The 128,936-nt window shown below is 48.0% G+C and overlaps 2 protein-coding genes and 1 pseudogene across 2 annotated transcripts; all 3 read left to right on the top strand.

Annotated features, from left to right (window-relative positions):
- The first annotated feature begins 16,734 nt into the window (after positions 1-16,734).
- On the top strand, positions 16,735-44,300 carry RBM44 (RNA binding motif protein 44). The gene is made up of 15 exons (XM_088022009.1): positions 16,735-16,807; positions 19,216-20,816; positions 21,111-21,169; positions 22,335-22,511; positions 23,005-23,188; positions 23,283-23,305; positions 23,433-23,517; positions 25,387-25,501; positions 26,209-26,337; positions 28,786-28,865; positions 28,974-29,047; positions 30,522-30,810; positions 34,297-34,442; positions 34,578-34,722; positions 43,776-44,300. Exons 1-14 carry the CDS (start codon positions 16,735-16,737, stop codon positions 34,699-34,701), a joined length of 3,159 nt encoding a protein of 1,052 aa, XP_087878135.1. The 3' UTR covers positions 34,702-34,722; positions 43,776-44,300.
- A 21,814-nt stretch (positions 44,301-66,114) lies between these two features.
- RAMP1 (receptor activity modifying protein 1) lies at positions 66,115-94,470 on the top strand. The gene is made up of 2 exons (XM_028105063.2): positions 66,115-66,257; positions 94,197-94,470. Exons 1-2 carry the CDS (start codon positions 66,133-66,135, stop codon positions 94,450-94,452), a joined length of 381 nt encoding a protein of 126 aa, XP_027960864.2. The 5' UTR covers positions 66,115-66,132; the 3' UTR covers positions 94,453-94,470.
- Positions 94,471-103,876: 9,406 nt separating this feature from the next.
- Positions 103,877-109,067, top strand: LOC114210726 (cytochrome c oxidase subunit 7A2, mitochondrial pseudogene; annotated as a pseudogene).
- The last annotated feature ends 19,869 nt before the right edge of the window (positions 109,068-128,936 follow it).

The following is a 128,936-nucleotide window of genomic DNA, read 5'->3' as shown; positions in this document are numbered from 1 at the left end:
AGTTTGAAGTTCTACCTCAGGAGCATTAAGCGTTCCAAGTTCTTTCAAGAATGCAAGCGTCCAGTCCAACAACAGAAACTACCAGTAATTTGAGCAGGAGAAATTTAATACAGGGAGCGATCAACCCACAGGGAATTAGCTACAGAGAAAAGGATGGAAGAGAACTCTAAAGAATGCCTTAGAGTTGAGGGAGAGTACCCAAAGAGAGGACAAATTGGGACTGAGACCTCACTAGAAGGCACGGGGCCACCACCCGCGAGGGGACAGACAAGTCACAGGGTGCCAGGGGCCGACACCGGCAGGCAGGAGACCAGGGGCCAGGACTGGGGAGCAAACTTTGCTGGAGGGTGGGCACCCCCGGGTCGCACACGTTCACACCACAGGCTGCGCGTGAACAAGAAGGAACCAGGAAGGGAAGCTCCTGCTTCTTGCAGGGCCCCTCTCAGCACCGTCTTCTGACCGTAGTGGGCCAGCTGGCAAAAAGGAGATGACCCCTTCCTTGTCTTATCCTTAAGATTTCTTCCACAACATCTGCACACAAACACGTTTAACCAGCACAACCTCCCTATCTAGAGATCACAGAGAATACTAAAAGCAAATACACAGAGTGCTCAGACATGCCTGACAGTTAGATACATATTTTCACTAAAGCCCTGTAAGGTTACAAGATGAGGAGGCCAGAGCCCAAGGAGTTAACAGGCTGCAAGTCTCGCCACCACTGGTTAGAGGAGGGGCTGCTGGGCTCACCTGCCCCAAATGGCCTGCCCCAATCTTTGGCTCCAAAGAAGTCAGACCTTTAGTCTCTACCTTTCCCACCAATCTTTACAGAAGTAGCAAATCCATTTTACACACACTTCCAAATCCAGAGGAAGACAGAACATGATCTTTAAATTTATTTCATAGAATATGAGTTTTCTCAGATAAGGCTATAGGGAATTTGTTGCTGGCTTTTCTCATCCCTGAATTTCTCAACCACATACTGCTGACACCCGGGGCGGGATCATCCGTGGTTGCTGGATGGCTGTCCTGTGCATCAGAGGATGTTGAACAGCATCCCTGGCCTCTGCCCACCAGATGCAGGTAGGCCCAACCCCCAGCCATGACAAACACCGGTATTTCAGACATTGCCGGGTGTAAGCGCCACCACCCCTCCGCCGCCCCCGCCGAGAACCATTGCGTTCCCCTGAATTAGAAAACGAGAAGAAAAGAGGTAGTGGAAAACCTGGACCAAGATGCCTATTGGATGTTTCCTACAAACTGCTCTCATTTTTAGAAACAAAGTGGCATTTAGGACATTTAGGACACGGAGAAACCCATTAAAAAGATATTATAAATGGACAATACCAGTAGATAACGTAAATTAAACGCAGTTCAGAACTGCGGTGAGGTGCTATTTTCCATTGTTCATTTTTGACATCCCATTCTGATCGTCTGAAATGTAAACTAAAGAATCAAAACTTACTGTTGATATTTTTGAAATTTTAGGTTATTTAGCAACTATGGATTTCTGCTTTGCACAGCACTGAGCTCATGGGAGCACCAGACGAATGCCCACCTTAAGAAGGTGGCCCTGAGGAAGAGAATGGCCACACACGCAGATAATCACAGAAGAGGGCAGCATGGGATGGGGGTGGGGAAGTGCCAGGTGGAGACAGCCAGGTTCCAATTTTCAGACTGGGGCATAAGCATCTGGTGTGTTTCTACAAATGGCCAGGCCAGATGTGGCACATGTGTGCACCTGCCTTTCTGGTATTTGCACGTGAGCTGCTGTCTACGGACCTGCCTGGTTCCCTGCACCTGCAGCCTCATCCCCACCTGGGTATGGAGATACTTGAGGATCTAGAGGACCCCAGCTCAGTGGTCGGGGACCCTGCCCCTGTGCCCAAGAGCCTCCCAGGACTAGGTTTCCATCCAGCTCCCGATCTCTCAAGAACCAGGCAGTTGTCCCAAGTCCCAGCCCCACATTTGCCTCCACACTGCCTTTCCTGGCTGGTGTGATCTCTTGGTATGGCTGGTTCCCAACACCCACTGCTTGCTCCTTTCCCCTCTCTATCAGAATAGCCCCCGTCACCACTTGCCAGATGGCTCCTACTCTGTCCCCAGGAGCACTGAATGCTAAGTAGGCTCTGCTAGTCCTGAATGGAGTGGCACTGACCGTGGCTGGGTGTCTCCCTTTGCAATTGCCTATACCGTGGGTGGCATGGAATAAGAACACCACAGACTTGGGGAAAGAGACCTGAACTAGAAACATCTGAAGCCTTAGATTAATGCTCCTGTGATATAATGATTTATAAGAAATATAGACATGGCCATTCAGATGACCAAAATGTATTTCTTATATGTGTTTGGTCTTCATCCACCTTACCTGAAAGTGCCTCAGAGTCATAGGGTGAAACACGTGTCTTATTATTAATAAAGGTGACTTTGGGGCCCCATCCAAGGCCAGGGGCTGATTGCCAGGAGGACCAGTTATGTGACTAGAGGGTTGGAAATGCCGGTGCCACCCGTGACCTCTAGGGAGAGAAGAGGGACTGAAGGTTGAATCAGCCAATGGCCAATGACCTAGTCAATCATGACTATGTAACGAAGCCTCCATGAAAACCCAAGAGGAGGCTTTTGGGTCCTTTCTCCTTTTTGGAGATCTTCCACATTTGGAGAGCAAGAACACTTCCATGTGCCACCAACCTAGGCCCCAAGCTCCACAAGGACAGAAGTTCCTTTGTTCAGGACCTCACCCTATAGATCTCTTCATCTGGCTGTTGACTTATATCCTTTATCACATCCTTTAATAAGCTGGTCAATGTAAATCAGTGTTTCCCTGAGTTCTACGAGCCACTCTAGCAAATTAACTGGACCTACGAAGGAGGCCATTGGAATCTCCAGTCTATAGCACAAGGGACAGCCTGGAATTGCAACTGGCATCTTCTGGGTCGGGGGTGGGGTAGCGGGGCGGGGGGATAGTCTTGTACGACGAAACCCTTAACCTGTGGAATCTCATGCTATCTCCAGGTAGATCGTGTCAGAATTGAGTTCACACCTGCTGGTGTCCAAAAATTGCTTGGTATTTTGTGTGGGGACACCACCCCACGTTGGCACTGGGTCCAAGAATGTTAAAAGAACTCCCTAAATCTCAAGGGATACGTATTCTGTATTTAGGTGTGGGTGGCCAAGATAAGGGAGGAGGGTTCTTTAGGTTTGTGTTTACCCCTCACAGCTAGATTCTGGGCCCGTCACCACCGTCATGGGCATGCATGGAGTCCCCTGAGCTCTGCCTTTTGAAGACGGCACCCCGTCTGACTCTCTTCTACATTGAACAAATTGTTGCCCCCTCCCCAATTCAGGTGTGCTGAGATTTTCTGCTGCCTGAGCTTTTCTCTTATAAGTTACCCCAGGGCAAAGCCACCTTTGCTTCTTGGCTCAAGCCTGTGTGGATTTTCTCAACCTGCCTCAGCCAGCCTGGGATTTTGTAGCTACTGAGACCAGTAGTTCCTCACCTACTGTGATTTTACTAAGTGGGGTTTAAGATCATGTGGTTTAATATTTCCATATCAAAATATTTTAATTTGCTTTTTCTTTTTTTAAGAGAAAGAGCATGAGTCATGGGGGGGAGGGGCAGAGGCAGAGAGAGAATCCCAAGCAGGCTCCACGCCCAGCGCAGAGCTCAACATAGGGCTCAATCTCACGACCCTGAGATCACGACCTAAGCCGAAATCAAGAGTTGGACGTTTAACCGACTGAGCCACCTGGGCGTCCCTAATTTACTATCTTAAAAATCTAGTACTAATTTGGTAAAGGAACATAAAAGGAACAAAACAATCGTTCTCTCCTCCCATGAACCGTTTGGGCAGTCTGTGGGGTAATATAAAAAAGATGCCTGGCTTCTGTGTACCTAATATAAAACAAAAAGCCAGACCCAGAAAAAGAATTTCCCAAGATTTAGCACAGTTAAGATTTCGCAAAGTAAAACAGGAGAATGCAACCATAAATGCATTAATGTGAAAACAAAATACATGGGAAAAATGTGATTCCAGTCTGCTAAAGCTGCTAACTCCCATTTCAGAAGAGGTAACTGCAACAGCGCAAATGACTCAAAAAGCCAAATGAAGGCAAGAAATAATCACCAGAACAAGCTTTTAATACCTAGGAACCTGTATCTCAACATTGACCTGTTAGAGTTAGATAATATGGGGAATCTCATTCATAATAGTGGGAAAAAAGTCCCCCAAAACAGTAGTAATAAACCCTAAAAAACCCGAGAACCTATATCCGAGGAAATCTATACATTCTGCTAGGAGACACACAACATGAAAAACTAGAGAGATGTATAGTAAGAATAAATATCATAAAGATGTAACTTTCTCCCAAATTTATAGATTCAATACATTTCTTATGAAAATCACTTTGAATTGTTTGGGGGTGAATCTCACAGTTATTCTAATAGTCATCTGGAAGTTAAAAAAAATAAACATACCACTAGCCTAGATCATTTTGATAAAAGACCATGGGCCAGTGAGTAGCTTCTGCCAGGAGCTATGGATATGACAAAGGTGCAAGGACAGACAGGTCCCCGTGAGGGGAGAGCCACAGCCTAGCTCAGGGCGCGGGCTGCGTTCTCTGGGGACTGCCAGAATGTAGCTCCCATGCTGGTGTGGCTGCTTTCCAGCTCGGTCTTTTCCACACATTCTAGCTCTCTCTGCTATCAGCTAGACTGTATGTTCTTTAAGAGGAACTGCTTTAAGCTTTGTACCCCTGGACCTGCCTGATACACAGCAGGACCTCCACAGGTGTTTGTGGAATAAAGTGTTAACAGTTCCTGCCAGGACAGGAGGATAGGCAGAAAGTTACTGAAGTCTGTAGGAGAGAAGGTCTCAGTGGTGTCTCTCTTGATGCGGCTTACCCCAAAATACCCAAAGGGAGGCTCTGTGAGATTACAGAGGATTTCCGTTTTCCTCTTTACATTTTTCTGCATGTTCTACATTAAACACATGTAACTTTCACAACATTAAAAAATGTAAGTCATAAGGAACAATGTAAAAAATCAAATCATAAAAAGCAAGTAAAAGCTGTTGTGTAAATACCATTATTCTGAACGTGGAATGGGGCAAAAAAATCACCGCTATAAACCACAAAGAGATGGACAGATTTCATAAAAATGCAAAACTTCACATCAGAACGGTTTAAGCCCCGAATCAATTATGTGAGTCCAGTCACAGTAGAGGTGCCCGGCAGAAAAGGTGGTGGTGCAGGCTACACACCCAGACTCCCAGAACTTGGACAAAGAGAAGCAAGGATCTCACGGACCCAGGGCTGGTGGGGAATGTGGAGATGGTGTCAGAAAACTAAACTTTTAATGCCACCTTAAACGATTTTAAACAAAGAAACTTAGGGGTGCCTGGCTGGCTCCGTTGGTAGAACATACGACTCTTGATCTCAGGGTAGTAAATTCAAGCCCATGTTGGGTGTAGATTACTTAAAAATAAAATCTTTAAAAAAGAGTCTTTAAAAAAATCGAGAAATTTGAAACATAACGGCTTAAGCAAAAATCAAAACTAATGCCAAAAAAATTCATGATGGATGAAAAAAATACGCCCATTTTAAAGACAGGATATGGTGTCTTGCGGAGCCATACTAGAGCCTGATGCAAAAGGAAAAATTAGGAATGCCGATATGGATACTTTGTTCATCTTGGATTTTTCACTACTTTTGATTTCCTTAAAGGAAATTAAAATATTATTTGTCTTGATTACTGGGTTTTGATGCTTCCTTCAACGCTGCCGTCTCACCCCAGCCCCCGCCCGAGTGGGGCACTCTAGCGGACTGCCCGGGGGCGGGCGTCGTGCCAGACACGATGAGAAGGGGCACCTGTTGGTGAGGGCTGTCCCGCCACTGCGGGCGGCGGGCTCCGCGGCCGCCGGGCCTGTGCCGGCAACTCTCCGGTCCGGTGGCTTGACACCACCTCGCCATCCAGACCAGGGCCTCGGGCTGCCGGACAGGAAAGAGTTCCACCCGCGGGGAGGCCGTGTCCCGCGCCCGCCTCCGCACCATGCCAGCCCGCCACCTCGTTCCTGCGTCCGCGCCCGCGCGCTGGGCCAATCACGGCGCCGCCCGTGCCGGCGCCGACCAATGGGAGCGCCCGCCGCGTGGCGGGCGGTCCGCGGGCGTCCGTTACCCGACGCGCCCCGCGGCCGCACGCGGAGCGCACTGCGCGGTGCGGCGGCCGCTGAGCTCCGGGGCCTCTCGCGCGGTGGTGGCGGCGGCGGCGGCGGCGTCAGCGGCCGTGTGGCTCTGAGGTGCGACAGGCGTGGACTCGGGACCGCGGGGAGCAGGCCGGGCCCCTGGGGGGCCACCATAGCGAAGCCCAGTCGTGGCGGGTCCCGGTGGCTAGGCCCCTTAGCGGCCGGGGGCGGGGCGGGGCTTGGCGGCCCCGGATTTCCACGTTCCCGGGTGGCCTGGGCGTTCCAGAACCCCCCAATTTGGTACCCGTACATTCGATCCCGAGCGTGGCCCCCAGCCTCGCTTCGCAGGCGCCGAGGCGGACTTGGTGCCCCCAGAGCGAGCCTAGAGTTAAGCAGCGGCGCGGTCCTGCAGATGCGGTTACTTCCTGGGGCGAGGTGGAAACCCACCCGCGTGCCCATCGTTGTGACAGGCGCTCGCGGGTCCCCAGCGGTGGGCGGGCACGGCTGGACAGACAGACAGACAGCAGCCCCGGACTCCCCGAAGTGTGGGATGTTGGCCAGCCCGGCAAGGGTTCCCCCGCCGTACGGGGGTCTAGAGTGGGACCCGCAGGTGGAACGGGAGTTGCAAGTGGTTGGCGGGAAGGGGGATGCGGCGGCCAAGGAGAACGCACGTGGCCCACCTGTCGAGGAAGTGTGGTGGCAGGTGTGGGCACCCAAGGTGCCCGGGTTAATGCGGAGCCCAGGCCCTTCTTCGTGGAGTTTTTAATCGGCATCCAAAGAACAGTGACAAGTCTGTTGCTGAGCTTGGAGCAGGAGGTTGAACTGATTAGATTTGCATTCTGGAAAGATTATTCTGGCCACACAGGAGGTTGTTGCTGCGCTCTCTGTGAGAATCAGTGGTCCCTTGACAAAGATGTCAGATGTTAAAATTGCCAGTACCTGGTAGGGACGAAGGAGGTGTCAGGGGAGAGTCCTGTGGTTTCTGGCTCGGTTCTGGGATTGAAAACACAGGAGGGAATCGTTTCGTAAATGAGAACGGAGAGAACAGAATAAAAATGGGTCTATACCTAGGAGTGGAATTGCTGGATCACATGGTCATTCTGTATTTAACTTAATGAGGAACTGCCAGATTGTTTTCCAAACTGGAAATTGTTTTACATTCTCACCAGCAGGGTAGGAGGGTTCCAGTTTCTTCATTCCCTTGCTAACACACGTTTTCTGTGTGTGCTTTTTTTTTTTTTTAAATAACCATCTTAGTGGATATAAAGTAGTATCTCATTATGGGTTTGATTTGCATTTCCCTAATGAATACTGATATATTGAGAATCTTTTCATGTGTTTATTGGCCATTTGTATATCTTTGGAGAAGTGTATTATTCGTTTGCTTATTTTCAAAATTGGGTTCTTTGTCTATTTGTTGCTGAGTTGTAAGAGTTCTTTATATATCCTGGATAGTTGACCCTTATCAGATGTGTGATTTGCAAGTGTTTTTTTAATACCAAAATTTTTCCTTTTGTCAAAGTCTTCGATGTTGGATATCTATACATATTTAGGAATGAAGCTTGCAACACATTGAATGCAGCTCTGAATGCAGAATCACGCATGAATGAGAATCCATCTTGTCACAATAGATATTAAAGAGGTTTACCAAATGTTAGTGCTCTTCTCACTAGCATTTTTGAAAATATGCAGTTTTACGTTTAAAGTGTTACTTCAGTAATGGGTTTGCTAGTGTTTATGAATAAATATTTAAAATTTTTCTATTTTAATTTTAACATCAGTATTAATAGATACTGTCCACATAAACAAACACTCCTTGGGGTTCTCAATACTTTTTAACAATGTGAAGACTTCCTGAGTCCAAAAAATAAGAAGCCGCTGGTATATTCTAATGTCAGTTATTTTGATAAGTTAGCTTTCTCTTCATCTTACCCTTTGTTTTAAATACATGGAATTCCGAGAGTAGGATCTTTACTTAAATAAAATCCCTTAAGTTACTAGAAGTTTTTAGACGTAGTATAAAAGTCCACAAATCCTTTAATTATACGTGTGTGTAAGTGTATGTTCTCAGGGAAGTGAGTGTGTGACTTCTACCAAATCTTTGGAAACTCCATATCCACAAAGATTAACAGCCACTAGCCAGACTTAGGGCAGTCCAAATAATACAAGACTAGTAGGCTCTTGATAGTAGGCCAAATTTTGTCCGTTATTAGCTAAAAAGAATTTCTGAAACATTAAATTGGAGGTTGAATACTTCCAGCCCAGACTATTCCTGAGCCTCACAACTGCATATCAATTTCAGTTTGTACATGTTATAGTCACTTAAAACTTTTATGAATTAAATGAACTCATCATCTCCATTTCTTCCCATCCAGAAGCAAAATAATATAAAAGTGTTCCTTCTCCTTGGTTCCTAGTTCAGTGAGTATACCATCAATGATAATGAGTTCACTTTTATACATAGTAAGTCTAGTTATCTTGTCTCCTCCTTTTACCCATATTTTACCTGGGGGCCATCCCATATTTGTTCTTTTAACTTGAGAAGCTCTGTTCCCTTTGAGTTGCTTTCTTAGTGGTTGGCCCCATGTGACCTTTATGATTTAGCTTATATGTCACTTTCTTTACAAGCTTTTCCTTACCTTTATCAATGTAACTATGCTATATTATTGTCTACTTAATTATCTGTGAAATCCAAAGTAGATATAGGTTATGTTTCTCTTACTCAGCTAGAATATTAGTTTTTAATTGCTTTTTAAATACAACTCTCAGTTTTAAAAACTCAAAATACATTTCTGTGTGACATTATATCCTTTATGTCAAAGTGAATACTAAATCGATTTAGTAATCAATATGATAGCAGACTCCTACTTGCTCATCTTGCAGATTTTAGTTTAAAAGACAATTCATCAGGAAAGCCTTTCTAACTCTTAGTCTAGGATAGATCTTTTTTTTTTTTTAAGATTTATTTATTTGAGAAAGAGAGAGAAAGAGAGAATCTCAAGTAGACTCCCCACTGAGCATGGACCCTGACTCAGGGCTCAATCCCACGACCCATGAGATCATGACCTGACATAATGGCTCTTGCGTCGGGCTCCCTGCTCAGTGGGGAGTCTGCTTCTCCCTCTCCCTTTGCCCATCTCCCCTGCTTGTTCTCTCTTGCTCTAGAACAAGAGGGGGAGAGGAGCAGAGGAAGAGGGAGAGAATTTCAAGCAGACTCTACACTGATCAGAGAGCCTGATGCAGGGCTCCATCTCACGACCCTGAGATCATGACCTGAGCCAAAATCAAGAGTTGGACGCTTAACCAATTGAACCACCCATGTGCCCTGGAATCTGTATTTTTAAGGAGTGTCCCAAGTGATTCCCATATCAGGCAAGTTTGAGAAAAGGGACCCTATAATGCATTATGTGCTTCCTCTCTATTCTCCCATCCCACTTCTGGAAATTTTTTGTTATATGTCTGTCATGTTTCATGAGGGCAGAGACTGATCACCTCTATATTCTCAACACTTAGCATATATTAAAGAATGATTCTCTAGAGAAGGGTGGGTATACATTCCTGAAACTGGAACGTAATTTCTTGGTAATAGGGTAGGTATATGTTTAACATCATTAGAAACCTCCAGACAGTTTTTCAAAATGGTTTTAACAATTTGCATTCCCTCTAGCAAGGTTGTTATGAATTCCAGTTTGTCCCCATCCTCACCAATATTTGCTGTTACCAGTCTTTTTTTTTTTTTTTTTTTGGCCATTCTGAGGAATGTGAAGTGGAATGTTGGTGATTCAAATTTGCATTTCCCTGATAACTAATGATGCTGAGCACTTTCTCATATGCTTAATAGCAATTCATATGCCTTGTGTTACATATGTGTGAAGTAATATCCAAGTATTTCATCCCTTTTTTATTAGACTATCTTTTTAAAAATTTTTATTTGTGTGCATTCTTTACATAATTGGGGTGAGAGTCCTCTGTTGGATATACAAATTGTGACTATTTTCTCCCAGTCTTTGTCTTGTCTTTTCACTTTTATAGTGGTGTCTTTTGATGAGCAAAAGTTTTAAAATTTTGTGGAAGTTCAAATTAACAACTTTTTAATTAATACCTTCTGTATTCTAAGAAATCTTTGCCTCCCCCAGAGGCATGCATATATTCTCCTATATTTTCTTGAGAAAGTTTATAGGTTGATTTTTTACATTCAGAAATGTGATCTATCTCACTTCTGTTACCATATAAGATGTAAAGTACGGAGTGCAGGCATTTTTTTCTCCCTTTCAGAAATCTAGCTATGTCGGCACCATATTGAATATGTTTTAGATCTTCCTTTCCACATTGAATTGAATTAGTCCCTTTCTCAAAAATTAAGTGGCTTTCTTTCTAGACTCTCATAATTTGTTCCTTAATCTGTTAGTCTAAATACTACACTGCAAATACTGTAGCCTTACAAAGAAGTCTTGAAACATATGTCATTTAACTTTCTTCTAAATTGTTTTGGCTATTCTAGGTTCATCACATTTCCATGTAAGTTTATAATGAAATTGTCAGCTTCTACCAAAAAAAATCATTCTGTAGTTTTGATTGAAATTGTGGTCAATCTGTTGAAATTGTGGTCAATCTGTAGCTGAATTAGTAAAGAACAGATCTTAACAATATTGAGTCTTTTGATCCATGAACATGGTATATCTCTCCTTTTATTTAGTTCTGCCTTAATTTCTCTTAGCAGTGTTTTGTAGTTTTCAACATAAAATTCTTATACATCTCTCATTTCATTTAAACACCAGGTTTTTAATGGTTTTTGATGCTTTTGTAAATGATACTCTTCTAAAATTTTCATTTTCCAAATGTTTGTTACTAGAGGATAGAAATGCACTTAACGTTGTATTTTTCAACTTTGCTAAATTACTTATTAGTTGAGTAGTTTCTTTCTATATCTGTTTTTTCTCTGTACATTGTTATATGATCTGTGAATAAAAACAGTTTTACTTTTTTTACCCTCCAATCTATAGGCATTTATTGTACTGCCTAGGACCTCTACTACATGAAATAAATGGTAAGAGAACAAATGTCTTGTTTTTGACAGAAATTGTTTAATTTTTACCATCAAATATGTTAGCCATACAGTTTTTTTTTTCTTTTGGGTTTTTTGTAGATACCCATTATTAGATTGAGGACATTCCTTGCTGTTTTTTTGTTTTTGTTTTAAGATTTTATTTATTTATTTATTTGACAGAGAAAGGGAGCACAAGCAAGGGGAGTGGGAGAGGGAGAAGCAGGCTCCACACTGAGCAAGGAGCCCAATGTGGGACTTAATCCCAGGACGCTGGGATCATGACCTGAGCCGAAGGCAGACACTTAACCGCCTGAGCCACCCAGGCGCCCTCCTTACTGTTTTTTGTTTGCTAAGAGCTTTTACCATGAATAGGTTCTGAGTTTTAACAAATGTTATCAAATTCTTTTTCTGCATCTCTTAAGATGATCCTGTGATTTTTCTCCTTTATTCTCTTACTGTGGTCAGTAACTGCTTTTATATGTTGCTGGATTTGCTTTGCAAAAAATTATTTTAGGATATATGAATCTATGTGCATGAGAGCTGTTGGTCTTTTTATTTTTTTCTTGCACTATCCTTCTTAGATTTTGGTGTCAAGATTCTGCTGGATCTGTAAAATGTATTGGGAAGTCTTCCCTCTTCCTCACCTTTCTAAAGAACTTTGGTTAAAATTGAATTCTGACTTCTACCTTCGTTGATGGATGGAATTCATCAATGAAACCATCTGCATTTGGAATTTTCTTTGAGGGAAAATTTTTAATTACAGGTTTAATTTTCTTAAGAGATATGGGACTATCCAGATTATTTATTTCTTCTTGTATCCATTTTGGAAGGTTGTGCCTTAGTTGTAGAATTTATCAGATAATGTTGTTCATTATATCCTTTATTATTTTAACGTATGTAAATTCCTATAGTAATTCTCCTTTATTCATGATATTGGCAGTTTGTGTTTGCTCTTTTTCTTAAGTGTTCTGTGAAGGGTTTATAAATTTCATAATCTTCAAAGATTTGGCTGTGTTCATTTTTATCTATTCATTTACTTTTGTTTTATTTACATCTCATTATTTCTATCCCACTTTGGGCTTAATTTGTTTTAATTTTTCTAGTTTCTTAAGACAAATCACTGATCTTAAACCTTTTTTCTTTTCTAGTATAAGCTCTTAAAGCTATACATTTCTCTCTAAGCACTACAAATTTTGATATGTTGTATTTTTATAATCATTTAGTTCAAAATTTTTTTTAATTTCCATTGTGACATGTTTTTTTACCCATGAATTATTGACAAGTGTTTGGTTTAATTTCTAAATATTTGGAAAGTATGGGGCACCAGGATGGCTCAGTCCGTTAAATGTCCAACTCTTGATTTCAGCTCAGGTCATGTTCTCAGGGTTGTGAGATCGAGCCCTGTGCTGGGCGTGGAGCCTGCTTGGGATCTCTTTGTCCCTCCCACCCTGCCCCTCCCCCACCAAAAAAAAATATGTGGGAAGTTACCCTTTTTATCATTCGTAATTGTACTGTAGTCAGAAAACATACTCTCAAGCATATGGAAGATTCTGGCCATAATTTTGTAGAACAGAAATTGGATTTATCATGTTGCCACAAAACAACTTGAAAACTAGGCCTTGTGTATGAAACAGCTGTTTCCAGACACTGGGCAATAGGCAGTACAGGACTGTGACTTCTGAAGGAAAGAAAACATACAACACGAGCCCTATGGTAGCCTGGCTTCCTACCTGAAACACACTGGCCAGATCGATAGCTGCATACCAGCTACCGTGGGATGTTAGCCTGCTCAGGTAATGAAACCACGTCTGGTTGAGCAGCTGCAGTTGGAGTCACCACCTAGTGAAGCTTGTGGTAATCCACTGTCATGTCCAAGGTGCATCTCTCTCCTGCTCAGGTCAGATATGAGAGTTGAATGGGGATGTGGGAATCACAACCCTTGCATCTTTCAAGTCCTGGGTGATGGCACTAATCTCTGCAGTCCCTTCAGGGATTTACTCTTTTTCTAGGTAGAGGTGATTCTAATGCCTTCCTTTTGGCTTTTCCCACCATAATAGCCCTCACTTAACAGGTCAGGGAACCATTGAGAGGACTCTGCCTTCGGTTAATCTGTTATGTCTCTTAAAATAATGCATTCTGAAACTGGGGAAATAACCACAGGATGGGTTCAGGGACCCAGTGGACCCACCGCAAAATAGACGTGAGCTAACATTGCATAGATCATCTGACCTCTTTAAGTCCGTACTCTGATTGGAGGGCTGGGCCACAGTGACATTTTGGGTCTCCTAAAATCAGTGTCACTTCAGAGCCAGTAGTCTGATTATTTCCTTTTCCCCAATTATACAGTTAGTTCGGTAAAAGGCTAACCTTTTGAGAAAGCTAGGAGAAAGATTAATAGTTTTAATTTTTAGTAGCGTATGTTTAGGGTCCTTCCCCAAGAGGAACCCAGCATCCCCTTCATTCAAGGGGTTCTGGGTCTACAAACTGGCACAGGTCTCGGAATTGATTGAGGGATCAGAACTCTATTTTTATGATTCAGGTTAGAGTTTTGTTCACTTGACCTAGAACTTCCCTGCTTACACAGATCAAGTAAGAATTTAGTAGGCTTGATAGGAATTGATATAGGATAGATCTTTGATGGCCTTTTCAATTTTTTTCTATGATCTCTGTTTAGCTTTTTCTGTACGTTTTTTAAAAACTATTTACCTAGAAAATTGTCTGTTTTGGTTAAATTTTCATTTATCCATCAGAAGTATAGATAGCAATCTCAGGTTTTATAAGTTCTTTTTAGAAACCTCTTGCTAAAATGCTTATTTTCTCATTGCTAACTTGTGTTTCAGTCCTCTCAGTGAGATTTGTCTGATATTTATGTACTTTATTTTTTCAAATAGCTTTTAGTTTTAGTTATCACTTTTACTCTTTTCAAATTGGTCACTTCTGCTTTTGTCTTAACTAATTCTTTTTTGATATAAGTACTTTAGCTCTTTTCTTGATTCTTGAGTTGACATCTTATTAGCTTATTTAGTTAGACTTAATAACAAGCATCTAAAGCTGTGTCTTCTTTTGGTTATAACTTTGACCAGGTCCTATATATTTTGGAACTCTGTGCTCTCGTCATTAATTTGTTTTCAGTTGTTGAAGTATGTACTGTTTATTAAGTAGCTAAGTCATGATTCAAAGCCAGACAGGCTGTCTCCATCAAGTAAGCTCTCTGCTTTATACAACTGACCCTTGAACAACATGGGTTTGAACTGCGTGGCTCTACTTATATGCAGATTTTTTCAATATGGTACTATGCTATAAATGTATATTCCTTATGAAATTTTTTTTGTTTTTTGTTTGTTTTATTTTTTAGGTTTTTTCTTTAATGTTTTCTTTATATATTCATGAGAGTCAGAGAGAGAGAGGCAGAGGCAGAGGGAGAAGCAGGCTCCCCACTGAGCAGGGAGCCCGATGCGGGGCTCAATCCCAGGACCCTGAGATCATGACCTGAGCCTAAGGCAGACGCTTAACCATCTGAGCCACTCAGGCACCCCATTTTTTTTGTTTTTAATTTTTAATTTTTTGAAAAGATTTTATTTATTCATTTGAGAGAGAGCGTGAGAGCATGAGTGGTGGGGAGGGGCAGAGGGAGAGGGAGAAGCAGACTCCCTGCCAAGCAGGGAGCCTGACACGAAGCCCAATCCCAGGACTCCGGGACCACTACCCAAGCCAAAGGCAGATGCCCAATCGACTGAGCCACCCAGGTGCCCCCCTTTTATTTTAGAGAGAGCGAGCAAGGGGAAAGAGGGGGAGAGGGAGAGAGAGAGAGAGAATCTTAAGCAGGCTCCATTCCCAGCGTGGAGCCCAACATGGCGCTCAGTCTCATGACCCTGAGATCATGACCTCAGCCAAAATCAAGAGTTGTGCACCCCCCTTATGAAATGCTTAACATTTTTTTCTCTAGCTTATTTTATTGTGAGAATACTATATATAATACAGATAATACAAAATATGTGTTCATCACTGTTTAGGTTATTGGTAAGGCTTCCAATCAATAGCAGGCTATTGTTAAGTTTTGAGGGAGTCAGAATTACACATGGGGGCTTGGTGCCTCTAACCCCTGTGTTGTTCAAAGGTCAGCTGTAATGTCTTGTCATTGTAGCCCAGGGCAAGCGAACATAGATGATTTGTTCAGGGTCATTAATTGAAATAGTTCGTTGAGAATTAGAACAAAATCAGTTTTTGTTTTTTTTTTTTCAAACTCCTCAGGAACCTTTGTAACACCTGGTCACCAGAATTCCATTGACAATACCTTAGCTTTTTAGACGTATAGACAGTGAAGATAACTAGGAACCAGAAGGCCCAAAATGGTTATGTGTGTTGGCTGGACATTTCTTCTGCTGGTCTCCTCTGGGGTCACTCATGTACCCATTGGGGTGCCTTGACTGTCCTATAAGTGACTAGCTTGGACTTCCGCATGTGGCAGCTGGATTCAAAGAGTCCTTGTCAGTGACTTTTTAAAAACAGCTTTATTGAGGTATATTTTACTCCTTTCAAATGTACAGTTTGTCTTAGTAACTTTACCAAGTGGTGCAACCATCATACCATAAATCAGCTTTAGAACATTTTAATCCCTCCAGTAAGATCCCTGATACCCATTTACAGTTGTTGGGGTTTTTTTTTGATACCCATTTACAGTTAACCCTTCTTCCCATCCCCTACCTGAGGCAACCATTATTCTACTTCCTGTCTCTATAAATTGGCTTTTTCTATACATTGCATTTTTTAAAAAATTTTTATTTATTTATTTGACAGAGAGAGACACAGTGAGAGAGGGAACACAAGCAGGGGGAGTGAGAGAGAGAGAAGCAGGCTTCCCGCTGAGCAGGGAGCCCGATGCGGGGCTCGATCCCAGGACCCTGGGACCATGACCCGAGCCGAAGGCAGACACTTAACAACTGAGCCACCCAGGCAGCCCCATACATTGCATTTAAATGGAATCATCAATATGTGATATCTTGTCCAACGTCTTTCATTCAGCATAACGTTTTTGAGATTACTCCATGAGATTATACGCCTCAGTTTGTTCCTTTTGTTGCTGAAAGATACTCCATTGTACGGATATGGATATACTGTTTCATTGAGCTTTAATAGGTCTATCATTTGTTTTGAAACATTTTTGATCCAGATTTGATATCAGCGGGTCACACTGTAGCCTTCAATACTCTATTTTTTGGATTAAGACTTTTTTGGTAGCCTAATATATTATCCTTTAATGTTCCTTGGAAATTTTAAAAGAATGTGCCATGTCTGTTTAAATAATATAATCTATTACTTAGCTGTCAGTTGATGCTTTTACAAAAGTTATTCAAATGTTCTACCAGTTTTATCAGCCCTCTTATATTAGAATCTCTGATTATAATTGCCATTTTGTTAAATTCTTGATTTTCTAATAGTTTTTAAAATATAATGCCAAGTCTAATAATAGTTTGATATTTATCCCTCTTCTAGAGTGCACATCCTTGAGAGATGCAGGCTACTGCAGCGGTGGGGATAGCTTCTGGTAAAGGCTCCCACTCTAATGGAGGAAACATCCAGAAAGGTGAGGGGCCAGGCCAGTTGGCTTTATTCTGGGTGGAGAGAGGTACTAACTGTAATTGGGCAAGGCAGTTCCCTGTCCACTGTTGCTACTTTTTAAGCCTTTCTCCTAGTAAGGTGGTAAGATTCAGCGTGTTTTTAATTTAGCAAACTCACTCAGGTGATTTCTGGTGAATATGGGCAGCCTTCACAGGACCTCTCGGGTAAATGGAACATTTAGGAAAGAAAAGGTGAGCCAGAAGAGAGGGTTTCTATCCAGCCAGGCCTTCAGGGTGGTAAGTGGAAGGTGGGCAGGTTGGCCTCTGCTACCCAAGTTGTAGATGTTTTGTCTTCACCCCAATCAGAAATTTCTTTTTCTATGGTAATGGTAGATGAGAAAATAAGAAATAACAAGAGCATAAAAAGCAAGATGACTAAGTTTTTATGCTTATGAATATATGTGGTTTTAACACACACACACACAATATTAGAATAAAATATAAAAGAATACTTTTATAATCCTGTGGTAGAGAAGGCCAGAAAGACAAAACCCAGAAGTCAGGGAAGAAAAGACTGACCCATTTAACTAATCTTAAAAAACATATAGTATAAGATTTTATAGGAAGTTAAAAGATAAGCAATAAACTAGGAAAAAGTCTCTCATATTATAAATATGAAAAACAAAGAATTAGTATCCAGAATACATAACTAACTCCTCTACAAATCCCTAAGAAAAACAGATAAATTTAAAAGTGAAGCTGACACTTCTAGCCTTTGCTCCAACCCCATATTTATAATAGTTTATCAGATATTCACATGTGGGTGTTTTATCACTGACCTCAAACTTCACTTGCTTGGAACTGACCCCTCAGTATCTCCTCCCTCCCCTACCCTGTTTTCTCTCTATTCCTCTTTATAGAGTGCCTCTATCCCTTTAGCTCCAGATATGCCCATTCAACTGTAATACCAAGTTGTAAACCTTAGCATTATCTCAGAATGATGTTCAAGCAGGTGGTAACCAGTTGGTAGTCATGAAATCAATTTAGCTGATTGCGATCAGCTTTTTTAAAATAAATTAAACAGACCAGAAAATACCAAAATACGTTGGACATTGAGTAGTTACTGTTTTGTAGGATTTTTGTTTCACTTATATACATACATATGTGTGTGTGTGTGTGTACTGGATCTTGATATAAAACGTGGTTCTGATTATGTTCTTAATCCAAAAAATTTCAAAAGCCATCATCTCTCCCTCATCTCCCATTCCTAATCAACCACCAAGTCTTGTCAGTATGGCGCTTTTATACCATCTTCTCATCCCTCTTCTGTACTTAGTCTCTCTGCCTCAGTCTCCCCTTCAAGCCTTTATTCTCACTGTCGCCACGGTTATCTAAACTTATTCTGTTCTCATGACTACCCTTTTAAGAAGCTTTCAGTAGTTGTCTGTTGCCTTAGAGTAAGAGCCATTCTTCTTAGCACATTATAAAAGGCCTCTTTCTGTTCATAGCTCCTGTCATTTCCATAGAGGTGTTGTATTCCAGAGTGGCTTACAATTTCCTGAAAATGCCATGTTCTTTCATGTAGCTAACTTTCTATGTGCATGCTATTTGATTTGCCTAAAATAACTGTTTTGTTTCAAAACACTTTTTAAATGTGAAGTTTCCTCTGAAGTTTACTTCTTCTTTCTTCTCAAGCATTTTCCCGCTCGTTAACACAACTCTGTCACTGTATTTCATGTAAGTGTCCTTTTCTTCTCTGTGACCCTTAGGAAAGCCGTAAGTGCTTGGGTGCAGTGCCAGTGTCATCTTCCTTTTGTTTCTGCAATGCCTGAGGCTGTTGTTAGGAGGCACTGAAAGATTATAGAGTGGCTGCCTTACAAATAATAAACACCTTGCCACTGAAAGAATTCAAGAAGAATCTTGGCTAGTATCTCAGTCAGCTGGGGCTACCATAACAAAATACCATAGTCTGGGTGGTTTAAACAATATGTATGTATTTTTTCACAGTTCTGGGAGCTAGAAGTCCAAATTAGGGTGCCAGTGTGGTCAGGTTCTGGTAAGGGCTCTCTTCCTGGCTTGTGGACGGCTCCCTTCTTGCAGTGTCTTCACATGGTGGAAAGAAAGAGCAAGCTCTCTGGCACTTATCCCATCCTGAAGGCCCCATCCTTGTGACCTCATCTAGCCTTGATTACCTCCCAAAGGCCCCATCTCCAGTTGTCACACTGGAAGTTAAGGCTCTGACAGACATACGAATTTCGAGGGGAATAAAATTTAGTGCATAGCAGCAACCGTAAGGGTTATTTGTCATGGGTAATGTAAAAAGTATTCCTATATTGGGAAGAGCTTTGATCAGATCATATCTAAGGTTTTTCTGGTGTTTAGCTTCTGTATTGTTAATGATGCCAACATTTTCTTCTTCTTTTTTTTAAATCAGATGCACCTTCTAATCCTAAGAAAGAAGATTTGTTATTATCTTCCAATGGTTGTAACAAAGCCAAATTGGCTTTTCTTGATGATGACTGGGATTCCTTGGCACTAGAAAAAAGAGCTAATGACAAAGAAGTCAGCAGTACTGACCGAATGGATTTATTGGAGCTATCTTGTACCGGGAGTCTAGATCCTAACAGGGAGAGCATGCAGTCTAGCGAGTTTGAGGACAGTATTGCTTTCTTGAATGAAACATACTCTATACATTATTCAGAGTCGAAACTAAAGAATGGAAGTCTCATTCATTTAAATTCAGAAGTAGATTCTGAAATGCAGAAAAGAGAAGGAGTGTTTTTTGATATTTTGGAATATCAAGGTAATAAAATTATTGGCTTGGAAAGAACCTGTAAGATTTCAGATGATGATTATAAAGAAACTGCTGAAGATGCAGAAAAGCATGATATAGATGAAGACTCACAGCAGGAATATCACATTGCAGAAGAGCAAGAGTACATAAGTACCCATTTATCTTTTGACCAAATGAAAACATTGAACATACCTAATCTGGAAGTTGTTAGACTGAGAAATTCAGGTTATGAAGTTGAATGTGCTAGCAATTTAGAAAGTAATCATGTTAAATTGGAAAGTAATTGTAGCATCTCTTTAGATTCAATTGATGTTTATGGACAAGAAGATGCACCTCATGTCTCCAAGTTTCAGAATTCCGTTGCGTTAAGAGAATATCATGAACCAAAGCATGAAATGTGTAAGGAACAAGAGATGAGTTTAATGTACCACACAGTCTTTGATGAAATTGTACTAGGGAGTAGTCCGCTTGAGAACCAGGAATCTCAGTCTACGAGTGGTTTGTTGATCCCTCAAAAAGCATTAAAAACTAAAATGTACACTGGCAAAATGAAATGTCAAATAATTGAAAGTAAAGATTTTTGTGGGAATGTAATCGTTGAGAACAAAAAGTCGCACCACCGTGAAAATCCTAGCACATCACAACAAGACAAATCTTCACAGACATTACTCCAACCCTGTAAAGATTGTCACACATCCTGGACCTCTATTTTTGATGATTCAGTAATTTCTGCCTGTGGATATTCACATTATAAAAGCCTACAAAATACTCCTAATCCAGCCTTAGATTTTTCTGTTACTCTCCCGAGGATTGCAGTCAAAGACAGTCAGGCAGTAGAACATATCTCCCTGAAGATTGCTGATGGCAGTACCACAAGTAAAACTTGCTTTCACAATATAGAAGGAACACGTCCCAAATTAGTGACAGATGCAGCAAACGGGACAGTGACAGTTAATCAGACAGTGGATGTTAGCGCTGATTTTAGGGCTTGTTTCACAACCAGCAGGGCAACAAGTGCAAGATCTTCTGTAGCATCTACTTCAAGCAATACAGAGATCACAATGATGAACAAAACACGGCCTGGTGAATGGCCCAGTGAGAAACAGAGAAGCGTGGCTTGTAATACAGATTGGTCATGCAGTCAGGATGATGACGATGCACCAGGGGCTGCGACAAAAGGATCGTTGGGAAAATCTCTCTCCGTTGACAGTTCAAAACCTAATGGAAATCTCCTAAATAAGGTAAAGCCAATATGATTAATAATAAAATTTTATTTGACCTTATATAGAGGCTGTGTATGATAAAATAAATGGTTTGTTGAATTATAACAGGGGTCCCTAAGGCTTTTGTGAGGAAATGCTGGATGAGGAGAAAGGTGAATAGATTGCTGCCAAACTCTGTCCTCCTTTGGTGGCAGCTGTTACCACCAAGTCAGTTAGAAATTGGAATTTTACATCTTACCAGTTTGGAACTCCAGATACAACATATATTATTTGTGATCTATTTCTAATTTCATTTTAAATCATGTTTTCCAGGATCCCCTGGAATTAAGAAAAACATCTGCTATCACAGACTTAAATAAACATCCTGAAAGGTAAATCAGATGTATAAACCTGCAGATATACATGGGGAAAAAATCAAAACAGTAATTTGGTTTTTTTGTAGGGTGTTTAACCATATGGGATAATAGCTAAACGGGACTTTAAGAGATCATCTATTTCAGCCATTTGCCTTCAAATAAATAAATATTAGGATAATGTATAACTTTATTTTTTTTAAAGATTTTATTTATTTATTAGAGAGAGAATGAGAGATAGAGAGCACAAGAGGGAAGAGGGTCAGAGGGAGAAGCAGACTCCCCGCCGAGCAGGGAGCCCGATGCGGGACTCGATCCCGGGACCCCAGGACCATGACCTGAGCCGAAGGCAGTCGCTTAACCAACTGAGCCACCACTTTAAAGCTTTTCACTTACTAAGATTCTATCTCAATAATTCCTTCAGAAACTCATGGCGTCTTATCTTTATTTATTCAACCCAAATCTATACTGATTTAATTATTCCATTTTCCTTCATTTGATCCCTCCCTAGACCAAAACAAAATAGCACCTATGGAAAACTTCACATATTTGAAGAAGTAAATAGCTGCTTTCACTGGAGTATTTTAATCTTGATTTTAATTCATTGTGTAATTTACTCTGCATCTGTGGAGAACCTGGGGTGGGGGTTCAGAGAGGAAAGGGCAGGTCTCCGAGAAGCCAAATTCGTTTTCATGCTCTGAGTTCCTTTACTTTTTCCTTCACTCATTCTTCATTCTCCTAATGAGTTTAATCTGCTCCTTGCTCGCTCTCCCTCAAATAAATAAATATTTTGAAAAGAGAGAGAGAGATAATACATTTAAGAACCATTTCTATCCAGAATGCTTATAACTTTAAAAAACATTGGCCAAAGCTTGATTTAGGTTGAAAATCTATTGATTATGGATAAATAAAGTTGATTCTGTACTTCAGAATCCTTTTTCGGTAAAAGAAAGTATAAAGTGGAAACTTTTTTACTTCCTTGACTGCTAGAAAGAATATATTTACTTTGACTTGACATCCTTATTTTCTGAAGATGTAATGTTTCCTACAGCCTTTCCATCTTAGTAGAAATTGATTTAAACTTGACAGAAAATTTTAAGAAATTTAAAATCTCTTTGAGAGGCATGTCATTAACAGAGAAAAATATTTGGAATCTTACCTAATCCAGTCTTTTATTTTAAAGGGAATGTCAACTTTCTAAGGAGCCGGCGAAGAGTTTGCCATCAAAGTGCTGTCAGAAAATCATGCAGCGAGCCATCAAAGCAGAGTTGCACCTTTTAAATGTTCACTATCAGATGTGTCACCGCCACTGCACTGATATTTACAAACTCCTAGTGGAAAACAGGGCAGGGGTAAATAGGTGATTGTTAATTTTAAATCTGTATTTTCTTAGAAAGTTATTACAAACTTTAAATTTATACCAGAAAATTTCTTTAATTTTTATTTTTGAAAGGCAAAGTGAGGGGTAGATTGTAACTGGGTTTTGTTAGCTGGCCTAGGGGTAATGGACTTTAAAAAGTCATACATTTTAATTTCATGGGGAGGCAGCAGGGTATGTCAGGATGGCGAATCCAGTGAAACGATAGATTGGATGTTTCTTTATAAAGTCCCAAGTACGGCTGAAGTCAGTAGCACAGTTTTGCATGACATCCTGCCACAGTCTCTCTAGCTTATATACTGAGGGCTGCTTCTGCTACCCCTAGAAAAACATCTTCTTTGGTTTTCTTTTACTAAATATTTAAAAGAAAAAAAATCTGTAGAGATCTGGTAGAGTTGGAACTCAGCGTATAATATAATAGTGTTAAATGGATGACTTGTGCCTAAGGAGTTTTGTAAATTTGACTTTTGAACAGAAATTTATCAAGTAATTCTACTAAGAAGGAATTAGGATCAGCACTACTGTCTGTTTTGGGAGACTTAAAGGTTAGGTATGAGAGCTTGAAAGAAAAAATACACAAGGGCATGCCTCTGGAAGAGCTGCCCCCGCTGTCCGTGGAATCAAAATTATTATCGGCCTTCTCTACGTTTGCTTCTACGGTGTGTATGTATGTTTTATAATTAAAATTTTACTCTGTTTGCACAGAATACATTTTAAACTAAAAGACTTTTCTTCCCTTTTCTCTCTTTCCAGCTAATGAAAGAAGAGTCACATGTGTAAGTTATGGTTTCATCTAATGTAGAATTCATTAGATCTTAAAAATTGCTAAATTCGGTTAACTTTGAGTGTTGGTCCTTTTTCAGAACATCGATAAGCTATTTAATGAAATGTTTGTCTGTTTAGCTTTTCAGAAGCAGATCCTGAAGTAGATAATCAAAGTACACGTGATGTCAACGTCTCTTCAAGCCTAAAAAAGACACTCTCTCAAGTGAGATTTTAAAAAATAGTTCATTGGTGTAAATCTGTAATTTTATGGCTTAAGCAAAATAAACCATAATTTTCGGAAGCTCTCACATCTTTTTTTTCACTCAGCTGGCTTTGTGTACTACCACTTGAGGGATATAACTGATCAGAAGGAACATAATGTCCTGATCAAACAGATGTCAGTGGTATCTGTTCAGTAAGGTGACCATCAAACCAGGAGACTGCTGAGGATGAAAGGCAGTGACATTAATGACTCACCATGACAGTAGTTATAATCCTGAACTGTCTAAGGCAACCACGGCTCACGGCCGCCGTCACGCCGATGCAGTGTGCTTAAAACTAGTAAAATGTTATCTGCATCTCATGAGGTAAAGTAATACCTCATTCATTTTAGACAAAGCAAAAGCTTAATTCCTTCTTTATTGAAATGACAAAATTAGTTTTTCAATGCCTTTCACAGGTGTTCTTGATCTCTCTGTCCCCTAAGGAATTGTGTGTCCGGTAACAGTCTGTGTAAGAGCACTCTGCAGAGTGTGAAGTGGGGTAGAAACACAGGCTCTATTCCTTGTGAAGTGAGGCAGTGCCGTAGAAAAGCTGAACTTTGTTGCTGTTTTCGGATTTTGGTCTTCACCCTGAGGTTATGCCGTTTGGGTAGTCTTAAATAATAAGATGCATTTCAAAGCCAAAAGTAAAATAGTTTATTGAGTTATATACTTTCCTATTAACAAATGATTAAAAGTAAATTACTTTAGCAAATTAGGTATTCCATCGTTCTACTTGATTAAAAAAAAAAAAAATCTCCGTTTCCGACAAAGATTTAACATCTAAAACCAGATTTTTATAGTCTCACATTTCTTATACAATTTGCTAAAACACATTCATTTAATGGTACATAATGTTCTGGAGGATTTTTTTTCATCATTGTAGTGGTAACAATGATATAACCTTATTTGGGAGAACAATAAGTTATTTTTAAAAATGTAAGATACAGATATAATAATTTTTATATAATCTTAGTTTGGGCTATAAGACAATACCTATGATAAGTTAGGATGAAATTTTAATACCTGTCTCATTAAATTAACAGGTTATGTGTGAAAACCATTACAGTGGAGGGTAGTGTTGCTAAATTTCAGCTACTCATGTACCATCTTCACAATTTTCCATAGCCATGTATTACCTATAATGTTACTTACTTTGTATTTTTCTTTAAATGATTTTTTTTTGAGATTATTAATCTATTTTAGAGAGAGCGCACATGAGCGGAGGATGAGGAGGGGGAGAGGAAGAAAGAGAATCTCAAGCAGACTCCCTGCTGAGCGCGGAGCCCGATACGGGGTTCTGCATCCCGTGACCCTGAGATCATGACCTGAGCCGAAATCAGGAGTCAGACACTCAACTGATTGAGCCATCCAGGCGCCCCTAAATGATTCTCCTTTTTAAATAAATTTATGTGTAAAAAGTAACTATTAAATATGGGAAAGAAACGCCACTTTTTGTAAATAAAAGGTATATATAAGCACACATTACATTAAATGTATTACTGTTAATTGTTAATGTGAAGAGTAGAGCACTTCTGAAAATCATCTCAAGTACTCCTTGTGTGTGTGTGTGCCACACTTTGCTAAATAATGGTAGTGTTGTCAGTCACTATAAAACAGGCTGAGTTCAAATCCTTTTCTTGTTAAGTGTGACCAACATAAAGCAGAAAGTTAGTTACTTTCAGTTTGCTGACCTAAGAAAATGATTTTGCTTTCATTGCCTTCATTGTCATGAGGACTGAACAATGTTAGTGAAGAGTGCCTGCCACATAATAACAGTGCAGTAACCGTTAGTCCGTATTTATTGTTGTTTTTATTATTTTAATCCTCAGATGTCCTTACTGTCTGACAGCAGTCATCCCAAACAGGATGCACTACCCAAGGAAGATGGTTTAAAAAATGGTGACATAGATGTAGACTTAAGTCAGCTGAAACTCGATGACAAAGGTCAGTGTATAGATGTAGTCCTGTGTCATTGCCCAAAACCAAGTAGCAAAGTTTAAAATACTCCTAGTGTCCATTCATTAAATCAAAATCAACATTTTTAATTGACTGAATGGCATCATTCTGATTATGAACATTAAGTATGTTCTTATTACATCTACTTAACATCTGTAAGGTTACTTAATATATTTGATAATGTCAATAATACAGATTTAGTCTTCTGGTTCATGTTTTCCAATCTGAAAATTCTTTCTTCTGTCCAGTTTGTATCTATGTAAATTGTACTGTTTTATTTTTGTCCTCTATGAGAATAGATTATAATCATTCCGGAAGGATCATTAATTCAATTTTTAATGAAATAGAGCTGCAGTACTGATTAATCCCTTTTTAAAGATGTTTACTGTTTATTGTGTATAAAAATGTGTCTCTTCACCAATAAAGGATAATTTAAAAATGAGAAAAATAAGGCTTTTAATGAGCTAGGAATCAGTGTTAATTAAAAGAAAACTGGGAAGCAGATCACTCAGAATAGTATTTTTTATTCGGGGCTAGCAAAAAATCTCAAAGAATCTTTATGCTTAGTTTATATTTTGCTGATACTTATTTTTACATAAAACTAGTAATTGTCCTCATGCTGATTAATTCTGAGAAGCTTAATTTCTCAGAGTTTAACATACATAATTCATAGCTACTTGTATTCAATTTCTCAGACTGCAAAAATTATCGAGAAATAAGTGAAGACTGGTTTGATGCTAAAGAAAACCTGACAGGAGTTGACTTGTCAGGAATACAAGAAAATCAAACAGAAAAAGACAAAGGGGATCCAAAGTTTCCACAAGGTTGGTTCTTAACAATTTACTAAGAAATCTTACTCTAGCTCATTTTGTAACCATCTTCTGTGTTTTTCTGAGAACTAAACTGTTTTAATATTTTATTGTTTGTGGCTTTCCTTTATAATTATAAAAAATGAGAAATTGGACATTTAGAGGTCAATTTTTCTAGAGAGTAAATCAGTTTATTTTATTTTATTTTTTTAAGATTTTATTTATTTATTTGACAGAGAGAGACACAGCGAGAGAGGGAACACAAGCAGGGGGAGTGGGAGAGGGAGAAGGAGGCTTCCCGAGGAGCAGGGAGCCCGACGCGGGGCTCGATCCCAGGACTCTGGGATCATGACCTGAGCCGAAGGCAGACGCCCAATGACTGAGCCACCCAGGCGCCCCATCTAGAGAGTAAATCAGTTTAAAATGTTCATTTCTTTCAGAAAACTGCTAAAAGCTTAAATCCCAGATTTAGTTAGCAGTAGAGATCCGAGTCCTTCCTGCCATTCTGGGCCAACACCAGTGCTCTTCCTGGACACTCTCTTCCTCTGAACCCTCAGTGGATCTGTCACATTGGCATGAGGGATCCAAATAGTCCTCTTTCCCTTACTTTCCTGAAATAGATCAAATGATTAATGTTTTCACCTTTCGTAGTCTTTAATTGCTTATAATAGTTGGAATTTCCTCTAGTATCTGTGATCATTGCCCTTCTATCATTTCTAAATATATGCTACCTTCCTTTATTTCATTTCTGTATGCTTCCATGGATTTTTATTTGATATAATAGCAATGGTTTTATTGGGCTTTTTTTGCTTGCATAAATAATGCTTATTAAAATTTTTAAACAGGGACACCTGGGTGGCTCATTCGGTGAAGCATCTGCCTTCAGCTCAGGTCATGATCCTGGAGTCCTGGGATCGAGTCCCACATCAGGTTCCCTGCTCAGTGGAGAGCCTGCTTCTCCCTCTGCCTCTCCCCCTGCTTGTGCTCTCTCTCTCTCTCTCTGTCAAATAAATAAAATCTTTTTAAAAAAAGACTTTTAAACAAAATATAAGAAAATGAAAATTTAAATTACCTGAAGGTTCTCCAGTCTGCAGTAACAACTGTTACCATTCATTTATGTATTTTATGCATATATTTCATACACATATACAGTTTAAAGTAAATGACATTTTATCATCTAGTTTTATCATAACTACTTTTTTTCCTTGCATTATTTTTGTCCATATCACTTAGCACATACTGTGTACTTACCTTACTTGATCTATGGACGACCTTCCCACATCACATAATTAGCTGAGTGAGGTTGGATTTTTTTTATAGTTTGTTCACCACCCATCTCTAGTGCCACATACAGTGTTCTGCCCATGGGGTAGTTAGTAGTCTTGTTGTATTGAACTAGTGCAAGGTAAAGGGGATGAGTCGAATGTATGTCTCCTAATGCTTATTTGCTGTAGCTTCTTGCTGCTCCACACCCCAGTGTAGAAGTATACAGATAAATAGTTTCACTGTCTTCTCTGTGACTGTACGTTATAAACCAAAGAGATTAAGCAAGTTAAAGGAAGTAAGTTAATGAAGAAGGTTGGGTTATTATTGCCTGGAGATGACGGAGTCTGCCTGCATTGTAGCGCCACCACTGAACTAGATTTGTGGGGTGAAGTGCTGGGCATCCTGCCTGCAGTGTGAGGGGCACTCAGGAGGGGTGAGGCTATTATTATTGAGTGAAAAAACTAAAGCTTAACAACCATCCCATTATTATATAAAAATATAAAACAAATAAATTAAAACTAAGAATTCATGCACCAAATATTTATTGTGTACTACCCATGTGCCAGGTATTGGTTTTGACAGTAAACAGAAAGAATTTCAATTCAGTGAATCCTTTTTGATTTCAGAGCAAGTTCTCTTCAAAATGGAGACTATGAACATGCATTCTGAGAATGGAAAAAACTGTATCTGTAATCCTACTATTTGTGGTTCCCAAAAAGTGCTATGTAAATCAAGTAGTTTGTACCCCCCCCTTTTTTCTAAGGTGCCATTACCATTAACAGACTATATACCTGCTATTGATAGTTTTCTGATTTCAAGGTTTTGTTGGTGTGGTGTTTCCCTAGCACAGGAATATACATAAGCCCTAGCCAGGATTAACATGGGGGTCCTCTGCACATCCAGCTTCCTAGATAGCATGTCTTTGAACCAAAGACAAATGAAAGACTCCTTTCTTAATTGTGATGTAATTGATTGTCCTGATGAGATGTTATTGACCCATTTTTGAGCTACAGTCCAGTCTCTGAAGATGATATGATTAAGGCCTTAAAATCTTAAAACTATACTCTAGGCTCTTGGTCTTCAGACTAGTTCTGATGTTCGGTAATAACTCTGTAATAAGCTTTATGATAATAAAATTTTTTCACATTTCTTTTAAAATATCAATAATAGTCACATATTATGTTTCTCTACAAGCAGAAATGAAGAATATTGAACCTTTACGAAAAGATAAAGGTTATTTGATACATGTTGGTGGTCTCTGCCCTTCAGTATCTGAGGTATGCCAGGACTTATTTTCTGAGTTTCATTTTAAAATCTATTAATTGTTCATATTTTGATTATTTTTTGTTTTTTCTACCTTTCACAAACTTTTATTTTTCTTTCAGGCTGATTTAAGGTCTCATTTCCAGAAATACCAAGTTTCTGAAATTTCAATTTACGATTCTTCTACTAATTATAGGTAGGTTTCCCAAATTCAGTAAGGTGCATTTACTGGGTGTGTGCTGTGTGCCAGGGGTTGTGTCGTGGACACCAGCCACAGTGGCGGTAAAGTCAAGGGCCATTTCGCAGAGCTTTTGTGATCCTGGAAGTATTACTTGATGTGAAATATTCTTTTAGTATTTGTTGAATCCTTTTTTTAAAAAAATTTTGCTTTTTTATTACTTGAAGTATTATACATTCTGTGTGGAAATTTAGAAAACACATTTTAAAAGAAAAACTTTTCTTTTAAACAATATAGCCATACTTCTGTCTTTTGAAAACAACTCCTTTTCAGATTTGGTGTATGTCCTTCCATTGACATATCTAGGGCTGGTGATTTCAGAAGGATGACTCTTGCCTAACTTTCTCAATCAGATGGTTAAAATTCTGGTTAGATTTTCCAACTTCTTTTTTGGTCCTGTTATATAGCCATATAACAATATAGCCATACTTCTGTCTTTTGAAAACAACTCCTTTTCAGATTTGGTGTATGTCCTTCCATTGACATATCTAGGGCTGGTGATTTCAGAAGGATGACTCTTGCCTAACTTTCTCAATCAGATGGTTAAAATTCTGGTTAGATTTTCCAACTTCTTTTTTGGTCCTGTTATTTTTCCACGACAAGGTCCTATGGACATTATCTTACTTTGCCAAATGTTTTTAAAATTAGCCTTTCACATTGAAGCCTTTGATCCACCTTGAGGTTATGTTTTGTGTATAGAGATTAATTTTAATTTTTTTAGAATAGATAACCAATTGTCCTAAGACTACTAATCTGTGTTACTCTGGCATAGAGCAACTTTGCAAATGTTTTACATCAAATTTTAATATAAATTAAATAGAAGAGCATAAGAAATGCTGTCTTTTACTTCCCATCTTTGTTTCTTTTTTAAAGATTGTATTTATTTATTTGATAGAGTACAAGCAAGGGGAGCGGCAGGGAGAGGGAGAAGCAGGCCCCCCACTGAATAAGGAGCCCGATGCGACATGGGGCTTGATCCCAGGACTCTGGGATCATGACCTGAGCCGAAGGCAGACGCTTCACTCACTGAGCCACCCAGGCGCCCCTAATTTGCTTTTTTTTTTTTTTTTTAGGATTTTGTTTATTTATTTTAGAGAGAACAGGAGTGGGGTGGGGGGGCAGAGGGAGAAGGAGAAACAGGCTCCTCACTGAGCAGGGAACCCCATGCAGGGCTCGATCGCAGGACCCTGAGATCATGACCTAAGCCAAAAGCAGATGCTTAACCAACTGAGCCACCAGGCTCCCCTAATTTCTTTTTATTTAGTTATTCTAAATGAATATTCTTCCTAATCCCCAGGTAAGTATATTGACCTTTTTATTTTTAAGGGCAGCTATTCTTGTAAAAGATATGTATGTATCCAGTAGTTATAAAGTGAAGTCTCAGGCAATTTAGTCATTAACAGCCCTTTGCTTTCTGCTTTTTATATGTTAGATATGCATCCCTTGCTTTAAAAAAAAACACTGATGCAAAGATGGCTGTGAAAGAAATGAATGGGACAGAAATAAATGGAAAATCAGTAAATGTGCGGCTTGTTAAAACTCCTGGAGAATATACATCACCACTTTCCTACAAAAATGGAAATAAAGTTACTTGGAATAATTTGGAGAGAAGCACCAACAAAGAAATCAGCTCAGTCTCCTCTATTTCAAGATTGCCCAGAACTAGGCCAAGGCAGCTGGGATCTGAGCAAGACAGTGAGTTTTCTCCTTTTGACCAGAAGGTTAGTTTTCTTGATGGATCCCTTCAGTGGTCTTCGTATAGGCCATACTGCAGTAAGTAGCTTTGTAGAACAAGTCACTCCAAAATCAGGGAGCTTGAAGTGGAAATGAGAATGTTAATCTGTATCCTTTTTAACCTTGGATCCACCCTAACTTGTTTTTTTTACAACTCCAGTTGCTCTTGGAGGAGTGGGGGATGTAGATCTTCGTAGGTCTGGCTATAGATTATTTCTCTTTATCTTTAACTAGACTCTTTGCCAGTGCTTTGCAGTCTTTTTTGTACCTATTCTTGGATAGTATTCCTGTGTAAGCAGTTAATTACTCTCTCATCCTTTCTCACAGTTAATCTTGGCTCATAATTACTAAAACCATAAAATATAGTCATTTTATTATATACATGCCCTCAATTTTACCTCATCAGGGTTTTAAACACTACATGGAAAATGATGAGGTTGCCCCTTTTACTCTCATCTCTCCGCTGCTCAGCAGTGTGCCTGGGGTCCTATAGGAGTTCCACAGATTTTTTTTATTTTATTTTATTTTTTTAAGATTTTTTTTTATTTTTTATTTATTTGAGAGAGAGAGAGAGAGAGAGAGAGCACAAGAGGGGGTAGGGTCAGAGGGAGGGGCAGACTCGCCGCTGAGCAGGGAGCCCGACGCAGGACTCGATCCTGGGACTCCAGGATCATGACCCGAGCTGAGGGCAGTCACTTAACTGAGTCACCCAGGTGCCCCGGAGTTCCACAGATTTTTTAAAAAATTTACATAGAGTAAAATACACTCCTTTTGGTATTTTCAAGTTTAGGCACATTGACGTGTAACCACCACCACAATCAAGATACAGAACAGTTCCTTCATTCCAGAACATTGTCTTATACTCTGCTATTTCCTGTTCTTATGATTTTACCTTTTCCAGAATGTCATAGTAATGAATATTATGTAACATTATTAGCCTGACATCTTAGCTTAATGCATTTGAGACTGATCCATATTGCTGTGTGTATAGCATTTCATTCCAGTTTATATTTTGGCCATTTTTATTGGGTTGTTTACTTTTTTAAGGTTTTCATTTAAATTTCAGTTAGTTAACATACAGTACATTAGTTTCAGGGGCACAATATGGTAATTCAACACTTCTTAAATCAACTGGTGCTCCTCACAACAAATGTACTCCTTAATCCCCATCCCCTGTTTAACCCATCCCCCCACCCACCTCCTTTCTGGTAGCCATCACTTTGTTCTCTATAGTTGAGTCTGTTAGTTTCTCTCTCTCCCTTTTTCCCCCTTTGCTCATTTTTTTTCTTAAATTCCACATATGAGTGAAATCATACGGTATTAGTGTCTTTCTCTGACCATCTTATTTCACTTAGCATAATACACTCTATTCATGTCATTGCAAATAGCAAGATTCCGTTCTTTTTTATGGCTGAGTAATATTCCGTTGTATATGTATACCACATCTTCTTTTTCCATTCATCAATCACAAAAAATGAGCAATCTGATTAAAAAATGAGCAGAAGACATGAATAAACATTTTTCCAAAGAAGACATACAGATAGCCAACAGACACATGAAGAGATGCCTAACATCATTTATCATCACGGAAATGCAAATCACAACCATGATGAGATACCACCTCACGCTAGTCAGAATGGCTAAAATCAACAACACAAGAAACAACAGCTGTTGGCGAGGATGTGGAGAAAGGGGAACCCTCCTACACTGTTGGTGGGAATGCAAGCTGGTGCAGCCACTCTGGAAAACAGTATGGAGGGTCCTCAAAAAGTTAAAAACAAAACTACCCTGCAATTCAGCAATTGTACTACTGGGTATTTACCCAAAGATACAAAAACACTAATTCAAAGGGATACATGGACCCCGATTTTTATGGCAGCATTATTTACAATAGCCAAATTATGGCAACCACCCAAGTGTCCTTTGATGAATTGTTGTTTATCTTATTATTGAGTTTTGAGAGGTTTTTTATGTTCTGAATACAAACTTTTTATAAGATACATATATATGACTTCGGAATACTTTCTCTAACCTGTACTTAGTCTTTTCCTTCTTTTAATACTGTCTTAATTTTGATGAAATACAATTTATCAGTTTTTTTCTTTTTTAACTTGTGCTTTTAGTGTTGTATCTAAGGAATCTTTGCAAAACCCATGGTCACAAAGATTTTGAGTTGATCTTTATTTAATACGTGAGGTATTATCACCTTTCTTTTCTCAGCTTCTCAACATTTATTCATTACATTCATTTATTTAGAGAATATTTATTGTCTACCATGAGAGGCAGAACCTGGCTCCACTACCTACTTATTATGTGACTGGGCAAGTTACCTAATCTCTGTGTCTGAGCTTCCTTATCTTAAAATGGAAATAATAGTTCCTGCTTCACAAATGTTGTTAGGTTTAAATGAATTTAATACAGAAAAGTCCTTAGAACAGTGCCGGGCACAGAAAATGCACTCAGTCAATAGTAGCTGTTACTGTTGTTGAGCAGTAATTTGGCTCTTTCTTAGAAATCTCATCCTTTCTGTGGTTTAAACTATCACTTAAACTGTTGTATCCCAAACTTTTATTTATTCAGCAGTTATTACATACCAACTATATACATAAAGATTCTAGGCACTGGGAAAGCAGCAAAGAACAAAACAGACCAAAAAATATGTGTTCGTGTATAGCTTAAATCTAGTGAAGCAAGGCAATAAGCAATTAAGTAAAATAGGTAATGTTCTGATGGGATAGATATAATATTTTATGTATTTTGCCCTGTCTTTTCATCTAGACTTTAAAGTCTCAGCTCTTCATTTAGTTTGAATCTTTATGAGATATATAGTGGTTTCATGCAATTTATAGCCTACTTGAATGGTTTTAATTAATCATTTTAATTTTGTCTGTTCGATTGGATTGTAAGATTCATAGGTGGAGGGGTTTCTAATTTATATGACTAGTTTTCCTTCCATAGTATGGGGTCCAATTCTGGACATACAGTCTGTGATGATTACATATTTAGTAAATATAGAATATTTATAATTAACTATGTAAAGCAGCCTTTCCCTGTCAGGTTAGGTAAGAGAACTAAGCCTCCATGCCATAAGCCTAAGATATCCACTGTATGTAGTGAATTAAACTCCCTCCTGCACTGAGAATGGAATTAATTATGTCCTATCTTTGGGGAAATTGAGAAAATAGTTAACATCTGTGTTCTGTGGTTCAGATGAGGAATCCCAGTTGAGAAAGGCTGATGTAGACATAACTTCAAATATTTTGTCACTATTAGAAAACATGTGTGACTTTTTTTTTAATACATGGCTCTGAACATGGCTCAAGTAAATCTACTTGGTATAAATAATCCCAAATCAAAGCAAATTTCTTAGGAATATTTATTTTACCATTTGTAATTTTAAATTTTAATTAAATAAGCTAAAGTGTTTATGTAATGGTCACTGATTTTAAGAAAACTTTAAAATGCTTATTTAGGGTGTCAAGAAGAATTGTAAACAGATTGAATCTACTAAATTATTACCTGATACACCTATTCAATTCATACCTCCAAATACATTGAATCTGCGTAGCTTTACCAAAATCATGAAGAGGCTGACTGAACTACATCCAGAAGTTCACAGGTAATGACTACAATTCTATTTAAAGTGGTTTTAATATTTTTATGTAAAAATATAGTTCAATGTGATAACTTACCCATATTTAGAATGTGTTACTTTGGAAAGACGGGTGCTTATGTGTGTTTTCCTTTTGCATAGAGACCATATTATAGATGCTCTTCAGGAAGTAAGAATAAATCATAAAGGTTTTCTGAATGGCTTATCTATTAATACTATTGTGGAAATGACTTCATCTGTCTTGAAAAATTCTGCTTCCAGTTAGGAATGAAAGAAGTAACAAGAGGTAAATCAAGTATATCTTTTATATTTAAATATTACTTAAAATTTTTAAGTTCTTGATTTTTTCAAATAAAAAATAGTATTAAATTTAAAGTAATAAAATAAGGATATTATAAAATTAAAAGGCAAACATACTGTATTAGTTAACTACTAATGCAAAACCAGTTACCCAAGCGCAATTGCTCAAACAACCTTCATCATCTCCTAGTTTGCAGGTCAGGATTCAGGAGTGGCTTAGCTGGGTGGTTTTCACTTAGGAACTCTTGCAGTGTTGCAGTCAAGATGTTGCTTGGGCTGCAGTCATCAGGAGGCTTGACTGAGACTGGAGGATGTGCTGCTGAGATGGCTCATTCACAGGGCTGGTGGCCACATGGGCCTCACCACATGGACCTCTTGTTGGGGCTGCTTAAGTGTCTTTACATTGTGGCAACTGGCTTCTCTAGAGAGAGAGCAAGATGGAAGCTGCAGTGGCTTTGTGACCTAGGCATACTCCATGGTTTCTGTCACATTTTAGAAGTGAGTCACTGTATGTATTCTACACTCAAGGGGAAGGGAATTAAGCTCCCCCTCTTGAAGAAAAGTGAATCAAAGAATTTGTGTATGTGTTTTAATTACATGCACAAACGTGGGATTCTTTGTTATAAAATAGTGAATGGGGATTTGTTTGCAGTTATAGCTGTCTAGGTGATTAAAGCCAACTTGCTATAGAGAACAGGTAGAAAAGCTGAATAAATGTAAAGAATGTCTGTTTAAACAAGGCACTGGGGAGCTATCGCTGTGATCATGAATTAGTGGGCCAGGGTACAGAGATGAGCCTCAGGAAAATATGCCCAATGTTTGGGACATATTTCCCCTGGCATTATTTGCAAAGGGGTAGAGCTCGTTTAAGGGACCCTTCTGATAACATTGAAGCCAGGGAGATGGGGCCTTGGTGAACTCTCAGCAGTGGGTTGGAACCCCAGCAGGTTGTACTGCTATGAACCAGAAATAGTTCTTCAGAGGGACTGTAACTCAGCTTCAGAATTTATTCCCTGAGTTGAGTGAAATGATATGGGGTTATTTCTGACATGCGCCTAGCAGAAATGAAGATAAGAATTCTCTGGAACAAAGTAATGTCATTTTAGGCTTCAAATTATTTCTACCAACAATTTTGTGTATACTAGTTATTTTGTAAATAAGAGTGCACAATCCAAAATAACTAATAAATGAAATAATTAGTTCCTATTAAATATTACCTATTCTAGGTAATAGAAACTAGCCACAGGGACTCCAGATATTTAAGTTATCAGACACATTTAAAGAATATATGCTTATATGTGATAGACTGTTTGCAAAAATGGCCATGATTATTCTCTTCCCTGCATTCGTGACCCTTTGCAATGTGACTTTGAAGCTCCTTTCATCAAGATGTGGAATCTGTTTTCCCACCCACTTGAATCTAGACTAGCCTTTTGACTTACTTTGACAAGTTGTGCCTTTTCCAAGCCTAGTCTTCAAGAGGACTTGATTACTCTGCTCTCTCTTGGAAATTTGCTGCAGCCATGTGAAAAAGCCCAGAGAGTCTGTTAGAGAACAAAAGATTACATGGAGGATAGCCAAGGCATTCCAGCCTGTAGCCAGCTGCTCCTGAACATGTGACAGAATCTGGCATAGATCAGGAGATCAACCCCCCTCCCGCCCCCCACCCCCACCCCGCCGCCGCCTCCCGCCAGCCTCGCAGCTGTCCGTAGATAGAGGCATGAGCAAGCCCAACCAAGATGCAAAAAATCCTTCACCTGAGTCCAGCCCATTGCTAAATGGGCAGAATTATAAGCTTAAATAGATAGTCGTTTTAAGCTACTAAGTTTTGAAGGTGATTTACTGCACAGCAAAAGCTAACTGATTCAGACGTATTATATTCAGGGGGACAAAAGACAAGATTGAGAATTTCAATATAGAACTGAAAATATTTTAAAATTGGAAATTCCACTAATGAAAAAAGAAAAATTTAAATTAATAACTCAGTTAATAGGTTCTATAGCATATTAGACAGTTGAAGTGAGAATTAGGCTAGGAAAAAAAAAGAAAGATAGGTTAGAAGAAACTATGGAATGAAGCACAGAGAGAGAAAAGGATACAAAACCTGAGAGAGACAGAGTGAGGCAGTCTAGGGATGTAACTGAGTTTTAACAAAAAGAAGGGAGAGAAAAAAGAATAGACAAAATTTTTGGAAAAAAATGGCTGAAATATTTTTTAAATGATGAAAAACATCATGTTATAAATTCAGTACAACCCTTTCAAATCCCAAACAGGAAAAATAAAAAGACATCAGTATATCGAGAAAAAAACAAAGCTAAAATCTATAAAGCAGCCAGAGGAAAAAAAATTTACTTCAAGAGTACAATTAGATTGACATCTGATTCTTTACAGAAGCCATCAAATAATTCTACAAACTTTGAGTTCTATACTCAAAAAAAGAACCTTCAGGAATAAATGTGAAATAAATATATCTTGACTCAAAACTAAGATAATTTATTACTTAGAAGAAGACTCACTTATAGTAAAGAGAATACTAAAGAGTGTTCTCTAGGAAGAAGGAAAGTGGTTTTAGATGAAAAGTCAGATGCGGGAGAAGTGAAGATTAAAATGTGGTATATATCAATTAGTATTGACTATATAAAACAAGAATAGTGGTATTTTACAGGTCCAATAAAAAATATATGACAATAGTAGTGTCTAAGTTGAAAGGAGATTAGGTACTTATTATTCTAAATGCCTTGTAGGTTGGGAAGAGGGTAAAATGTACTGTTGGGGGTCCCCGGTAACTACCTCCCCCCAGGCTCAGTGATTCACTTGGAAAACTCACATGACTCAGTATATGGTTGTACTCATGGCTTTAATGTATGACAACACAATGATACAAAGCAAAATCAACAAAGGGAAAAGCCACATATGGTGCTGTCTAGAGGGGCCCAGGCATAGGCTTCCAAGAGTCCTTTCCCAGTGGAGTCACACAAGGCATGCTTGTTTCCCCCAGTAATGAATTATGACAACACATATGAAATGTTGTACACCAAGAAAGCTCATTAGAGAATCAGTGCTCAATATTTTTATTGGGGCCTGGTCACATAGGAACCACTGCCTAGCACATACCAAAGTTCCAGACTCTAAGAAGGAAAGCAACTGTTTGGTATAAACCACATTGTTCATACAGTTTTGGTACAGTGAGCCACTCTTCAGGGATTGGTGGAAACCCTTCCAAAATCCACGTTCCTAGACTCTAGCCAAGGGCCAGCCTTGCGAGCAAGTCTTCGTAGGGAGAGCAGTCCCGATCCTGCTGTGTTAACTTTCCTTTTACACATATGCCAGTTGATGCCAGACTTTGATAATAAGTAAAGGATGCATGTTGTAATCTTTGGGGTATCACTAAAAGAATAATTTTTAAAAGTGTACACAAAATGAAGTTGGAACCTTACCTTATACCATGTACAAAAACTAATTCAAAATGGATCAAAGACCTAAACATAAGAGCTAAAACTATAAAACTCTTAGAAGAAAACAAAGGAAAAGCTTCACAACCCTGGATTTGGCAATGATTTCTTGGATATGAAAAGATAAATCAGACTTCTTCAAAATTTAAAATGTGCATCAAAGGATACTCTCAACAGAAGCAGCCCACAGAATGAAAGAAAGTACTTGTAAATCATTTATCTGATAAGGGTCACTATCCAAAACATATAAAGAATATCTACAACCCAACCATAATTTTTATTTTATTTTTTTTTAAGATTTTATTTATTTATTTGAGAGAGAATGAGAGAGAGCACGAGAGGGAAGAGGGTCAGAGGGAGAAGCAGACTCCCCGCCGAGCAGGGAGCCCGATGCGGGACTCGATCCCGGGACTCCAGGATCATGACCTGAGCCGAAGGCAGTCGCTTAACCGACTGAGCCACCCAGGCGCCCCATAATTTTTAAATGGGCGAAGGATTTGAATAGACATTCCTTCAAAGAAGATATGCAAATGGCCAGTAAGCACATGAAAATATGCTCATTATCACTAGTCATTAGGAAAATACTGTCAAGACCACAACGACACAGCACTTCACATCCACAGGCTGGCTATTACCAATAAAACAAAACAAAACAAAACAAAAAACCTCAAACAGAAAATGACAAATGTCGGTGAGGATGGGGAAAATTAGAAATTTTGTGCGTTGCTGGTTGGGAATAGTGCAGCCACTGTGGAAAATGGTATGACAGTTCCTCAAAACGCTAAACTTAGAATTAGCATATGATCCAGCAATTCCACTTCTGGGTAACTGGAAGAACTGAAAGCAGGGACACAAACAGTTAATTTGTACACCCGTGTTCAAAGTACCACTATTCATAAGAACTAAAAAGGTGAGAGCAACCCAAAGAGCCATCAGTGGATGAAGAGAAAAAATGAGATATATACATACAATGGAATACTATTCAGCCTTGAAAGAAATGAAATTCTGACCCATAGTGCAACATGGATGAGCCTTGAAGACTGAGATAAGTGAAATAAGCCAGTCACAAAGGGACAAATACTGTATGATACCACTTACACAAGGTACTTGGAGCAGTCACATTCATAGAGACAGAGAGTAGAATGGTGGTTGTCAGGGGCTGGTGGAGGGGGAGAATGGTGTTGCTGTTTAAACTCTTAGGAAGATGAAAAGGTTCTGGAGATCAACGGTGGGGATGATTGCAGAACAATGTGAATATACTTAATGCCATAGAACTGTACACTCAAAAATGGCAGGTTTTATGTTACATATATTTTAACCACAATGTTTAAAAATTTGTCATTCCAATCCTAATATGGGGATATGGATTAATAAAAATGTTTTTTTAACCTACAAAAGTAGGTAATAAAGGAGAGTAAAAAGAACACATAGAATAGGCAGGACAAATATTTAGTAAGATGATGAAAACCCAGTTATATCAATAATTAAATATGAATGTGAATGAACAAAATATTCCTATGAAAGACTCAGATCGTCAGATTGGGTTTTTAAAAACCAACTATAGGGGCACCTGGGTGGCGTTAAGTGTCTGCCTTCAGCTCAGGTCATGGTCCCAGGGTCCTGGGATCGAGCCCCGCATCGGGCTCCCTGCTCCGCGGGAAGCCTGCTTCTCCCTCTGCCACTCGCCCTGCTTGTGTTCCCTCTCTCGCTGTGTCTCTGTCAAATTAAATAAAATTAAATAAATAAATAAAAACCAACTATATAGTATCTCTAGAAACACATCTTAAAAACATTAGGATCTCAAAAGATAAAAGGATGGAATAAAGAGCCATCCTATATTAACGTTAGAGTAAACTCTAAAGCAGTAAAACTACTACTAAAGAAGAAATATGTAATTTACTAAGAATAAATAACAATTTGAAATTTGCATGCATCTAATAAAACACCTTAAAATATATAAAGGAACTATTTCCAGAACTATCAGGAGAAATTGGCAAGTTTACAATTATAATGGAAGAGTATAACATACCTCTCTGATAGAAGCAGCAAAAATAATCAGTAATGGTATAAATGATTTGAACAATCCAAATAACGAACTTGACTTATTGGACATTATATAGAATGTAAGGCACATCACAACTGCAAAGTCTCTTCAGGTCATCTGAAATGTTTACAAAGTTGGCCATATGCTATACCATAAAATAAGTCTCAATAAATACTAAAGGATTGAAAAAGAGTGTGTTCTCTGGCTACAATTCAAATAACCTACAAATCAGCAGTGGAAAGATAAATAGGAAATCCCTCTGTTTGGAAATAAATGTCTAAATAACCAGTGAGTGGAAGAAGAAATCATATAAGGAAAACTAGAACATAGGTTTTAGTTAAAGGATGATAATGAAAATCCTCCACATCAAAAGCTAAGGGATGCTGGTAGAGCTTTGTAAACAAATGGATAGCCTTAAATTCCTATATCATAAAAATGATACAAAATTAATGAGCAGAGCATATAACTCAAGAAGTTAGAAGAAAAACCAAAAATAATAACCCAAAGGAAGTAAAGAAGTGTGAAAACTACTGAAATAACAAATATACAGTAAGGGTCAACAAAGTTGATTCTTGAAGAGATATAATAAAGTTGATAGACCCCTGATGAAACTGATAAAGCAAAAAAGTGAAGACACAAACAAGGTAATATTTTTCACAAAGGAAATATCACCACAAATCTTAGGCATTGAAAAGGTGAGAGGACATTGTAAATGACTTCAACATATTCAAGTTCTTTATTAAATGGGCAACCTCCTAGGAAGATTCAACTTAACAAAAACAGACACTGGAAGGTATAGAAAATCTTACTGGTCTTGTATTTATTAAAGAAATTGAATCATAAATAAAACTCTTCCCACAAAATAAAATCCAGGCTCAGATGGCTATATTAATGAATTCCCCAAACATTTAAGGAAGAAGGAATATCAGTCTTAAGTTTTCGAGAGAAATCAGTATAGCTGTGACACCGAAACCAGACCAGTGACATCACAGGAATGGAAAATTATAGACCAATCTCATGAACGTGGATGCAAAAATTCTTTTGAAAGTATTAGCAGACTGAATCCAACCATTTGTAAAAAGAATGATACTTTATGGCCAAATTGACTTTATTTCAGGAATGATTCATTTAACATTTGAAACTCAATGTAATTTACCCTATGAAGAGAACAATGGAGAAAAATCACCTTTTTATTTCAGTAGATAACAGAAGTAGATAAAATTCACCACCCACACATGATAAAATTCTGAACAAGCAAGATATAAAATGTCAAATCTCTTCTTCATGAGAAATCTCAGGGTCTTGAGATTTTATGTGCAAACTAACAATTTAACCTGCCATAATTTCATTAATGCTGGCAAAAGACCTGAGCCTCCTGGGACAGAGACAAAAGAGTCTTTTCCCACAGTGATAGCAGTAGCCAGAATATTATTTTCTTACCTCATTCCTCGAGCCTCAGTGCACCTAGGGCAACCCAGTGAGAGCCAGCAGACAACCACACACACATACAACGGGTTACATTACAGGAAGAACCCCATGCTGAGGGAACCCAAATATTTTATTACGGGCTGCAGGCAAACCCACCAGACCTTTGTCACGGAGGGAGATATCTGTATTATACTGGACATGTTTGTCTTTAAAATAATGATTTTCATATTGTAGGTATTCATTAATAAACCAGTTTGTGAGTCTGCCTGTATGATACCAGCCAAGGTGCTTCCCGGTGAAGAAAGTAGATTTAATGTGTCACTTAAGTGATTTTTCTGTTCATTTCATTTTCTGTCATCATTTTTACCACAATGACATTCTGGTTTCCTCTGTAGAAACAGAATAGTTCTCTGTATGTATAATATCTAGTGGCCTGTTTCTGTTTTGATGTAGTAGTAGAGTTTAGTGATATGCTTAGTCAAAGGATAGAATTTAATGTAAAGGAGTATTTTTGATATTCATAAATATGAAAAATGAGTTTAATGACAATGATTGGTTTAATAGTAGAGTGTACTGATAAATAACTAGAGTAGTCCCCCCTTATCTTCAGGGGATAACTTCCAAGATCCCCAGTGGATGCCAGAAACCACAGATCATACCAGACCTTACATATATACTGTGCTTTTTTCTATACACACAAACCTGTGATAAAAGTTTAATCTGCAAATTAGGCACGTAAGAAAGTAACAATGACTAATAAAACAGTTATAACAATATAGTGTAATAAAGGTCATGTGAATGTGGTGTTTCTCTCAAAATACACTGTCCCTAACCTTGTTGTGATGGTGTGAGATGGTAAAACGCCCCCGTGATAAGTGACGTCGGAGGTGACGTGGCCTTAGGCTACCGCTGACCTTCTGGCAGTACTTCAGAAGGAGGGTGGTCTGTGCCTGCTCCTGGACCCCAGTTGACTGCCGTTGATGAAACCTCGGGAAGGAAGAGCGCAGAGAAGGGGGCACTTTTGTATCTGCTTCTGTGGAACATTGGATTTAGCATAATCAGTATGTTTTATGGTTGATTTCTCCCTTCTTTTCTTGATCTATATAGAATTTCCTTGGAAAGCATGAGTTCCCTCCTCCAGAGAATGTTCTACAACACTTAGAAAATAATTGTGGTAATAACAAGATGCCATGATTAAATAGGCTAAATAAGTGGATTTAGCTGCGTGTGTTCTACTTTATAGCGTTCCCTTCACATCTAGCAGCTGTTGTTCCTACAATATTACCATCTTCTCTATATTAAAAATACAAGATAATTTTAATGTTTATAAACTTTATATTTCAAACTTGTTACTCAGAGACTTCAAGTTGCATATTTTGGATTAGAAAAAAGGGTCATGTCTATTTTAAAAAATTTTTGTTAAATGGGTTTTTAAAAATAGTGACCAAGAGGTTTATTGTTTCAGAGTCCATTAAACGATCTCCATACATGAAAAATATAATTTACCTGAAGTTCGTACTTCCAGTTTTCAGTAATCTTAAGACTTAATTGGATCACAGGATAACAGATAAACTGAATTCATAGATACATAACATTTTGGAATGTGTATATTTTTAAGCTTCCAAGACAGTTAAATTCATGCTCTGATACATTTAATGCATTTTTTACTTTAGTATAAAACATTTAAGGGCTCGCTTCGGCAGCACATATACTAAAACATTTAAATGTATTTTCCCTATTTTCACTAGGAAGAGTGAACCCATGTGTGCTTTGGTAAAACACTTAAATAGTCACCATATTGCTTATTTTTGTTTTTTTATAGTAAGTTCTATTAGGTTAAAGTGTAAATTGCAACAATTTTCAAAGCCTAATTTTATGTCCTATAAATTTCTTTGATGGATTACTTTCTTAAAGTAACATACTGTTTAAAGTTGCAGTTTTGCCAATATTAAGATGGACATTTAAATATCTATTTTCTTCAAATGTTCAAAATGTTTAGAGCATTCAGTAGTTGGTATCATTTGATTAAAAGTTACTCACTTAACATATTTGATGTATTTGTATTTAATAAAGGCAGAATCTATAGTATCACTGTAAATTTAATACTTTCTGCAGGTTTGATGGCGTTTTCCAGGTGTGAACGATCCTGTTTACGTGGGGTACACATGGACGGGAAGGCTGACCATCAAACTACTGGATTTCAAAATTTTCCTCCTTTAAGGGATTTTTGGTTTTATTTCATATTAATTTATCTCCAGGTACTACCAGATCCACCCCAAATATTCTACCAGGAGTTGGGTTCCAGGATAAAAAAAAAAAAAAAACAATTCTTAAATGAAACTTGAGAATCCTTGCTTTTAGCCATACATCAAATTAGTAGAATCCAAGATTGTGGAGATTTCTTCCCAAATGTTAAATCATATGGTTATTTATATTAAAAGGCTGCATTCAGAGTTAACATTGAATAAAGTTGAAACATGGACTAGACATTATTTTCAACATGCCAGCAACAATAAGAAGCATACCTCTAAGTCACTGGTTTCCAAAAGGTTTTGAAGTGAAATCGCTTTTTAGAATACAGACTGCATTCAGTTTGGGGAAAATATAGAAGTTACTGCAAGTTGCTGCATTCAATTTGGGGAAAATATAGAAAGGATCATTTGATATTATAATTTTCAGGTTTCTTAAATAAAAATGTCCTGTTAAAAAACTAAAGGTAAAGCTCAGATAACTTTTATAGATCAAAAAGTTATGACCAGTAAATTGAGTACTGTTATGAAGCTTCCCAAGTTCAATCTAACAACTGGAGTAATTGGTGAATCTCTTGGAACTCAAGTAAAAAGTCAATACTTAGCTTCCTCTAAAATCTCTAATTTGACATTAATTATATAAAACTCTGGTAGAATTCTAAAGACTGATCAAATTATCCAAGTTTTCAAATATTTTAAACTAGCAAAGTTTCAGATAATTTTAACATACTTATATTATTGCTCAGAATCACTTTTCTTTCACACTGTATTATTGGGACAACCAAGAACATTTTAGCTATATCAGCTAGAATATACAAATAATTATGTGTGTAACTGAGCAGCCCAGTATAATCAGTAGTTTCTTTTTAAAGGAATAGTTCTCCAGCCAGTGCTCTGTGTATATCAACTTTACTGCTTTCTCACTGTTATCATTGTTACTTATTATCGGGTATTTACCTCCACATAAAATGTTTAGTAAGTGTCACCTCTTCTCGTCAGCAGAGTAATGACCTCCAGCTGGCCCTGTCCTCACCCCCCCCCCAAGCATGTGAATGTGTCACTCGGCAAAGGGAATTAAGGTTGCAGAAGTAAGAAAGATTGCTAGACAGCTGACCTGGAAGATGATCCTGGGTTATCTGGGTGGGCAAAAGAGAAAACCAGAGAAACAGCATTTCTAGAAGGATCTCTACCTGCTGTTGCTGGCTGTGAATATGGAAGAAGGGAGCCAGGAGCCAGGGAATGAGGGTGGCCTCTAGAAGTTGGAAAAGGCAAGGAAACAGATTGTTCCCTAGAGCCACCAGAAGGAACGTAGCCCTGCTGACATCTTGATTTTAGCCTAGTGAGACCTGTGGTGGACTTCTGATCTCCAGAAGTGTAAGATAATGAATTTATATTGTTTAAATCACCAAGTCTGTGGTAGTGTGTTACATCAGCGATAGGAAGCTAATCCAAACAATAGGAGTTTACAGGTTCCATGTATCTTTGCCTGAATTTTGACTATCGGGGCGGTGGCGGGGGGACAGTCCTGCGTGAGCTGTGAGTGCTGTAGAACCCCTCAACTGCTGTTATTTATGTAGAACTTATATCTTAATGACAGCAGGATAGTTAGGGCTGATAGTCTCCGGAGAGATCAGAGAATATCGTTGGTATATAATCACTTTGCTTTTATTGCCAGGAAGCTGAAAGCCTAGTGGCGTACTGTTTAAGAATACAGGCTCTGAAGCTAGGTTTTTGGGGTTCAAATTCCTGCTCCAACGTTGTTAGCTGCTTAGCCTTGGACAAGTTAGGTAATTCCCCTGTGCCTCAGTTGTCTGGTGTGTAAAATGGAGGTAGGTATCTTCCCTCATAGGGATGGCGTAAAGTAGAACACACGGTACTTGGACAAAGAGCCTTCGGGCAGTGTGCCGCTGGTGGTACCGCGGTCCACCAGCAGGGTGCAGTAACGCCTCTCTGTAGCAACTGTACTCTGACTTTGTTGTATCTCCGGCTGTTTTATTTTCATTTTACTTTTTTAATTTATTTTTTTCTCTTCTGTGAATGTCTGTAACCTGCCTCAATACTAGAACAAAGCAGACCATAAAAGTCAGTGTGTTAGAGGGTATTTGATGACAAATTATAAAAACACAACTCTTAACAAAAGAAGAAAAGAAAAGGAAAATCAGCTTATAATTGACAACTCCAGAAATGAATTCAGGTGTGGCTGGATCAAGAGGCTTCTGTCTTCATCTCTGTATCACACTGACACACAATCCTGAAATAATTAGGAACAGTTACAGTGTTCATCAAGAACTTCTGGGAAATAGGTACACGGACAGTGTTCAGATTGAGTACTTGGTATAGAGCTGTTTAACTTTCTATTTGTTTTAAGATTTTATTTATTTGACAAAGAGAGACACAGCGAGAGAGGGAACACAAGCAGGGGGGAGTGGGAGAGGGAGAAGCAGGCTCCCCGCTGAGCAGGGAGCCTGACGCGGGGCTCGATCCCAGGACCCTGGGATCCTGACCTGAGTTCAAGGCAGACGCTTAACGACTGAGCCAACCAGGCGCCCCTGTTTAACTTTTTATTTATCAACACTTAGACTTACGGAACAGTTGCAGAAATAGTACGGACTTCATGTGTGCCCTTCATTGAGCTGCTCGTGTTTAACAATTTATGTAACCATAACAAAGTTACCAAAGCCAGGATGTTAACATTGGCGCAGTACTGCTGCCACAAATCTTAGATTTCACCAATTTTTGCCCCTGATGTTCTTTTTCTGCCACAGGACCCAATCCAGTATGTCACGCGGTTAGTTATGACGTTTTCTGTACCCTTTCTAGCCTAGATCAGTTCCTAAGTATTGTCTTTCATGACCTTGATGATTTTGATGAGTATTGTTTGGCTACTTGGAAGAACACGTCTTAATTACGGTTGATCAGCTGTTTTCTCCTGATGAGATTGAGGTTATGCAGTTTTTTAAAAGAGTGCCGCGGGAGTGCTGTACCATCATTGCCTCATATCTGGGGGTACATGACAGGTCTCCTACAGGTCATGCCCTTCACTTGGTTATGGTGGCCTCTGCTGGGTTTCTCCACTGTGAAGTTACTGCTTTTCCTTTACAATGGAGGGAGCTCTTTGACAGTATGGAAACACCTGTTTCTCTTAAAACTTTCGCTCACTGGTTTCAGCACCCATCAGCAGATCTTGCCTGAAATGATTCTTGTGTGTGTTTGATGACGATTGTGTATGTCTTTCATTCCTTCTACATTTATTACTTAGAATTTGCCTGTGAGGAAAAGCTGTCCTTCCCCCGCCCCAATTTATTTTTTCAGTTGTTTAGATCAGTGTAGACTCATGATGTTTATTTGGTCTGTGAGTTACAATAAATACTATCATTTCTTATTTTGTTACTCAAGGAGCCATCAGCCTTTAGAGATTAGGAACATCATTAGGTTGGGTTCTGTGTCTCTGTGAAAGTCGCCATCCTTTCTCAAGTGCTCATTTTCTGACACCACAGGCTATTTTAGGCTCATCTTACTGTCCCTGCCCTGAAATCAACTACTTCTCCAACAAACTCCATTTTCTTGTATTGGAGAATGCTATCCAGAAGCCAAGGGCTGTCAGCAGGGGTGCTCCCTGCTGTCGGAGTTGGTCTCGGGCCCTCTCCGCACACAGACTCACTGCGACTTACTCAGTCCTGGTAGACACCTGAAGTCACTGCATTTCCAAGCCGTGGCCCTGTGAGAAGTACAGTTCCTCTTGTCTTTAGCCTTACAGGGTGCAGTCAGCATATTGACTATTTTCAGAATTTGCTGAGGTGTTTCTTACTCCTGATCCCTTCCAGGGTAGTTATGTTACACATTTGTAATAGAGCCTCGTGGAGGGGGGGCGAGGTCCTTGGCTCATGTGTGTGAAATCTTATCTCCTGATTTTCTGCAGTAGCTCTGGATAGATTGACTTTTCTCTTATTACTTTACATAGTATTGAGATATTTAAAATTTTATTTTTATTTCTTGGATGTTTTATACCTTGGACATTAAGATTTAATCTTAGGGCCTGCGCCAGCCCCTCTCTCCTGCCCCCCAGTTCTTCTCAAGCTCCCTTTGCTCACTGAGGTGGGGTCGCTGCAGGGGGCGGGTACGAGAGATCACACACTGGCATTTGGTGACCTTCCTCTTAGTTACTTTGCAGCTCTAAAATTCTCCGAGTGCTGCTGACAACACAGTTTTGTGCAGAATTTACTTTTCACTTGTTTTTCGTTTGTTTGCTTTTGGAGAGGGCATTTGGGGAAATCAGAAACAATGCAGGCCTTTCTCAGCCACTTGCAAGTCCCAAGTATTTGGGTTTTACCAGCAGGACTCCCTTGAGGGATTTGAAAAGCTGAAGCTTGATGAAGCAGAGTGTTCCTGTCCTGCTATTTCTGTTGAATGCTTAACAACTGTACTACACAAACGCAGGACAGAACTGAGTTACTGCTTTTAAACATCTCTCCGGAACCACCCCGTCATCACTGACGATGACTAAAACTTAGCCTCTAGCTTGCTAGCCTAGTGGTGAGGCCACCAGCAAAATCTTCCCGTTTGTATCAGCAAATTACTGAAACATTGTACAGAACTGTCACTGGTTTTCTCTTCCAGTACTTAGCGCCCTCCCTCCATCCCCATGAGAACTCTTCTGCCCTCTGAATTCGTTTCTCTGTATACAATGTGCTTTTTGTCTGGCTACTTTTAAGATTTTTTCTTTATTACTGGTTTTGAGCAATTTGATTGTGATGTGTTGGTGTATTTTCTTCTTCATGATTCTCGTGCTTGGGGTTTGTCCGTGTTCTTGAATTTGTAGGTTTATAGAACAACGTCTACACGTAGTTCACGCCTTGCTGTCTGATGGGACTCCCAGTTACACGTGGGGTAGGCCTCGTGAGGTGGTCTTATGGTTCCCTGGTGCTTCGTTCTTTTATTTATTTATTTTTTTTAAGTCTTCTGGGCTGTAGTAGTTACTTGGAAATCATTTGGTTTTGTCAGTTCTTGCTTTTCAGCTTTGTTAGGTGGCCCCAGGGCAGCGTGTGCCATTTTTCTGACTACAAAGGCAGTAGCCTGCTAATTGCTCTGTCAGAAGTTCTGCTTATCTCAAGGCTTTTCCACTAGGATTGGTGGAAAGTGGAGCTATCCCAGGCCCTGTGTGAGCTCTTGGGGATTGTGCCAGCCCGCTCCTTTCTGGTGGTTCTTTTCTCTGCCTCGGGCAGTGTCCTTCGTGCGAACACCAGTCAGAATTAGAGGCCGAGGCTCCGGGGGGGCCCCTTGCAGGCCACCCCTGTGCGGCAGCCCTCCCCGGTACTCCGGGGCCCTGCATCCCTAGCTGCCTTGGCCAGGCCCTCCCTGGACCCCCAGCTTTCTCATCGACGCCACAAGACCCCAGGCTCTGTTCGGGTTCCCCACTGCCCTGTGGTCTGGAAGCTGCAGGCAGCGAGCGGTCAGGGCTTACCTCACTTGTGCCTCTGCTCGCAACCGTGGTCCTGTCCTGCCCGTGGCCCACTGTGATAACGGTGGCTTCATCGGTCTTGTCCAGTGTTTTTGTTTAAGTCGGGGGGTGGAGGGTAAATCCAGTCCCTGTTACTTCATCCTGGCTGGAAGCAGAGGTCTTCTTAGGTTAAATTTGGATTTTTAGTGATGTTGACCAGTTCTCATTGACCTATCAAGGTTGTGTCTCTAAGCTAGCTGTGCGCACAGCCAAGCACCCGGCCACTGTCTCACCTCCCCGTGGGGCACCCTCACGTCCACCTAGCTGGAGGTGCCTGGGGAGCAGGATGGCTTCCCACGTTCCCTGCCACCAGCTACGAGTCCAGAGGCTTCAGACAGAATCTAGCCAGGGCGAAGTTGCCAACTCTTGTGTGTCATGGCCGTGGGGCAAGTGTGGAGATCGCCCACGTTCCCACCCTTGCAGGAGAGGGAGCTTGCAGTAATTACTGGGTATCTCTTGCCCAGACCCCAGGTGCAGACATGGAGACCCCTGGGAAAGACAGAGCCGCACGCAGACACACACACACACATAGGAACTTGAGAAGTACACTTGGTTCTTTTGGGTGCGTGCATCTGTCAGGGGTATGTGCAGGCACACGGAGAGAGGGAGTGGCGAAGAGCCCCTACCCTCCTCTGGCGTCCTATCTGTGTCCCACTTGAGTTTCAGAGAGAAAATGTTGCCCAAAAATGTCTCCTGCCCAGCCTGCTGATGAGAGTACAGGGGTCCCAAAGAGCCCGAGGTGGAGGGGTCGCAGAGAGGTTCGTGAGCCAGGAGTGGGAAGGGCGGCGCCGTCCACGAGCGGAGAACCAGGCTGATAGCCGAGCGATGCGTGCCCTTGGCCCTCACCCGTGGCAGCTGGCCCCTAGCACGGGGTTCGCGGTGGAGCTGGGCCAGGGCCCTGCCCCTCACCGTTCCCTTCCCTCTGGCCTGCAGTCCCCTCCTGCACCCCTTCCAGCCGGCCCTCAAGCCGTCTTACACTCCAGCGGGCCGGGAGTCCCACACCCCATATGTACAGTTCCCGTATCATGGGTCGTTATTGAGAGTTTTGATTTTCCCATTAGATTCACAAACTGAAGAGCAGGACCCGCACTGTTTACTTAACACAGTCTTGCATACGGTAGGGACTCAGATGTCTATTAAATGAATAAAGTGGGGAAGCCAGGCCACCCCATAGGGTGTACCTTCCTAAGGTTCAGGAAGAGGGGCTAATCGAGTCAAGAGAGCTTGTGCCGTCCCCCGCCATCTGACGCAGACCCCTCACTCCCAGGACTCTCTGGGGCCCCCAGCTGTAGGCATGCTGGCCCTGGGTGCCCTCCGGGCCTGTGTTCAGAAGAATGGATGGATGACCGCCAGGTTGTCGGCTGCCTCCTGTTCTCTGAGCAGACAGCAGGTGGCTCTGCTCCCTTTCATTCAGCTAGGGAAGGGGTCCTTCACGGCAGACCCGGGCCAGCGTATGAAACCCTGCTAAGTGTGTGAAACCAGCAAAGTTCTCCCTCCCGCCTTCAGTGAGCATAAGTCAATTTCTCAGACTTCTCCTTGTGGTAGGATGTTACGGGAAGGAGCCCCTAGGAGGTGAGATCCAACCACCGGGAGAGCTTATGCCTCCCACTCAGACCTCTGCACGGGGAGACCTCCTTCCCCAGGCCTCTCGTGTACCCCTAGGAGCCCTTGTCTGACCATTCTATAAGGAATATGCCCGGGCTTCTTGTCCCCGCCCCCGCCCGCAGAAGCCCAAAGTGACAGCCTCCCAAGGCAAGTCTAATGCTGTCCTCTTTCTACTCAAGTTCGGAGTCTGATGAACACCGTCGGAGGTTCTCCAGCCTCCTCTGCCTCTCATCACCCATCTGAGGCAGCAATTCACCGGGAGGCCACCTTTCAGGCCTCCCAAGACCCCTGTTCACTCCGGCCCCAGGGCCTTTGGGCGCACCTGACCTGCCCCTCCCCTGCGCCCACACCGTTGCTCATCCCGTGTAGGTCTCAGCATTTATTCCAGTTCCTCCTTGTGTGTCCTTTTCTGATTAATAAGAGCCTCCCCAAGCTCCGGGGCTGGTTTTGTCCCCACGGCTGCTCCAGTGCCCGCACCTTGGGGGAGAGAGAGATGTGGTCTTAGCCTTTCACAGACAGACCCCCCCGGGGCAGGAGTGGCCCGGAACCTAGGGAGAGGAAGAGAGGATGGTGCTCCGGTTGAGACTGAGGCGCCCTGGCTGGGAGACCCTCCCTGGCTTAAACACCCGCCCGCTGGGCGAACATTTCGGGAGCAGCCCTTGCGGCGGGCGCGGCGCGGGGCCTCCCTCGAAGCCTCAGTGCCCGTGCCCCAGGGAGGGTCCGGACGACCCCGAGCTCGCTCCTCGCCGTGCGCGCTGCTCGCCGGGGGGGTCGTCCTCGCCTCCCGCGTCGGCCTCCTCCCCGTGCCCGGCCGGCACGTGCCGGCCCGCCAGCCGTCCTCCTGCGGAGCCGCCCAGCCCGGTCCCGGGGACCTGCCTCCCCCCTCCACCCCCACCCCCACCCCCCCCCGGAGCCGCGGTGGGCAGGGCCAGGCGCGCGCCGCCGCTTCCCGCCGCGCCCGCTCCCGCCCCCCGCGCCGCGGCGGGCTCAGTCCTTGCGGGCGGCCCGGCTCGGCGGTGCGCCATGGCCCCGAGCCTGCGCGGCCTCCCGCGGCGCGGCCTCTGCCTGCTCCTAGGTGAGTAGGGCCGGGGTCCCTCGGGGGAGAGGGGCGGTTGGGGGGTTGGGGAGCCAGGGGGCCTGGGAGTTCACAGACACTGGCAGCTTTCCGGCGCATGCCCGGGAACGCGCTTCCCCGCACCTGTGCGCTCTGGCCCGCGCTGCGGCAGCCGCCCCTGCAGGCGTCCTTGGGCGCTCGCGGGTAGCGGGCACCTGGCCGACTTAGCACTGGGTCTCAGATCCACGGCCCACTGATCTAGAAATCAGTTAAAGCTGAGAAGCTGACTGGCGCATACAGCAGTTGCTGATTTGCAAACAAACCTCCCTAGGATGTCCTTTGCAAAAATGAGACTAGCCTTCTCCCTCGCGGACGTTTCCACAGCTTTTTTGTTCGCTTGTGACCTTGGCCCTCTGGCTAATAGAAATTCAAAGAGGGCCTCTTAGGAGGCAGAATATACTCAGCTTTCTGTTTCGAGAGAGATTATAAACAAACGCAGGGGCAACAGGAACGTGCACCAGACTTAGCATAATTTACCCTGAAATTGTCCTCAGGGCTTTCCTGTCGCAATGCTAAGAAACTGCAACCTGCAGCTACCACTGGTACTTGGTGGGCTTTCCCCAGAACAGGTGATGTGGGTCAGAAACACCTGCAGCACGCGTGCCCGCTGAGTGTCGGTACAGTGAAGGGGTTGGGGGCGTGTGGCTTGTCAGTGGAGATGGCCAGGGACACCTGGAGGAGAGGGGCTCAGGACAGCCCAGGAGCCCCGCGGTGGCAACCTGGCCAAAGAGTCCCTCTGCTTAAAACCCTTAGCGTCTTTGCTTGCCGTAACGTGATCAAGGAGTCCCTCTGCATAAAACCCTTAGCGTCTGCTTGCCATAAGGTGATCTGAAGACTGATCTTGCCCCTTAGAGTGTTTTGGCTGAATTTATGTGTAAAGCAAACTCTTACAATAGCATTCTATCCTTTTGTGTTAGGATCCCTTTGGTTTGACATGGAATTTACTGTTGTAATCTAAGAAATGAGCATTTCTCTGCTAACAGGACAGCGGGCTAGGTTGTCTTTTTTTTTTTTTTTTAAACCTAACTGACTAAATAAATGCTCTTTCCTGGATTCCAGAAGCTGCACCTTCTAAAGCCTGTATAAATAAACACTATGTCATGAGTGCCTATAAAGACCTTCCTTGTTTACCAGGAAAATAACACACATTCTTGTGCAAGTCCAGAGTCCTATAATTTTAACATTAGTCTGAGCGGCCTGGCTAATGTTATATCTTTATTTTTCCAAATAAACACAACTCTGTGAGGTTATCAGTAAATTAATGTCATGGAGGCCAGCAGAAATTAGTAGAATCATGGAGCACACAGTATTTCCTCCCAAGTTGTAGCAGGAGCCAGATCTCCTTGGCGATGCAGATTTTGCTACCCAAAATAGCAATGTGGAATTTCTTTCTTTCTTTCTTTTTTAAGTATGCTAGTCCATAGGCTCAAGAACTTCTCTGTAACAGTTTTACAGTCAAGCTATTGTAAACCTGAGCTTTGTGCGTACTCTTCTGTTTACAGAAGACTGTGATAGGACCACATGCATCTTAAACTTTGTATATAGCCACTGGAAAAGTTTTTCACCAGTCAGCAGAGAAGGACGTTTCCAGAGGACCCAGGGTTATGCTGTGAGGGCCGTGTCTGTCGTGGACTCTGTAGGGCGCCCAGCTCCACTCAGGAGCGCTGGCTGACTCTATTCTCTGAGCCGGGCGTGCTGGGGCCGTTGAGGACACTCTTACAAGGCCGCTGTGTTTATTGAAATATGGGATTCTGTATCAGTGCAAGTGTAACTGTTTGGGACCGACGGCGATGTCCCAGGCAATGCAGTGTACGTGACTTCAGATCGTCTTGCTGGTTTAAATCCGGAGGCAGTTCTCACCCTGGAATCCAAAGCCGCAGGCTTCTTATTTGCGAAATCACCTCAGTGTGTTCGTTTACTCTCCTCGTGTGTTTAACCGCACGGAGACATTTCTGGCTTTTTGTCTCCTGTCTCTTGGCGCTGGCCAGTCAGTTCGGGTATCGTGGGTCCCGGGCCAGAGCTGTTGAGTGACGCTTGGGTCCACACTGGAAGTGGTCGCGAGCGACGCGCCCCGGAAATGTTTCAGGTTGGAACCCTTCCTTAAGGCAAAGAGCTATTTCTGTTCCTCCTGATTTTTTTTCTCCCAGAATGAACCAATTCCACAGCTTCTATTTCGTTAAAATTTGGGTTTGGCAGAGTGTGTGATGACGTCGCCGCTTGTGGTGTGAATTCCAGTGAAAATGCGGGGCCCCCCCAGGGTAGAACCCCCAGGTTTGGCTGCCTGCGCCCCCCACCGGTGGGGGCCGAGCCCATCCTTCCCGGCGCCCCCCCCCCCACCGCCCCCGGCAGCGTGGGGCTCTCCTCCCCACCGGCCCCAACCCAGGCCTGTCCCCTGGCAGGCCTCAGGGGGGGCGGGGGACCCCAGGGCTAAACCGTCTGTCTGCTGCCGGAGCAGAGGGGAAGCCCGTCTCTCTCCTCTCGGCTGGATCTGAGTACCGGCCGCCACATCCCACCCTGTGAGCCGGGGGCGGGGGAACCACGACAGACAGACAGAGCTCTCCCGACGACACCTTTGGAGCCTGTCAGATGGAGCCTGTGGGGTGTTTTCACCCTCTGACCCCACCGCGTTTGCAGGACAGTGGGCGGCAGGCACACCGGGGGCTTGGAAACCTGCCCACGAGCCTCTTCTCCAGCGGGACTCCGGGAAGCCCTCCGGACGGACGGATGGACGGACGGACAGTGTGGAGCTGAGAGGAGCGAGCAGGGATGCGGAGAAGGGGAGCCGGGCGGAGGAGGCCGCCGTGGCTTCACCCGCCCCAGGCCCCGCGCCCCGGCCCACGGAGAGACAGAGATGGTGCGGACTGGACTCTGTCCGCACACGCAGGGGGCTGGCCTCACCCCCCGCCCTCCCTGCCGGGATGACCTCGGGCCGAGCGCGGGTTCTGGAGAACTCCCTTGTTCCTAGTGAGGAGGGTTATGTCAACACGCAGCAACAGGACCTCGTTCGTTTTCACATAATGAAGTTATTGTTGTCCGCGGAAGATTCTTTCCCCTAAGGTTGTTTTATCTTCGTATTTTCTTTGCCGTGGAAGGACCTGACTCCCATCATCCCTGGAAGCCCAGGTTGTGAGCGGCCCCGCGGGGGCAGCGTCCGCAGAGGCGCGCGGGCCAGGACTCGGCGGGGATGGGAGCCCGGGGGCCTGAGCCCACAGCCAGGCCCGCCTGCCTTTGTTCCTCACTAGGCCTCACACCGTGTCCTTTCTTTCGCCTTCCCGTGACGCCCTCCCTGCCATGGGCAGGTCCCACGGTGCGTCCCGTCCCGGGACCAGAGAGCAGAAGCCAGCCCGCCTCTGGCCCTCACTTCCGCTCTGCCCTCTGCTCACTGCCCTGCTGGGCTGCTCTCTCTCCGCCCCTCCCAGGTGACTGCCTCCCTCGGGAAGCCTTCCCTGGCGGCCCCCACCCTCCATCCCTGGGCAGGGGGCCGGGGGGGGGGGGGCGACCTTCCTCCCACTGGGTCACTCACAGGAGCTGGAGTGCTGCGGACCTGGGCAGCACCCACCCATGCTCTCCGGGGCTCTGCACCCCAGGCCCTCAAGGCCACCAGGAAGGAGTCTCCTGAGCCACACGTGCCCGGGAAGGCAAAAGGCAGCAGTTGACCCAAGCAATTGGATACTGATGACTCTGCCGTATTGTCACGTACTCTGGCCAGTTATCAACAGGAATAAAAGCCGTTCATGTATCACAAAGCAGAACCCCATGTTGGGGGGGAGGCAGTCTAGAAAGCATAATCACTTAGAAACCTGGTGACATGAACACCCAAGGTTGGCTTTCTCTCTGCATGTTGATTGCCTCTAGGAGATTCTGTGGGTCTGTTTGTGAGAAGAAAGATGGCTGCTGGCTGTGTGGATGGACAGATCAGGGAGCTTTGGGGAAAGCACTAAACTATTTCTCCTGGAAACTTCTATCTGCCCTAAAGCACAAATGGGTCATGTAGTGTCATGACTGGAAGGGGGTTCTAGTAGGTAGATACCAGGGAGGTTGGTCAGCAGCCCACTGCTGGAGGCTGCCCTCTTCAGTCTGGGACAGCCCCTCAGCCCCGCGAGAATGGCCCAGCACGAATGTCCATGGGTCCGAGGCTGAGAAGCCTTCCCTGTAAAGGACATCTATAGAGAGTGCTCTTTGCACAAAAGGAAATGAGCCCATGGGAGTGGAGGTGGAGGTGGGGGCCCTTGTCCCGAGCCCCAAGCACTTTGGAAAGAGCACCTCAGATCCCCAGGATGGTTATACAAAGGCCCTGAGTCTTGGAAATTTCTGGAAGCCTTTTATGGCTGAAGCTTGCAGAGAAGAGGGCTTTGAGCAAGGCTGGTGTTGAAGGAGGACCCGATCCTATGGGCCAAGGCAAGACGTTTAGATTTCATCCCTGGGCAGTGGGCAAGCCTGAATCGTGTCAGACGTGGTTTAAAAGAGCCCTGGGCCACTGCATAGCCTCGGGTTGGAGGCAGGGGACCGGGGAGCTCTGATGGGATGGGGGTGAGGACGGAGGCTTGAGATGGCAGGAGTGAGGGACCCCAGAGAGTCCCCAAGGTGCCAGTGAGGGACTCGCTATGGGTTCGGGTGTGGGCCGCAAGGAAGCAGGGAGGCATCAAGAGCAGCCGGGTACCTCGCAGGGGTGGAGGGTGGGGAGCTGGAGCTGCACAGCTGGGCTGCCAAGGAAAACACGCGGCGCCCAGTTAAATTCAAACGTCGGATAAACGACAAATTGTTTGGATATGAGTATGTCGTGTGCAATAGTTACAAAATTGTTTGACACTCAAACTGAACTGGGCGACCCCGGGTTTTATTTGCTAAAATTGGCAGCCCCCACCACAGCAGCCACGTTGGGTTGGACGCCCCCTTGGACACCCAGGGACGAGGGCAGTCAGGCAGGTGTCCACGTGAGTGTGGGGCACAGCAGAGAGGTACGGCCGGGAGAGGCGTCTGGGGGAGCCTCAGATGCGGGAAGGTGTGAGAAGCCACAGACAGAAGGGATGAAGCCGGGGGGCAGGCTGGGGGCCAGAAGCCAAGGCCACAGACACACAGACAGAGATGTGGCTGCTGCGCACCACTGGGCACTTCGACAGGTCTTTGGGCTGGTGGGGAGGGAAGGGAGACCGGGTGGGGGTGCTCTGTGGGAGGGCGCAGCAATGCGAATGCGACCTGGCCGGAGCGCCAGCCCCCCCCGCAGACTTCCTCTTTGTGCCCTGGTGTTAAATACACAGGTTTCTGGTTCAGCTGCTACGTCTGCATCGCTGCCTGTCTGGCTAAGGACCTGTCGCGATTTGAGTGGTGGCTGCCCTGACTTCTGGACCGATGGGGAGGATTAATACCAGGGCCGCCTGGTTAAGAAGCGGCAGTCAGCGCCTCCACCCTCCGGCAGGACCCCATTTCCCCTGCAGAATCCTAGCAGTTACTACAGATGGGATGCTTTCGGGGCGCCTGGGTGGCTCCGTCGCTTGAGCGTCCGACTCTTGATCTCAGCTCGGGTCTTGATCTCAGGGTCGTGAGTTCAAGCCCCACCTTGGGTTCCACATTGGGCTCCACGTTGGGTCCTTGTTTCCACCTGCAGGACCGGCTGGGTCGGGCCCTTTCCGGCTGCCATCATAGTGGAGGGTCTTCCCTGGGTTTCCTATTTCTTATAGCAGCGAGATTGTTTCCCATTTTCTGTGAACTTGTCCCTTTTATCCAACACATAATTATAGAGATAATTATCTTATTGTTGTAACTGTTATCCGTGGACGTTGGCCCTTCTCAGCCGGCCTCCGTGGGCGGATAGCTTCATGTTGTTCCTTGACGGAAGGGGACAGCGGCATATCTGTTATGCGTCCCCAGCCCCACCCCAAAGAACCAGATCTTTCTCCTTCAATGCCAAATTTGTTTGCTTTCGTTCTTCCTGCTTAACAGTGAAACTAGTCCAGTATCTCCTCTGCTTGGCCTCTGGGCTGCCTCCCCCGACTTTCTGTCTTCTGGCCACTGGTAATATTTTCTAGAGTTTCTGTGTTTGTGGTTTTAATTTCCTCTTTAACGTATGAATTATTTGGAAGCAAGGTTTCAGAAATCCCAACAGCTCAGGCTCTTTGGTTTCTCCCCCAGTAATGCTGCTTTTACTGCGCTGAGGTCAGGGAGCGGGTTGCGGACCACCCCTGTGTGGGTTAGGGTTCCTTCCTGGCCTTACAAAATTTTCCTTTGTAAATGGCCCAGGAGCCCGGGGGAGGAGCCTGAGGTCTTGTGTGTCGATTTTAGTCTTCATGGTAAACTGTTGTTACTTAGGTGTCCTTGCTTACTTCAGTCACCCAGCCCCGTCAGCAGCTGAGAGCTGGGGGAAAGCCCTGCACGCTGGTGACGCGGGGAAGCTCCGTGGTCGCTGGGCCCGCAGAGACCGTGGGCCGCTCGCGCACCCAGCCCCGCGCGCCCCGTCTTCCGGCAGCCCCCTCCTCGCTCCTTCCATTTTACTGTTGTATTTTTAATTGTGGTAAAATACACATAACATAAATTTTACCATCCCAGCCATTGGAAGATCTGGGGCACATTGCTGTGCACCCCGCCCCACCACCGTCTCCAGAACTTTCCCATCTCCCCAGCCTGTAACCGGGCCCATTAGACGCTCGCCCTTCGGGAGCACGATCGCCTCCAGCCGCAGCTCCCACCATCCTGCTTTCCGTCCGTGAAGGCGACTCCAGTGAGCAGAATCCGGCGGGCTGTGCGTTTTTGGGACTGGCTCATTTCACACGGCGTGGTATCTTCGAGATTCGTCCACGTGCAGCACGTGATGGGGGTCCTTACTTTTCAAGGCTGGATTGCCGTTTCGGGCTGTGGATGGACCCCGTTCCGTTCATCCGTCCAGGTGTTGCCGGCCATCCGGGTCGCTCACCCTCCTCGCCGCGGTGACTAACGCTGCGGGGAGCACAGATGTGCACGTACCTGTTGCAGACGCCCCAGCCTAGAACTGGGGAACTGCTGGGCCCCAGGGTAGCTCTGGGTTCACTGCTTCCCGCCATGACTGTGTTCCCACCAGCGACGCCCAGGGGTTCTGCACACCCTCCCCGCCGCTCGCTCTTGTCCGGGTCCTGACGGTGGCCATCCCAACAGGTGTGCAGTGCCATTCCGTGCTTTGCGGGTGGAATTTGACTTTGTCAGGGGTGACGGTGTGGTTTCTCACTTCTGAGTCACACATGGCCGGACTCCACTGCCAGCCTGCGGATGTCATTCTGCATCACTTAGTTTTTTGGCCTGATTGCCCCGTTTTCTCACGGATTTGGGGGACATGTTAACAGGTGCCCCCACATGCAGCACAGAGCAGGCACTTCGGTGGGGGGAGGGGAGGGGGGAAGCAGGGTCTCTGGGCCACAGCAGGGGTCTGCCAGGAGGGTCACAGGCAGCGGATCTGCCTGATGAAGGCTTCGTTGGAGCGAGCCGCTGTGTGGATGGGAAGTGAAAGGGCCCGCGGGCCTGAGACGGCGCTTCCTCTTTTCCCTCCTCAGGCAGTCCTGGTCCCGACCCGTCGGTGGGTCCCCTGCGCTCGGGTCTTCTCGTAAATCCTATGCCTGTGCCACTGCCCGGTGTATCACCAAACCTATTCCAAATATTACCTGGTGAGCTGTGAAAATTAGTTTATACAATCATGAAAATCCTTTGCCCTGCTCCAGCAGCGTCACACGTCCCTGCAGGACGCCCGGGACGTTAGCGAGGGCGATGGGCCTGAGGACTCCGAGGGCCCCGTGGGCGGCTCAGCAGGCTGGTCTCGGCTTGACCTCGCACCGCAGCTCCTTTGCAGGAGTGGTCCTCCCTGTGGGGGTGGGGGGTCCTACCCCCGCGGCCCTGGGGGACCTGCACGTCACCGGGCCTCAGTGTCGGCTGGCTGCTGGCCATCCATCGCATGGGCCTCCCGCCTCTGGAGCAAAACCCCAAAAGGAATACAGATGGGGGCTTCTGACAGAGACACGGGTGTCCCGAGGTGCCCATGTACGATGTGGTGCCACGGCACGCGGCCCCAGCACCCTCGAGGAGGGACGGAAGGGAGAGTATTTCAGAGGAGAGAAGAGAAAACCATCTCCTGAGACCCTGGCTGAGGAAGAGTTGAGGCCCAGCCCACGTTGAGCTTTCCAGAAGCCGGAAGAGACCTGAGAAGTGAAGGGGGCTGTCACAGGCGAGGAGCGGGACACCTCCCCACACACTCGCTCCTTCATTTCCTGTGCCATCAGCCCCTACACTGCCCAGCGCTGCATCTGGGCGAGGCGCAGGCCCCAAGGTCCTGCGGTCGGCGGCTCAGGACAGGCTCCTGCTGGTAGTTACAACGGGGTCAGAGGAGGGCTCTGTGCTGGGCTCTGTGCTGGGTGTCACGGAGGAGGTGATAGCTCATGGGGCTTTGAGGGCCCAGTAGGACTTATTACCAGACAGACAAGAGTTTTAATTTTTTCAGTTTGTTGTTGCTTTGATCTTTTGTTCTCATTTTTCCAAGTAGGCTGAGGGCAACATGTTCAAACCAAGTTCTAGGTTCGTCATGCCCTGGGGCACTCGGTGACAGCCCAGGCATGTCACTTCCTGGGGATATGGGTCCCGAGGGGGTATAACCAGGGGAGTCCTGGAAGTGGGCGGCTCTCTACCTGCCGCCCGGTGAGCAGGAAATGATTCACAGCAGCAGCAAGAACCTGCTGAGCGAGGTTTTCTTCTGATGGCTATTGGAAGACCCGCATAGAGCAGAGAAATCACATTTTATCAATTATATGCTTCTTTAACTTGTGGAAAATATAAAGGAGCATGAGGTAAAAAGTCAAGATCATCTAGAATCACACCACTCAGAGATCTTGGCATTTCCTTTGTATTTATGATGTTCGACAGCTTCACTGAGATATGATGGTCATAGAATAAACGGATATATTTGAAGTGCACAATTTGGAAGGTTCTGACACATGTATGCACCTGTGTGGACTCAAGACTGAGCATATATCCCCCTCGCCCCTGAAAGTGTCCTGGCCTTTGTCATCTCCCCCTCCTGCCCCTCCCTCTGTCCTTCCGCATCACCCCTGCAGGCCACTGGGGTCCGGCCTTGAGTGTCCCGTAAGTTGCTAAGTGTGGCTCACATTGAAAACCCCGCAGAGGTGCGCTGCTGGTTTTGAGGTGGGATAGCTTCTAGGAACAGCACATCTTCTGGAACCCAGTCCCGGGGGCCTACCTGGTACAGGAGGTTTCCACTTCACAGAACAAGAGGTGAAGGAGCCTGCCCATGCCCCAGGCGAGGCCTTCTCTGTCTGAGGTCTCTGGAGGCTCCTCCCCCAGCTCACGGGCGCCTCGGGGACACCCGACTCGGGCCCCGAGCCAGGACCCCTGCAGGAAGGCCTCCCAGCCGCTACCCTTCGCACAGCTCAGCCCCACCCATCACCCCCGCCGCCCCCGGCCCCAGCGTGCAGGGCAGTGCAGGGTCTAGGCCTCTCTCTCTGCAAATATGAAATCAGCAGCAGCAGGCTGAGAGCCCTTCCTGCTGGGTGTGCAGGCACCGACCAAGGACCCAGAAGATGGGATCCATCGGGTTCATGCTTCTGGGTCCCTCATCTCTCATTTGAAAAGCCAAACCAAAGGTCTCCGTGTGGCTGTCCTGCAGCCCGAGCCCAGAAGGCCCCCCTGGTGCCCGGCTGCCCTGTCTTTCTGGCCCCCAGTCGCTTCGCCCGAGTGGTCTGCTGCCTTTGAGCGGCCTCTGTGCCCCCTCCTGTCAGGGGTGTTTTTCCGCTGTGGAGAGAGGGAGCTGTCTCTTTGAACTCTCCCTAAAAGGACACCTAATTCCTAAATAACGCACATGCCAGGGAAGGTTCCTGTGCTAACAGGCTGAGGACGGAATGCTGGCTGCTCACAGCCTCCGCACACGGCCTTTTAAAGACACGACTTACGAGTGGTTCCATTTGCAGCCAGGCAGGAACGGGACCCATTTGACCCCACACAGCTGGTTTTAAAACTTTTGGCAGTTTTAGTCAGCTTTAAAACTGTAAGGTACCCTCGTTCCAGTGCAAGAAATCCCACGAGGCTTGTTTAAGAAACACATTAAGTGTTGCTCTCCAGTACCTAAAAATGGAACCCGGTTTCCAGATTCTCCTGAGCAGCCTGCCCCAGCTCATCCCAGCTGTGGCATGGCCATGGCTCTGGGCTCTCCCAGGACAGGAAAAAAAGGGCAGTGCATCTGTGGGGAGGGGTCTTTGACCCTGGGGAGCAGGGTCCCACGCTGGGGAGGCCGCAGGTGGCTCCCGGACAGGTAGGAGCTGCAGCATCCAGGGGACTAGCCCAGAGACAGGCCAGGGTCAAGGCCACGGGAGGCTTGCACAGTGGGAGGTAGCGCTGGCTGGGCTCCAGCATCACTGCGGGGCCAACCAGACGGGGCAGGCCGGGCGAGGCGGGGACAGGCGGCCGTTCTCCGCAGCCCGTGGGGACGACAGGAGGCGATGGGCCTGAACGTACCAGGGCGGAGACACTACAACGGGAGGGATTGTGGACTGGGGACGTGCCCCTGCTTTTGGCCCCCGGGTTGGGGACCCCCCAGCACCACGTCTCCCCGGGACTGGCTCTGCTGGACGATGGTGCAGCCCGTCCTTCCCCGACCAGTAGATTCCTCCGGGGCTCATGTGAGCCCACGTGGGTTTCTGTTGCGTGCAGCCGAGCCGCCTGACTGAGAGGCACGATCATCTTCGTCCGTCCTGAAGCTGACCCTTCCAGAGCAGGAGCGGAGCCGACTCTCGGAAGCACCCTTGCTTCCCTCCCCCGCAGAACGTCACTGACACTCAGCTGGGGTCGGTGACCCGACACTGGACAGACACGCGCGGAGCGGCTGCGTGCCAGGGAGGACGTGCACGCACGGCAGAAAGTGGGGCGGAGGAGAGGTGGCCCACGTTGTTCTGAGGAAAGAAAACTGCTCAAGCCCCTGAGTGAGGCTGCGGAAGTGGGCTGGCGGGGGTTCGGGGGGCCGGGCAGCTGGGAGCCCTTGCAAGGGGAGGAGGCGATGGCCGCGGACAGGCCACAGTTGGGCCTGGGGCTCGCTGGGGAAGGGTGTGCCTGGCGGGGAGACAGGCAGGGTGCTGGGAGCACAGAGGGGCGGGGACAAATGGAGGGGTGACCCTTGGAATGAGGCTGGACGGGCAAGTTGGGATTCCTTCCATGAGTCGGTGTCTGAGTCCTCCTGAGCTCCCCGTGAGCCCTGGCACCCCACCTGTCCATGGCAGGTGGGCTTTCTTAGGGGTACCCCGATGGACCAGGTGTCGCCCCCTCCCCGAGCCTGCCCAGACGGCGCTGGGGGTCACCCACAGCTGGTCCTTGGGGTGCACCCGCCGTGCCCGTGTGGGCTCTGTGGGGCACACGCCTGGGCTGTTGGGAAGTGGCAAGAGCTCGCGTGCGAGGCTCCCAGAGAGCCCCAGGGATGTGCTCTGCCCTCCCGGCCTCCTCTGCTGCACGCTCCAGCGGGGGGCCCCCCGTCCCGGGGCATCGAGGGACGGGTTGCCTCACCTGCCTGTGGATCCTCACCCTCCGAGAAGCTCTCCCCACACGCCAGCCTTTCGTCTCCGTCCTCTCTCGCCAGCTTCTCGGGCCAAAAGCCCAGGAGCTTTCCAGGGTGCCCTGCCAGCCCCAGTGGGGCCCGTCCTCAGGGGACGCCCTCCAGGACAGTGGGCGCAGGGACGGCTGGGCCCCCCCTCTGCCTCCGTGGGCCGTGGGGTTTGTTGTGTGTTTTGTCTGGGTTTTTCTTTTTCTTTCATTGCTATGAAATTTCGCTGTGTCAACTTCAGCCGCCCTCTGAAGGGGTGTGCAGCCCTGGGAGTCTGCCGCTTAGTTAGTTCAACGCATCGGTTCCCCTCCCACGCCCTTCTCACGTTCCCGTGGGGCCGGTGGGCCTCGGGGCCTCCACGTAAATCCTCCGAGAGCACGAGGAGCCCCCCTCCTCCGCTGGGTTCCCCTGCTGTATCTCTGTCCAGACCCCCCAGGCTTTCAGTTCCCTCTGACCACAGCCCTCCCCTGACCCCGAGGCTTGGACCCCGCGCGGCCGTGTGTGGTCGCCTGCTTGGGGCTGGCCACCCGTCCTCTTCCTGAGAGCTGCCATTGCCCTGAGGGGACAGCTCTTGCCCACTTGTGACATCCTGGCCTGTCTTCCAGAAGCACAGGCTCCTGGCCAGCCTCCGTCCATCCCACACCACCTCCCTCTCCAGGGACTCTGGGAGGCCACGGGGACGGCACACCTGAGGGCCACTTCAGGGCTTTGCTGCCAGGGCTCCCAGCTGCCGGCAGGTGGCCTCTGTGGCTGGCCTGCCCAACCCCCGGGGCCCCAGGTCCTCAGTGTCGGTCTGCCCTTTTGTTGAAGGCTGCCAGTTGGCTCTGTTACCTGTGACTGAGACTGTTCTTTATCTCTTCCTCTCCCGATTTGACACCTTACCCTGTGAGCCAGTTGTCACCTCTGCCCCATCCAGGGCTTCAGCTTCCCACTCAGCACTCCATTCTGGCATGGTTATGGGCTGGGTTAGAGCCCTGGTCTGCGGTGTGTGGAATTCATTCAGACTTCCGCCCAGCCATCCATTTACCCACCCATCTCTCCATCTGTCCATCCATCCATCCATCCATCTATCCATCCATCATCTGTCCACCCATCCATCCAGTCATCCATCCATCTATCCATCCATCCATCCATCCACCCTCCCACCCATCCATTTACCCACCCATCTCTCCATCTGTCAGTTCATCTGTCCATCCAATTCGTCTTTCCATCCATCCATCCAGTCATCCATCCATCCATCCACCCACTCATCCATCCATCTGTCCACCCATGTATTCACCTGTCCATCCATCTATCCATCCATCCATCCATCCACCCTCCCACCCATCCATTTACCCACCCATCTCTCCATCTGTCAGTTCATCTGTCCATCCAATTCGTCTTTCCATCCATCCATCCAGTCATCCATCCATCCATCCACCCACTCATCCATCCATCTGTCCACCCATGTATTCACCTGTCCATCCGTCCATCCGTCCATCCATCCATCCATCCACCCATCCACCCACCCACCTATGCACCCTCCCGTCCATCCACCCACCTATCTACCCACCCACCTATCCATCTGCCCATCCAGTAATTAGCCATTGAGCCCCCAGGAGTTGCATTCTAAAATGGCACTTCACACAGCCTACTGTCATCACTCACATCTGTGACCCCAATCACCCCCTTCATCATCTGCCCTCTCCCCCCAGATACGCAGCAAAAGACAGGTCAGGCCCTCCCCTGCACTGCCCAGCTTGTTGCCTAGTCCTCAACCTCTTGGGACTGGGCATTGGCTGAGTGTGGGACCCAAGGTAGGTGAGACAACTTCAGTCAGGTCTACACCTCTTCTGGCGCTGGGACCTTGGGCCCGCTTCTGAGCCCCAAAGCCTCAGTTTCCCTTACTATCTAGTAAGTTGATGATCACAACAGGACCTACCTCCAAGATATCTATGCATGTGAAGAGCTTTGGGCAATACTCGTGTATCATAGGGGCTGGAGTACCAGTTCCTCTACATTTTACTCCTGGAAAACGGAGGCAGAGGGGGGGCAGGAGTCCGAGGGGCCATGGGGCAAGCCCACTCAAGTACACACCCCCTTCTAGGCCATGTTTCAGAGTCAGGGACCCCGGAACTCCCCACACAATCTGCGTGCCTGAGGGCTACCACCCTCTCCTTGGGTGGGCCATTTCACCCGTTGCCCTGTGGGCTCCCCAGGCCCAAGAGCTGCAGGGTGCAGCTGGGTGTCCACACATGTCCATGAGACCCATCAAGGAGTCCAAGAATTCCTGCAGCAGGCAGGGCCTTGGCTGGGCTGTGCTGGGATCCTTGAGCCACAGGCTCCCTCTCCAGGGATCAGGTGGAAGCGGGCTCTGGGCCAGGCGCCCCATGGGCGCGTAGGGAAGGTGGGGGAGGGCGGGCAGGGCCGGCTCATGATCCCTGGGCGCTCTCATTGCAGTGCACCATATCCTAATGGCCACGGCCTGCCAGGACGCCAACTACGGCACTCTCCTCAAGGAGCTCTGCCTCACCCGGTTCAAGGTGAGCATGGAGGCCATCGGGAAGACACTGTGGTGTGACTGGGACAAGACCATCGGGTAAGTCTCGTGTGTCCCCTGGTGGGAGGGGTGTGGCTGAGGTGGGGGCTGCAGGGCCTGGTGCCAGGAGTCCACTCAAGGCCACTGGGAGGGGTTCTTCACCAAGGTCTAGGGTGACAGAATGCTGGCCATGGGTGGGGACAGCCTAAGGGCGAAGGAGGATGCCAGTGATGAGTGAGTGTGGTTGGAGGAGGCTGTGTCCGTGATGACCTGGGCCGGGGTGGATGCTGGGCCTTGTCCAGAGGGGCCTCTGCTGTTGGAGCGTTCCATTTGGGCCGTGTCCCTCTGAGACACGTGTGGCCCATCCAAGTGCAGGCGTGTGGGGGATGGTCTAGTGCCCACAGGGCTGAGTCTCCATGACAGGAGCCCCCACTCACGGGGGTGTCTCTGCTGGTTCCCTCGGTCCCTGTGGTCAGGCTGAGGCTGTTCTTCCTACCCTGTTCAGGGCTCAGAACTTCCTGGAACGATGGGGCTGGCTGCACTGGAGGGGTGGCCCATGAGTCCCCAAGGACGGCCGGCACTGGGCCCCTTCCCCTTTGCGACTTCGGTCTTTCTGCCAAAGTGCCCTTCTTCCCACCTGGCTGGCTTCATTCACTGCCTCCCTCGGCCCCTCATCCTCGCTCCCCAGGTCCCACCTGGCCCTTGGCTGCCACCCACTCCCACCTACGCCCTGTGGGTGACCCATCTCGTTCATGTCTGCGTCTTCCTTCTTGTGTTTCTTTTGCACAGATGAGCAAGGGTATGAACTTTTCTCTTCTGTCCTCTCACGTGAAGTGTATTACACTGTAGATATTCTCCTACTGTGCTACAGTGTAGTACGCTGTAGATACTTTTTTTTTTTTAAAGATTTATTTATTTGAGAGAGAGAGAGAGCAGGGGAAAGGGCAGAGGGAGAGGGAGACAAGCAGGAGCCCGACACAGGGCTTGATCCCACAACCTGAGATTATGATCTGAGTCGAAATCAAGAGTTGGGTGCTTAACCAGCGGAGCCACCCAGGCGCCCCTGCTGTAGGTATCCTTACGCCATAGGATAAATATCCTTATACTTTATGTTAAAGATATGCTTTTACTATGCTATGCTATATTCTTATCCTATACTGTAGATTATTCTTGCAGTACGCCATAGATATTTTTTAATTTTTATTTAAATTCAATTAAATTAACATATACTGTATTATTAGTATCAGAGGTAGAGTTTAGTGATTCGTCAGTTGCATATAACACCCAGTGCTCATTACTTCAAGTGCCCTCCTGAATGCCCATCCCCCCCCCACCTCCCCTCCAGCCACCCTCAGTTTGTTCCCTAGAGTTAAGAGGCTTTTATGGTTTGCCTCCCTCTGTTTTCCTCTTATTTTATTTTTTCTTCCTTTCCCCTATGTCCATCTGTTTTGTTTCTTAAATTCCCCATATGAATGAAATCATGGTATTTGTCTTTCTCTGACCGACTTATTTTGCTCAGCATAATACCCTCTAGCTCCATCCCTGTCATTGCACATGGTAAGATTTCCTCCTTTTTGATGACTGAGTAGTATTCCGTTGTATCTCTATACCACATCTTCTTCATCCATTCATCTGTCAGTGGACATCTGGGCTCTTTCCACAGTTTGGCTTTTGTGGACATTGCTGCTATAAACATTGGGGTGCGGGTGCCCCTTCAAATCACTACATTTGTATCTTTGGGGTAAATACCCAGTAGTGCAATTGCTGGATTGTAGGCTAGCTCTATTTTCAACTTTTTGAAGAATCTCTTTATTGTTTTCCACAGTGGCTGTACCAGTTTGCATTCCCACCAACAGTGCAAGAGGGTTCCCCTTTCCCCACATCCTCACCAATACCTATTGTTTCCCAAGTTGTTAATTTTAGCCATTCTGACTGGTATGAGATGGTATCTCATTGTGGTTTTGATTTGTATTTCCCTGATGCCCAGTGATGTTGAGCGTTTTTTCATGTGTCTGTTGACTATTTTTATGTCTTCTTTGGAGAAATGTCTGTTCATATCTGTTGCCCATTTCTTGACTGGATTATTTGTTTTTTGGGTGTTGAGTGATAAGTTCTTCATAGATTTTGGATACTAGCCCTTTATGTAGATATCCTTTTTGCACTTTCTTTTCACCTACCAGTATATGCTGGAAATCCATTCTTATCAGTGCATAGAGAGCTTTGTCACGCATTTTTGCAGCTGGATAATAGTGCTCTGCGTAATTTTCCAAGCACTTTCCCATCAAGAGGCATTTGGTTTTCCCAGTATTTTCCAATTTCAGGGAGTGCTGAAGGGAATGACCCTGTGCATATGCGTGCTCATCTTGTCGGAGCTACGTCCCAATGGTGACTCCCTGGGTGGGGGCTGCCGGGTGCAAGGCAGGAGCACGGCCTGTTTCCCTCCAGGAGGGCCAGCAGTGGGCAGCCCCACCTGCAGCATGAGGGAGCCGCTTCCCACCACCTGCCCGTACACCTTGAATCCTCACCGCCTCCTCAGCCAGAAAGGGTGTCTCCCTGGTGTGTCAGTTTGCATTTCTCCAGTGACAAGTTCATCTTCTGTTCTTTTTTCTGCGAATGTTTGTTCATATCTTTTCCCCTTTTCTGTCAGGTTTCTGGTCCTTTTTAAAGAGTTCTTTCTTTTTTTTTTTTTTTCCCCGAAGGCTTTATTTTTAAGTAATCTCTACCCCCACGCGGGGCTCGAACTCACAACCCTGAGAACCAAGAGTTGGGTGCTCCGTCCACCGACCGAGCCAGCCTGGCGTCCCTAGAGAGTTCTCTGTGTTAGAGGAGACATTAGACCCTTGCCTGCTGTGCACGTGAGACATGCTCTCGCAGCTCGTTAGCTGTCTTTTGACTTCGTTCCTGGTGTTTCTGCTGCCACGTAACCTTGTTTTCACATAGCCGTGCACATCAGCATGTTACCCGCCCGGATCTGAGTCACAGCTGGACGGCCTCTCCCCATGCCGGGGTTCAAGAGGATCCAACCCTGCTCTCCCCTCGAATCTGCGTAGTTTCCGGGGGCACATCTCAATCGCCGGTGCATCCAGCCTTCATTCTAGGGGCAGCGTGCTAGGAAGCAAGCTCTGTCTTCTTCCAGATGAGCTGCCTGGTCATCCTGTTCATTTATGAGCCCGTCTCTGCCCCCCATGAGTTGAGATGCCCCTTTGTCCCGTGCCATCTCCGTCCACGCTTTGCTCACGCCGTTGTCAGCACTCCTTGTTTCAAGCTTCTCCTACTACCTGCATCTACAGCATGAATTCTCCTCCAGAGCAGTCGGTCTTCGCTGCCTACCAAATGCTTACTTGTCGCTCGCCTCATTCCAAGGAAAGAGTTTATTATTACAGCTAGCATTTAGTAAGTACCTACTGTGTGCTAGGCATTGTGCCAGTCACTTAGCATCTGTCATCTTGTGTAAGTAAGCAGCAACCTCAGGAGATGGTAGGACAAGTTGTAATCCCTACCTTATCTACCCAGGGGCACAGCTCACAAGGTCTCTTTGGATCCAAAGTCTCAGCTCTTAACACTCCCCAGGGGTATGAGACTGCTCCCTCCTGATTCTCAGGGGAGATGTGGGGATGCCCTGTCTTTGTAGAAGTGGGAGGTGGTTGATGGCCTTCAGTCAACTCATCTCGGCCCCTGCCAATGTCCAGGGGGCCTGGTGGGGCCCATTTGCAATGGGCTACCAAGCCTGGTACTCAAGCCAAAGGCAGACTTTCCAGCATCTTCTGGAGCAGTAGAGGTCTGGGGTGTCTTGGGGCAGACAAACTTGTCCAGATGATTGGGTGCAGGAGAAGAGAGGAGGGACCCGGAGAGAAGACCAGGCGTGGCGAGGGGTGCAAGAGCTCCATGTGCAAGCAGGAGGGCCACCGCCAGGACAGAACACCGTGTCCAGAGAGGAGCAGGGCCCCAAGGTGGAGCGGTGACAGGCAGAGAGCCAGACGGCAGGCTGGTCCCAGGGAATTCTTCCAGCTCTGGCTGGGGAACGGCAGGTCAGGCAGGCATCTGACAAAGGGTGCAGGTGCTGGGAGAGACCCCTCCCTGAGCCAAGTGCAGCTAGGGCCTGTCGTTGGGGTACAGATGGCACCCCAAGAGCAGACCTGGGCAGTCGCTGGGGTCTGAGATCCAGCCCCAGGCTAACGCTGCGGGTGGAGAACTCCAAAGGCACGAGGCCAGAGGCCCCTGATTCCTGCTGCTTGAGGTGATGGCTGTCCTAGCAACTGGGCTGGGCCTGCAGGTGGCTCCAATATGACAGAGGGAGGTTCCGGATCCTGCTCTGAAGTCAGAGGATTTAAAACAGCTGCATGGCAGAGGAGACTTACCTTCCTCCCAAGTGACAAACATGAGCCCGCCAGCCTTCTATAGGATGCACACTCAGCAGGAGATGGGGACAAAATCCCCTGTGGGGCACATGGGGGCCGCTCACGCCAGCTGGCTCTCTGGCCCCCAGGCTCTCAGTGCCCCCTCCTGTGTCACAGCAGACCGAGAGGGGGCCCTTCATCAGCCCTGCTTCACTTAGGACACTGGATGGAAACATTGGGTAATTTCCGAAGTACTTCTCTGCATCACTGTGCCTCATTGCTCAGAGATCAAGACCTCAAGAGAAAGCAAAGGGCTGACAAGAGCATTCAGGCCACGTTCCAGCTAGGGGACAGTGACCTGCCCCGGGACTGTGGGTCTGCTCGGTCCATGGCCCTCGACCCTGACCCCAGCTTCTCTGTCCTGAGGGTGGCTTGGGGGCTGCTCCTGCGTCCTTTCTTGTTTGGGGATGCTTGGGATTTCTCAGATTCCCCAGGTGTCTGACCTGTCCCCGTCTCAGGTCCCCTGAGGACAGAAGGGCTCAGCAGGGCAGGTCCCCACCCCCCCCACCCCCGCCTCCGGGCGCCAGGCCCAACCCGTGATTCCCCCCGGGGCTAGCTTGTTAAACTGCAGGCCTGGTCTGCTAGTGGAAATATAATGCCATTTAGTGTATTAACTGGGAATATAATCTGATTTGGGGAGCTACAGAGAACATGGGAAAATGTGTCATCAGAAACTCTCATCTCCAGAGACGTTCCTGTGGGCTTGGGGGAGGGAGAGAAAGAGCAGAAGAGAGGAGGAGAAGAATCTCGTCCATGAGGAACTCGAGAAAATGCTTGGCTTTGAAATGACTGCATATATGGGATTTTCTCCCCAAGATAAAAAGTGCTGGGTGGATTTAGGAGGCCCCTCTGCCGTTCCTTTCCTTTCCTGCCCCACAGCTGGCTCCCAGGTGTCACCTTGAGCAGGGAGAGATGTCAGAAGGGTCCCAGGGGACTGGGTCACCACCTTCCATGACCAGGCATCAGAGAACCCACCTTCACCTTCACACCGGTCAAGGCACCCCCCCCCCGTCTCTGCCCAGAAGCTTCTGGATTTGTCACTGCTGACGTCTCCCCGGCCCACGTCCCCGGCGTCCCTCCATGCATGTGGACCCCGTGCGGGGCATGGAGAGCCCTCCAGGCTGTCCTGAGGAGCGGCCCAGGTCCGAGGAGGGCTCTCCAGCCCTGAGACGTTGAGGGAAGGACACAGAGCAGATGTTTAGGGTGCGGGCTGCAGAGCTGTGACCTCAGCCAGGAGCGCTGGCCCCGAGCTTCCGCTCCCAGGGACTGCACTCCTGGGGCCCCCGCGGGGTCTCTCCCGGGGCTGCTGCCCTTCCCCCTCTGCTGCAGGAACAAAGAGCCTTATTGTGTGTGTCCCTTCAGAGTCAAGTCAGGACGTTCTTCAGGGCTCGGGGTGCTAGAGCGGCTGCTTGTGTCACGAATCCCAGCAACAACTGAAAGGGAGGCATCTTTCTTCAGGCGCAGAGGTCTCCCCAGGCAGCGGCTGCCGTCCTCCCAGGGACTCCAGCTGCACCCAGGCCACGTGGCCCAGGCCTCGGGACAGGCCACGCCCAGGGTGCTCAGCCCGCCCTTCTCCGGAGCCCACCGGCTACCTGGCATGGGCCCCCTGCCCCCGCGGGGGCCTCCCACCGGGCTGCGAGCTGCCGGGGAGCCCCCCATCTGTGTGGCAGGGCGTCTGCGCGGGGACCTGCCCTGTGCTCATGGGTGCTCGGCCCCCCTTCTCGTCCGGAGGCTCTGGGGCAGGTGCCCACTCCCCACCCCTCTGCCCACCAGGCTCGGGGGCGGGGGGGGGGTTCCTTCCGGCATCTGCAGAGCCCAGGCGCACAGGGATCCTGACTTCTGGAGGCCTTTGGGGCAGGGGTGCTGTCCCAGGAAGGTGGCCCAGCTTGCCCTTGGGAGGCAGGCTGGTTCTGCCTAGGCCGTCCCTCCTGCTCCCCAGCCCGGGGCCTCACTGGGGTGCTCCGGCCCTGTGGGAAGAGGTGCGGACACAGCTTTTCAGGGCCAGGGCAGGTGGCCTTGGGTAAGGGTGTCTGCTCTGGTCCTCCACAGCTCTCCACACGTCTTTGCCTTCCCCCCTCCAGTGCTCCTGGTGTGCAAACATGGAGGGCGGCGGCTTCTTCCACTGCTGGTGTCAGCAGAGAGGAAGGACACTTGAGCTGGGCCCAGAGCTCCTGGCAGCCACCTCTGGGGTTTGTTAGGCCACAGCTGTGACAGGGAGGCATCATGGGACTCAGAGTTTGCTGGGCGGGCAGAGGAAACGGGGGACCTTTTCCTCCACCCTCTCGAGTTCAGCTTCTGGAAGTCTGCACCTAGGTGGCATCTTGGGGCGAAGTGTACTGTACGCACCACCAGGACCCCACAGCAGCAACGGGGGAGCCTATCTGTGAGCGGGATGTCCATGGGGGCAGCGAAGCAAAGGTCTGCCGGGACCCTCCACCCTGTGTCAGGAGCTCCACCACAGCTGACCTGGGGGAGCAGGTGGAGGGCTGGGGCAATGGGACCAACCATGGGGGAGGAGAAGGAAGGAAGGAGTTGTCCCAGGCTTTGTGCACCCAGATCTGTTCTCATAGACAAGAGGGGAGGGGGGCATGGAAGGTTCTGGAAATCTGCTCTCCCCCAGCCTGCACCCAGAGCCAGCCCTGGGTAGGCAGATGCCATAGAAGAGTCCTAGGGGGCGCCTGGGTGGCTCAGTTGGTTGAGCGACTGCCTTCAGCTCGGGTCATGATCCAGGAGTCCCTGGATCGAGTCCCGCCTCGGGCTCCCTGCTCGGCGGAGAGTCTGCTTCTCCCTCTGACCCTCCCCCGTCTCGTGTGCTCGCTCGCTCTCTCTCTCATTCTCTCTGTCTCAAATAAATAAATAAATAAAAATCTTTAAAAAATTTTAAAAAAAAGAAAAGAAGAGTCCTAGGGACTCCCTCAGGGGGGACCCTCAGACCATGGCTCCCAGCCCCACCGTGCCCCAGCTGCATCATCAGCCCAGCACAAGGCGCCCGTCTGGTTGTGCCCCACCAGCCAGAGGAATGGTCTGCATTTCAGGGGGTGGGAAGCCCTCACGGCAGCAGCAGCATGTCGGGCCGGGGTTGCCTCATCTATGTGCCTGCTCCAGGGAGCGTTCTCATGACGATCCCCAGACGGTCTGTGGATGGCCGCCTGTTAGACTGGAGCCTTTTAGGGAATGGGGAGGAAGAACCCCACTTCCTCCTTGAGAAAGCTCCAGAAACATGTGCCTGCAGAGGCCAGAAACCGAGCGGTCCCTTGGGGGGCGGGGGACGCTGGGAGCCAGCAAGGAGGACTGCCGGCCCTCCCTCCTCCCTGCCCAGGGGCCACCGTGCCGTCCTTCACGTCTGCTGCCCCGGGTCCTTCTGGCCGCAGCAGAGGGCACATGTGCTCCCCACACACAGCCATGACCAAGCAGAGCCGTGGCGCCAAGCCTGCGGTGACATCCATTTCCATCGCGTGATGGACTGCCCTGCTCCCCCCACCTCCTTGGTCTGGGGATGAAGTCACCATGTAAAAGGTCAGCAGCGGGGCGGCACTGAGCAGATCCCAGCTGGGAGCGCAGGCTCAGGCAGGTGGGACGGATCCTGGTGACGGGGACTTCCGGCAACATGCCGTCCCCTCCTGCCTCCGCCTTGGACATGCGGCTCTGGCTCCCCGCTTCCAGCCGGGAAGGCCCCAGAGACATCCAGGCTGTGCGCGCCGGGGTGTGCTGCCGGGGAGGGGGGCCGGGCGGGCTCATGCGGTGCCCCCTGAGTGTGCTTTCAGGCAGCCCCCAGGGCTGTGCCCCCCGAGGGGGCAGGGAGCACGCGGTGGGGAGGTACAATGGGTGCGGCAGGGTGGCGGTCACAGCAGCGGCCCCCCCCCACTACTGTCGTTCCCCTCCCCCACTGCCGACCTCCAGCCTAGCACTCCTCCCGCCCCCAGGGTCTCCCAGGACCCATTCGTTCATCCGTCATTCTGTTGGTGGCCACCTTCCGAGCAGTCTCGGGGCCAGCGACATTCACCCACCGTGGGAGGGCCCCCGGGGAGCCGTGGCACGGCGTGGCCGTCCGCCTTCCCCATGCGTATTTTGAGGACAACTTGCTGCCCTGGTGGCTCCCAGGACTTCAGCCCTGGACACTTACGCACAGAGTGCCCTGCGGCACATGCTCCAGGACAGGTGCCTTTTACGTCTGCATTCCCCCTTCGCTCAGCTAAAAAAACGGAGAACCCACTTTCTTAAAAATGCACTGCTTTTGAGTAGCAAGAGGTGAGTTTACCCTCGCAGCCCTGGGCCAGCTGGATGCAGCCTAGCTCGGTGGCGGGGAGGCCAAATGAACATCCTGATTTTTGCAATCCTGTTATGTTGAGCCGTTTCCAGGTTTTTATTGTTATAAGTGATGCAATTCTGTACATACAACCTTACTTCTTTTTTTTGACTAATTTCTTTAAGAATTCGTACAAACGGACTTACTACAGCCCATGCCATGAACATTCTGTAGTTCTTTTTTTTTTTTTTAAGATTTTATTTATTTGAGAGAGAGCGCGAGCACAAGCAGGGGGAGCCGTAGAGGCAGAGGGAGAAGCCCCGTGGGCAGAAGGGGCTGCACTCCCAGTTGCCCTTTTAAGGAATTGTCCTAATTTATATTACCAGCAGCATATGAAACTGTTTATTTCCTCGTATGTTCCTGAGTATTGAGTTTGTAGAGATTTTAGTTTTGCACGTTTAAATGAGATTTCTCTCATTTAATGTGCCCACCTTTGGCTGTTAGAAAGGAGAAGCCCATCTACAGTTGTTTGCATTTTTTTTTCAAGTGCACATTATCTGACCATAACTTTAGCTACTTATCTTCTGAGTCATTGGGAGTATTATTAATCTTATTTTACAAACTCCTGAACGTGGTAGAAGTTAGCTATTTGTTGTTTTGTTCCAAATATTTTCTCTTCACGTGGCCCTTGTGTTTGCTTTGGTGATGTTTGTTTCCCTTGTTTAATATATTAGTTATGCGGTGTACATGTGTGCCCTGACTCCCTCCTCGGAGGTCTGTGACTTGGGCACGGTCCTATCTGTTCCAGAAAATTCAATTGTCGCAATTTCAAGGGAGTCTTTTGGCCACAACATTATGTTCTGTTTCTATTTAGTTGTTACGTGTATTGAAATAACATTTTTCATAGTTTAACATTAAGACATGAATTAAAATTTATTTCCTTCCTCCTTCAGTGATGCTAACATAATTTGTTAAATAATAGTTCCTCCCTCCGCTCTTTGGTTATGTGTAGCTTAATACATAATATGTTCTTTCGGATCATTTCAGTTAATTTTTATTTATGTCTTGGGGCCATACCCTCCCTTCCCATCACTGTGGCTCTATAATATTTTCTACAATTTAGAAGATCTCATTCTCTCTTAGTCTGTTTGTTCTCATTGCATTTCACATTATGTTTTGGTTTCTTTGCTATATTTTCTGCCTGTTTTTCCAAAAGAATGAAGAAGCATTCTGCCAAGTTCCATAAGACGTCACGTTGAGAGTCTTTTTTTTTAATTTTATTATGCTATGTTAGTCACCATACAATACATCATTAGTTTTTGATGTAGTGATCTATGATTCATTGCTTGCATATAACCCCCAGTGCTCCATGCAGTACGTGCCCTCCTTAATACCCATCACCGGGCTCACCCATCCCCCCACCCCCCTCCCCTCTAGAACCCTCAGGTTGTTTTTCAGAGTCCATCGTCTCTCATGGTTCGTCTCTCCCTCCAATTCCCCCCCCTCAGTTTTCCCTTCCTTCTCCTAATGTCCTCCATGTTATTCCTTATGGTCCACAAATAAGTGAAACCATATGATAATTGACTTTCTCTGCTTGACTTATTTCACTTAGCATAATCTCCTCCAGTCGCATCCATGTTGATGTAAGAGTTGGGTGTTCGTCCTTTCTGATGGCTGAGTCATATTCCAGTGTATCTATGGACCACAGCTTCTTTATCCGTTGATCTGTTGAAGGGCATCTCGGCTCCTTCCACAGTTTGGCTATTGCGGACATTGCTGCTATGAACACTGAGGTGCATATGGCCCTTCTTTTCACTACAGCTGTATCTTTGGGGTAAATACCCAGTAGTGCGATTGCTGGGTCATAGGTTAGCTCTATTTTTAACTTTTTGAGGCACCTCCACACTGTTTTCCAAAGTGGCTGGACCAACTTGCATTCCCACCAACAGTGTCAGAGGGTTCCCCTTTCTCTGCAACCTCTCCAACATTTGTTGTTTCTTGCCCTGTCCATTTTTGCCATTCTAACTGGTGTAAGGTGGTGTCTCAATGTGGTTTTGATTTGAATTTCCCTGATGGCTAATGATGATGAACATTTTTTCATGTGTCCGTTAGCCATTTGTATGTCTTCAGAGAAGTGTCTGTTCATGTCTTCTGCCCATGTTTTGACTTGATTATTTGTTTTTTGGGTGTTGAGCTTGAGAAGTTCTTTATCGATCTTGGATACCAGCCCTTTATCTGTAGTGTCATTTGCAAATATCTTCTCCCATTCCGTGGGTTGCCTCTTTGTTTTGTTGACTGTTTCCTTTGCTGTGCAGAAGCTTTTTATCTTGAAGAAGTCCCAAAAGTTCATTTTTGCTTTTGTTTCACTAGCTTTTGGAGAAGTATCTTGAAAGAAGTTGCTGTGGCTGATGTCAAAGAGGTTACTGCCTACCACATTGAGTTTCTAATTGAGATGGCCAGTCACCAGTCAGTCAACTAGAGAAAGCAAGGGATGCTTCCCACGGCGAGCGTCTCTGGCCGCTGTGTGCTGAGGAATGGCAGCCGGCCGGGTTGGACTCCTCGGCTGCTACCTTCAGATGCTGTCACTTAGCAGTTAGCACACAACTGTCACCGTGGACCAGGCACAGAGCTCCAGTGGGACTTGCCTCTCAGGAATCCTGCTGATCCCATCACAGCTTAACCTCCGTGGGCCTCTGCCTCCTCCCCAGTAAAATGGGTATAAAAGTATTTGCTTCTTTGACATCTCCTGATTTCCCTCAGAAGCTTCCTGGAAGTTTTAGGGTTAGGGTCACATTTGCCTGATGGAATATAGGTGCTCAGCTGACCATAGGGGTCAAGAGTGGGAAATAATTTACGTGACGTGATAATTATTCATTCCTTGCAAGTGTGAATGAATTCATCACTAAAACCATCAGATCTACATGTGTGGGGGAGGATTTCTTCTTCCATTTTCCCTGTTGATTGATTTGGGCTTTCTGTTTTTTGTTTCACGTTCATATTTCAGCAGTGTTCATTGGGTGTGTATTCTTCACATTCCTCCCTAAAACATAATGACACATAGCATCCCCTTAAATGTTTCAGATCTTGTGTATTCAAACTTTTGTTTAATCTTTGTGTTTTTTCTCGCCCTTTGTGTTCTCTGTGTAGAGGCCACCTCGGTCAGCAGAGGGAGATGACAAGGTCCACTTTTTTGGTCATTGGGCTCATTCTTTAGATCTTTAGAAAACAGGCTAGGTTTTACATAGCAATGTCTTTTAAAAATTTTTTGGCTTTAAATTTCATCATTTGCTTTTCCCTCTTTGTCCCTTTCCGAAAAAAAAAATATTTGCTGCTTTCACGAGATAGAATTTAGATGCTTATTACATCATCATTTTTTTTCTCACCTTTTTTAGAACCTAATAAAGGCACTTAAGGCCGTGAGGTTTCTCCCTCGGGAACTTCTTCGCCACTTTCTGCTGGTTTTGAGATGTCCCTGGTTTCATTGTATCAGTTTTTTCCTTAGGCAAGTACATTTTAATTCTCAAATGTTGTATTTCTGTTTGGTTCTTAGTCTCTTCTTCTCTTAAGAGAGTGAGAGAATTGAGAGCGAATAGTTCCTGCTTTCGTCTTTTTGTTGAGATTTTCTTTGAGATCTCGCACACGATCACCTTCTGTAAACATACCACCAGTCCTTGAAAATGAAGCATGTTCTGCTCAGCCTGTTTCACTCCCACAAAACGGCAATGAACTCCGCCCTGTCGCGCTACCTCAGCTCCTTCCCATGTTCCTGAACTTCCTGTGTGCTTGATAATGGAGTAGTGGATTCTTCAGTCCTGACCGAACTAGTGTGGTTTCTGTGTCACTTTTCTGGCAGGTGTCTATGCATAGATCTTGCTCTGTTTCTATAGCATTTAAATGCCCCGTTATTTATGCTGCCGGTATGGACCGTGACGTAAGGTTATGACTCTCAGCACATGTGATAGTTCTCGGCCTCGTGTTAGCATTGAAACACCAGTCTGCAGCCCCTTGCGGTTTACTCTTACCTCCCCTTCCTCTTCTCGTGTCTCTTGCAAACAGCATGTAGCTGGATTTTATGTTTCCACAGGGAGAGCGATGAGCCTCGTAACCGAGAAAATGACCTCGTGTTTGTCCTTTCTTGTTCAGCCTTCAGGTGCTCCATTTTTTTGTCTTGATTTTTTTATCTTGTTACGCTGATTTCTTTTTTTTTTTTTCTTCCCATTGTTGAAACATGATGTCTTTTCTTTTATCTTTCCGATGAGCTTGTCTGTTGGAAAGCTCTTTTTCACTCAACCAGCCGTGAAATGTGAAATGCAGACGTTCTGCTTTCTGTGTTGGTTTTCTGACGGGGTCAGACCACGTACCTTGGCCTCCCCTCCATGAAAGAACCAGAGTCTCTGGGTTTCTGGCTTCCTCGAATTTTGCTTTGTGTCTGTCTGTCTTTCTCTCCTCATCGATTTGGGTTAATGTTCTAACACCTGCCTCTTCTTTCCACCCTCTGTTTTGTGTTTATTTTTCACCCTGCGTGGTTCTGACTCTTGTCGGTAACAACGCTTGGTCTGACCGGGCTCGTGGTTCCTCATCTTTGCAAACAGGCTTTTAGTTCAAGCATGTCTCACTCTTTTTAACTCATCGTTCCCTTTCACATGTACCTTTTAAATTCTGACGACTATTCGAAGTAAATCCTAGGAATAAGCCATATGATTAATACGTTCTCAAAAGCGAAAAGTTTCTAAGGTGCTTTAAAAAGCTGCCTTTCTACGGCAGTGACAGCTTGGCAGGAAAATACACCTGTGATGAGCAGCCTGGGTTTCTGAAGTCGGTGTAGCTGGAGTGCCTTTGTCTCTGAGAAGGCAGGGAGATGGTTTCTTATGTTTTAAGTATCACCTCCAGTGTGGTTGCTTGCAGGTTACGAGAGGCAGGGACTGGGAAAGGGCAGTGATGGCGCGGGGCAGGCAGGAGCTGGGCCCCGAGCCCCATGACTGCTGAGGGGCTGCCTTCCGGGAGCCCAAGACAGACCGTCAGGCCCTGGACAGCCAGGACCCCCAGCGACATGCGCTGCCAGGCGGCACCGGTGCCTGACTCCCCTCCTCCAGCTTGTCCCGATGCCGGTAGGGGGGTTGAGTTCGAGACCCCCTCCAGAAAGCCAGGTGGGCCTGCGGGTCCCTGTGACCTTGATGTCTCTGTGTTCTCATCCTCCTGGGGTGCTGGGGCTGCTTCGTGGTGCACGCTTGTCCCAGGCTGATTTTGAATCACAGAGAGGCAGCTGCAGATGGCTGGAAGCTTCTCTCCTGTGGTGGGTAGCAGCGGCTTCCCTGCCTGGATGAGCACAAGCCCCAGGATTGGTGGAGGGCCCCCGGGTGAGGGTCTCGGCGCTGGCGGGTCTCAGTGGCCCCATCAAGTCAGGAGGGAGACGAGTGTGCCTTCCTTCCCTCAAGCACACCCCCTGCAGGCCAGTTCTGGGGACACAGTTGGTGCCCGGCCTCCTGGGGCTCCTAGGCCAGAGGCAGAGGCTCCCCGACAGCTGCGGGGTCCCCGGTGGCCAGTGTGTGCCGTGTGTGCAGGGACTGGGCACCTCGGAGGGGGCTTCTCCGCCTCGCTGTCCACCGGGGGACCACGGCTCCGTGCTCAGTCTCCCCGCCAGGCAGAATACCGTGGTGTAGAATGTTCCCTGGCCCTGCCCTTCCCCCTCCCTCAGTGTCGCCCTGGGTTCCGAATGCGGTAGGACTGGGGCAGTGGGGGCACAGGTGGCAGGGGCCACTTGGACGAGGCCACGGGCGGGTGGAACGTGGGGGGAGGACGGAGTGGGGTCCCTGCGGAAGGTGGCATCGCGGAGACAAAGGGTCTCCGGGGCGGGGTGGGCAGAGAGCAGTGAGACCAGGGTGGCTGGAGGGAAAAGCCCTTCCCTCCCGTGGCCTGCGTAGCTTCACGAGGACAATGTCCGGGGTGTCAGTGTCCAAATATAGCGCCGCGGCTGTCCTAATCCTGGGACTCAGCCACGTGCACACCCCCGTGCCAGCGAGCGTGGGAGCGGCAGCTTCACCTTCCTAGACCCGGTGTCTGCACGGGGCTCCCTGACCTCCCCCGGGGTTACAGCGAGGACGAGGTGGGGGATCACGCCAATGCCTGGGCCACAGCGGGCACAGCTCAGGGGTCAGCCACAGGTCCCTGGGTTCTCAGACGCCTGCTGAATTTTACAACTGCGGATCCATCTCCCTGAGCTCCGGACCCCGGGAGCCTGGTTCTTGCCCCAGCCTGCTCTCAGAAGAGGCATTGTGCCCTCGCCCGCCCGGTAGGCCCTCTCCGCGGGGAGCCTGGTTTGGCAGCACCCCGGGCGCCGTGTCTGCTGCCAAAGCAGACTGCACGCGGAGCCAGGAATGGATTTAGAAACTTCTGCTTCCTCCCAGCATGAGCAGAGGCACCAGAAGCCGCTCGGCACAGAGCCACGGGACAGGAGCCGTGGAGGGGGAGGCTGAGGAGGCCAGGCCCCAGCCGGGTGCCTCCTCCCCAAAAGGGGCTTCTGGGGGCAAGCAGGGGAGGCAGCTGCCTGCGTGGAGGAGCCAAGGAGACTTGGGCCAGACCCCTGGGCCACCCCCTTCACTGCCACCCAGGGTCACCCACATGGGCCGCAGTTCACTTGTCTGTAAGGAGAGGGTAGGAACGCTGACTCCTAAAGTTGCTTCAGGGAGTAACCTGCCTATGGGAATATGTCTTAGGATCCCCGGGCCTGTGGAGGGCGGAGAGCCAGGCCATCAGTAGTCCTGGGTGGGGACTGTTGCCCTCGGCTGTGGGGGGCATGTTGTTGTCCACCCCAACCTAAGCGGGTCCCCGTTCTGCATGCCCACAGCTCCCTGGATGGTTCCCATGTGGCCTCCTTAGTTACAGGGTGTCCATCGCCCAGGGGACCAAGACCAGGCCTGGCCTGACCCCGGGCCCCAGCAGCATGTGCTCCCAGCAAGAAGCCACAGCCCCAGGTGCACAGGCTGACCAGCCCGGCCACAGCAGGGCCGCTGGAGAGGTGCACCCACCTCCCTCTGTGTCTCTGTGGCCTCAGGTCCCCAGAGCCTGATCTCCCAACACAGGACCCTGCGGTCCCCTGGCCTCCTCTAGGCCTGCCCGCTCCTACGCTCGCGGGAGCATTTCTCTGCAGGCCGTGCCCCGTCGAGGAAGCCAGGAGGCTGCTGAGGAGCTAGTGCTCTGTTTGCAGACCCCGGAGAGGAAGGTGTTCAAGCCATGCTGTGGCCCGACTAGTGCCAAGCTCGGGAAACCGGGGCTGGGCCTAGAGCTGCCTCGTGTGGCGGCGAAGCTCTGTGTTGTCCACCAAACTCTGTTTAAATCTTCCAGAAACACAGGAAAACACTGGGGTCCCCTCAGTGGATAGCAGGCACCTTGACTGGTGCTTCCCCTGTGGGCTTGGGGGTGTGGAGGCCTCCGTGTACATTGGCTCCCTGGTCTCCAGCTCAGCCCTGGGATGGGCTTCCATCCCAGATGGAGATACCACACCAAGTCTCTTGCCCAAGGACACACCGCAGCCCGGCAGGTTGTACCCTTCACAGGGCAGCTGGCCGAGGTGGAGGCTGAAGCCACAAACCCTGCCTGGGGGAAGGGGCACTCTTCCCCTTTCCACACATGGCCCCGTGCACGGCATGGCCCCCACACGTTGCTTCCCTGACCAGCTTGGATGCAGAGCTGAACAGTCTTCCCAGGGAGTCCCCCTGCTCCCCCAAAGTCCGTTCCGGGTTCCAGGCCTGAGGGTGGGCTCTGGGACTGGCACAGAACACAGAGGCCTGCATTATGGACTGTGGGTCTGTGCTTATGAGACATGTGTCTGGGGACCTGGGCCCGCCTGCAGACCCCGTATCCAGGCAGGGAGCCCCAGAGGTTCCCGGGGCTCCTCTGTCCACTTAGGAGCCTCAGGACAGCCCAGGCTGGAAGGGGCAGTGCTCTCCACCACCTCTCCCTCCTGGCCCAGGCTTGGGGATCAAGGGCTCCAGGCGGTGCCCTCGGGGGGCCCCAGAGTTGCAGGCATGTCAGCCTTGTGCGCTGAGCCCGGCTGTGCCCCCACACAGGGGCCAGGCTTCCACGGGGAACTGAGACGAGCCGCCCTGCCCCTCCCAACGTCCCGGTCGGGTGGGGAGACAGAGAGCAAATGGGCAGTTGCAAATGGATGAAGAGGGTGGGGTGGGAGATGGGGGGGGGCACCACGGGGCCCAGAGGACTCAGCCAGGGCGTGCGTACCAAAAGCGCCAGGCCCCAGTCCTGACTTGGAGGAAATAGGGCAGGGGGCTGGGGGGGTTTCAAGAGGAGACCGGGGTGGAAGAAGTCACTTCTCTGCAGAAGAGCATCCATCTGTGAAATCCTTTCCGGCCTGGGGGGTCACGGAGCAGGTGGTGCCTGCGTGGGTCTTGAGAAGTGGGCAGAAGCCAGAGTGTGGGAGAGGGGCCAGGTTCAGGCTCCCAAGGCTGAGCGTCTGCCGCACGCACGCTGTTAGGAGGGGGGTGTGGGGGTCACTTCCAGGGGCGGTGCCCTCAGGGCCTTGTCTGTGCCCAGGGCACTGCCCCCACTGGGCAGCATCTTCTGGGGCCAACGCCGGGGGACCGAAGTGGAGTGACCCCGCCCCGCTGTCTTGCGTTTCTCCCTTGTGGAACGTCTCCGGGGATGGGAGCGCTGGGCAGGCTGCAGGCCAGGAGACGAGAAGCCGGAGGCCCAGCGGGGTGGGAAGGGGGGCCCTGGCCCGAGGAGGCCTCAGGGGGCAGTCCAGCTCTTCCCTGACCCCCTTCTGCTATTAAGCAGGTGACGCATGTCCTGGACCGGCTGCGGGTGGTTCTGAGGAACTGTTGCTCCCAGCCGGCAGAGACAATACCGGCCGGTTTCCATTGGCCTTCTTCTTCCCTGGGACCTCCCGGGGCTGTCTGTCCTCTGTTCTGCTCATATTCTTCATTTCCTGAGACAATAGCACTTGTCCACCTCCCTCGGCAAGGCCCCGGGCGTCAGGGAGGTACGGTTGACCAGGGAGCTGGCTCCAAAGACGTGACGTGGAAGTTACCTGCTCCATTCAGCGGGGTTTTGTAGGAAGCCTGTCGAGCTGTTCGGTTCTGTGTGGGCCAGCGTGTTGGTGGGAACCTCGGGGTCCGTGCACATGAACGCTGCGAGCCGAGGACCGGGCGGAGCCGCCCGTTCCCTGGGCTCCCTGGGGACACGGGTTGGCCAAGACGTTGGGGTCCCTGTTCTACAGCATAAGGAGGTAAACCGTCGAAGGAACCTTGGATACATTCATCCTAAAGTTCACGTTTGCACGCAGTGGTCACACGAATGCCAAAGCCCTCTTGTCTGAGCCGGCCGAGGGTCAGCCCCGGGCCACGGAGATGCACAGGGGCTCCTACGCCTCGGGCTCGTCACCCTTGCCCGCTGTGATGGGATCGGGGTTCGGGAGGGTGCGATGGTGTGCTCTCCAGCTGCGGCTCCGGCTGCAGACCCCAGGGGGTGCGGGGTGAGTTGGTGAGCCGGCCTGGCACGCTCACTCCAGGCCTGATGCAGGCCGGGCCGCTGCGTGGCTTTGTGTCACCAGAGGAAGTAGCCCCAGCGGTGGCCAGCCCCGCCCTGCTTTGGAAAGGCTCCGCGTGACGACCGAGTCGTGGGTGGGAGCCGTGACGCCGAAGGCGGAAACCACGAGGGAGAAGACAGACCTGACCACTTGAAGGTGAAGTCAGGCGATCCCGGCCTGTCATGAAACTGCCCCCGGGCTCCCAGTAATGAATGGGATGTGTGCCTTTGGTTTGGGAGAGATTTTTATCACATTAAGAAAAGAACCTCTTTGTGGTTTTACAGGGTTGTTTCCTTAATCAGAAATGAATGTTGAATTTTATCAGTTGCCTTCTCAGCTTGTATTGAAATGGCCATATAACCTTTCCCTTTGACAGGTTGGAGTGTGATTTTATAGTTAGTTTGAAGCATTTCTGAAAAAACCTTGCTTTAGGGTGTTCTGTGCGACTGGCTTACATCTGCTAGCATCCGCTGTGGTACTTTGGGTCTGTTCGTAAGTGAGTGGAGACATCCGTGGCTCCAGGGCACATGGACATGCCGTCTTGAGACGGTTGGGATCAGGGTGTTTTTTAACTCTTTAAAAGACCTGGGGAGCTCCACACCTGCCCCTATGATCTTTTTTTTTTTTTTAAGATTTTATTTATTTGACAGAGAGAGACAGCGAGAGAGGGAACGCAAGCAGGGGGAGTGGGAGAGGGAGAGGGAGAAGCAGGCTTCCCGCGGGGCAGGGAGCCCGATGCGGGGCTGGATCCCAGGACCCTGAGATCATGACCTGAGCCGAAGGCAGACACTCAACCAACTGAGCCACCCAGGCGCCCTAGCCCCTGTGATCTTAAGAATGTGAAAGAACTGCCTGAATCTAGAACCTTTTGTGAAAGTAATTCTCAGAGCGCCTGGGTGGCTCAGTCAGTCAAGCGTCTGCCTTTGGCTCAGGTCATGATCCCAGGGTCCTGGGATCCAGCCCCGCGTCGGGCTCCCTGCTCGGCGGGAAGTCTGCTTCTCCCTCTCCTCCCCGCTCGTGCTTTCTTTTGCTCGCTCTCTCTCTCTCTCTCTCAAATAAATAAATAAAATTTTTAAGTAAGTAAATAAATAAAAGACCTGGGGAGTTCCACAGCTGCCCCTATGATCTTAAGAATTTGAAAGAACTGCCTGAATCTAGCACCTTTTGTGAAAGTAATTCTCTACTAACATTTCCATGTTTCTTCTCAGATTTTCTACTTTTTTTTTTAGATTTTTTAAAATTTATTTATTCATTTGAGAGAGAGAGAATGTGAGAGTATGAGCGGGGGGCGGGGAGGGACAGAGGAAGAGGGAGAAGCAGACTCCCTGTGGAGCAGGGAGCCTGATGCGGGGCTCGATCCCAGGACCCTGAGATCATGACCGGAGCTGAAGGCAGACACTTAACCAACTGACTAAGCCACCCAGGCGTCCCCTCCCTAATTTCTTCTAGATTATATGATCCAGAAATACGGCTGGTTTCACTGCAACTATTTTTCTAAAAGAATCAGCCATTGAATTTGTTCATTGATTTTACTGCTTTTAAAAATATCACTAAATAAGCAATGTCCACGATAGCCAAACTGTGGAAAGAGCCCAGATGTCCAACGACAGATGAATGGATAAAGAAGAGGTGGTATATAGACACAATGGAATAGTATGCAGCCATCGAAAGGAATGAGATCTTGCCGTTTGCAACGACGTGGATGGAACTGGAGGGTGTTATGCTGAGTGAAATAAGTCAATCAGAGAAAGACATGTATCATATGACCTCACTGATACGAGGAATTCTTAATCTCAGGAAACTAACTGAGGGTTGCTGGAGTGGTGGGGCGTGGGAGGGACGGGGTGGCTGCGTGATAGACATTGGGGAGGGTATGTGCTATGGTGAGCGCTGTGAATTGTGCAAGACTGTTGAATCACAGACCTGTACCTCTGAAACAAATAACGCAACATATGTTAATTTAAAATATCACTAAATATTAGTTTTTTAACAACTTTTAGTGCATTTAAATGATTTGCCCTTTGGAAAGACTTATTTTGTTATTCTCTTTTTAAAATGTCTTGATTTGGAGACTTCATGTATTTTCATATGTTTTTGTTTAATAATAAGATGGTTTACGACAGCGGGTTTTTCTCAGGATTCATTTTGGGTGCCATCCCCTTAACTTTTACAAGTAGTGTTGCCATTGTGTTCTCAACAGCGTGTCAGCAAATTGTCAAGTTCTCGCTGGGCCTCAAGAGTACATGAGTGCGCTTTAATTTCTGGAGATTGGATATTTTTTTTAATGTATCCTTTTCTCACTAATTTCTACTTCTTAATATTGTAGTCAAAGACTACTGATGTACAATTTTCACTGTGGAAATCTGTCATTTTCCTTTGCTGCCTAAATAGAATCTGTGGCCTTTGAAAAGGTTGTTGATGCTCTGTAGACCAGACACGTCACAGGCAGCCCCTGAATGGGGTTTATTCACTTTATGCTACTTGTAATCTGCTCGGCCCTGAAAGGGGGTTAAAATCTCCGACATGAAGGCGTGGTTGACTCCGTCTCATGCTTCCCACGTCTGTAGGCTGTCTGTACACTGGGGAGCTCTCAAAACACTGTGCCAGTGTGAATGTCCCCTTGGGCGCAGTTCCGTCGCCCGGGGCTGTGCCCTGCTGCGGAGACCGCCCCTCCTGTGGGCCTTCCTGTCCCCATCTTCTCTCTTCCTTCAGCTTTGGTTCTCCTTTGCCTCTGAGGTGACCCCAGTGAACAGGACAAGTGGGATTTTGTTTTCTTACACTGTTCCTGCTCTCAGGTGTTTGCAGGCTAGTTGCCGAGACCAACAGCGAGTGAAACATCACGTGAGTTAAAGTACAAAGTAAAACATCTATGAGGGAAACCCCACTTTTACCAGGAGGCCAAAGGGCCTTGTTGAGGAAGTGACATTTGAGGGATGAGCAGACGTTGGCCTTGTGAGGATGGGGTTAAGAGCCTTCTAGGTAGAAGGAGCAGCATGTGCCAAGGTCCTGAGGCAGAAACATCAGCCAGCGTAACTAGCATGTGGCCCGTGAGAAGGAGAGAACATGGTTGAGGGTGGGAGCCACATGAGGGGCTTTTGAGTTCAGCACAGGGGAGCACTGAAGGTGGGCTGCGGGTCAGGGGAGGGCAGGGGTGGATAGTGGACTAGGCGCAGGGGTGCAGAGGAGAGGAAAGCAGGGAGGGGTTTGATGGCTGCCCCTGACTAAGCTGGGTGGGGTAAAGGAGAAGGGTACAGAGAGGCCAAGACCCCTGGGCCAAATTTAGTGCAGAGAAGTGGAAGCTGGTATTAGCAATGTGGGTCGTAATAACCCCCCAAGACAGATCACTTCTGCCTACCCCTGGGCACAGTGACCGGGCCACAGGAGGGGAGGGGACACCCCTGGAGGAGGTGAGAAGTCCATGACAACTCAGGGGCTGGACAGGGTTTCCCGGGTGGTGGGAGACGGGGCTGAGGCAGGGATGACCTGGAAGCCGGGCGTGTTGACAGCTGGGCATGGACAGAGCCAAGCTTCACATGGGGGTGGGGAAGGTCGCAGCTGGCCCACGAGGCAAGGAGCATGCGGAGTGTGGACGCCCCTCCCCGGACGGGGGAGAGAGAGCAAGGACAGGGGAGCCTCTGGGCAGGTCAGGCTGCTGATGGAGGGGAGAGGCTCAGGAGCCCAGAGGGAGGTCCTGGGGCCCGACTGCCCGGGAGGAGAAGCATCCCCAGGGGAGACCAAAGAGAGGAGGTGCCCCGGAAGGGCGCCATCTGGTGGCCTTGCCCTTCCTGAAAGGCTGCAGCCGGAGCGGGCTGGTCGAGGCCTCTGGTGGGGCTGGGGGCCTGCACGAGAAGGTGCAAAGGGGAGGCTTTTAGCTGCAGTTTCTTTCACCACTGTCCAGCTGTTGGCTGTTTTTCATAATCACAAATTTGCAGTGAACATCTCTTTACGTTACTTTTGTCTGCATTTTATGTTATTATTTTAGGATAATTCCCAGAAACAGATTTACTGGGTCAAAGGGTATCCCCAGTAGTGAGGTCATTGACACATAATGCCAAATTGCTTTTCAGAAAACTTTTATCAGCTTATCTGTTAGTGACGACACAAGGGCCTGCCTCATTTCACTACAGCTTCGCTGGTGCTGAGCGTTCTTATTTTTAAATCTGGACGTTTGCTTCTTTTTTTCTGAAAAGTGAGGTTAAACTTCTTAGATGCGTATTAGTTGTTTGGACTTCCAGAAGAGCTGTCTAACCAAAAGTGTCACGGGCATCTGGCTCTGCGTCTCGCACCCACCCAAGCCTCCCGCCATGTCGTCTGGCATTCTGACAGGCTCCTCAGGCCAGCCTCGGGCTGCCCGGCCGCCACCTCCCCTCCCCACGGGGGGTTGTGCTGAGCCGTTGGAAGCCACGCATGATGCGTGATCCCAGACAGGTGGAGGCAGGCAGATGAACTAAACCTAAGTCCAAAAGTGCTTCCTCCTCAGATTTTGGAGGCTGAGACACATGTTGTTGCCTGGTCAACTTTTGCTCAAGTTGATGGAACGAGAAGTGTATACTTCATGAGCCACATGCCAGTTGTCTGGGAGGAAGCGATGAAGTAACATCCACTTATTGGGCACCTGCTGTATGTTGGGCCCTTGACTTCATTTAACTTGGTCTGCCCCATGACCCTGCCAGGTGGTCTCCTAATTGGCATATAAGGAGGCCAGGGCTCCCTCCGATAGGGGGCATGAGATCCCCAGGATCACTCACGATAAGCCATGGAGCTGGGATGTGAGTCCCAGGTCTGTGGGGTGTCAGGGCCCAGCCTGGGATAACCCACATCAGGGCTGGTCAGGGCTAGTTGGGGGACAACACCAGCCACAGGTGTCCCCAGAGCAGACCACTTGCCCGGGGCATCCGTGGGCATCGGCCTTCTTGTCAAACGAGTGAACACCCGTGAGTCGTGGCACCCTTGACTTGGGACCCAAACATATTGGAAACTCCCACCATCGTGTTCAGGAACAAGCCAAGCAAAGTTTGCTTACAGGCCCAGAACAGAATGTCTCAGCCCCCACAAAAAAAAAAAAAAAAAAAAGTAATTGTTCAGTTACATGAGAACTGAAAATAGAGGGTTAAGGCAAGAATATTTTTCATGATTATTTTGGGCCCTTCAGTCAGTACTATGTTCTTCTGAAGAGAAGAATGTCTGTGCTCTGAGGGGAATTCTCTTATCACACCCTTGCTGGCAGGGCTCAAAATATTTATTGAAAGTTTCAGCTGTCACTTCTGTATAAATAAACAGTATGTGGACGGCCGCCGGCATGTTAGAGATATTTTTAGACGGGGGTGGCTTTGCAGACGGGAGGGATAACATCTCAAGGAGAAAGTGACTGATCCCAGAATAGCCCACCAGAGGCTCACCCTCCGCATGGCCTCAGCGCAGGATCTGTGGAGTCTCATCTCCTGGGTCGGGGGCTCTTCCCTGTCGTGGTTGGCCAGCCTTGAGATGGCGACACCTCTTTCTAGGGACATCCCAGCCCCACTCCTCAGGCGCTGAGGATGGGGGACAGTGTTTAGGACGGACTGTCTGTCACTGGTCCTGTTGACTAGTCGGGTCTGGGGGGCCTGAGGCAAGAGAGAAGACAGTCATTCAAACCAGTGCTTATAACACATAAGCCTGCGGCTGATTGACTTTGGGTTTTCACAGCATGTGACACATTCAGCTTTTACCCGGGCCAGGCACTTGATATGTGCTAGTTCGTCTGTTCTCAGTGAGCCCCAGCCTGTCGTGAATTCCTGCCACTCTTTGCACTGCTGTTTTTACTGGAAACGCGAGTCCTTGCTCACTTAGGAAGACCGCACACCCCAGTGGGCACGGGTCCCCCGCATGCCACAGCTGCTGTCGCCTTGGCCCGCTCTCTCCCTCCTGGGGCCTCCCATACCCCGCCCTCGCACGGGGACTGAGGGGGGCCCACGGTGCCTGTGCACTCACGGCAGTGACCCAGAGAGCAGCCAGGACAGGGAAAACAGTGACAGAGCAGTTTGGAGGCTGATGGGAGCTGCGGTAGAGGGGGGCTGGGGTGCAGGAGGCAGCCCGGCCTTTTCCATGCAGCCTTTTCAAGCCTCCTTGGGTAGCTCCTCAATGTTGATCTGTAGTCTCTGCTCCATTTACTCACTTTCTAGATCAAAAATCAGAAAGACCAGAAAAGTATCCTTTAAAGATCCTCCTTTTTGGGGCGCCTGGGTGGCTCAGTTGGTTAAGCGACTGCCTTCGGCTCAGGTCATGATCCTGGAGTCCCGGGATCGAGTCCCGCATCGGGCTCCCTGCTCGGCGGGGAGTCTGCTTCTCCCTCTGACCCTCCCCCCTCTCGTGTTCTCTCTCTCATTCTCTCTCTCTCTCTCTCTCTCTCTCTCAAATAAATAAAATCTTTAAAAAAAAAAAAAGATCCTCCTTTTTACTGTTTATGGAGCTCTTCACGGGTTACATTCCTCTGACTGAAAAACTGAAAGCATTTCTTCTAGCCCAGATCTGCTGACAATGAATTCTCTCAGCTTCTTTTCTTCTGGAAGAGTCTTTAGTTCAACTTCGTGTGTGAAAGCTCTGTTTGCTGGGTTTGGGATTCTGGGCAGACGGGGGTGTGTTCCCACCACCACTACCAATACTTTGTCACCCCGTTGTCCCCTGGCCTGCACAGTCTCTGGTCAGAATTCTGCTAACATCCTGTCATCACTCCTCTGTAGGTGTCTTTTTTCTCGACAGACTCTAGGATTTTTTTCCTCTTGGATTTTTTTCTTTATCTTTGGTTTTCAGCTGCTCATTTGAACTTGTTGGGTCTGTGTGGCTGTTTATCGGCTGTTGCTGTCGCTTTGGTTTTTGCCCTGTTTGGGGTTCTCTGACTTCTTGGATTTGCAATCTGATATCTCACTATTTTTGGAAAATTGTCAGCCATTTATCCCTTTACATACTTTTTCCGCCCCATTTCTTCTCCTTCTGGGACTCAGGATTACGAGTTGGAGTTGATATCATTGGCTGTGTTACTAATTCACCACAGGGCTGCTCTGTTTTTTCTCTTTGTGTTTCTGTTTGGGTAACTTCTACTGACCTACCTTCAGGTTCACTAATTCATTCCTCAGATGTCAGCTCTGCTGATGAGCCCATGGAAGGAATTCTCTCTGATACTGTGTCTGTTTGTTCTCTAGAATTTTTCTCTGGCTTTCTTACAGCTTGCATCTCTGCGGAAATTCTCTGTGTCTCTTGTCTGCCTTCCCCACTAGACCCCTTTATCATATTCATCTTTTTGAGGTCCCTGCATGATAGTTACAACATCTGGGTCATCTCAGAGTCTGATTCTGTTGATTGATGTATCTCTTGACAAGGGGTTGCTTGGTTTCTGTTGCTTTTAAATGAAAAGTTCATGATTCTGTATTGAATACTGAATATTCGTGTATAGGACAGCAGAGACTGAGGCAACCAGTGTTTCTATCTGGAAATGGGTGAGCCTCTTCTGCCAGGCTGTCTGGGTGAGGTCTGAGTCAATCTTGTCAGGAATTGGGCTGGGCTTGGGGTTTGTGGTCGCACGGTTACTTTCAGAGCGCCACAGGCCTCCGTACCTCTAGCAACGGGCTCCCATTGCCTTGTGCTCAGAGTTGGGGCCGGTGAAGTGCCCTCAGTGCAGTGTCCCATTCTGCATGCCTGGGCCACATAGTGGGTCTCTCCCCACCTTGTCTGGGCAGCAGATGCCTACTACTTGTTATTGTGTTATTCTTGTTATTCTATGCCCATAGAATAGACAGGCCCATGCCTTCGGGCCCCTCCCCGTGGTGGCCAAACCCTGCCCTGTATCTGTGGGGTCTTGGCTGGGAGATTCCTGCCCCTCTCCCAGTGGCCGGAGACCTCTGTTTGGTATCATGCAGGATCCTAGGCCCAGGATGGGTTCCTGCTGCTCTCCCAAGGGAAAAGAGTCTTTTCCTCATCCTTCCGTCAGCCACAGTGCATCTTTCTTGTGCCCTGGGGCTAACAGGCTGTACCATCCCTCCCTCAGCAGCGTCAGGCTTTTGCTTCCCGGACGAGAAGGGCCTGGGAACGTTGGAAGCGCTATGGGTCTGTTCGCCACAATCCACTACTCTTCCTCCAGGGGTCTAAGGCTGTCAATTCTTACATGAGAAGTGTTCAGGAAATGTGTAGTGTTTGTGCCTGGCCCCACGTGGCAACCAGTCTCCTGCCTGCCCCTAATCTTTCTCACGAGCAAGAGCCTCATGGGAAGAAATGGTGAGTCACAAAACCGCCAGCGTGTCTGGGGCCCCAGAAATTCCGAACTGACCTTCCAGCCCACAGTTGGCCTTTGGCCGTTTGTTCCAAGTGGATTTCTTCTCATGTCTGGTATGGCAGCTGTGTCTCATTCCCATGCTCTGCCTTGAAATAAGTTACTTTACTGCTTTGCAGTCTCTGCTCTCTGATGGATTCCAGAAAACATATTGTTTTTTAGTTTCTTTGGCCTTTTTTTTTTTTTTTGGCTATCATTCAGGTAAGAGCAACATTCTTTGCAGCTTTCTACCTGATAAGCAGAAGCAGAAGTGACTCACCTTCTGGAAACTATATCTTCATTTCCCCCAATGTTGAATCTTCATTTATTAAAAAGTAATTTACTCAAAGTATTAAATATAGAACCACCGTATCTGGTGTTCTGGGCGTACCACTTCTGGGTGTACATCCAAAAGAATTGAAAGCAGGGTCTTCAAGAGACGTTTGCGCACCCATGTTCGTATCAGTTGTGTTCATCACAGTCGTAAACGTGGAAACAACCCAGGTGTCCATTGATAACGGATAAACGAAACGATTCAGAATATGATTCAGCCTTGAAAAGGAAGGAGATTCTGACACCTGCTACAACGTGGATGAACCTTGAGGACACTATGCTCAGGGAAATAAGCCAGTCACAAAAAGACAAATACCCTATGATGCTACTTACCCGACGTCCCTCGAGCGGTCACACTCAGAAACAAAACGTTGAATGGTGGGTGGGGAAGGGGGAGTGGGAAGTCAGTGTTTCATGGGGACGGAGTTTCTGTTTGGGAAGGTGAGAAAGTTCTGGAGACGGACGGTGCTGATGGCTGCACGACAGCGTGAATGCATTTACTGCCACTGAACTGTGCACTTACAAATGGTTAAAATGGTAAAATAAAATTGTGCTATTTAAATTTTGCCACAATAAAAAAAAAAGGGGGGAAGAAGAAAGCAATTGACTGGTATCTCCCACGTGCCAAGGGCTCTGCTGGGCCCTGGGGCTACAGAGCTGAACAAAACAGACCCTGTCCTCATGGCACTTGTCCCCGGTAAATAAAACAAATATGTCCCTCCGTACAATGAGGGGTGACGAGCGCTGTGGGAAACACCAGGGAGAGTGGGAAGGTGGGGGTTGGGCAACAAGGCCCCACGGGGAGCCCTGCCTTCCAGGCCAAGGGGCATGCCTCGGGTGAGGCTGGAGCGGCTGCGGATTCGTGCACCGATGGCTTGTTGACCCAGGCCGCTGTCTGAGCGCGCTCGGCTGGCCCGCCCCACCCTTTAGGCTGCCCTTGCATGTGGCGTACCAGTCCCAGGAACCCCAGAAGCAGGGAGGGACGGCCCTAAGCCCCCACTCACCTGCCAGGGTCTGGGCGCTGGGGAGCCCCCACGACACCATCTGGGGTCTCCCTCTCCTAGAGCCAGGGCCGCTGCCACTGGGCCTGGACTTCCGGGGGTGCTGGCCACAGTGGGGGGCGGGCTGAAGAGCCCCCGGCTGGGTCCTCCCGTGGCCCTCGGCCCGCTCGGCGGCTGATGAGCTGCTTTTCCATCTGCAGGAGCTACGGAGAGCTCACAGACTGCACCAGGCACGTGGCGGACCAGCTGGACTGCTTCTGGCCAAACGCGGCCGTGGACCAGTTCTTCGTGGCCGTCCACCGGCACTACTTCAGAAACTGCCCCGCGTCCGGCAGGGCCGTGCGGGACCCGCCCCGAAGCATCCTCTGTCCCTTCATCGTGGTGCCCATCCTGGTGACCCTGCTGGTGACGGCGCTGGTGGTCTGGAGGAGCAAGCGCCCGGAGGGCATCGTGTAGGCGCGCGGCCCGGGGGCAGGTGGGGAGCCCCGGCCCGGCCTGGGGAGAGCTTCCGGGGCCCGGACGGCAGCACAGACCCCCAATCCCCCCTCCTCTCCCCAGGAAGAGCTATCAGGATTTCAGGGTGGTTGCGGTACAGGCATTAACCTGAAAGGCCAGAGGTCGAAGCCACCGGGGTGGGGGTCCCAGGGGCTTGGGGGGGGGGCCAGAGCGCAACTGTCGCTATTCCCAGGGAGGGTCCCAAGCTCTGTCTCCTAATGTCCCAACCTCAAGCCAGACTCTGGAGAAGTAGTTTGTGGTGATTAAAAGGATGTCCTCAGGGGCACCTGGGGGGCTCAGTCGGTTAAGCGTCTGCCTTCGGCTCTGGCCATGATCCCAGCGTCCTGGGATCGAGTCCCGCATCGGGGCTCCCTGCTCTGCAGGGAGCCTACTTCTCCCTCTGCCTCTGCCTGCCTGCCTGCCTGTCTGCCTACTTGAGAGCTCTCTCTGTCAAATAAATAAATAAAATCTTTAAAAAAAAAAAAAGATGTCCTCAAATGTGGGCAGCGTCATTACTTCTGGGGATGCATCGCTGAGGGAAGAAGGGTGGAGAAACACTAGCCCCTTCAGATTCCATCTGCCTCTGTGGGAAGGGGCTGTCCCAGGGCCCTGCAGTGGTGATGGCGGGCAGCTGAGGCGCCGCGAGCCCCGGAGAGGCCCCCGGGGGACTCTGACGGCCCCACACGCCCTCACCGTCACCACGGGAGCTGGAACCACTGGCCCGAGGACGGCGGTGCACAGACAGGGCGAGGCCCCTCTTCAGAGAAGCCTCCGCAGCCCTCAGGCCCAGCTCCCCACCTCCATCCTATCCGCGAGGGCTTTGCCGGCTGTTTCCAGGCTGCTGCTTTCCCATTCACAGTTCTTCCCAAACCCTGCTTACAGCCACCTTCCAAAAGGTTCTGAGTCCCCGAGGGGAGCTTCCATGCTGTTCCTCCCCGATGTCTTCTGAACGCAGACCTCTCCTCTGAGGTCCCTGCGGCCCCCAGCCTGCCCGACCCTCCAGGGCCCAGGACCTGCCCCTTCTCGAGACGACCAAATGGGACGGCATGCCCGCACGCTCAGCCTTGGCCTCTCCCTGGGCCCTGCAGGCCAGCCCACCCTAACACGGGGCCCAACACCATTGCCTCCTGGAATGTTCAGCATTAGCGTACCACAACCACGTGGGGTCACCCACCACCCCGCTCCCCTGAGCAGACCAAGACCCCAGCCGGAAACCCCCCAGCCTCTTCCTGGGCACCTGGCTGTCCCATCACGGGCAGGCCCCTTGTCTGCAAATGGTTTCTCTGACGGAGATTCTCAAGCTTCTGCGCCGAACCATGGGCACCCAGCATGGTGGCGCCTTCTAGGAAAGGAGCCCAGGCGGTCCTAACGGCAGGATAATTGCCTCAAGGACCAACAGGGACCCCAGTGTCCACATATCAGGACCTCAGGGAGGGGCTGGTCGGGCTGCAGTGTCAGGACCCAGCTCCCTCTGCCTTCGTATGTTGTACACTTGGGGCCACGAGCTAGAAAGGAATGGACCATTGTCTCTATTCATCCCTGACTCCTCCCCGAGGAAGCCGTCGTGCGAGCAGGTTACGGTGCAGGCTGTAGGCAAGGAAGCAGGTGGAGGAAGAGCTTGGGGCTCAGGGCCCAGGTGTCCATGGGTCCCGGCTATGGGCGAGATCTCAGGAGCGGGTGGTGGCAGGGAGCGGGTATTGTGGGCTGGAGGGTGTCTTCATAAATATCATCACCTGAGCGCAAAGGTGACAGGCTCCACAGCCCCCAGCCTGACCTTGCTAGTCATTCGTCCTGTCATTAGTTACGTGTGCCTCCGCTGAAGGCACCGGCTCTATAAGCCTGCGGGTCCCTCTTGTCCAGGATTAATGCCCCTCGTGGAAGGAACCTGGGCCCCGAGCTGCCAGGGCAGCCCCATCATCCTCAGACCCCTACAGGTGGTCAGGGCCCCATGTTGCCCTATTGCTTCGCCAGGGCTGAGTGAGGAATCCTTCCAAAATCAGCTTTAGGGCTGTGGCATCTTCAAGGACAAGGCTCCCCCTTCTTCCTAAGTGCTCTGCCGGCCTGAGGTGTGTGTGTGTGGTATGTGTGTGGTGTGTACGATGTGTGTGTGCTGTGGGTGAGGTGTGTGGTGTGGGTGAGGTGTGCACAGTGTGTGTGTGTGCGTGTGCTCACAAATCTGGCAATGTTCCAGTAGGAACGAGTCCAGTCTTCCATGGCATCATGGAAGAGTCGGACGTGGGTTTGTTGGGTCCAGGCAGTGGGGGGCTGCCGTGGTCGGGATCGGTGGGTTCCATTTGGTGGAGATGCTGCCTTGTGCCTCTTCTAGGTGGATGCTCACTTCTGCTGCCAGGGGCCACAGGTTCATAAGATTTTTCAGTTTTGATCAAGGAAAGTAACCTTTCATGGGACAGCAGGCCACTTGATCTTCACATCTTAACGGGAAGCCCCTCACGACCGTCCTCACAGTAACAGGAAACAGACTAAAGAGAATCGGTCGCCGAAAGTCAGAGGCTGGTTTTGTGTGGAGGAACGTGTTTTCAGAGCACTTGAATCTAAAAGGGCTACTCTGAGAGATTTCACATTTCATAAAGTTCAGAATGTTGGGTGTTTTGGAAAAACGACTGTGTGCTTATTTTTAAACCTTCAAAAACTGTGTTTCCTGTCATCATAGCTGTGAAGAAATAATTACGATAAACTTAGCAGAAGAGGCCGAGCTCAGCCTCAGAAGCGAACCACCTTCCTTGCTCCCCCGCCCCCGCCTCCATCTCCTCATCCATGAAATGGGGATGAGAGCAGTGTCTCCCGCCAAGGCTACTGAGGTAGCTCTGGGAGGCAGCATCAGGGCAAAGGCCAGGGAGGGAAGGCCTGCGGGGGAGGTGCTCTGAGAAGGCTAGGCAGGGCCCTGGGGGGTCCCTGTGCCAGCACCAGCCCACAGGACCCCTGGGGAAGCAGGACTCACTTGAGCACCACCGCCCCCCCCCGAGTTTCGGGAAGCAGCCCCTGTGACGTGTCGCCCTGAGATAAGCCACGGTGGCTTTCGGAGCAGCGGCCGGGGCCCTGGGACAGCGTGCTCGCTCGCGGTTGTTAGGATGGAAACACGTCACGGACAGTACAAACACTAAACAGTGTGACCACTTTAAAGCCATCCAAGCCAGGGGAAGAGAACAGAAGGATCATTTTTAAGTATCTTGGGGGGTTTGTGAAACGTGTATTAAAATGCACAAAAATTGGGTGTTGACTTTAGAGACAAAATTCTTTTTTGCCAGATAATTTCTTTTTATATTTTATTGTCGTAAGAACACCTAACGTAAGGTCTGCCTTCCTAACACATTTTTAAGAGTACAATACAGTATGTGCACTGTCCGGTGTCACGCAGCAGAGCTCCGGGGCGGATCAGCTTGCTTCGCTGGCACCTTCTGCCCGTCGGTTAGCCCCCGCCCCCCCACCCCACCCTTCTGCTCTCTGCTCCTGCCAAGTGGACTACTTTAGATAGCTCAGACGGGTGGAATCCTGCAGTATTTGTCTTTCTGTGACTGGCTTATTTCATTTAGCACAATATCTTCCAAGTTCATCCATGCTGCCTCGTGGGGCAGAATTTTTCTTTTTTAAAGGTGAATGATATTCCATTGTGTGCATATATCACACATTACCTTTTCATCTGCCGACGTACATTTATGTGGTTTGCATAGCTTGGCTATGGTGGATAATTTTTCAGTATTTAGGTTTGACTTTGGACTGTGTGTTTTTAACTACATTTGAGTAGATGTGCACCTGATCTGGAAGTTTCCTTCCCATGAAATAGTTCTGCTAGGAAGGAGCCAGAGAGACCACTCAGGTTTCCCGCTTCCTCAGCAGGTCATCAGTTGGCAGATGAGACCAGTCTTAGCTGCGATGGAGGCAAAGCTCGACCCTGGCCAGGCGCTTTCTGTCCAGTCTGGGTTCATGTCCAAGCGTTTGCATATCACAGGGTAAAGGGCAAGAAACAAAGAGCCAGCAAATAAGGTGCTTAATTTGAATGACTAAAGGCAGACTTTTTATACTCTTAGTATGATTGAGACCTCATTATAAATAAACAAATGAATAAAAAAACCAAAGACTTTCATTGTTCGTTTCCTAGGGCTGCCTTTATCGCAGGCCCACAAACCAGACGGCTTAAACCACAGAATTTATTCTCCCAGTGTTCTGAACGCTAGAAGTCCTGAGATCGAGGTGCAGGCAGGCCCTGCTCTCTCTGAACCGCTAGGGGAGGATCCTTCCTGCCTCTTCCAGCCTCTGGTCTGTGGGCGTTCCTTGGCGTTCCTTGGCGTTCCTTGGCTTGTAGCTGCGCACACTAGTCTCAGCTGCCTTTGCTCTGTGTGCCTCCGTCTTCTCTTCTTATAGGGACACCGGTCACGTTAGGTGGGGCCCACCTGAATCCAGTATGACTTTATTTTAATTTAATGAATTATATCTGCAAAGGCCCTCTTTCCAAATACGGTCACCTTCTGAGGTTGGTTCCAGGTGAACACCAATCCGGAGGATAGTGTTCAATCCAGTACACTGGGCAAGCTCAAGAGCTGAGGGACACCTCGGTTTTCTCCTTTGCACAGGCCACGACGGGGGACAACTTTGGGAACTGATAATGACCTGCCACGAAAGTTGTCTCCAAAGCCCAATATATCAGAACATAGAGCAAGGCCAGGTGTCCCAGGAGCTCCTGAGAAAATGCTTCGGTCCCAAAGCTCGGGTGTGGGCCATTGTTCCCACGGATGGTCTCAGACCACCCATAATGGCAGCTTTGGGGTTTGCCTTTTAAAGCCAAGGCCCAGGTCTGCGTGTGTGTGTGCGTGCGTGCGTGTGTGTGTGTGTGTCTTTGTGTCTGGGGGGTGGGTGTGCGTGGGCACCCGTGTGAGGTAAGGAGGCCTCTGGCAGCCCTGTCCCGGACCCTGACCCGGCCCCCCGAGGCCAGGGAGGCCGCTGTGCTCACCCCGAGCAGCACTGGCTCTCAGCCCCTTCTGTCCCACATCCCTGGGTGTGGGGGCCTCTCCGAGGGTTACTGAGGAGGCAGTTGACATTTAAAGGAAAATGAGTTTCTAAGATGCCTGAGAACCGTTCCTGGAATCCCTCTTCTCAGCAGCGCACCCTCCAGAGAGGGGCCGGCAGGGAGCCAGGGCGCCATCAGCCATCTGACCAGGGCTGCAGAATGCGCGCCTGCCAAGGTCACATCCAGCGACGCCAGGCGCCCCAGGGCTGCCGCACACAGCAGCGGCCGTGGTCAGCTGAGGAGTGGGGGAGCTCCTTGCCGCCCCCCGACACCGGTCCCTGGGGGTCCGCTCCGGGGCAGGGAGGGGAGGCAGGAGCTGCAGACCCCCTCGCCGAGGGCACTGCTCAGGCCCAGGGTGAGCCAGGGCGCAGGGGTGACACCCACATGCAGCAGCACCAGGCCAGGCCCCACACTCTGCCTCGGCCCACCGTGCTCTGCCCTTTCCTCGGGAGTCTGTCCCAGGGCTACCTGCAAAGTACAGAGGGGCCGTGTGGACTGCACACCAGTCACGCACATCATCAGCCTCCCCATGTTCTCACAGAAAGCACCCAGCCGAGCAGCAGGGCCCGGGGGGGGAATGGGGCAGCGGGGGGGACAGGGAGGCTGGGTGGGAGCCGCCACCCTTCTTTGGCCTCCTCTGACGTCCAGGGTGGGGAAGCCCACAAAGAGAGCCTGCTTAGTCCCCACGGCTGGACAGGGGTCAAGTCAGATCCCAGCAAGCCCGCGTCTCCCATCCCCGGCATCGAGGGGCCTCCCGGGACCACAAAGTGATGTCCCAGCAACTGGGACACGGCAGCCGGATCCAAGCTGCAGCGTCGTCACCGCCTCTGTGAGTCGTATTACATGATCTCCCCCCGTTTGATAGGGCCTGGGGCCTGGGCTTACACACCCCGCACTCAGCCCCGCACACTCACCCACGCACTCACCCCACTCCCTCACACACATACGCATCCCCACACACTCGCACCCACATTCACACACACCCCACACTTATACTCACATGCACACTCACACCACCCACACACACGCCAACCCCACCCACACACTCACCCCAAACACACACTCCCATTCACACGCGCTCACCCCACACCCACACTCGCATGCACCCTTATACACACACATGTTCACAGGCTCCCCCACACACTCACCCGCACACTCCCATGTACTCATACACAATCACACACTCACCCGCACACTCCCATGTACTCATACACAATCACACACTCACCCCCACACTCCCGTGTACTCATACACAATCACACACTCACCCCCACACTCCCGTGTACTCATACACAATCACACACTCACCCCCACACTCCCGTGTACTCATACACAATCACACACTCACCCCCACACTCCCGTGTACTCATACACAATCACACACTCACCCCCACACTCCCGTGTACTCACACACAATCACACACTCACCCGCACACTCCCGTGTACTCATACACAATCACACACTCACCCGCACACTCCCGTGTACTCGTACACAATCACACACTCACCCCCACACTCCCGTGTACTCGTACACAATCACACACTCACCCCCCACACTCCCGTGTACTCATACACAATCACACACTCACCCCCCACACTCCCGTGTACTCATACACAATCACACACTCACCCGCACACTCCCGTGTACTCATACACAATCACACACTCACCCGCACACTCCCGTGTACTCATACACAATCACACACTCACCCGCACACTCCCGTGTACTCATACACAATCACACACTCACCCCCACACTCCCGTGTACTCGTACACAATCACACACTCACCCGCACACTCCCGTGTACTCATACACAATCACACACTCACCCCCACACTCAGCCCTTCTCATTCCATCCCCACTAAGCTGGCTGGGGAAGCTGACAACAGTTTTACTTTGAAAAATAAGATTAACTAGTTTCATTTGTGTCCTGAGCTGGAGAAATGGCCCCTTCTCCAGAGCTTTGTCATGGAAATTCATAGAAAAAGAATTGGTTGGAAGTCAAAACCGCCCCCCCCAAAAAGAAAAAAAACCCCAAGGGAAAAGGACTTGGGAAGTGGACTTGGCCAAGTATGTATTGTTCCCAGAGTGGCTCATGGTAATGAGCCCATCAGGGTAAAAGTGCTCCAGGGGCCGCTGTGAAGCTTGAGCCCCTCTGCAGTCAACAGCCTGCTGCAGGGAGGCAGGTGAGGAGGCTGCGGGGAGGCAGGTCCGAGGCTGCAGCACCTGGGGCTGGGAGCTGGGTAGGCACCCAGCACTTCTGGAGGAAAACCCAGTCCTCCGAGGTGAAATTTCCTCGGGTTCGTCAAAAGCGAAAACCGGTACAGTCGTCATGGAGGACCAGTCAGAGTATGTACTGGAAGCCTTAAATGTTTATCTCAGTCATTTCCCTCCTAGGAATTCATCCCCAGGACAGGAGCGGAGATGCACTAAAGGACTTCGTCCAGGGTTATTTATATGAGCAAACGAGTGGAAACATCCTCAGTGCCCACGCTAGAGGACTGCGCAATTAGATTAAATCCAGATGATGGGAAAAGAATTTCCTAAAATTAAATACTTGGGAAAATTTTCTCACAGTATAGTTAATTGAAAAAGGCAGATTACAAAATAGGAAAGCAAGATTGTCTCAATTTGGGGTGCAGTGTGTGGGTATGCATGTGAGTGTGGGGGGGTTGTGAGTGTATGGGTGTGTAAATGTGTGAGTGTGGGGGGTGTGAGTGTATAAGTGTGTGAGTGTGATTATGTGGGATGTGTGAGTGATTATGTGGGGGTGGGGTGAGTGTGTGTGGGTATGTGGGGTGAGTGAATGAGTTTGTGTGAGTGTAGGGGTGGGGTAAATGTGTGAGTGAGTCTATGATTGTGTATGAGTGTAGGTGGTGTGGGGGTGAAAGTGTACGGGTGAGTGTGCATGATTATGTATGCATAAGTATGAGTGAGTGTGTGTGTGTGTGAGTGTGCATGTGTGAGTGTGTGGGGGTGTGTGGGAGGTGGGTGCGTGGGTAAGTGTGGGGTGAGTGGGGGGGTGGGGGGGTGAGTGTGCGGGGCTGAGTGCGGGGTGTGTAAGCCCAGGCCCCAGGCCCTATCAAACGGGGGGAGATCATGTAATACGACTCACAGAGGCGGTGACGACGCTGCAGCTTGGATCCGGCTGCCGTGTCCCAGTTGCTGGGACATCACTTTGTGGTCCCGGGAGGCCCCTCGATGCCGGGGCTGGGAGACGCGGGCTTGCTGGGACCTAACCAGACCCCTGTCCAGCCGTGGGACTTTAAGCAGCTTCTTCATCTCTCCGATAATTTTACATACTTGGGAAAGATGGCCTCGGGTGGGTCACGGGCCCCATGCCAAGGACGGTGTGGAAGCTGCAAAGATCAGGCTGGCGGTCAGGGGCTTCGTGGGTCTGGGGAGTGGCAGGGGGGCTATAGCATGCGGGAGGAAAGCGTGCAGGAGTCTGGGGGCTTTGGGAGGGGGAGAGGAAAGACGTTTTAAGATGTTTTTCTCTCCTTTGTGAACATAACAAATTTAGGAAGGACCTACAGTACTTCTCAAGGCTATTGCTGGAGGTGACCTTGGATCTGGCTTTGGTTTCGTCTTCATGGGACCATGCTGAGATGCGCCATGAGGTTACCGTCTTTAGCCGGATTACCTAAACGCGCCTCGGGTAGAAAATACACCAGATGGAGGGCAGGGTGAACAGTTTGCCATTGGGCCCTCACGATCACCCTTCCTCTCTACCCTCCCCCCGCCACACATACACACCAGCCACAATCCCTGAGCTGGGGCTGAGGTCGGCCATCTGGCGCTCTCCGCCTCAGCTGAGTCCCCTCCCCAACACACACACACCCCCGGGGAGGCCTGGGCAGTTTGCTCCCGGACTGTTTTCTGGGGAGCGAGGCAGGCAGGGGTGTGGGAGGCCAGCGGTAATGGCAGGTGGCAACTGCTTCTCACCCTCCCTGCAGCCCATCGGGCCAGCATCCACACACCAGCACCTGCCCAGCCTGCCCAAGGGCACACAAGGAGGTCACTCAACTGTCTCCCTGGCACGCTGTCCTTACAAGAAATAGTTCCACGTTAAAAGAGAATATCTGGTTGTAACATAGAGACTATGGCTCCAAACTGCCTGGGAGCAGATCGAATCCTAGCCCCGCCCACTAAGAAATGGCTAGGCCAGCTGCTCAGGCCCTCTGGGCCTCAGTTCCCTCCCCTGTAAAGCGACTACTATGTGTACTTCAGGGTACTTCAGGGAGTCGTTGTGAAGAGAGCTCTCGGCACTGCGCCCAACACATCCTAATCACTTCTTAGCTTGGCCACGGTGATGCACATTCATGAAGGACCTGGGCCCCCAATGCTGCGTGTGCGCATGAATGCACCTGTCGGGGTACCTGTTTCTGTCCCTCGGTGTGGTCCCCACTCCATCGCACAGAGGGCAGGAGGTGAGTCCAAGGGACCGGACTCAGGGTGATAATAACAGGAAGTATTCAAGTGGTGACATTTGGGGATTCTCTCCTGTTCCCGGGGCCTAGCCCCGGCAGCGCAGAGCGGGGCTGGACCGGTCCTCTGGGGCTGCCGGGAAGACCACAGACCGGGCAGCCTAACCACAGACGTGTACTTCCTCTCAGTCCTGGAGGCTGGCAGTCCAAGATCAAGGTGTCCTTAGGCTTGGTTTCTTCTGAGGCCTCTGTCCTTGGCCTGTCGACAGCTGCCTTCTCCCCCCTCCCCCCCCCCCCCCCCGCGCTCCCATGGCCCTCCCTCTGGCTGATCGCCTCTCCTTACAAGGGCACCAGCCACATGGCTTCGGGGCCCACCCCAGTGACCTCATTTCACCTTCATGACCTCCTTAAAGACCCTGTCTCCAAGGGGCTGCATAACTACGGTCTGCGTAACTGAGGGTTAGACTTGCACCTGTGAATGGGAGGGGGCAGGGACCACTTGGCCCTCACAAGAGCCCCCCTCCCCCAACACTGCACTGCCACTCAGGCGGCAACTGCCTTTTCCGCCTGGCCCACTGTGGCCAATTTAAGCTGCAGTGAAATGAAGCGTTGTAACTCACCATGCAAAATGAGTAGAAAACAGCACTGCAGCAAAGCAGGTTGGGCTACAGCCCGCATCAAGATGCACGGCGCACTCCTGATGGGGGACCCAGGCTGCAGGGCTGGGGGCAGGTCTCAGGGACTGTTCCCCAGGTTCCCAGAGCCAGTGTGGTCAGGCGCAACACGGGCTTTTCCTCTTGTCTGGTTCTCAGAAAAACGGAAGGTTCTCCTCTCCCCTGATGCCAGTGTTTCCCGCATGGTGATTCCTCTTCTTGTTTTGGTCCAGAAATAGAACAAAGAAATGAAGCATGAGGAAAGAGGAAGAAGAGAAACAGATCCTTTCTTGGGTGAGGAAGGACTTGAGAGACTGTTAAAGGGACAGGCCTGCAGAGCCAGCCTGCTGTAAGCAGTGGGGAGGAGGAGGGGGAGGGGGAGGGGGCAGGCCCGGCCAAGAAGAAGCAACCAAGGAACAAAGCGTAGGGAACTGCCACCAAGGGATGCTCACGTGACTTACCTCTGCTCTGCTAGCCTGCATCGGCACAGGAGATTATGTCCATTTTGCAGATAAAGAGACTGAGGTACAGAGAGGTGACAGCTCATGCCCGCGGGTCCCCGAATGTGGGTGCTGGAGCCAGGGTTTGAAGCCAGGGCTCTCTGACCCCCAGACCTCCAATCTCCCACTCACCTGGGCTGCCCCTCTTGGTCCAGGACAGTGGAAAAGTCAGGAATTGGGCGTTCAAGGAGGGTGAGGGCAGGCAGAGGCGGTCCCCTCCAGCTGTGTGTGCGTTCAGGCAGGTCACAACCAGGTGTTTATGACTCCAGGTGTCTTAAGTCCGAGGAGGTTTCCCTCTGCAGGACCTGTGCGCCTTCCAGCCGAAGCCGTCCTGGGCCACCTCTGCCCCCGAGTGCTACCCAACACAGCTGATCCCTTTGGGAAGCCACTGGATGGAGACCACCTTGGGGAGCCCCTGTCCAGGGCTCTGGTTCCCCACAGCCAATCGGGTTCAAGGACGGCTCTAGGTCTTGCCCGGGAGAAGAAAGTGGGGTGGGGGCCGGGGGTAGTCTCTTGATTCCTGCACTCTACCTTCCCCCAGAGCTGACTGCCTTGCTCAGCTCCCACCTCTGAGAGGCCTGCAGCCCCTCATCCTAACCAAGGCTGCCGATGGGGAACCAGTCTTTCCAGCACCCTTTTTTCTTCCCCACCCCCCAGTTTTCAATTAAAAAAAAAATTTCCAAAATGGTTGCATTATATTATACTCCCACCAGCAGGGGATGAACAGTTTGGCAGTTCTACAGAAGGTTAAACATAAAGTTACAAGGTGATGCAGTAATACTCCTAGGTCCATACCCAAGAGACATGAAAACACATGTCTACACAAAAACTTCTATGTTAGGCTTTCATAGCAGCTTTATTCATAATAGCCAAAAGCCGGAAACAATTCAAATGCCCATCAACTGATAAACGGAGATAAATAAGGAGTAGTATATAATGCAATGAAATATAATGAAATATTTTTCAGCAATACAAAGATGTAATGTACCGACGCATGCTACAGCACAGATGAACCTTGAAAACATTATGCTAAGTGAAAGAAGCTGGTCACCAAGGACTGCGCATTATATAATTCCATTTAGGAATTGTCCTAAATGGACAATTTAGGACATGAAATGTCCCCAATAGACATCCAATCTATAGAGACTGAAAATAGATTAATGGTTGCGTAGGCTTGGGGGAGACGGGGTGGGGGGTGTATTTGAGGGTTAGGGTTCCCCCACTCATGCTCTAAATAAATACATAAATACATAAATAAAATCTTAAAAAAAAGAAAAAGGTAACTGCTTTCCCGTTGTGGAGTCCTGGCCCGGGAGATGGTCACACACAACTGCAAGTGATTTTGTGTTTCAGGGAATAAATCGGACAGACGCCAACCCAAGATGCTCCCTGTGCTTTCCTGCCCCGTCTTCGGCCTGGAAGACACTGGGCTGCCACCGGCCGGGTCGCGGGAGGGGCTCCAACTCACAACCCCAAGATCAAGAGTTGCATATTCCTCCAACTGAGCCAGCCAGGTGTCCCTCCCTCGATTTTTTATTGTCATGCCAAATACTCTTTAAAAATAACTTCTTTGGGGGCACCTGGGTGGCTCAGTCGGTTACATGTCTGCCTTCAGCTCAGGTCATGATCCCAGGGTCCTGGGATCGAGCCCCGTGTCAGGCTCCCTGCTCCGCAGGAAGCCTGCTTCTCCCTCTGCCTCTCCCCCTCCTCTCTGCATGTGCTCTCACTCTCTCTCTCTCTCAAGTGAACAAATAAAATCTTTTTTAAAAATTTAAAAAAATAAAAACAACTTCTTTTAATTATAGAAGTAACCTACACATATAGAAAATACAGGTAAACAAAATAAATAAGAAGCCTTAATTCTTGCCATTCAGGTAAATTTTAACATATAGTATATATGGTAGATAGTCTTCCAAACTGCAATTTATACTTAGGAACATAGATGGTAGATAAACCAAAAAAAAAAAAAAAAAGGCTCATGCTGTTTTGTAAATGACTTTTCCAATCTAAAAAAAGTCACTTTAAAAAAACGACACCCGGGCGCCTGGGTGGCTCAGATGGTTGGGCGTCTGCCTTCGGCTCAGGTCATGATCCCAGGGTCCTGGGATCGAGTCCCACATCGGGCTCCCTGCTCCTTGGGAGCCTGCTTCTCCCTCTTCTTCTCTCTCTCTCTCTCTCTCTCCCCTCCTCTGTCTCTCATGAATAAATAAATAAAATCTTTAAAAAAAAAAATGACACCCCCCCATGCACACCAGACTACACAGTCTTTATAAGCTCCTAAAGGCAATGGTTTTGTCTGTTTTGCTTATTGCTATTTATAACACTCTGATGTGCACGTCCTTGTTTCCTTCCGTAAAAACAAGTGCTTAGAAATGGAATGTTTGGGGTAAAGGGATCCATAAATGTTCTATAAATATTGCTAGATCCATTATGAACGTTTGCATCACCCCCACGCACCAGCACACATCAGAGTTTCTACTTACTCACACTGCTGTTTGTGTTACATACATCTGATGACAGAGAAGCCAGCCTTCTGTCCTCTGAATTCTGGCCAGAGGAGTCTTCTTCACGAGATTTCTGCACAGGCCCTTTGCCCACGAATAAATTATTATACTCTATAATAGCACTCTGCACGATTGCACGGTATACACATTTTCAGGAATGTGTTTTATGCACAAAATGCTCCTATTTCCGTTAGCACTTTTTGCACATATATTCATAAATGAGTCAGTCTGTAGTTTTTCTCTGGGGTATCCTCTTTTCAGGACTTTGTGAGCTATCAGGTTTGTGGTGCCTTTGTAAAATGAAGTGGAAAACTCCCATCTTATTCTATGCTCTGGAACGGTTTCTAGAGAATGGTAAATAATAGCAGTATATGAATAACCATGAAAAGATATATGACAAATATACGAAAGACACCCTTTTTTCAAGGCTATCAGGAAAATGCAAATTAAAGCAATAATGAGATGCCATTTTTTGGTACATCATGTTGGCAAAATTTTAAGAGTGATAAAATCCAGTATGACAGTATTAATGGAGATGTGAATAATTATCGGCTTTGGGAAGAATCTATTAAACTCTTCAATTCACCATATAACCCAGGAATTCCACCCTACGTTATATACGCAAGAGAGTTGAAAACCTACGCCCATGTAAACCTCTGCGCATGAATGTTCCTAAGAGCATTATTCGGAATAGCCGAGAAGTGGAAACAACCCAAATGCTCAAGTGATGAATGGATGAACAAATGGAGCATATCCATCCGTACCATGGATGTTATTCATCCGTAAAAAGGAAGGGAGCACTAATACCTGCTACAACAAACATGAATCTTGAAGACATGCTAAGAGAAAGAACTCAGACACAAAAGGCCATTGTAGAATTTCATTTATATGCAACATGCAGAATAGGCCAATCCGTAGAGACAGAAAGTAGATCAGTGGTTGCCAGGGACTGGGGGGAAGAGGAGAATGGGGAGTGACTGCTAACAGGTGCGGGCTTCCTTTTGGGGTGCTAATACAAATGTTCCAGAGTTAGTGGTGGTGGCTGCACAAAATTGGGAATATACTAAAAGAAATTGAATCGGATACTTTAAAATAATGAGTTTTGGTTCCTGGTGGTCGGTTGTCGCAGTTGGTGGGTAGTAACTGAGCCAAGACGTGGAATCGGCTGGCTCTTCGTCAGATTGCCCAGAGGACCATGAGTACTGCGTCACGCAGGCAGTTTGAAAATAAAGTTCCAGAGAAACAAAAGCTATTTCAGGAGGATAATGGAATTCCAGTGCATCTACGGGGTGGAGTAGCTGATGCCCTCCTGTATAGAGCCACTATGATCCTTACAGTTGGTGGAACAGCATGTGCCATATATCAGCTATAGCTATGGCTTCATTTCCCAAGAAGCAGGATTGACTTCAGTTTATCATCTCAGCAGGCAGTTGGTTCAGTTTCATTCAGCTCTCTATGGACCAGATAAATAAATGAGTTCCTCTTTGGGGATGAATATTTACTGACTTATACTAACTGCCACCAATAAAGCAGACTTCACCATGAACAAAAAAATAATGAGTTTTAAGTCAAGTAGATTATATCTCAACTTACAAAATTGCAAAAACAAAACAAAACCAGGTAATGGTAAAATAAAAGTCACTTTACAGTATAGAAATCTGGCAAACACCAGCACAACCAGGTGGCCACTGTTAACATTGTCTGTGGTAAGTTGTGTTGACAGCATGTATTCTCAATATGACGTGCCGAGAATGACACTTCACCTCTGTGGTCCACCTCCCAAGAAACCACAGCCTCTGTCTAATCATGAGGAAAACTCAAGCAAATTCAAACTGAGGGACATCCTACAAAATATAGGACCGGTCCGTCCTTCTCAAAACTGTCTAGGTCATCAAAAACAAGGAAAGTCTGAAAAACTGTCCTGCCAAGAAGAAGCAGGAGACATGACAAGTAAATTCATGTGGTATCCTGGGTGGGATCCTGAATATAGAAGGGTCATTAGGGGGAAACCAAGGCAATCTGAACAAAGTAGAAACTTGAGTTAATACTATTATGTAGTCATATGGGCTCCCTAATTATAAGCAGAGCACCACACTAACGTGGGATGTGAAGAACACGGTTGACAGTACAGCGAAGGTGGGAACTCTCTGCATCTCTTTGCAGCTGTTCTGTAAATCTAAAACTATTCTAAAATAAAAACATTTATTTTAAACGATAAAAACAGCGGTTGTCCGTCTCCCACCAGTCTTTGTGAGTCAGTCTCCCTGTAGATTGTCAAATGAGTATATCCAACACGGCAATTCAAATCCGATGGCAAAAATGATCGTGGAGGTGGTTCAAAGGAGGATGATGTAAATATCAAAGGTTTGAGAAAGGCATTGTGAAAAACTGATCAAGTAGTGCTGCAAAAATGATCTTCTTTCTTGGCAGAGTCAGACGTGCAGGAAAGGACATCACATCAAGCTAGCTATATCCTCTGCGCTGCTGAAACCCCAACCGATTCTTGATGGATTCTTCGTTCTAAGAATCGGGAGGTGGCACCAGCCCTGGGAAAATGATGGGTCTTAGTTCCTGGAGCTCAGCCTGTGACCACCTGGCAACCTGGATCGCTTGAAACCGTCCTGGTCTCTCTGTAGGAGGGCCCCAAATCCCCACAGCTAAAGGATGGCTCCAGGCTCTAAATATATAGCCAGTCACGACTTGAAGAACAAATACTTCACTGTGAATGCTCTAAAGGCTCTCTCTGGCTCTCCGGGGAGTGCGGGAACCTCCATGGTTACAAGTGCAGGGAAGGGACTGGACCTGTGTGTGCGCGCGCGCGTGCGCGTAGGTGTGTGCTGGGAGGGGAGGATGGGGGCAGATGGGAAAGGATGGGGCAGTCCATTCTATGCAAGTAGCAAGCATCTCTTGATCCTTCTCGCTCGCTCTCCCTCCACCCCGCACTCCCCACCCCCTCTAGGATGGAGAGAATTAGCTCTGGGACAGCCTGATTCTGTGCTTTGGGAAATCGACTAGCACCGCCTTTGGTTACAAAAGTCTCAAAGGTGCTCCTGAAATTCTTCTTGGGGCAAACTGGGACACGAGCATGGCTGGCAGGAGCCTTATAGGTTCCGGCATGGGGTAGGCTTGGGTTTGGCTGAGCGGAGCTGTGTCTGAGGTGTCTTGCTCTCCTTTCTCGGGTGAGGGTAGACAGCTTTGGCTGTGTGTGCATTGAGACAATCGTGACCTTGAACTGTGGCTCATTCTGGAGGATCTTTTGAGTGTTACTCCCAGGCAGGGTGAGGCAGGGAATACACATCCACCCACACAGCAGACAACCATGCAGCCCCTAAAATAACAGGCAGATGCATAAATGCCAATAGGGAATGAATCTCCACAACATTCTGTTAAGTGAAAAGTGCATAACAATATGATCCCATGCGTCCACTGATAATTTCTAGTAGGTCAAGCCAGAAACTTAACAGAGGTGGCCTCAGGGAAAGGTTACTGAGGACTGGGTTAGGAAGGAAGCTTGTGTACCCTCTTGAACTGTATGGATTTTTGCTGTGCTTATGTGTTATGTGTTTGCGTATTGCCCAACGTTTCATGTAGTACACTATAATTTTTAATAGCTAAACGAACCAAACTGGGCCCAAAAGTTAAAATGTTAACAACAACGCTTTTCACACCATTTAACCGTACAAGAGCGTTCCAAACAAATATCCTCTCCCACAAGCCGAGTTCCGGCCCTGCCTCTTCCTCCTGCAGCCACCTGGGCCAATTGCCGGGTGCCAAGGTGCCTGTAAGGACTTTACCTACCATAATTCCATCCGCACCCCCAAGACACCCCAAATAAACACATAGCTGAACACAAAATAGCATGTTTACCACCTGAAGACAAGTCCCCTTCCCCACTGAGGACAACTTCTCCTTCCAACTGAACTGTGCTTCCCAAGAGCCCCCATCCTAGTTTATCTACTGCTGTGTAACAAATTACCACGAACTCAGCAGTCTGTTTGTTTTTAAGATTTTATTTATTTATTTGACAGAGAGAGAGACAGCGAGAGAGGGAACACAAGCAGGGGGAGTGGGAGAGGGAGAAGCAGCCGAGCAAGGAGCCCAACGCAGGGCTCGATCCCAGGACCCTGGGACCATGACCTGAGCCAAAGGCAGATGCCCAATGACTGAGCCACCCAGGCGCCCCCAAACTCAGCAGTTTAAAACAACAAACATGTCTTATCTGCCCAGGTGTCCAGGCATGGCCTTGATGGGTCCTCTGAAACCACAGGGTCTCACAAGGCTGTCATCCAGGTGTTGGGCAGACTGCACTCTCATCTGGAGACCCAACTGGGGAAGGAAAGGCATCTGACATGGTAAAGCCAAAAGGCTGCACCCTAGCCAAAGCTTGGCCATGTATGATTATGTATGACATTAATGGTGGCCCTGAGTTGTGCAGTGCACAGCTGCACAACTGTCCACAGCAGCCCTGATTCACACCTGTGGATGAGAGCCTTCTTCTGAGCAAGATGTCACTGAGGATTAATATCTGGTGCAACTCTAGTTCCACCAATGAATGATATGTCTATGCAGCTGAGTTGACTTTACACTACACCCTCCTTCCTGGCTAGTCCTTGACTTTTCTATTCCTCAAACACATCCAGAATGCTTGACATATTTTCTCTGGAGTTTTTTACTGATTTCACCCAAGGCAGTTCAAAATTCCCAGCTTCTGGGCGTTGTTTGTTTTCCCACACTGCCGGGTGGTCTCTAGAAATGGAGTATCCGAGTCAGCTAGCTGGGGCCTCAGAGGAGACCCTGGTCCTTCCAGAGCAATGGTGTCACAGTTGTCATGTGGTAGGGACGGCCTGCCCACTACATCTCAGTAGCCATGTCACAGTTACATATTATGGACACACCTCTGACTATTAAATGAATTCCCAGACGTCTTTGGCACAGCCCAAGACTCTTTCCCAATTAACGATAAACGTAGAAGGTGCAGGATTTCAGAATAGCTATCATTTATCTTGTGTCATTGCTAATTCTTTTTTTTTTCTTTGAGAGGGAGCAAGCACCAGTGGGGGGAGGGGCAGAGGGCGGGGAGAGAGAATCCCAAGCAGGCTCCACACCCAGCACAGAGCTGGACACGGGGCTCGAGCTCGTGACTCCGAGTTCATGACCTGAGACAAAATCAAGAGTCGGACGTCCAACCGACTGAGCCACCCAGGCACTCCCATTGCTAATTCTACATTCATAATGACAATGCCATCTGTTTATTAAGTACCTGCTGTGTTTTATATATTTCACCCATTTGCTTCTCCTGACAGTCCCCTGAGGCAGGTACTATTGTGATGCCCAACATAGAGAGAAAAAGACGAAAACTGTGGATCACAGCAGCTTAGACCCCTGTCAACTGAAGGTCAAGCTGGGATGGCACGGTCTGCCTGGCACGGAAGTCTGGCTCTCACCTGCGGGAGACAGATACCTGTGAGGTATGAGTAAGAATCCCTCACCTGGGCCTGTGTCGGTCGCACCCTCGGATTTCACTGCTCTTCGTGATGCCTGTGTTAACCCTCCACCTGTGTCTCTCCAACACACAGAGTCAGCCATGGGAACTTGCTCCTATACACAGCCAATCACGAATGAGTGGGAAACTACAGGCAATGCCTTTAGCTTTCATGGATTAATAGTGCCTGCTTTGCATTTCCTTGCATGATGACATTCTACCACCTCTTACTTCTCTTTGGCATACGTGATGCCAAATGGAAACATGCTCAGTAAAAAAAGCAAACCAAACCTGGCGCTGTCCAGCACCTCTTCCCCACTCTCGGCTGATGGCCTCGCTTGCTATATTGCTGACAAACAGACGGGAACTCCCACCTGCCCCGCACACGTCCGCCTGCATGTACCACATGCCCCACCTCCCCCACCCCCAGCCCAGGGACATGCGGTCCGTGCTCCTCATTAAAGCCCCACCTCTCGTGTCAAGGACATCCCATAAGCAATGACCTTCTACCTCTCTCTGGCGTCGTCAGCGTTCCCCTAATGGGATGATTCCTGATACTACAGACACACCACACAACCCCCACCCTTAAAAAGACCCTCCTTTGACACCCCCTCCCTCCGGTTACCTCGTTCCTCCACTACCCTTTGGAACAAAATACCTCAAAAGCATTTTCTAAATGGCTATCTCTGGCTCCTTGCTCTTCTCTCCCGTTTTCTCTTGAGGCTGGTGAGGCAGGCTTTCATCCCCACCACTCTGCCGAATACCTCCTACAGGGGCACCAATGGCCTCCCAGGGGCCAAGGCTCATGCCATCTCACCTGAGCAATCAGAGACTTCCAATACGGTTTTGCTGGTCCTTGTGCACTTTCCTCCTTAGTCTTTCATGACATCACATCCCCTTATCTCTTCTGTTTCACTGGTCACTCTGTCTCAGTCTCCTTCCTCTCCAGGGCTCTCCTCGGCTCACCACCTTCTAAACTTCAAAGTGACCCAGGGCTTGGCATTTGGTCTTCTTCTGGATCCACACTCCATGGTGATCTCAGCCACACTCATAGATCTGTGGAAGACTTCCAAATTTGTTCTTCCCGGCTGGACTTCTGCCCTGAACCCCAGATAAGCATGTCCAATCATCTTCTCAATATTTCTACTTGGATGTTTGCTGAGCATCTCAGGACACTTCTGACCCTGGCCAACAAGTAGTTATAAGGACCCAATTTACGCTGCCTGGAACAACAGCAAAAACAACAACTAAAATCAGACAAAATCTATGAAAGAGTAGTTTTCAAGACACAGCACACCAGAAAACACAGGACAGTGAGCTCCTGTGGGTAGAAAGGAGATTACCTTTGCCCTACGATTGCCCCAGCTCTCTGCCTGGAGAATTTCTGAGCTGCAGCCCAGGAAGAGGGACTGAAAGCAGAGCCTGGCAGACTCCCTGAGGCAAAGAGAAGGAGCCAAGGGTCCAGGGAGACCATGGCGGCTGGTGTTCTTGGGACAGAGCACTGGAGAGGAGTGGGCCGCATTGAGAGAGCTCCGGAGATCTGGAGCGGGGACAGGGGCAGAGGGAGAGAGAGTCTCAGCAACGCAGTGCTCAGCACATGCGTGTGAGGAAAGTACCTGCAGCAGAAACAGCCAGAAGGATTAGAGTGAACAGAGCCTCAAGCCCACTTGGACCTGGGAGTCGTCCCTGTTCCCGCCAGCCAGACTGGAAAGCCTCGACTCCTGAGGCACAGCAGAGTGTACACAGAGGGTTTTGCTCAGGAGTGGAAATAATTAGCCCTAACCTGAGCACGGTTCTGGTCCAACCAACAAATCTTCAGAACAAACCCAAAAGAATCAAACTGTTTCCAAGCAACTTCACTGCATCCCAGAACGAAGTTCAAGGACATTGATACGAATACAGATATCCACCTGAGCAAAAATTACCAGGTGCACAGAGAAACAGGAAAATGTGACCCATGATGAGGACAAACACTAACCAAACTAATGGAGAATTGACACAGATGTTCGAACTCACAGACAAGAATATTTAGGAAGTTATTATAACTGATGCCAGTAATCAATTTATCACCTCTCAGTTCCAAATTCCCCCTTCAGTACACGCTCTGTGGGAATGGGGTGAATTCCTTTAAGCCCTTCCTTGGCCTTGAGCACAGTGATAAGCTTTCACGGCAGAGCACCCTGAAGGGATATTTCAAGCAGAAGGGCTCTCCAACTGTGTCCGGCTGCTGCAGGCTGGGTCAGTGGGGTGGGTGTGAGAACGTGTGGTAGTGATCTCCCCCCAGTGTGCCCAGAACACACGGATCCTCAACAGTCTCGCAGTCTGACCTGGTGACAACCTTCCCATGACCGTTCTGACAGGCCTCCCGCCTGCACCAGCACCCCGCTTGCTTCTGCTCACCTACGTACCTAGCCCTCAGCTGTGGCTCACCTCCACCTACCTGCACAGGCCCCTGCTCCCTCCCCATGCCCATGTGCCTGAGCATTGGCTGATGGCCTATTCTCAGCCTGAAGTCTGGAGGTTGGGTTCCTGCTAGCCCGGTGGTTACAGACCAGCTCTGGCCAAGATGAGCCAGTAACCTTCTCTGCTCTCCATTGGGCTGCACCTACAACCTCTCCAATAAGGTCTAAACCCCAGCCTTGGGGAGGGTTCTCCGTGGGCCCTCTCCCTTAGTCCTAGAGCACCATACAGAGCCTTTTTATATTTTATAATCACTCTTTTATCAGAATCTAATACCTCTTTATACTAAACTTCCCCTGTTTAAATCACTGTGTGTTTTCTATATACTATTGAATACAGACTGATATGTAACCGATTCCATATGTTCAAAAAGTAAAGTAGTGACATGAAAGATATTTTAAAAGACACAAATCAATGGGGCACCTGGGTGGCTTAGTCAGTTAAGCATCCAACCCTTGATCTCAGCTCAGGTCTGGATCTGAGGGTCGTGAATTCAAGCCCCACACTGGGCTCCATGCTGGGTGTGGAGCCTACTTTAAAAAAAAAAAAAAAAAGACACAAACTTTTACAGATGTAAATTGCAATGTGGGAGATGGAAAATATACTGGATGGGATTCATGGCAGATTTGACTTTGCAGAATAAAAGATGAGTGAACTTGCAGGTGGAATAGAAACGATTCAAAATGAAACAAAGAGAGGAAAGAGAATTTTTATTTTTTTTTATTTTTGTAAGATTTATTTATGTGAGAGAGAGCGCAGGGGAGGGAGGGGCAGAAGGAGAGAAAATCTCAAGCAGATTCTCCCCTGAGCGTAGAGCCAGATGTGGGGCTCGATCCCACAACCCTGAGATCACTACCCAAGCGCTGAAACCAAGAGTCAGACGCTTAACTAACTGCATCACCCAGGCACCCCAGAAAAGAGAATTTTTTTAAAAGGGAGCATCAGTGTGCTGTGGGACCAACTTTAAGCAACCTAATACATGTGTAATTGGAGTCCAAAGGAGAAGAGACCAGGGGACAGAAAAACTATCTGAAGAAATAATAGCATAAATGTTTCCAGATTTGATTATCAATCCATAGATCCATGCATCTTCACAAACTCCAGTTACAAGAAACATGGTCAAAACAAGTGGTAAAGAGAAAATCTTAAAAGCGGCCAGAGAAAAAGACATGTTACACACACACACAGAGAAAGGCAGGGAAGAAGGCAAATTTCTCATTGGAGACAATGCAAGGGAGAAGACAGTGGGGCAACATCCATAATGTACTGAACAAAACTACTGTCAACCTAGAATTTTGTGCCCCGAGAAAATATCTTCAAAATGAAGGCAAAATAAACACATTTTCAGATATAGAAAATTTGAAATAATTCATCACCAGCACACCTATGCTGCAAGAAATGTTAAAGGAAGAAGAACAATTATACCAGATGGATTGGATGTATGGACCTACACAAAGAAATGAAGAACGTCAGAAACAGTAATGATGAGGGTAAATATATAAGATTTTTGCCTTGTTTTATGTATATATAACTAATATATATAGGTTATAATTATAAAGCATATAATGCAATACTGCATTGTATTAATATAATATATCGTATTATATAAAACTATAATACAGAATATAAAATTATATAATTATATATTCTAATACTATAACATACAATATATAGTTATATAATCATATAATATAAAGATATATATCTTGAGGGGCACCTGGCTGGCTCAGTCCATTAAGTATCCAACTCTTGATTTTGGCTCAGGGCATGATCTCAGGGTCGTGAGATCGAGCCCCACATTGGGCTCCGCTATAGGCGTGGCATCTGCTTAAGATTCTCTCTCTCCCTCTGCCTTCCCCCTCCTCTCTAAAAAAAAAAAAAAAAAAAAAAAAAGATTTTTATCTTTAAAATATGATTGTCTAGGTAAAAAATCCCAAAGAATTGACAAAAAGACTCCGGAATGAGTAAGTGTTTATAGCAAGATTGCAGGATGCCTGTTAATAGCCACAAGTCACTGCTCTAGTAGAGGTGTTCTCACTGGGGACGCTGTGGGACCCCGGGAGGGAATGCAGACTGTGACAAGGGCATCTAACCATTGCCTCACTGAAGTAGGTGGGGGTAAGGTGCTGACCTGAGTCACTTTGGGCATGAGACTAGAGGCCAACAGACTACACACACGGGCACATGGATTCTGGAAACCAACGAGTAAGTCCGTGGATGGCTGATTCTCCCTGTTGAAAGGAGAGTCTGTACAGAAGCAAGAGGAAGAAGCTGGAATTATCCACCTGGCAGTAGATCAAGCAGCACTATGAAAGCATGTTCAGTCTACTATCAATTCAGATGGCTACAAATGGAAACAGTTACAGATTAGATGCCCGTCACAGGTGAGCTGTGTGACCCAGGCTGGTATAAACCCTTGTATTTGCTGTTCTATCAGCTGACAGGGCCTTAAGGAAGCAATACCCCATGGCAACCAGCAGGCTTGGCACCCAGATATTGGCCCCTAATACCACCTTCGAATAAAAAGGAGAAAGCTGTGTGGTTACACTCTTGTTTGCCCCCACCGTTATCTACTGCCTCCGGAAGCAACAACCAAAATACACCTGGACATATTTTCCACAGTGCTTCTGCATAGTGGCTTCGGCGCTGGATGAGGTCCAAGTCAGGCAAAATAAAGACAAATCTTTTGAGCTGGTCTTTCAAGGAGTTACCAAACAGGTCAAATAATGACAATTCTTTATGAAGGAATCTGCTCTTCTCCCTGCTGGCAACGTGGGCTGTTATCTTTATAGAAATCAACAAAGACCAACCAAATGAGAAAAGCAAAGGCTGCTTTCGCAGAGCTTACTCTGGCAAGGGAATCAGCCACCCTCCGTTATGTTTTGGCAGAGACTCACAGGCAGGCAGAGGACTGGGAGAAACTGAACCTGGAAGGTTCCAGGTATGCCTGGATGGGAGCCTGTGGGCTGGGGAAGCTGGAGGCAGCCAACTAGAAGTGGGGTGTCCCATGTTATTGGTTAGTATGTTTGGCTCTGTCTGGTTGGTCTTAAACTGGAAGTAGGGACAAAACGTAGGGAAGGTGTCAAGTGTCCAGCCCTGGCCATGCGCAGCAGACCGTTACAGAAGTAATTGTTTAGCCTTCCAGATTGTTCCTGGACATGGCAGTCTGGCTCCCTGCAAGTCTGACTTCCAGCAGGCTGGCTTCCTGGCTTGAGTGTGGTCTACAGAGGTTAGTGTCTTGGGCAGGCTGCTGCCGGCTGTGGGTTGGCATTCTATTTTCATATGTGGTCTGGCCATTGTCTGTGTTTCAGTCTCTCATTTCCAGGCCACTGCTGGGCTGGGAGCAAGGGATGGGACCAGAGTAAGTTAAGACACTGCAGAGTCTGCTGTTCTTACTAAGAAGCAGCTGCTCTTTTTGATAAGTGCTTCCTGAGTTCTTGCAAATCTTTGGTTAATTTTCGAGTTCCAACAAGTTGACTCTGACCGTTTTCACCAGCTTTTTATTGCTTTCTCAAGGGGACAGAGTTTCAGAGATCTTTACTGCAGCTTCACTCATGTCACTTGCCGTATTTGTTTTTAAATGGTACAAAGGATGCTCATTTTATAAGTGGACAGAGGTTATTTTCCTATCAGCTGATTTCTGCTTCCCCATCTGATCGTGTGATGGTGGGTAATGAGTTTCCTCTGAGCCAGGGATTTTTATGCAGATATTCTAGTCCTCTGTGATTCCCATCTAGGGCTGCCCAGATCCCATTAAACTGTAAACTGCCTGCCCCCAATGCCTTAAACAAGAGCAGAGCCAGCCTTGTCTTTTTATCAGCATGGCTGCTGAACCTAACACAGGGGCACATGGTGTGTTCTTAATCAATTGGGTGGATAGATAAGCCCCCTCTTGGCTGACCCAGCACCCACCGGTCATGTGGATGGTCATGGGAGCAGGGAGGCGTTGGCAGGCTTCACACAAGCAGGGGGAGCCCGATGGAAGGGGTGTGAGTGATGGAGAGAGGCAGGGGTATGCAGCAGTATGCGAGACCACGCAGCACCCAGAAACTTCCATTCCCGAATGCCTCCTAGAATCCTGACACTTGCTGCCTGACCTGCCCCCAGTTAAGAGATGCTGAGTTTGGAGCAACTTTGAGAGGGTTTCTGTGTGCTGCTACCGAAGAATTTTGACTCTATAGAGCAGCACGGACTGATGGCAGGTGGAACGGAAGACAGGGCAGCAGGAACAGCGTGTGAATTCTCTGCATGGCCCAGAGAGGAGCCGTGTTGGGGTTCACACGTTATTGTGTGCCCTTGCGTTCACATGCCCAGACCCCTGAGCCCCCAGAAACTCCACCCGCCCCTCTCCCCCTGCTAATGTAATGGAGTAATGAGCATGCGCAGAGCCAGTATGCAAGCCCACCTTGCATTGGGGCGGGGTAGGGGTGGGGTAGGGGTGGAGGGTTCTGGTACAAGGGAACCATTTGGAATGCTGATGAGAGGGTCCTCCCCACCACCACCTCAATTAAGCCAACTGATGGATAAAGAGAATCTTCTGGACTCTCAAACGCCTGCTTCTCTGAATCACTTCCAAGAACCCGAGTGGCGCAGGAAGACAAAAGGAGCTCTCTCCCACCTGAGTCAAACCCACGTGAGCCGCCTTCCACTCACAGCTCAGACACAAGACCACTCTAGTGGCAAGGGAGATTAAGCAATTTGCCCAGCTAGAAATCAGGGCTGTGTTACTGAGAAGGAAGAGAAGGATGGATGTTGGGGTAGCAACTAACATCCTCCCTGTCCTGCTCTGCTCTGCGTAGCTCCCAACGCAGATGCCCGCTGGGGAAGGAGTGCCGCGAGTGTGAGTCTTCCGCCTGGGAGACGGAACCAGACTGCTCATCCCCTCTCCCTTCTGTCTAAATCAGAGCTAGCCCTGCCGCTTGTGCCCACAGCCCGAGAGCCATACCAGGCATATGGCGCCCCCTACCGGCAGGGGCTGGGACTTGAGGGGAGCGGCAGGAATGTTAATAGAATGTTAATAAGCATCACCACCCCTCAGCGAGCGCGTGGTTCTGCGTGTGTGCGTGTGTGTGTGTGTGTGTGTGTGTGTGTGTGTGTGTGTGTGTGTGTGTAAAAGACCTTCAGGATCTATTGCTAGCTAAGAAAAAGAGGGGAAAGCCAGCTGCTGGGCTTATGTAGAGTGTGATCCCAGAAATGTTCTGACGTAGATACGGACACAACGCTGTATTCATTTGCTATGGCTGCCAATGACCCCAAGCCTGGTGGCTTCAAACACTGATTCTTTTACAGGTCTGGAGGTGAGAATCTAACATCAAGGTGTCTACGGTGCTGTATTCCCTCTGGAGGCTCCAGGGGAAAATCCGTTTCCTTGCCTTTTCAGCTTCCAGAGGCCACCTGTATCTCTTGGCTCACGGCCCCTCCCACCATTTTCAAAGCTAGCCTCATAGGATCTTCAAATCTCTCTTTCTCTCTGACCTCTGCTTCCATCTTCACAGATCATCACTCCAACTTCAACCCTCCTGCCTTCCTCTTATATTTACAGTTAGGGCCCCTTGGATAATCCAGGAAAATCTCCCCATTGCAAAATCTTTCTCTTAATCACATCTGCAAAATCCCTTTTGCCATGTGAGGTAACATAGTCACAGAGTGCAGGGATTAGGGTGTGGGCATCTTGGGGTGTGTGCGGAGGCATTATTCTGCCCGCCACCATGCCTATGGAAACTTTTGGAGAGGTTTGTCACATAGTTGGGAGGGCCTCTTTAAAAAGTATACTCAATTATGGCCACAGAGTTAGGGATCACAGTAAATATTATTTAGAATGAGAAAGTAAACTGTAAATACCACAAACATGAAAAACAGATATGTCACACATTTAATTTTATTTTACATTACATATAAGTATTATTGTGTGATCATATTTTTCTGGGTTTTGTCATATTTGTAGTATTTATTTTTTCCTGTCCCACTCTAAATATTCACTTTCATCTCTACCTTCGTATTCTTTGAGTATGTTTTGTATAGTAACTTTATACAACTGAGCATAGTCTTTCTTAAAGAGAGCCCCCCCATCCATACGTCAAGACTTAGACCCCTAAAAAACCTGGATCTGTCCCAGACTAGAAAACATCTTTCCAAAGGGAATTTAATTGTTTTCTGAATTAAGTCAAGATCAGCTGTGTCATTCAATTGAATTCTGCTAACAATCCAAAAAGAAGTAGAGAAACTGATTCTAAAATTCCTATGGAAGAGTAAAGATCTTAGAACAGCTAAGGTATTTCTGGAGGAAATAGGATGAAGGGGATTTATGCCGCCTGAGTTCAAGATCTATTAGCAAGGGACAATAATGAGAACAGTGTGTGTTGGTGGAAGGATAGAGAAATAGCTCAATGGAACAGAATCGAGTCCAGAAACAGGCCCAAACACACTTGGGAACTTAACATACGGCTGCCATGACATCACACCTCTGCCATGACGTCACACCTCTGTGGGGAGAGAGATGACAGCTCAATACAATGCCACCGGAACAACTGGTTTTCCTTATGGAAAAAATGCAATTGGATTCCTACCTATCACCATACCCCAAAGTAAATGCCAGTTGAATTGAAGGATTAACCACTCAAATATTAGGAACTATAAAACTACTAGAAAAAAAAATAGGAGTATTTCGTGTACAATCTCAGGGAAGAGGAGTTCTTACTGGAAAAGCTCATAAAGGAAGAAACTGGTGGATTGGGCAGCATCCACATTTAAGACTTCTGTATGGCAAAGAAATCATAACAAAGCATTACCAAGCCACTGGCCAGGTGAAGATTTTGCACCATGTATAATATATCTGCCATATTTGATGTAGGATTTGTTCCAGAAGGTATAAAGAACTTCCACAAATCAACAAGAAAAAGACAACTCAATTGAAAATGGGCAAAGGGTACGAACAGGCATTCCCAGAAGGAAAACTCTGGATGGCCAATAGACAGGAGAAGTGAAGCACAAATTCACCGTTCGAGACATGCAAATTAAAACCAAAGAGAGAGACCATTTCATACATGGCAATGGGCAGGCAAAATTCACAAGGCAATCAGCGCCAGGAGGTACAGGGTAATGCAAACTGTCATACACTGGTTGTGGGCACGCAAAGAAGACCAATTTGGCAATGTTAGCCAAGTTGAAAACATGCGTACTCCACCAGCCAGCAATTTCACTTCTGGGGACTGGCCTTGGAGAAACTCCGTACCTGCTTTGCAGGTTGCTTTTGCATCTTTCTTGTCCTTTATAGTTTAGTGCTTTTTTGTGTGTTCTAAGAAATCTTTGCCTTCCCGGATGAAAGTATTCTCCTATTTGTTCTTCCAAAAGTTTATGGCTTTACCTTTCACATTTAGAACTACAGCCCATCTGGAACCTAAACTCCTTTGCAATCTCTCATTTGAGGTGGTGAGTAATGGGGGGTCGGGGAACTGGCATAGGGGTCCTGAAGCCCAAACTGAGGGGTAAGAGTCCCCACTGTGTACAAAGCGCCTCCCCTCGCTGATTTTCCTCTGCCTCGCTCTTCCACAGCTCCTCCGACCTGCCCCCTGCAGGCTGGTCCCGCCCTACAGCCTGCTCCTCCCGCTTCCTCTGAGGCCAGGGACGCCCGGACGCAGGTCACTGCCTTCGGGCCTGGGCGGGGACCGCGGGAGGCCGGGGCCGCGTGCCCGGTGGGGCCCCGCTCTGAGCGCGACAGGCGCAGGCCCGGCCCCGGGGCCAAGTCCCGCAGCCCACCGGCCGCTCCCCGCGTGGGCCTCCCGCGAGGCCACAGCGCTCACCGTCCGGGGGGCGCCCGAGAAGGGGGCCCCGCGGGGTGGGCGGCCGGGCGGTCACCCCCACCGCGCCCCGAGTTGCCGCGCTCTCCGCGTCCCCGCGCCCCGTGTTCCCCAGTGTGCCCAGGGCAGGCCGGCGTCTGCGGTGTGGGGGAGGCTCCCGAGCGGCCCGGCGCCTGCATCCCGGCGGGGTCCTATCGGAGGGACTGGGGGCGCGGTGCCGAGAAGGGGCGCCACCCAGCGCCCACCTTCCGCCTCTCCCCGCCCGCGTAGACGCGGCCGCCCAGGACCCCTGGCACATCGCAGCGTCCCCTCGGGCTGCCCTGGCGGCGCCTCCACGAGGCGCCAGAGACCGCGCAGCTCCGGGGCGGAGGTCAGGAAACGCGGACCGACCTCTGCCGGGCAATCTGCCCTCCTCCTCCTCTGACGCCCCCGCCCCACCGCCACCGGCCGCGTCCGAGCCCCGCCCGCTTCTCTGGTTCAGAGGCAGGGAGGGGGTGGCTGCCCCTTGAGGACTGGAGGTTGACCTGGCGTGCCCTTAGCTGTCCTTCCTCTTGGTGGCCGAGGTCAGGAAGGGGCCCCTGTGAGCGGACAGATGCCAAGTGGCAGGAGGTGGGGGGAGGCGGCTTCTCCTAGAACAGTTCTGGGATCAGACCCTTAGCATCCCAGATTATTTCCAGAAGTCTCCCTGAGACGCCCATAGGAGACTGGAGGCTGTTCTGTTGCCAGCTACCTTACCTTCTTGGCGGTCCCGGGCGGGGGGGAGGGGCAGGGGGGGGCGCCCAGCCAAGCAGGGCTGCAGCTCCCACCTGGCTTCTGTATCTGGAAGGTCAGGAAGAGGGCCGCCTCCCCACCTGGTCCTTGGCTGAGTGCAGCTCGGACTCCCCAGACTGCGCTTGAACTGCAGTGTTTTGAACGAGGTCCTAGATTCCCTCGCTCCTCTCTCCCACCACACAAATCAAAATGGTGCAGGGTTCCATGAAGTAAAAAGCAGGCTCTGTTCCCGCCCCCACCCCATCCTGTTGCCCAGAGCAGCTGTTAACAGTTGGCCTGTATGTTTACGGGTTGAATTGTGTCCCTCACAAATTCATAGGTTGCAGTCCTAGCCCCTAGAACCTCACAATGTGACCTTAATTAGAGATGGGGGGCTTTACAGATATAAAATTTAATTGAAGTCATTGGGGGTTGCTTTAATCCACTATGACTGCCTCCGTATAAGGAAGGGGAAATTTGAAGGCAGAGGCGAACACACAGGGGGAAGAGGGCGCCCTCCCTCCCCCTCCAAGGAGAGAGGCTTGGAACCCGCTCCCCCACAGCCTCAGAGAGAACCCTGCCCACACCTCCAGCTTGGGCTTCTAGCCTCCAGAGCTGAGAAGCAATACATTTTTGTTTAAGCCACTCCATTTGTGGCGCTTCGTTTCGGCAACCCTAGCAAAGTAATACGATATGCTTGTCAATATTTTCTGGTAGTTTGGAAACCTATCTCTAGCCACACTCACTGTATTTACAGAAATGCTGTTATATTATTCATGCCATTGTGCCACTAATTTTTCCATTTTGCGACATGTGATGTGCATCTGCTCATTCCCGTGAGCAGCCGCTCAGACTCACTCTTGGAGCCCCCTGCCTCTATTTCCCCAGGGCCCTGTGGGGGGGAGACTTGGGTGGCATCCGGGCCATTGCCGGAAACAACAGAGCGGTGATGGGGTGATATTTCCACGGTCTCCCACTGACCATCCTTGTGGACGCCGTACCCCAGGGGCTATAGCAGGGGCCTTCCTGGGGCTCAGGTCTCCCTCCCCCCAGCCAGCGGATCCACGGCCCGTTCCTTCAGGCATGAGCATCTAGCGCGTCTGCCATGTACGTTTTTAACTCTGCCACATATATTTTGAGAAACCTAAAGTTTATCATTTTCTTTATCCAGATCTTGCCTATCTGCCGTTAAGGTTATTTAAATATTTTATGTGTCTTTCTTTTCTGGTTACTGTAAAAAGGGCTGCTTGATAACTTCTAATCGGGGGCTGTTGGTACAGAAAATACACCTGTTGATTTTTTTTTTTTAGCAGGGCCACTCTGTTCATCTCCCTAATTCCCTTTTAGTTTTCAGTTGCCCCTTGGATGTTCCCGGAAGCTGATCGCATTGTCTCATTATGTAATGGTCATGTTGCCTCCTCTTTTCTAATAATCACGTTCTATTTCTGGTGCCTGCCTTACTGAGTTAGCCAGAACTTCCAAAAGAATACTAGGTAAACCGGTGAGGGTGGATGTCTCTGCATCTGTCTTCATCCTGCTGTCTGTGACCTCTCCATCCTCTCTTCATGGTAATCTACCACACTCCCAGGCTCTCAGATGGAGTAGTGTCTGCTCTTCTAGGTGTTTGGGGACTGCCATGAGGCAGACTGCATTTTCCTGTACAAAATGTACGTTCAGGGGCACCTGGGTGGCTCAGTCAATTGAGCGTCCAACTCTTGATCTCCGCTCTGGTCATGATCTCAGGGTTGTGAGTTCAAGCCCCGAGTTGAGCTCCATGCTGGGCATGGAGCCTGCTTTAGAGGGGGGAAAAAAGAAAAAAAGGAAAGAAAACGTACATTCAGAATCCCGTTGAGTGGACCTGAATGTACCACACGGAGAGCACATGGATTCTACCACCACATGGATTTGGCCTAAAGCTAATCTATTATCTCCATCAGTCACCATTTAGTTCAAAGTGACTGTGTCTTCCGGGAATTCAGAAAGGCTTTGGAAGCATGGTATGGGTCACCTGTTTTTTATGTTATTTATTTATTTATTTATTTTTAAAGATTTTTATTTATTTGAGAGAGGGAGAGACAGAGAGATAGCCAGAGAGCGCACGAGAGGGTCAGAGGGAGAAGCAGACCCCCCGCTGAGCAGGGAGCCCGACACGGGGCTCGATCCCAGGACCCTGGGATCATGAGCTGAGCTGAAGGCAGACGCTTAACCAACTGAGCCACCCAAGAGCCCCAATCACCTGTTTTTAAACACTGTCTAGGGAAGAACTTATGCTTCTCTGTATTTATTTCTGTAGTGAGTAGCAGCTGCAAAGCCACTTACTTGGTGAGACCTGTTCTCCAAGTGAAAGATCGATCGTGTTTAAAGAGCTTTGTATGGCTATGAAGACAACAAACAAAATAAATGAAAGCTTAAAAAGAAAAAAAAAAGGGAAAACTCAAGTACCTGACTCAAAAATTATGTTCATTTTTGTTCATTTACTTGTCTCTGCCCATCTATTTGTCTTTTTCAGAATTGCAGGCATTGAATTTCTACAATTTGAGCATTGTTTGCCTCATTTGATTTAATCAGTATGTTCATCATTCTACATAATCTGCATAATGATCAAGCTTCATCGCTGGGTTATGTTCAGTTAACCAGTTCCCTAATAATGAGCATGAGGTCACTTCCAAGTTCTATCATACATGCACAGTGAATATTTTTGTGCCAGGGCTTTTTCTGCCTTTGGATTACTGCCTCAAGCCAATCCCTAGAGTGGAATTGCTGCGTCAAAGGAAGGTAAGGCTTGAGGTGCTTGGGTGGCTCAGTGGGTTAAGCGTCTGCCTTCAGCTCAGGTCATGATCCCAGGGTCCTGGGATTGAGTCCTGCGTCCGGGCTCCCTGCTCAGTGGGGAGTCTGCTTCTCCCTCTCCCTCTGCCCCTCCCCCTGCTCGTGATCTTTCTCTGTCTCTCTCAAATAAATAAATAAAATCTTTAAAAAAAAAATAGGTAAGGCTTGTAGGTCTTTTATAGCCCTCCTAAGGGGCTGTGCTGGGTCCCCTGATGCCAACGGAGCAAGCAGCAGCCCAGGTCCACTCTGAACGGCGGCTCCTCCTCTTCACAAGTAGGTGTCGCCGCATTGCTATCACCAGAGTTCTGGAGTAGGGTTTTAGTTACGATGGTTTGGAAAGAAGTCACCAGAATGTTGGTTCTTCACTCTGGTCTCCAGCCAGAAAGAACTGTGGCTGCAGGGGTAAGGGCTCAACACAGAGGTGGGACTGCCTTGGGTGACCCCAGTGTGGCCATGGGGTTGCAGCCTGCGATGCAGTCAGGGACACCATCCTGGACTGTTATAAATGCTCAGAATGTGGTCAGGTCGCTCCTGACCATGTTCCTGCCTTGTTCACTGGAGTGTTTATATAAACTGTAACTGGTAAACATTTTCAATCATGTTTAAGGGAAAACAGTGTTCTGTGGTATTTTGCCCATAGCACTCACCAAAGTGGACAAGGTCAGGTACCTAAAGTAATGAAAACTATAGGTACAATACAAAATATAAAACAAAGGCAGCAGGACTTTACTGCAAGAGTGGGTTCGGTATTCTGAATTTCTCTGCGGATGTGCCAAGATGAGCCCTGAGCTGAGGGCACCCACCTTGATCATATCTGCAGAGTCGATTTCACCGTGTAAAGTAACAAACTCATAGGACAAGGCTATTATTCACCGTACATGAGCACACACCCACCAGACGCACGCATGCGTGCAGGCACACATTCCTACTGCTGGTGTCCTCTACCAGAGCTAAGCTTTAAAATGTAGCACTTTGCATCAGCTGCCTAGACGCACCTGAAAATATGAAGTGACCTTGGTTAGTGACTAATACAAAAGAATATGAAATGCGAAACAGGACAGAGTGTGACAAAGGCTATAGCAGCCATTACAATTCATTTCTGCAAGAAAGTAAAAGCAAAAGGCTCTGGAGGAAGTCAGCTTCCCTCAGAGCTTTGCCAGCTTTGGGGCCTGATCTGATGGGCAGCCTGGAGGGGGCAAGAATCGCATGAGTGCAGCCTGCAGGAAGGTGCCGGGTGGGGGGAACCAGGGGGTCAGCTACCAATGTCTGCATTCCAGTCACAATGCACAACTCTCGTTAAAATGTGCCCAGTGTACGGGGCGCCTGGGTGGCTCAGTTGTTGAGTGTCTGCCTTCGGCTCGGGTCGTGATCCCAGGGTCCTGGGATCGGGCCCCGCATCGGGCTCCCTGCTCCGCGGGAAGCCTGCTTCTCCCTCTCCCGCTCCCCCTGCTTGTGTTCCCTCTCTCGCTGTTCTCTCTGTCAGAAAAAAAAAAAAAAAAAATGAATAAAATCTTTAAAATCAATCAACCAATCAATCTACATTTAAAAAAAAATTGTGCCCAGTGTTGCTTTAGGTAAAGGAAGAAAATCTCAGTCCTGTGATATTTAAAACAGCGCTCTGTTTCAGGCCCTTTCCAGGATAGCTGTCACAGCCTGTTTTATGATCTTTCAAAAGAATAAAAGGAAACTGATGTTCTCCCTGGGGGCTAGTTATAAGAGCAGTCAAAAGTTAATTATGCCAGAGATGTAATTGAAGTCACAGTCCTTAGAATCTAATTGTTTGCTGTCTGGACAGCCCCTCACATCATCATCGTCATCATCATCAACAACATCATCATCATCAGAACTCCCATCTGGCCCAACGGCGTGGAGCCTGCCCCCTCCCTCATGCCACAGTGGATGCCCGAACTGGGTCAACAAGGCTGTCAACGGGTCTTGGTGAAGACAGCTCGTCCAGGTCCCCGTAACCACTTCTGGCTGCTCTGTCTGCTCTCGTCTGTGCCTCATCGTCCCCTCTCCAGAT

The sequence above is a fragment of the Eumetopias jubatus genome, unplaced genomic scaffold (assembly GCF_037043125.1).
Source record: "Eumetopias jubatus isolate StellerSeaLion01/CBP00866 unplaced genomic scaffold, mEumJub1_p1.0 scaffold_3, whole genome shotgun sequence".
Lineage (NCBI taxonomy): Eukaryota > Metazoa > Chordata > Mammalia > Carnivora > Otariidae > Eumetopias > Eumetopias jubatus.
Note: the sequence above shows the minus strand (reverse complement) of the source record. Positions and strands in the feature narration are given on the sequence as shown.

What these genes read in the sequence shown, in the direction of transcription:
- RAMP1 (XM_028105063.2), top strand. Translation starts at nt 66,133, where the DNA reads ATGGCCACGGCCTGCCAGGACGCCAACTACGGCACTCTCCTCAAGGAG. An exon ending in GACTGGGACAAGACCATCGG is followed by an intron (nt 66,258 to 94,196) that starts GTAAGTCTCGTG and finishes TTCCATCTGCAG; the next exon opens with GAGCTACGGAGAGCTCACAG.
- RBM44 (XM_088022009.1), top strand. Translation starts at nt 16,735, where the DNA reads ATGCAGGCTACTGCAGCGGTGGGGATAGCTTCTGGTAAAGGCTCCCAC. An exon ending in ATGAAAGAAGAGTCACATGT is followed by an intron (nt 23,306 to 23,432) that starts GTAAGTTATGGT and finishes TTGTCTGTTTAG; the next exon opens with CTTTTCAGAAGCAGATCCTG. An exon ending in GATTCTTCTACTAATTATAG is followed by an intron (nt 29,048 to 30,521) that starts GTAGGTTTCCCA and finishes TTTATATGTTAG; the next exon opens with ATATGCATCCCTTGCTTTAA.